Consider the following 144,179-nt stretch of genomic DNA (forward strand, 5'->3'; position numbering starts at 1 on the left):
ATCTGCAAGAACAACACACTGTGCCAGGACAAAACTAAGACAAATATACCTGGTGCCATGCTTGATACACACTACGCTAAAGCGCTACATTCAGGATTCAAGCATGCAGCAATGTCAGTGCTGACTGAAGGGACATAATTTTTACAACTGAATGCAATTAATTAGAGTAACTTTTGGAAACAGTGTCCAGAAACACAAGAAGCTACACAAAAAATATTTCTGTTAAATTATATGAATTGAGGTCTGGACTCTGGAAAAAGAAATCTTCTCCCAAGGTATAGGATTCTTGCAGACTGCATCAGATTTTCCTGCAGAATTGTCCTGTATTTGTATTTGCCTTCTCCCCTCAGAATCATCCCCACAGCATTATGCTGGTAACCGCCATGCTTCACTGTGTGTTTAATTATGTGCAATGTTTGGTTTACATCATGCATGGTGTTTAGTCTGTTGGCCAAAAGTCTCAATTCTGGACTCATCCGACCACAGAATGTTCTTTCAACTGACTTCTGAGTCTCTCCTGTACCTTCTGGCAAACTCCCACTGACATGTTGATGCGTTTTTTTAACATTTGCTTTTTCTCTTTGCCACTCTCCCATAAATGTATGATGGGTGAAGCACCTGGCCAACATTTGCTGTTTGCACACTCTCTAGTCTCAGTCACTGTGGCTCGTAACTTTTTTAGGGTTCTCCTAGGTCACTTGGTGGCCTTCCTCAGTCGACTTCTTCTTGCACAATCACTGTTTTTGTGGACAGTCTGCTCTAGGCAGATTTACAGCTGTGATATAATCTTTCCATTCCATAATGACTCATTTAACTAACTCAAAAGGATATTAGGTGAGTTGGATATTTTCTTGTCTCCATCCTGACTCCAACCAGAACATCTGTTGTGATCTAAAAGTGGCTTCATTGCCACTAGGAATGAAGCTCAGGTACATCAAGTCCTATTGTTACATCTGTGAATGGGACAGTTGTACTGAAAAGTCTCATTGAATTAAAAAGAACTGGCTGCCCCATAAGCATTTGGTTCCAGGGGAGAAAAGTGAGGCACATAAACCACTAACAAAATATTTTTATCTCCTGTTCATAAAAAGGCCCAGCACACCACAACATCGAAAATCACACTGGCCATCACAATGTTGTAGAAGATGTGAAGGATGTCACTTCCCACATTAAAGGAGTACAGTCTACCTGTTCTGCCATTTCTAATATAGTTCCTCTGTGCTCTGAGACCAGTCCAACCTGTCATTGATGTGGACCCCCAAGTACTTGTAGGAGTGAACCACCTCTATATCCACTCCTTGAATAGTCAGTGGCCACAGAGCCTCTTTGGTAAAAGTCAATAACAAGTTCCTTGGTTTTGCTAATGTTAAATTGCAGACAACTCTCTTTGCACCAAGAAACACAATTCTCCACGTGACTCATGTTCTCTGTCTGACAACTCCGTCCTTACTGATACACCCCATAAGTGCAAATTAATTTCAGAAATTCTGAAAGTGAAAGAATACAGATGATTCCATGAATTACTTAAGAGAAGATTAGGAAAGGCATTCTTTTAGATCCACAAATCAGACATGTCATCAATGACAAGTGGTTTGAAAATCTGCAAGTGGGGCCTGAGGATGTCATATGGAAGGCATTCAAGGACATTGTTGAGAATTTTCTTAGTAACTACACAGCACCAGAGTACATTCAGCTGGTTAGCAACATCCTTTAAGCAATAAATCTATGAAATGCAAAATAATGCTAAAGATTAATTTTCTGCATCCACACTTAAACTTCTTCCCTGCAAATTGTGGTGTATTTAGTGATGAACACACAGAAAGGTTTCCACAGGACATTGCAATGATGGAAAAACAGTGTCAGGGCAAATGGAATCCATCAATGCTGACTGGCTGCTGTTGGAAAATGAAATAAGAAACATCAGATGCTGAATAGAAATGAAAACAACTAATGCAATGTTTCAGCACTATTAAATTAGTAAACACACTAATTTCAATAACAATTAATTTCATGTTTCTCTAATATGTGATGCAGTCAATCTGAGATTACATTTGTGTTCAGCTTAAAGCTGTCTATTATAATCATCAAAAATATTTCAGAAAACAAAACATTTGAATAAATTAGTTTTCCAGTGATATTACTACAACAATTCAAGATCATTTCCTCCAAGAACCACAGCCATTCCCAGCCACACAGAAGTGTTTATGCTTAGGAAAATAATGTATCTAGGCAGATGAAATATATAATAAAAACTGATAACAATGTACAAATCATATGTCTTCTTTTGTTCAACCATTTCTTTTGTTTTAAAAAATGAAACATCACAACAAATAAAAAAGAAAAAGTGCAAATCCAGACAATTCAACCCAGCGGGAACTCAATATCAATCAAAAACTGCTGAAATACTCTCAAACACAACTTTAGCAAATGTGCTGGCACAAACACACTTCTGTTTTTCATGTAAGATTGTTTTTCGTGGATATCCACAAACTTGGATGACATGTCTAATGTGCCACTTTTGGTATATTCACATTAGTTGTGCTAATTATGGTATTTCCGGAGAAACGCTACATACCAACCAACACCATGTAGTGACAACAACAGCTCAAGATGGCGGCACCCATAAAAAGCAAAACTGCAACAAAAATGACATAATTTCTTTTTTGAACCTCCTTAGCAATACATTTTTTCTCAAAAAGACATGTAAAAGGCACTGAATTTTTTGGCTTGAAAAATGACATTTTTATTAAATCTCTGTAAAACATGCAAAACAGTAAAAGTACAAAATCACAAGTGTAAAAAGTATAATAATAATAATAATAATAATATCCATCCATTCATTATCCAACCTGCTATATCCTAACTACAGGCGTACAGTGATTTACCTGACACTCTTCATCATAATGGCTCTCAACAACAATTAAAACATAATTTCAAGTAAGTGGATCTTGGCTATCAATGTTCACTTTTATCCCTGGCTGCCCCACAAAATCAAAACAAAGGTCACTTTCAGATTCATCAGATTCACTTTTGGTTTCACTGTTCGTTTCAGTTTCACTGCCTGAAGACAGATTCATGTCGTCATCACTGCTCATATCACTGTCAAGAGCGTGGAACACCTGGGGCCTCATATGTAAACGGTGCGTACGCACAGAAATGTTGCGTAAAACTTTTCCACGTTCAAATCGTGATGTATAAAACCTACACTTGGCGTAAAGCCACGCACTTTTCCACGGTACCTCATACCTTGTCGTACGCAAGTTCTCCGCTTAGTTTTGTAGACTGGCGGCACCCAGCATCAAAGCAATGCTACTGTTCCTGGTTACAACTTATTTTCCTGACGCGGCTTTATAAATACACTGAAACTAACTGCATATTGTTTATTAGTGTAACGCATCTGATTGTAATTAACTTGTAATAATATAATGGTCCAGGGAACAGCCATAGTATTCCAAAAAAGCATAACTGCTTTAGTGTTGTTACTCTCACTTCTTCTTCTTCTTTCAGCTCCTCCCGTTAGGAGTTGCCACAGCGGATCATCTTTTTTCCATATTACTCTCACTGCACTACTCGGAGTATTTATATCACTGTATCTGAGTGTGAATCACAGCAGCAGCTGATCGGAAAGAGAATTATCGGTATACAGCATCAAGCACACGCTGCCTCAGCCACGGCAAAATGTTTCAAAGCCTTTCTTGTACGGACCTCGCGGTTCAGAAACAGTTTCATCCCAAGAACTTTAAACAATCAATCAGTCCATCAAGTGCTCCTTGTAGAACTATTTGTACTTATAAGTACAATCACCCCACTGTAAACTTGCACTACAGTTATAATATCGCACAACCTGAGCCACTTTATAAAGCGCGTATTTACATATGATGACGATATCATTTTAAGGTGAAATGCAGCAAAATATGTTTATTATATTATACAGATAACACTTTAACTTCATTTAAATAATCTATATTCTTCACTGGGAGTGTCGTGAAGGATAGTATAATTAAACATGTACCACGAAGATATTTCAATGTTCCTTAAACGTTTTGAAGAATCGGTGCTCTAAGCTTACAGATGGCTTAACTTCTATTACAGAGCTGATTGTGTGGTGATTGGGTATTTGGGGAAAGAAAAGCAAGGACTGCAGAGGCGGCTATGCCAATATATATTGAATATAAAACAGAAAGAGAAAATAACAACACAGCTAAAAACGCAGCGACAAATTTCGGCAAAAGATAAATGCTTGTCATGAGCACGAGGCGGCTATGCAGTGTCTGCAATGGACGTGGCCATCCACCGTACATAAGCTACCATACTGACATTGGCAGGAGAAGGAGCCACCGATTCTTCCTCTGCCCAGTGCCACCACAAGCCTAGAGCCTCCCCTGAGTACTGCTGCAATAAATTATTTCATCGAAGGTTGCACACAATCACTGCGCCGTGTAACTCATGTTTAATAACGTGCTTTAACTCCTATCATCATAAAAATGATATCACGTATACATCTCAGTATTTTAGTTATTCAGAGAGCTGTAATATCACAAATGTAATGGATTCTGTGTCCAGCTGGAGGAAGAGAGCCGGTTTAAGAAGCAAGTAGTGATTCACACACATAGAGCACATAGAAGATCAAATACAAAACAAAGCATTTAACATGCTACTTTAATTACGATGTGATTTGGGAAACTGGTTAATTAAACGATTTTAAGATGAAGTTTATGATGTTCTACTTTAATGACAAAATAAACTATTAAACTGGAAATGTCGAGATTGAAGTTGACATTTCATACTTTTTCCCCACTGTGTGCCTTTTTTTCTCTGTACTCTAATAAGCTTTCATATGACACTCAGACAGTGGGCTACAACTCGCCTTTTCATGGAGACTTTGATATGTGACTTCTTTTTTATTTCCGGCACTGTGCGATTTTGTGAATGTGAGCTTTCAAGTTTCTCCAACACGCTATGTCACTCAATCAGCTTCCTTTTGTTGATTATACCACGGTTTATTTGAACAAACTATGTTTTTCCTTTGCCTCCACTTGGTATTCACTGAAATTCTTATATTTTCCCCCGTGCTTTTCCCATTGTCTTTTCACAGAAGGCCGAGCTTAAGGGCGAATTATATTCATTTGCATATTCAAAGAGGCATAATTCTGGGAGGAGTTGGGGTGTTACATAAAGCGCGTGCACGAGCATTACTTTTCACGCTGATTGGGATTTATGTAGCGGAAGAACGTGGAAGTTGGAGTACGCACAGATTCCTGCATCTGGAGTTTTCTGTGCGTAAGCACATTTCAGCTTTTGTGCTTACGCCATGTTATAGTGCGAGTTCTACGCACGGCGTTATACATGAGGCCCCAGGAGAGGATGGCCACGTCCGTTGCAGACACTGCATAGCCGCCTTGTGCTCATGACACAAGCATTTAACTTTTGTCGAAATTTGTCACTGCGTTTTCAGCTGTGTTGTTATTTTCTCTTTCTGTTTTATATTCAATATATATTGGCGTAGCCGCCACTGCAGTCCTTGCTTTTCTTTCCCCAAATACCCAATCACCACATAATCAGCTCTGTAATAGAAGTTAAGCCATCTGTAAGCTTAGAGCGCCGATTCTTCAAAACGTTTAAGGAACATTGAAATATCTTCGTAGTACATGTTTAATTATTCTCTCCTTCATTAAACTCCCAGTGAAGAATATAGATTATTTAAATGAAATTAAAGTTTTATCTGTATAATATAATAAGCATACTTTGCTGCATTTCATCTTAAAAATGATATCGTCATCATATGTAAATACGCGCTTTATAAAGTCGCTCAGGTTGTGCGATATTATAACTGTAGTGCAAGTTTACAGTGGGGTGATTGTACTTATAAGTACAAACAGTTCTACAAGGAGCAATTGATTAAGTGCATATAAAGTTCTTGGGATGAAACTGTTTCTGAACCGCGAGGTCCGTACAGGAAAGGCTTTGAAACGTATTGCCATGGCTGAGGCAGCGTGTCCTTGAAACTGTATACTGATAATTCTCTTTCCGATCAGCTGCTGCTGTGATTCACACTCGGATTCAGTGATACAAATATTCCAAGTGGTGCAGTGAGAGTAATAAGGAAAAAGATGATTCGCTGTGACAGCTCCTAATGGGAGGAGCTGAAAGAAGAAGAAGAAGGTGCAGTGAGAGTAACAAGGCTAAAGCAGTTATGGTATTTGGAATACTATGGCTATTCCCTGGACCATTATATTGTTACAAGTTAATTACAATCAGATGCATTACACTAATAAACAATATGCAGTTAGTTTCAGTCTATTTATAAAGCCACGTCAGGAAAATAAGGTGTAACCAGGAACAGTAGCATTGCTTTGATGCTGGGTGCCGCCAGTCTGCAAAACCGAGCGGAGAACTTGCGTACGACAAGGTATGAGGTACCGTGGAACCTCAGGAACTGGGAGAATAGTCAGGATAAAGGCAAAGATGACTGCAGCAATGTACAGAGACATCCTGGATGAAATCCTGCTCCAGAGCGCTCTTGACCTCAGACTGGGGCGATGGTTCATCTTTCAGCAGGACAACGACCCTAAGCACACAGCTAAGATATCAAAGGAGTGGCTTCAGGACAACTCTGTGAATGTCCTTGAGTGGCCCAGCCAGAGCCCAGACTTGAATGCGATTGAAAATCCCTGGAGAGATCTTAAAATGGCTGTGCACCGACGTTTCCCATCCAATCTGATGGAACTTGAGAGGTGCTGCAAAGAGGAATGAGCGAAACTGGCCAAGGATAGGTGTGCCAAGCTTGTGGCATCACATTCAAAAAGACTTGAGGCTGTAATTGCTGCCAAAGGTGCATCGACAAAGTATTGAGCAAAGGCTGTGAATAATTATGTACATGTGATTACTCAGTTAAGTTATTTTTAATAACTTTGTAAAAACCTCAAGTAAATTTTTTTCACGATTTCATTATGGGGTGTTGTGTGTAGAATTCTGAGGAAAAAAATGAATTTAATCCATTTTGAAATAAGGCTGTAACATAACAAAATGTGGAAAAAGTGATGCGCTGTGAATACTTTCCAGATGCACTGTATGCAATCTCTCAGAGGATAAAGAATGTCTTGAAATAACTCGTTTAGTTAATTTTATTACCAACTAGGCCCTAGCGTCAGGTTTTGATTTTTACTTTTTTTTCATTTATGATCCTTGAGTTGCTGTCTTGTTTCTTGGTTGCTTTACGTTTATGTTCTCCCATCTTTGACTCCTTGGTTGTCGCATCTACAATTACGTCTGCTTTCATCAGCTTTTGGTTTTCTACGCTCTCATAACAATCCTTGGACACTTACTTATCTCACAACTTGTGGTTTCACTGAGGGGTTATGAGATTTCACGTTTTCATCCTGGTGGTCTGTTTTACTCATCTAACATTTGTTAAAATCCTCACCCCCCACAGTTTGAAAGCCAGGATGATTATATGAGAATATCTTGAGGAACAGATAGGCTGAGTCTCTTGCTACACTGATATGCAGACACATAAGCCTCACTACTCGATGTTATTTTTCTGTCTGATGTGACAGAATGATTTTTGTAATTTTTTTTTTTCTTATTCCAAGTTGCCACAGGGAAGGCTAACACACCTCTCCCCTCTTTTGCCGTACTAACCATGCATATGATGGACCTGGCACATTTTGGTCCTCTTTTAATTATAAATTATTTCGTTTCACAGTCTTCAAACAAGCAAAACACCTACTAGGCTAAAAGCTTGCACTCTCATTTGTTCTTGTAAATGATGCTTTCATCACTCAGCACTTGGCCACATCTAAGTGCCATTTTATGCAAGGGGATGCACTTCAAGATGTAAAAAAATGAAAATAAATTTCAAATATGAGAGTGATAAAAATTACAGTACATACACTGGCACACTCAAGAACCCTCTTACTAACACACAAGTATAACAGTATGGGTGCAAGGATGAGGCCACTAAATTAGAACTATTTTTAGCTCAGCATCAAAAGTAAACTAGAAGGTGACAGACACCCCAAGTGTTAACACACACTGTGGGTTTTCTTTTGCAGGTATTGACACACACTTAGGAACTTCATGTTGCAGTTTGGTGGACACTTGGTGAGTAGTTCTTTGATCCTTTTTGACTGTCGCTATTGCGTCCGCTAATTATCCTGTTCTTGATGTAGCGGCCATCTCTTAGTTATGTCAGACATTTCTCGTGACTTATGGCCCTGCTGCACATGTAGCTTCCTCTCACTCGTTTTATTCAACTGTTGGGGAAGTCAAGGTCTTGTCAAGCTTCTGTCCAGCTCTGCTGGGAAGGCACATATTAAATGTTGCCTCTGCTGAGGCGAAAGGGGTTACACTGTGTGATGAGTTCAAGACAGCAGAGTACAAGCACACGTCCACTCCCTAGACTGCTAGTCTCAAAATCCATGCAGAGCTTAGTGGCTCAATGCTGGCAAGAGTTGTGGAGAAGGCATCATGCCAGGAGGAGACCACCTTCTTCTGCTTATGACTCTACATATCGAAGTCAGGTGGAAGGAGGTTAATGCTTAGGTTTTATAAAACATTGCTGAAGCTCCATCATGTTTATATTTTGATCTCGATTTCAAAAAGAAGACACAGGAGCAAAAGATGAACTACTAGACTGACTTTAGAACTGCAGGCTATGAGATCAGAGTAACAACTGAAGGAGCTGAATTTGTTCAGTTCAAGCTAATAGTGACTGAGGCGACATGAATCAAGGGTCTCAAGCTATGAAGGAGGTCAGCAGAATGGAGACACACCGGCACGGTAAAATCTATTCCTCATTAAGAGCCCTGAAGAATTAATGGAAGTTGGTTATGAGTACATTTTACATCGATGCGAAGAATCTTAGCTCTTCACAGAGGGGTGAAGCGAATCTGTCTTCAGGCCGTGAAACTGAAGCGATTCTTCTGAACCCAAAAGCAACGCTCGTGTCAATTGCACATGTGTAGTGTGCTGTTAAAAAGCTGATCAGTCTGGAAAGAAAATCCACAAGGAACCACGCTAATATTGTTCTGACTGTGACATTGGATTGTGTATTTCACGGTGCTTCAAGATCTACCACACAAACAATACATTTTGACAGTATAAATGGTATAAATGTTATTTTTATTATTATTTGTACCATTATTATACTTTCTACACTTTGTACTTTTAGTGTTTTGCACGTTTTACAGTAAAAAGATGAGATTTAATAAAAATGCCATTTTTGACACCAAAAAAATGCAAAGCTTTTTATGTTTTTTCGAGAAAATAAAAAATAATGCTAACAGTGCAAGAACAGGTTTTTTTAAATTTTTTAAAATTTGTATAAAAATTTACATTTATTTGCTTTTATCCAAAGCGACTTACAAAAAAAGGTAAACACAGTTGAGTAACATTGGGCCTGTTTGTTCAGAAAGTGTAAAAGTGTAAAAGTAACAAAAGTTGATTGCCACAAGTGAGAAGGTGTAACAACTAATACTACAATCATACATTATGACAGATAAAGCAATTAAACCTAAACAACAAATGAAACAACAATTTAAAAGATCATAGAGCATAGTTTTTTTTTTTCTTATGTCAATTAGACAGATATTCACAGAACAGATGGGTCTTCAACTGCTTCTTAAATACATTGAGGGGGTCAGCAGTATGAGTGGAGGTGGGCAGCCGATTCCACCAACTAGGCACTAAATAGGAAAAGAGTCAAGCAGCAGCTTGATAGCACATGTGGGTACTCCTCTCTTGCCAGAAGCAAACTGCAATAGTCCAGATGTGCGACAAGACCAGAAGTTGTGCGGCATACTCTGTCAGATAAGGTCTGATCTTGTGGATGTTGTATGTTAAAGAAAGTGGAGTAAAAAAACAGAAAAACGAACTGGAAAAGTCATCCTGTGCAGTTAAACAAATGGCAAGAAAAGCCACTTTAAGGAATTCAGACCTTTTTATTTTGCCCTTCTATTAAAACGGATGCTGTTTGATTTTGGATAGTGAGCTTGTTTTAAGTACCTCAGCTTTCCAATTGTAAAAGAAATGAGAAAGACAAATTTGAAATTGCTGCTTATTTAACAATGTTGTTAACTTAACAGCAAAATGTCTTTCACTTAAAAAGCTGTTAGGCATGTAGTCTCGTGTCTTCTTGATAAATAACTTATGAACATTTGAGACATTTGCAGCTATTTTAAAGATTTGTACTGTGCTTATAGTTTGTTGTTGTGTGTCATACATTATAAACTTTGGTAAGAAACAAGCACTGTTTACCATTATTAAAATGGTAATCCATATTTATAATTACATTTCAAGAATTATGAATGAACAAAATGTATAAATATAGTAAATGCATACTTTAACAGTATAAAAGCTGTAGTGCAATTAATGACTAAAAATGATTAAAACCTAAAAGTGCATGCATATTTACATTTAAGCAGTGTTTAATTGCCAATACTGTAGTACCTCAAAACCTATGTTAGTAACGAGCTAACACAAAAAACCTTTAAAAAAAAAAAACTATCAAGACCCCCATATAAACACCAAAGTACAAACTTTATTAATGGTAAATAAAAAAAAAAAAAAAGTTTACATGAGTGATGTTGAGGTTGCTTGCTAGAGATGATATGGAAGTTGGAGGAGGAGGAGGAAACACTGAAGGTGCTGGACATGTTGACGGCTGATTCTCATCAGTAGCAGACGACTGAGGCAGAGTGTCGACGCGCTGGTCCAGAGTGTCCTGAATGCTCTGGCTTATCTTTTCAGCTAGGATGAGCCAATAAGGAGCCAAAACATTGTGACATCCTCAAATAATCTTTGCAAATGCTTCAGTATAGAACACAATTTTATGTGGCAGATGAATATATACAAAGAATGTGAAGAAATAACTTCAGCTTGAAAAATACTAAACTTATCCTTGAAGTCAATAATAGCCTAGATACTGGGCTATCTTCATTGAAACCTCCCATTACTTTTAAAAGTGTGTTCTTACTTTCACAGGATCCCAACAGATAGAGTGAGCTTCAGCCTAAATACTTCTGAAGGCAAATTAAAAAGTATCACACTCAGGCTTTGGATTTTTTTTTTGAAAACTGTATTAAAAATATTTTCCAGTGGTGCAGCTTATTGAAAGACAACAATTGACAATTATATTTACAGTGCATGTCTAAAATAAATTTTAAAAGTCAAAAATATAATTATATGGAAACACTTTTCACAGCTCACATTTTTAAACTTAACATCACTAAAATCAATATATCAACATGCTGAAAGAAAAACAAATATATTTAACTCTTAAAAAAATCACTCCCAATACTGAATGGCATAACAAATGATAAATCAGTGTGAGGTCGGCTCAAAATGGGGGCTGTAAAAAGCGAGCGTCTACGGCCACAGAGACTCACTCGGACCAAATCAGGCCTCCCATTCACGTATGAATGTTCAGTCTCACTCCAAACATGGCGTCCAACCAAGAAGTGGAACTTTAGTTTGTAAGCAGGGAACGCCTCAGACTTTCACTGTGCATACCTGTCCTCAACCTTGTGCAGGTGTTTTTTTTTTTTTTCTTCTTTAATTATTTCCTTATGGTATAAAAGTCAAATAGAATTTATTTGTTTATTTATTTTTACTTCTGCATAATTCTAACCCACAGCTAAAGGTAATAATGATAGTGCGATGGACAACAGAATTCATAATGATGTGGTAAAAGTAGAAAACAAATAAAAATGTATCTATTTGTAATGATTCATTATAATTACTTGGGGAGTTGGAATGAAAACGTAGCAAATACAGGATGAAAGAGAAGGCCTTTCTAGATGCACGATAATAAAATGCAAAGTGGCATCACTCTGACTGAAAACAGAAAAACGATACCAAGCCCACGAAGTAGACGATAAAAGGTATCATTATGCGAAAACCAAAACTGTCAAAATGTTTAGTACAATTAAAATCAATTTTAAACAAGCCATTATGCTGCAAATCATACAGCACATTAGAGTGTCTTTCCATCTCAAGGTTTATTCTTTTTCACCAATATCACCCTCTCTGTTGGTCACTTAACCTACTTTAAATTAGTTTTATTAGTTTTTGGATAAAGTACTGTTGGAAAAGTTGTGACAAATTTTCTGCTGTTTGATTCAACACTTCATGCAAAACGTGCAATACAGAAGTGAAAAAAATGGACATTATGCGTGAGGGTAAACAGGCCAGTCACAAAACAGATGACTGAGGCACAGTAGATGATAGATGATGCCACAAGAGTTCTTGAGTACTTATAAAAACATGGACTATGGCTGCAAATGGGAAGTGCAGATTGATAAACAAGCAGTGAACATAATCTTTTTTTAGACACAAAATGAAAAAATGAGCAGCAGGTAGCTGATATCTGAGAATTACACCAGCTAGAAGGGCTGGCTGAGATCAGGCACGTGAGATTTACCCTCTCAGGCGAAATAAAGGGTCACCTAGCTCCCCAAGATAAAGACTGGTCACTTTATGAAACAACATCCTTGCACAGAGGTTTCTGCCACAATGTGTGTTTGGCATAATTTTTCAGGACAAGGCTAGACTTTTAGTCCTGAATGGACTTGTTGCTGAATACTGTAGTAATATTTCAAAAACAAGGTATGTGAGCTGTCCATGTACTCAACTCTATTATTTCAAATTTCATTGTAATGTGGCTGGCCATGTACATGCACCTGAGAGCACTGCATCTGTAGGACACACAAACATGAGGCAGTGAATGGGGGTGTTGAGGCTGGGGTTGATTTTTTTAACCATCCCTTACAGTCTCAGTTATACCTTCCATCATCGGATGGTAACAAATGACAGGAGGACGAATCCTGCTGCTGCCTCAAATGGAGCTTATCTGTTTCACTTCAGCAGTGGGGTTCTTACAAATCTTTGGTAGCTTTGGGGACTCTCAACACAGTATAAACATCGTTCTGAAAGACCATTTTAAAATGTGGCTGTGGATTTTGCTCAATCAGTGTACACAGAGGGACTTTGCCTATATTGGATGGGTCCTCCACATCCCAGATCTCTGGCATGCTACATCCAGGCCTGAAATACAATGAGCAAATTAGATTAGTCTTGTATCCTAATGACTTTACCTGTCAGTCTCAAAAAGTTCGAGTCACACATACCGTGTGCGTCGTATGCACCAGGATTCCTCCAAAATAAAGTAGTCCACTTTGAGTCTCATCAAATTTTGCTTCACAACCTCAGCTGGTTTGCGGCTATACATGGCATATACAAGCTTTGTTCTTTCTCTGTTGGAATGGAAACACAAATTAGAAAAGAGGAAATAAAGCAAAAAAAGAATTATTCATGTTTAAAATTTCAGGGATAGCCTCAATGGAAAGACAACGTGGTTAAAGCTTAATTCAAACCATAGGCAGTGATGCTCTCTGCTGAGTTGCTCATTCTTCCTGCACTCTATTTCTGTTTAGCTAGATGTGCCAAGTGTAACCTAACTAGGAGGAGAAATGGCATTGCCCATGACCATCCTAGCTGTTTAGCAGTGCTTATTCAATGCAGTTGTTTCTTCATCTACTTATTTCCCAGCAGTACAGTTCTTTCATCCCACAGCTACCTGATGTTCTTTAAATATTCAGCTAGTTGGGGACATATAACAAATGAGTCACAGAATGAGGGGGTTCAAAATGCCAGGATTTGAATTTTAGGACCCACTACAAGAACGTCCACCGAGTGTCAGTATACTGGATTCAAGGGCTCCCGTTTGTCGATAGAGTATACTGTATAGGAGCTCAGAAACAGCAGAGCAACAATGCAGCTTGCAAGTGCACATTTTATTTAAAGATATTTGATTATCACACTTCAGAATCAGGAACCAAACTGTATTGGCTTGGGTGTGAATGCCAATTCACCAGAAAAATGCCTTAAAACGCTGGCAAAAAAACAAAATAACAGGACATTTGACCATGGTTTGCTAGTCATCATTACTAAATAAAGTTAAAGATTCATGAACTACATGTTAAAAAAAAGGTGCAAATGCCATACACATATGCCTGTGAACCATCCAGAACTCAGGAAGGAATATGCATCTTCATGATGCCGCTGCTATATGCAAGCTCCTAATAATTATGACTTATGACAGTGGCTGCTAATGATAACCATATAATAAGTAATAATTTATATTAATGTTTTAGTTACTGTTTTTAGAGTTAGTCTTATTATGAACATGGTAGCTAAGCTATTAGCAGGAGGCAGGAATAAATGAACAAACTGAACTGTTTTATTATACTTAAATTTTGTATGATATACTGAATGCAAGCTTCAAGTTGTACAGATTCAGAAGGCCACAAGACTACAATACTGAAATAATTAATAGTAATAATTAATAACAACAACAACATTTATATATTGCTTTTCTCACCTCTCAAAGCACTTTACATAAACAGTGGGGAACCACTTCAGGCACCACCAATGTGTAGATCCCACCTGGACCATGCAACTGCAGCCACTAACGTGCTAGTACGCTCACCACACATTAGAGATAGATAGATAGAGATGGGATGATTAAGGGGTCAGAATTGACAAAGATGTGATGGGCAATTCACTTGGGACATCAGGAAAAACCTTATTCTTTTCTAAAGATGCCCAGGGATCTTTAGTAACCTCAGTAAGTTGGGACCTCAGTTTTACATCTTATCTGAAGGATAGTGCCATATTTGAAGTACAGCTAGTGTTGCAAGGTCCACAGTTTTCTTGCGCAGTTGGGCTATTTTTCTTTTCATTGTTTGCAAGGAAAAAATGGGCTTTTGTGGGTTGTAGTTTTTTGGGCTACTTTTTTTTTAAAAAACATGGTATTTTGGGCTATTTTTCAACCGTCCTCCACTGCATTTTTATAATGCTTTTCATCTATCTGGCAACCTTAGCCTGATATTTGCACTTGTATACAGTATTTTCTTTACAATTGTAAAATTTCCAAAGGGGAAACATTGTTTGATGGTATGTACCTATTCTATCAGTCTGAAATCTCTGCGGTGACACCCCTGCCAGGGTTTCATGGTATGTACCTAACCCTCCCGGCACTGACATTGCCTCCCCACTTTTCAGTGTGTTATTTTGTCTGCTTTGGGTATTGGGTTATTTGTTTGGGTAAATTCGCTATTTTTAAGCTGTCATAGGGCTAAATTTCTTTAAAGACATGGCAACCCTGAGCTGCGCTGGGAATTTGGGATCCATGCGCAGACCACAGGGTAAGCACCCTCTCCTGGACTCAGCAACAACGCTTCCGATGGCAACCCTAGCTTTTTCAAGACCCTCTACCATCTAAGTACTGGGTCTGAACATGCTTAGTTTCACTGAAATGCAGGCGTGGTACGGCTATTGAAGGGTAGCTTGTATCATTGTGTATTCTTGTACTATTTGGACCATTTTTCATGATGCTGCAGTTACCATCTACTGTTTGCTTCGGTATTCCTGCACTGTGAACTCCATAACAAAATCATTGTGTGCAGTACCATACAGGAATGTTTTATACTGCATTTTCAAATTTCTGTAATACTGAGAGCACAAAAAACACAAAGTAAACAACATTTTGGTAGCAGCAATGGAAGAAGAAACACTCATTACATGGCGGACATGTGGTACAAACTTCAGAACTGTGAAAAAGATGTTAGAAAAAATGTATATGGTTATTAGTTATGTGGACAGTTTCAATCAGATTACTCAACACTGTATTCTACTGGGGAAAAAAAAAACAACCATCTACACAAATTCAGGGTTCATGGTGGATGAATTAAAAAAGCTATGGTAGTCTACCTAAGTCCAGCATCTTCATAGTGGGGATGGTTAACAATTGGTCTGCCAGTTGACAGTTTGACACTTGCCATGGTTGGCATTGCTCCAGCAAATACAGCATCTACAAGAGAAACATTGAGAGATTCTGTAAATACAGCATCAAATGTTGAAAGGTAGAGCTGGTCCTGAGAATTTTAGTGCTGACAGAAAGCTGCATGCACCTCTACTTACCTGCTTTTGTCCTGGCTTTGATCCACTCAAGAAGCTCCTCCTGGGGTACATTGCTGAACTCTCCAATAATATCCCACTGGCCGCGAAGATTAGCAACGCCTTGGACAGCCATGGCAGATATCACTCCAACCACCAGCAGATGATGGAGGGCCTTAGGCTTAATCCAGCCAAACAGCTACAAGCAAAGCAATATTATTGATAAGGGCAGGACCAGGATTAAGAAATGCAGGACTCTGAAGTAAGTGTTACCATTTGAAAACATGGAAAGTTACAGTTCATATTCCTCTGTCATCATAACACTGTATATTAGGCATGGCAATATTTCTTTATTATTGTCCATGATGGAAGTATTATAGGTAAAAATTAAAAACGTTTTAGAAAGTACAGACATGATAACAGTATTTCTGAAGTCATATTACAAAGATGATGTAAATTAAAGCATGCAAATCAGCAGGAATGATGTTAAGATAAAGGCTTTAAGTGTATAAAGTCAGCCATGAATCTGAGATTTACAGTACACTGGAGTGTATCTTCCATGTGACGTTCACTTTGGGTTGTAGGTTCTGGGTTCATAACCTGCATTCAAACTTGTTTTACTCATGTTTAGTCAGTGTCTCTAACTAAAATGTTGTTTGTATTTGCTTTTTTATAGTTCCTTATCTATTCAACAATCTAAGGTGAACACCACTAAATCTCAAAATAACAGCAGAAGTGAGTTGTATGTAGAACAGAGCTACCAAATGAGAGTCTGTTCTTCAAGGTCTGTATTTGGATGGACTCCTCAAGTTTAAAAAAGTTAACTTTAAGGGGCATTTATTAAACTTTGATCCACAGCAAAACTGACTGTAATACAAACTTGGTGAGTTGCGACTAAATCCTACAACAGTCCTATCTGCAAGAAGCAAGCCAACTGCCTGTCTAGACAAAATCAGTCAGAAGCAAGGTAACACAACACTATACTGACACATTCTTTAAGCAGAAAATAAAGATCTTGCTCTATAGCTCTCCTTAATACTGAAATCTACAGGTTGGCTTTAGATCAATGACATGTCTGAAACAGGGTGCCAGTGAATAAAAAGATCAACATAAACTCCATGCTATAGATTCTATAAGTGCTTCATTTTGCATATCTGTAAAACAGTTTGTAATTGACCAACTAGAATATGGCACTTGTAATATTAGTCCCTTCAGTGTTTGTCTTTCTAGTTTAGTCTTTCCTTCCTACTTTTGGATGGCATTGTCCATACTTTAGTAGCTATTTCATTGGTTTCAAAAGGTGAACATTTAGTAGACATCAATAAAAAGGTTGAGGCACACAAACACCTAATGAGAAAGGTGAATGGTATACAGAATAAACATTTGGGTTAGGCATTTTTATATTCAGCTCTTTCTGCTTTGGCTCATTCCCTTTACATACTGTAGATATCATGGACAATAAAGCATTTTTCACCAGCCACTTGGGTGCTCTAGGTGCTACTGGGTTTTATTCAACCCTATTTTTTAAACAGAAGTCGGTTCAAACTTTATGCTTAACTCTTAATTTCACTAAAGTTGAGACTTCTCAGTTTCTGGATTAATTATCAAACTGGACAAACCGAACATAGGCACAGAGGCTTACAGGACTTGCTCTAAGGTTAAATTGTGTTGTTATAATGAAGCAGTTGTCTTACCTGTCTTGAACAGAGCAATGATGCCATAATGCACATGTGAGGAGTAAGAAAAAGCTTCAACCTCATGATCAGAATTGCAAGCACAGCAAAAGCTATGAGCTGGAAGAAGTGGTACACCATCTATAGAAAAAAAAGCTTTTCATTTTCATTCCCATCAAATAAATGGCTTAAAACAAAAGTTAGATATTAATGGTTGTGGGTGCAGATACTATAAAAGTCTGTTATCAAACAATACCTTATTCTTCAAAGTTTAGTATGGAAATGATCACAGAAGAACCTCAAAGACTATTATCAAAATGGAGTGACAGTTAATATTATTTTATGGTGGGTGGCAGATTCTTACACATTCTCCACAAGAAGCAAGATTATGTTAACTTGGTGCCCTGAGCTCATTGTTTTGTGTGTTTGTTATTGAGCAGAAGAATGTGTGTGCTGTGATGCATATAGCTCACCAATTCTAAATTCCTTCTGATGTGGCTGACCAACAATACAGACAGAGAACGCGTGAGAAGAAATACTTCTCAATTGCTGGCTAAATTAAATTAATCCTTTCCTTTTACCCAGACTGAAACGTTCATATTAATGTCACAATGGCCTCATTTCATCAGCCTAGTTCATTTACGCACAACAACAAGAAACAAAATGAAATAATCAGCAATGTGTCACTGTAATGTGTGTTTTAAAAGGATTTACAGACATACACTGCATCTATACTAATAAAAGGCAAAGCCCTCACTGACTGACTGACTGATCACTAATTCTCCAACTTCCCATGTAGGTAGAAGGCTGAAATTTGGCAGCCTCATTCCTTACAGCTTACTTACAAAAGTTAATCAGGTTTCATTTTGAAATTCTATGTGTAATGGTCATAACTGAATCCTACTTACGTACATATATACGGCCATAGCCTGCAGCTTGGTCGCTGTGTGAGGCGGAGTTGTGTCCCCCATCATCACGCCTCCCACGTAGTTGGCTGCCTGCCTATATTGCGTCCCACATACCCACGCCTCCCACATAATTGAGTGCCTGCCCATATAAGGCCATCTGTCATCAGCCATCCAATAGACACGCTGCCGACAAATATTCGCAGGCAATTCAAAAGTCAATACCGGGAATGCCTGTTAAAATGGAAAAAGTTCCGACAGCACGTGGAGCTGATGTTTTCTGGCCCGCTAAAAGGAAAAGACGAGAGTGAGAAATGCAGCTACCTGCTCCTGAGGACTGGGGAAAAAGGAAGAGACATTTTTAATGCATGGACTCTCACCCAGGAGGAAGCCAAGGTACTGTAAACTTATTATGACTGTTTTGAGGCATTTGTCATGCCTAAGACGAATACGATATTCGCGAGATACAAGTTTAATGAGATGACGCAGGGTATAAACGAGACTTTTGATCATTTTGTAACCGAGTTAAAATTGCTGGTGAAGGACTGTGCTTATGCAAACGAAGATGAGATGGTCAGGGATAAACTAGTGTTTGGCACAAATTCAGCGAAAGTGCAAGAGAAACTTTTAATTGCCGGGTCTGAGCTAACATTAAATAAAGCCGTGGACATCGCAAGATCACACGAGATAGCACTAGCACAGCTGAGTTCCTTTGATGCATGTACTCCAAGAGGCTCACGTGAACTTACTGTGCACACAGTACGCAGACAACAAGCAAGAGCTCCGAACAGCGCTGAACAAAAAACACATTATACAATTGAGAAGGCAGCAAAAGAATATGAAGCGAGTGACGCATACAAGCATATTCATAAGTGCAGGTACTGTGGAAACAAAGCACATGGTGGAAAAAGTCAATGTCCAGCTAAAGGAAGACAGTGTAAAAAAGGTGGTAAATTGAACCACTTCGCTGCAGGACTGGGAAAGGAAAACCCGTGCATGCAGTGTGTGATGTCTCAGATAAAGAGGAAGACAAGCTGTTTATTGATGCAGTAAGAAAGGAACAACCTTCTGAAGCTGAACAAGCCTTTGTAGACATATCAATAAGAAAGCAAGGTGTAAAGCCTAAGTTTAAATTAAGTTCATAGACATGCTGCCGCTAAATATTCGCAGGCAAATCCACAACATAATACCAGGGAATGCCTGTTAAACATCTTAGATTCACGAGTACCGATTTGGGTAATGAACACTTCGATGAATGAAACCCGTTATCTTTACAACAGTTGACAAACACGGAATGTAACTTGAACACAACACATCCTCCAAATGCGAACCTGATTCAAAGAAATAATAATAATCAAATTCTTGATGACAGCAACACTCATAACAGTCACAAAACAATTACATTGACAATCATGTTACGTTATTTTTAAAATGTTTCCTTTTCTTTTTCATAACTTCTTTAACACACTACTTCTCCGTTGCGAAGTGCGGGTATTTTGCTAGTATTCTATATTTTGTCTGTATCTATACATTTTAGATTTTATCTTATATTTATATGCACATGTGAGAATATTTAGCTTTACACTAGGAAAGGAATTTCACTTAAAGTGAAAATCCATGCAAGAATGATTTTAAGAAAACTTCATTTTTCAGGTGTAAGCAAATATAAACAGACTGCAGAAAAAAAGGATGAGGTCACAGGGATGGAAGAAGATTCCTTATATAAAAGTTTTTACTCTTAAACCTGAACATGTGGCATAAGCGGGCATGTGACATAAGAGAAATAAAATTTAAATTTCAGAAAAATGCTAGGTAGCTGTGGGTGACACTGAGTAATGGGTTAGCATTTAGAGAATATTGGTTGTAGATGTCCCTTAAAAGGACCAAAGTTTCAGCCTTATCTTCATTTAACAAACTGCAGTTGAACAACCTTGAAGTATTGCAATTGTGTTTTGCTGCTAAGAACATAAATGTAATGACAAGGCCAAAGGAGAGCCAATGAATACGCATGATAACTGACCCATGAATGAGGAGAAAAGCAGGCCATTGATTCAAAAGCTGAATCTTGTTTAAGTACACTTCTCTATCGTGCAAAAGAGGATTTTCTGGAAATGGTGTGTGTGCTTAGGGGATGCTTTAACATTTGACAGATTTCAGGTAAATGGCCAAGGCCTGAAAGAACTGTCAAAATGAACAGGAGTGAAATGTATTCTGGGATAGCTGAAAGACCAAGATTGTGCAGCCAATTTGTTTGCAGCTTTAGATACCCATGGGGAAGTTGTAGTGGTCTAAGTGCCGCTGAGATTTACACTGTCAAAGAAACAATGATTTATTTATTTTTTTTCGGTGGGGACCACAGGAACGCACCCAGCCTTGGCCCGACTCATATACACTCACTCAAAGAGACACTGTTGAACAGCAGATTACATCAAACATAATGCGATATATTAATTGCAATAGAAATATAAAATAACAACTAAATGGTTAACCCTTCCTACTCCTCTGCAGCAAGGACCAATAATAAAACAAGACTTAACAAACACTCACAACAACGTTCAAGCCTATCAACAAAGTCAGTCAGTCAGTCATTTTCCAACCCGCTATATCCTAACTACAGGGTCACCGGGGTCTGCTGGAGCCAGTCCCATCCAGCACAGGTCGTAAGGCAGGAACAAATCTCGGGCAGGGCGCTAGCCCACCGTAGGGCACACACCCCAAGCACACACACTAGGGAGAATTTAGGATTGCCAATGCACCTAACCTGCATGTCTTTGGAGTGTGGGAGGAAACCAATGCAGACACGGGGAGAACATGCAAAGTCTATGCAGGGAGGACTTGGTAAGCAAACCCGGGTCTCCTTACTGCGAGGCAGCAGCACTACCACTGCGCCACTGTGCCACCCTATCAAAGTTTTCGTTGTATTTCTGATCTTATTACTGCACATGAGGATTGGTGACACTGGAAAAATATTACATGTCTATGCAGAATTGTGAGAAATAAAGAAAACTTTAATTGTTTGAATCAAAAATGTACACTTGTAAATCACACATTGAAAGAGAACCTGTAGTATTGTAGTTTTTAAGCCTTTTTCCTAAGTCAAAACATGTTTTTATAGAATACTCTAAAATTAGTAAGCACTAGTTTCTAATGCTTTATAAACTGAGAACACACACACCCACAAATGGTCAATTTAGTATCACCAATTCACCCAACATGTATGTCTTCAGACACTTTTTAGTTTGCTGAAGATATTAATAAAAACCGTAAGAAAATGACATAAAAAAGAGAACATTAAACTCTACGCAAGATGCCAAGCAAGGCACTCACATTGAGTTTACTAAAGCGTAGCTATGCCTGGCAGTGACCAGCCAAAAGCAGCCTAATGTAAATAAGTCACTTTTAAAGTTTTATACACTGTATATGTAATAGGCCATTCATTTCTGGAAGAATACTCATATAGTTAAAAACTACAAATAGCATAACTCCTGCTTATTTTCCATCTTTATTTTATATAGAACTTTTCTCAGTGTGCATCATCACAAAACACATTGTCCACAAACACACCCATTAATAACATCCCAAAATTCATAAAAATAGTAATTCATTTATCATTTTCAGAATTTCATTTTTGTTTGTATCTGATTTAATAACATAAAACTAGTTACCTGCATTAACAAAACAAAAAATGCTTTTTAATTTTCATGAATATTCTACATGAAAAGTGACTGGACCACCACAACAACCTTTTGGATAAACTTTTCTTATCAGTTTTGTTGATAATCTGCATTATGTTTTGAGCACTGCTTTTGCATAAAAGGAACATAATTGATGTGATTAAAATAATGGATGTAAACTATTTTTAGTGATTGTTTTGCACAGCACATTTAGAGATTGACCAGTAAATACCTTAAAAACTAATCAGAACGTTTGTTTGAAAAATATAATGTATATTATCACAGATTTAATGGACATATTTTGGTTTTATACAATTTTAACATATACAATATTTAAATTATTAAAAAAAGATGCATCTTTCTTTAACAGCTGTATAAAAATGAATATTAACTGATCACCATTTTAATGCGGACAATATACAAAAACAGGAAAAATTTGCTTCTTACATGAAAAAAAATAGCATGTAAACTGTTTCTTTAAATGCTTAATTGTACATGTGCAGTATTGAAAAGGATATAGTGCAGTTTGATTTAACAAATACAAACATTCAGCCCCAAAATGAGATGTCACTGCTAAGAAAATGCCAAAATGTCCATAAAGTTGGTACTAGGAAGTGATAAGGCTAAAGAATTAAATTTGTTAAAAATGTATGAAAACTGATTTTTTTTTTTTTGTTGTTACACACGTGAAGTGAAATCTGGAGATTTCCAATGAGCTTATATATTTTTTAACAGTCTAATAGGTTTGTACAAGACAATATACCATTACATCCATTACATTACATTATGCAGGTAAAGGCATGCTTGTTTTATGGAAAATGAACTGCATAATTGATTCCCCCGTGCTGTAGATAAAATCAAATTTATATAGTATTTAAGCATCACAGAAAAATTTCACACAGATTCCTGTGTGGGATTAACCACAAAGTTATTATTCTGTTGTTTAACCGATAAGGAGCCCTCACAACGACTGGTAAAATGATGGAGCCTTTTATTTTCTCACAAAATACAGAAGCTATGCTCACCTACATTATCTCCAATTTTTGTAAACTGTGACATACTGCATGCAAATGGTGGTATTAAAAAGCATCATTAACAACCTACAAATGCACATTTTGTCCAGCTTGGAGAGTCTACCTTGTTTGACAGATGCGGTTAGCCACTTTGAACCATGCTCATCAATTGGACTGCAAGTTTGAAACAAGTGTGTCTTACAAGAATGTCAGGATTGGCTCATGGAACTTTACACCATCTAGTGGATGAAACAGCATAATGCAGTTCTAGTGATTATGAACTGAATGAAGTTGTGCTATGCACTCAGCCCAATGATGTAATTAACTAATCAATGAAAATGATCACTGACAATGTTTTTAATAATCGATTATGAGGATTAGTTGCAGCAGCCCTATAACAGATCCACCCCAGTACTTAAAGGTTGGTATGGTGTTCTTTTCCTCAAATGCTGCTACTTGGTTCCAAAATGCTTCTTGTCTTGTGCATACTTAAAGCTTTTTGTTATAATTAGACCACAGGTTAAATTTCCTTTTGATTGCTCTTCAATGAAGACCACGTCTATGTAAGTAATGCAGCACTACAGAGCTGTTCCCACCATTCATTTCTCTGCTAGACCTGCCTGCAAGGGTTTTGCAATCCTGTACATTATACAAGCTGTTCTGTCAGTTTTGTTGGTCTTTTAGATCTTGTCTTAACTGCCAGTTTCCCTTAACTGCCATTTCAGACTATGGAAATTGCAAGCTGGAAGTGCTTTGATATCACTTTATGCATTTCCCCTGCTTTGTAGGCATCAGTTACTTTAATTTTCCAATCCTCAGTCAGTTGTCTAGATTAGCCTATAGTTGTTGAGTGCTCTACAGTGTTTAAAGAGTCAAAGAATTCATCAGACTCTGGAATTGTCATCAGCTACCAAGTGCTAATAATAATGCTAATAATAAAAATACTACTACTAACAATAATAATGTTTTTATATAGCACTTTTATCTTTCTCAAAGAGTTTTCTTTGACAAATTTTGACCAGGCTAACATTTAAAAAGCTAGACCACACTAATAACCTAATGTGATTTAAGACTTTACAACTGAAAGGGTGGTGAAACCTATGCAATTGCCAAATTTATCATTTTGTTTTTTGCCATTTTTTGTTTTAGGACTCTCCATCTGATTCTAGCTCTGCATAGCACTTTGTGGTTTACCGAGAACTCCCCAGTAGTTCTAATACCAGCACTTTCATGCCTCAATATAATTACTCAAAATGTTCTACAATATGAAATCCTACTCCCTGCAGAGCAGACATTAACTAGAGCAGAGAATAAATCCTTACCTCTCCATTTGAAAACTGTGCAGTCCTGAAAAAGAAACCCAGAAAAAAAAATATACTTTAAAATGATTTTATTATTTTGTTTGTTAATTTTCTGGAAAGACATAAATGCACTGTGGAATTTACACATTCTGCATTGGCTATTCCAGTTGTTCTTGCACTTCCATCAAAGGACATCTATATTACTAAACGAAGGTTGTATATATGCACGGATGCCAGAGGCCAGAAGCAAGCCGTGCTGAAAGCACATGCGCACAGCACCTTAGCTGCACAGATGCCAGAAGCAAGCTGTGCCGAAACTGCACGCGCACAGCGTCTCAGCGCCCCAGAGTCAAACCCAGCGACTTCCCAGACTCAAATCCAGCGGATTCCCAGAGTCAGTAGGTGGCGCCCAAACAACAGAATACAACCTGTAAACTAAACTTGAGGTAAACCGTGCACGCCAACAAGTTGCCATGGTGACATATTTAAACTTGAAGTAGTGGTGACCACTGTCAGCCACTCCACAGTGCCAGCAGTACTCCACTCCACAGTGCCAGCAGTCGGTGTTCTACACTCTAAATGCCTGCAGCTACTCTACTACACAGTGCCAGCAGTCAGTGTGCTCTAATCCACTATGCCAGCAATCAGTGTGGCAGCTGTTAGTGTGGCTTATTTGATTCACATTAGGGTAATTCAGTGTTAAAAGTAAGTTCAATTATGATTCCTAACATGAATTTTTTATTTCCAATTTACTTCATTTAAACCTTTGCACTCCGAAATTTTCTTTTTTTTTAACTTATGAGTGTAGCAACTCAAACACATTTTGGACTTAAATGATATAACAATTAAATGTCAATATTAGTTTTAATAAATTGTTTAATTTTAATACAAATATATTTATTTCATTAAATAAAAACTTTCCCAGGATGCTCCCACCCTCCAAGATTTTTCATCCCACCAAAGATTGGAAGGAACAGAAAGTGATTGCCATTCTTAGAATTGAGATTCTTTAGAGAATCGGGGGTTTACTGGTGTAATTTATATTAAGCAGTGATTCAAAATTGGCCTTTTTGTAAGTAGGAGTGCTGGTGCGTGTGTATGTGTGTGTAGGGGCCTTGCAATGGACTCTGTCCAGGGATGCTTATAGCTCTGCCCTAGTGCTGCCAGGATAGGCAACCCACAGCAATCCTGAACTGGATTAAGTGGATTTTAGAATGGTAAGATATGAAGCTTTTAATATTTAATATGTATTAGTATTATAAATAACTGGTGGCAGAATAGGAACAATGCTAGTGTTAGCAAAATCACTTACGTTTCCAAAGAATACTTATCACCATTTAACATGTGATTTTCAGTCTTTCTGGAAAAAATCCAAACATCCTTTATGATCTGTAAAAAAAACAAACATATAAAAAATTAAATAAATAAGATATAAACAGTCAAGTCAAATCACGATTAGAAGGATGATCTTCCAGAAACTACGATTGTACAGTAGGTTTCACAAAAACATAGCTATGTCGGCTTACTGTTTATAATGACTTCCAATAACTGGGGCTTTTATTTTCCCAGTGTCACTTGCTCTAGCTCAAGCTGCTCCAAGATAATATTTGGGGGCTGATTAATTTAAGACACAGCACTCTACCTGGTGCCATAAAATATACATAGCATAGCTATCTGCTTAAGTCTATAGTCAAATGAGAAGATTGCATTCTTTAAGGGCCTTTCAGCATGATAGCTGTTAACTGCACTTTACCTTCACTGTAACTGCAATGATGACAAACAGGGTAGTAGGAAGCAGCAGAGTTCTTGTATATCTCAAAGGAGTCTGCAAATGAAGAAAAAGAATAGTGGGGTTGGAAAAGATTGCTAGAATACAGAAATTACAAGCCACATACAGAATACCGTGTAGTTGGTAGCTTCCTATCCAAACTAAAGAACATGCATCCTATCCTTGAGATGTATCTGCAGCTTAATTGGAGTCCACCTGTGGTAAATTCAGTTGATTGGACATGATTTGGAAAGGCACACACCTGTCTATATAAGGTCCCAGAGTTGACAGTTCATGTCAGAGCACAAACCAAGCATGAAGTCAAAGGAATTGTCTGTAGACCTCAGAGACAGGATTGTCTCGAGGCACAAATCTGGGGAAGGTTACAGAAAAATTTCTGCTGCTTTGAAGGTCCCAATGAGCACAGTGGCCCCCATCATCCGTAAGTGGAAGAAGTTCGAAACCACCAGGACTCTTCCTAGAGCTGGCCGGCCATCTAAACTGAACGATTGGGGGAGAAGGGCCTTAGTCAGGGAGGTGACCAAATCTCTGTGGAGAGAGGAGAACCTTCCAGAAGGACAACCATCTCTGCAGCAATCAGGCCTGTATGGTAGAGTGGCCAGACGGAAGCTACTCCTTAGTAAAAGCACATGGCAGCCCACCAGGAGTTTGCCAAAAGGCAACTAAAGGACTCTCAGACCATAAGAAACAAAATTCTCTGGTCTGATGAGACAAAAATTGAACTCTTTGGTGTGAATGCCAGGCGTCACGTTTGGAGGAAACCAGGCACCACTCATCACCAGGCCAATACCATCCCTACAGTGAAGCATGGTGGTGGCGGCATCATGCTGTGGGGATGTTTTTCAGCGGTAGGAACTGGGAGACTAGTCAGGATAAAGGGAAAGATGACTGCAGCAATGTACAGAGACATCCTGGATGAAAACCTACTCCAGAGCGCTCTTGACCTCAGACTGGGGCGACGGTTCATCTTTCAGCAGGACAATGACCCTAAGCCCACAGCCAAGATATCAAAGGAGTAGCTTCAGGACAACTCTGTGAATATCCTTGAGTGGCCCAGCCAGAGCCCAGACTTGAATCCGATTGAACATCTCTGGAGAGATCTTAAAATGGCTGTGCACCGACACTTCCCATCCAACCTGATGGAGCTTGAGAGGTGCTGCAATGAGGAATGGGTGAAACTGGCCAAGGATAGATGTGCCAAGCTTGTGGCATCACATTCAAAAAGACTTGAGGCTGTAATTGATGCCAAAGGTGCATCGGCAAAGTATTGAGCAAAGGCTGTGAATACTTATTTACATGTGATTTCTCAGTTTTTTAAATTTTAATAAATTTGCAAAAATCTCAAGTAAACTTTTTTCACGTTGTCATTATGGGGTGTTGTATGTAGAATTCTGAGGAAAAAAATGAATTTAATCCATTTTGGAACAAGGCTGTAACATAACAAAATGTGGAAAAAGTGATGCACTGTGAATACTTTCCGGATGCACTGTATGTCAGCAGTCACCACAATACAGAGCTCACTCACATTTTTGGCTTGTTTTTGAAATGACTGTATGCACTGGAGATCATTCCCTCAAGTGGTGAAGAATGAAAGACGGAGCCTTTTGAAATATGACAAATACTGGGCAAGACAGACAAGATAAAAATTCAGTTTATGGGTCACTAGCCTATTTTCCTTTTTTAAGTCTATCCCATAATTTAATACTGACAGTCTAAAAAAAAGGTGTAAAGGTCCTGACATTAGCGGCTTGTTTCTTTCATAATCATTTGTGCAAAGTGTTTATGCCTGTCCTGACGGTTCTCAAATACAAGTTTCATTACTCAGTTGTCAGAATACTTTGGGATCTACTGAATTGTCTCCTTTAGAATTCTGAAGATTTTAATTGGGTCCCTGTCAACAGCTTACTCTACCTAAGTGAAAAAGCTGGGGTTTAGTTCCCAGGCCCAAGATATCAGAGTTTAAAATGCAATACAGTACATATTATACAATGTCTTTACAAAACTTCCTAATCACTTTCTGTATTACCTGTTACCAAGAAAGGATTAGTGAAACTATGGGTGACAAAAAACATGCCTTTAAGGCACATAACTAATCAAAAATCTTAATGAAGGAATAGTTAAAGGATACTGGGCTCAAAATGCTGCAGTGAATAAGCCTTGATAAAATAGCAGGGTTGTCAGTAACATAAATGTACAAAAATGTAACAACATATAAAAATGTATCTTGAAATGAAAGTCGGGCTGGAGGGGAAACATTTTCAGAATAAAAGCAAACACGAATGAAAGAAGTTCCATCAATGTGTAAAAAAAGAGGTGTACATGAAAAAGGACAGCTGAAAATGTCCTACTTCACAAAATATTTACAGACATATGGTTACAATGATAGCAGAGACAACTAAACAACAGACACAGGGTGAGCCTGCTGTTGTTGTACTGGTGGCAAAAATGAAAATAATGATGAGAACATTTGTTCAGGAAGTGTGCTGGAATTAAAATCTTACTCATTATGGGCTGAAACAGGGCAAACATATTTCATTTTTCTTTTCTCTGGAATTCCTTTTTAAGTTGTGCTTTATGCCTTTCACTAAGGGTATCAGTGTTAGGTCTACCGATACAATTGAAATGTATTGATTCAGCCTTATGCAAAAATTATTTCACCATATGAGGTATTCATAAGACTGCTAAGCACCTAGTGTATTGAATTTATCAAAAGCCATTGAATCTCCAGAACCTCTTATCACACATATATGGTTCTTAGCATCAAACGCCAGATTTGAAAAATCACCTTAAGTATTACCTATGAACTACACATTTTTGTTTCATGTTAGGCACATCTGAATGTACATACAGTACAATCTAATTTATAATTTGAGGAGTACTTCTTTTCAATGGCACGAAAAAAATATCAGATGCATACTGATAAACTAATGCAATTAGAAATGACAACTTCCTAAAAAAAAAGAAAAAAGAAAAAAAACAGATTTCAATACAGAAAAAATGAAAATAAAGAAAAAAACAGAACGAGAGATGGGTACTTGTTTAAAAATAGGGTTATAAACTGTGCGAAAGGAAAGCTCAAGTTTATTTAGAGATAGAAATCTTATACAGTGGTACCTTGAGATATGAGTGCCCCTACGTACGAGTTTTCTGAGATACGAGCCATCACAAGGTCGATTTTTTGCCTTGAGTTACGAGCCAAAATTCGAAGTACGAACCATCAAAGAGCTTGTCGCCGCACATTCTGAGGAACTGACGACGGAGGAGTTTATAGGAACTACAGTTGCAGCAACATACGTAGGTTCTGAATGAGATCGGTATCGCAGAGGAGCCAGAGGCGAAGGAGTCTGTCTCTTCAAGTGAGATAAAGGAAGTGTTGGCAATGTGGGAAAAAGTTTCAGACTTTATTGAAAAGAAACACCCTGAAAAAGTTGCAAGTGGTTGTGCAGCGGCTCTATTTAATGACACTTGCCTAACTCATTTCAGAAACATTCTAAAGGGGAGGAAGAAACAAAGCTCCTTGGACAGGTTTCTATTGAAACGCCCTGCGAATGAAAGTGACGAAAGTGTGGCAAAAAAGAAAAAAAAACTAGCGAAAATGAAGTTAAGCAAAAGTGCGGTGAATGAAAAAAACATTACAATATGCTAATGGGCTTCACCAACAACTGTTTATTTTTTTAGATTCTCTTTTATGTATTAGGTTTTATTTTATTTGTATACAATATTTGTTCATTATAAATACATTTTTCTTATGTTGAAAACATTTAACAAAAATTTGGGGTGGTTTTTTGGGGGCTGGCATGAATTAATCTCATTTCAATTAATTTCAATGGGGGAAATTGATTTGAGATCCGAGCATTTTGACTTACAAGCGCGGTTACAGAGTGAATTAAACTCGTATCTCAAGGTATAACTGTATTTGGAAACATAAATCTTTTTTCCTACTCATGGTGTTGCCCTTGAACATTCTCAGTGTTTGCAAGTAACACTGTAGACAGAATTGTTAAATAGTTCACTGAATCCTACTACAGACTAGTCAGTAACTGGAAAGAAGAAATATAGTTGACATATTAATAAAGTGCAAATATAGAAAACAAATCTAGTCTAACTGGAGTGAGCAGTCAATTTTGAACCCAACAAAGACTATTTTATCAAAAACCCCCTTACCTCTTTTTCCATAAAGTCAAACTCTGCAGCACAGGTATACATCATGGTATCAAAATCTTTGTAGCTTGTAAACTTAGACTTTATTAAATTACTTATGTGTGCCTGTGAGTAATAAACACAAAATAGATCAATTGTGCTACATTTCATATAACATCTTAGACTAAGCAACATGATTGAGACAGTAAACACAGCAGACATTCAGAGTTAACATATCCTTGAATTGGGGGATTGTTGTGATGGGGGGTGGTGGTGGTGGTGGTGTTGTCAACATGATACTTGCTCTCTCTCAAATAAAACAATGTCAAACAGACTGCCTATTGTTTTTACTTTTATCATTGCACATTTTTAGTATCCACACAAGATATTCCATTTTTTAAGGTGGTGACTCTTACTGACTTTAATTGATTGTACTACTGATGCCTCCTCCTGTCTGGTGTTCATACCAGCCCAACATAATGTAACAGGTCGGTGTCCTGCATGCCTCAGATCTTCCTGACACATTAATGATGCCATAAGGGGTCCTTTTTTGCATACATGGTGCTTTCAAGGTTTACTATGCTGGAAATTATTTTTTCCACATTCTAAAAATGTAATTTATATTTCCATACGGTTGCTACTCATACATTTTTGAATTAAATGACCTGTTCAGGGATCAGCTCTGATGAGTGGTTTAGGTTTGTCTCTAAACATCTTTTTTTATATACAGTAAAACAAGTTTTGAATATTGGTCAGACATGCAAGCATGAGTTTCCGTTACTCTGTACACATCACAATACTACTACTCCTATTACTGCTACATGCGGATGGATGCCCATAATTTCTCTTCCAGTTTTCTTTTCAAATACGTTTGTCACTGAGCAATAACTGACAGCAACTGGAGTTTCATACCACTGCCAGGATTTCTTGTGGCATGTCAAGGCTGCATGGATATTGTGCTGTCTAAGTGTCTTCACTTCCTATCTGTTTTACATGCTGCCAACTTACAGAAACAATATGGGAAGAGGAGTAAAAATTTCACAGATAAGCACAACATAGCATGGTAATAGTTTTTTTCAATTTGCCAACAAGAGCGACCTGGTAAAAAGGAGATTAGGAAAAGAAATAACATGGCCAAGAGGGGGTTCCATGGAAAATGAAAATGTAACATATGTTTCGGTTGTGTGAAATGACAAAAATGCTTTCACCAATGATAGAAAAGAAATGGAAGCAGTTATTCAAGTGTAAAAAATAACCATGGACATGGTGATGTATGATGTGGAAAAATCAGGTGGAGTCACACATTTACAAAGAAAGCAGTGAGTTATAATTAAGTATAGGAAAGGAGGCATTGTGATGGGCAATAAATCAAATAATAAATATTTAAACAGAGAGTATCAATTAAAGACATAGTTCAAACGCGCAAAGGATGAGAGAAAGAACATCTGATAAAGGAATGGAAGAAAATAAGATATTTATGGGAAAAGAGGAGACAAAGTACAACAACCAATAGGTATGAGTAAAGTCAGAAGACTTGATGGGTAATGTGTGTGATGTAAATTGAAGCATGGTGAAGGGAAAGTGTGGTGATTCTTGTTACAGTGAATACAAGACGAGTGTGGGGTTTATTCCAAAACTAAACAGGATCAATGCAAAGAGTAAAAATTAATGAAGTGACAAAAACTAATAGTATATTGAGTTGTCTCAAGTAATGGAATAAAAAAAATCCAAAAAATGAATGTTCTTATTCATTCATGCAAAACACACAAGACTCATTTCCACATAATCTCTTACCATAAGTCATCATTCTAATTTTTAGAAAACAGGAATAAGAACTCTTAACATTACCTCCTGAAACCCATGGTGACATAAATGAAAATAAGGTAAAAAGGATGCAGTGCTTGAGAATAAAAAAACACATATAATTCCAACAACTTACATCGTCTGAAGTCCTGAGAAGAATGGACAGTAACATTTTCAAAATTATAGTTGATATCAACAAGATGATGCTCTGGGCAATCTATTGAAGAAAAATAAGTGAGAGACCGTCAAACAAATAAAAAAAAAAGTGCTAAAAAACCAGAGCAATAAAACAAACCAATACATCTACTTATAGGACTGTTTTTAGCACCAGCTCAATTAGCTTACTTTTGATTGACTAAAATTGGACACTAATATATATATATATATTTTTTTTTTAATTAATCCACTAATGCTTGACACTATGTTTATATCATGTATTACACTGAACAGTGTATTAAGATGTTCAGTGCATATTTCATGGTGGCACAATGATTAATAGTAATACGAGGCAGCAGTGTTTGAATACTGACTGGGGGTGACCTCCATGATGTATTTTCATGTTTACCTATTGTTTACATCAGTGTCATCTCATAGTCCATCTGAACATTTGCTTTCATATTATTGTAATTTCTAAGGTGCTCTGGTATGGAAAGTAGTATGTCTGTATATACTGGAAAATATCTTGTGCCTTGGGTGAAAGCTTACACCTGCTGTTGTAAGGAAAGACTCTGCCAGATGAACTGAAAAATGAATTAAAAATGGATATCCATACTGTATATGATGAAGAAATCATTTTAAAGACATGGTTATTTTGGCTTAATAATTTGATAACTAGAACCAATTAAACATGTGACTGAAGATTTCACAGTACTTTTTTAGTGTTTTGGCATCTGAAGGAAACAAGCACACACGCCTTTCACCAATAAATTATTATATCTGATCTTTCAGGGGAATAAAAACATAACTGAAAAGGGCACATTTACTTTGTGAAGGTTTCATTAAAAACAAGAACAGCTTGTGTTTTATTGTAAGACATGAAGCTCTAACAAATGTGAATACAATCTGGTGGTAAAAATACATTATTTATGAGGTGAAGTTCTACGTCATTGTCTCCTTTGTAATTTTCTTTGCAAGTCATATGTGCTTAGTTTTACTTACCCACAATAGAAAGCCCTCCTTGCAGTACTGAATGAGTTTAGATCTCAGTGCAATTATACCCTAAAACAAAGAACAGATAGAATGATTCACCACTGAAATGGATTTTTATATTATTTTTCTCCTCAGACTTTGAAGAATGAGGCCAAATGATGTAAACAGAACCCTGCCTTGCCTAAGAAGTCTTATCAGGTTATCAGTTGTTAAAGGCTTACAAGGTAGATGCTCAAATTCTGAGTACAATAGACCTCCTGTACACTCTGAGAATTTTTAAAAAGGATGCCTGAGACATAATTCTAACCACAAGAGAGTAGAACTAAGGAAAATAGAGGAAAAAACAACACGATAATGTGGAAAAATTCTATAAATGAGGACTGAAAAAACAATATATTCAGACTTGTATTGTGTCATGATGTTGTAGAATAGCTGACCGCCACCCAATCATGACCAAAATACAGTCATTTCAAAAAGTTAGTACATACCATGTAAACTGTTGAAATTCTCAACATATAGATCTGCAGGTAAACAGTGCCTACAAATACAAGTGATATACTCGAATAAAAACAGAAAGAAAAAACTTTTAGTTATTCATTCAACAAGAATGTCAATAGATGTTAACGGTGTACTTGGGATAAAGAAAGTACATCCTTGGCCTCAAAAACTGGTATTTCCGCCTTTAGTAGAAATTGTGCTTAACTGCCCACCAGTCTCTGACACAATGAAATTTATTGACCACTCCTACATATAAAATTCCTTAAGTTGCAAAATGTTTGTGCGTTTTATTGCATGTTTTGTCCATTTCAAATCCCCCACAACATTTAAGTGGGATTCAAATCAAGGCTTTTACTAGGCCTATCCACAATCCTCTCTTTCTTCTTTTTGAGTTTGCTAGTGTGCTTCTGATCATTATTGTTTTTAAAGATCCATTTCTGGTTCAACTTCATCTTTCAGACTGATGGACTCACTTTCTCTACAAGCACACTTTGATATGATGCACAATTCATAAACTGACTTGATGGTTGTAAGGAGGCAGCAAAACAACCCCAAACCATAACATTTCCACCAACATCCTTCACAGGTGGTATACGGAAATGCTGTCTTTGGTTTGCACCACACGGAATGCCAGGTCTTTGTCTATATGGTCAATGGAAACTGTAGTCTTGCTTTAATCTTCTTTTTAGAAAGCATAGGCTCCTTCCCGGCACACCTTACATGCAGGTCAAAATTGTACAGTGTCTCTCGGATTGTGATGCATGCACTTTGACACCCAAATTTGCAAACAAGCTGCATATCCTACAATGCAATTTAGTGGTTCTTGGAGATTTCTTTTAGTATTTAATCATTAGCTCTTTGGATGAATTTACTGAGTTGACCAGTCCTGAACAAATTAGCAGTCTTTTGAAAACTATTCCACTTAGGGATGATTACAGTGGAATACTTTAGAACATTAGAACACTCTAGTCAAGAACAGACCATTCAGCCCAACAAAGCTTGCCAGTCCTGTCTACTTATTTCTTCCAAAAAAACATCAAGTCGAGTTTTGAAAGTCCCAAAAGTCTCACGGTCTACCACACTACTTGGTAGCTTATTCCAAGGGTCTATCGTTCTTTGTGTAAAGAAAAACTTTGTAATGTTTGTGCAAAATTTACCCTTTCCAACTGTGTCCCCATGTTCTTGATGAACTCATTTTAAAATAACAATCTCGATCCACTGTACTAATTCCCTTGATAATTTTAAACATTTCAATCATGTCACTTCTTAATCTTCTTTTGTTTAAACTGTAAAGGCTCAGCTCTTTTAATCTTTCCTCATAATTCAATCCCTGTAGCCCTGGAATCAGCCTAGTCGCTCTTTTCTTGACCTTTTCTAGCACTGCTATGTCCTTTTTGTAGCCTGGAGCCCAAAACTGCACACAGTACTCAAGATGAGGCCTCACCAGTGCATTATAAAGGTTGAGCATAACCTCCTTGGACTTGTACTCCATTGTACTGCATTATCTCTAAGGAGGTTCTAATCACTGGAATTTCATCTGGGGCATCTGATTTAAATTTGATAGATTTGAAGTGGTGATAAAAGTCGGGGTGTACTTACTTTTTACTTGTGACAAAACTGCATTTTTGTTAATATAGACTATATGAATGAATTCACTATATAAATTGTATGTGTCATTCATTCAAACCTTTACTTGTAGGCACTGTTTGCATGAAAATCTAATGTTTGCCTGTTCAAATAAGTAGAGAAAGTAACCACTTCTCATGGGATGTGCTTACTTTTTCATGTGACTATTGCTTGTATTCACTTCTGGTATTATTATTTAAAGTAACTGCAAGTGACAGGTAGCAACCTAAAGTAGATCGATGTTTCATAGAAATAAAATTGAGACTTGCATAAGCAATAGTGCACCAGATACTCAACATGTGCCAAAGCATTCATCTAAAATAATTTTATGTTTACAGGGTGAAAAAATGACTATGCATATAATTTAGCAAGTGTGTACAAAAGAAGCAAACTGAAAACAAAAATAGCAAATAACAAACCAATTAAACTTAATTGAGGATAAAGAAAATAGTGAGTACTATTACGGACAGAGCTAGTCAATAAGCTTTAGCAAATTAGGATCTCTTACCCTCATTGACACCAGTGAAGAAGCATAAAAAGAAGTCAACAACATAGAGTTGCCAAACATAAGGACAAAACACAGCAAAAGTGAAGCCTGCAAGACAAAAATGATGGTCAGAAACACATCTTTGTTAATTTTGCCTTTGAATGTATTACCAAGTGCTTGTCATATAGATCTGGATGCATGAGAAGCTGCCATGAGAAATTAAAGAGACAAAATACACAAATCACTAGAATGAACACTATTTCTGCATAGAGTCAAATCAAGTCAAGTTGGGGAGCGTGCACTGGTACAGTGTCTTGCCGCACCCACTACACAACGAAACAATTCAGGATCCTGGTTTGCAATCCCCCAGGCAGACATGCGGTCCAGTTCCACCCTCCGGAAATGACCCTCTATCTGCCGCAGCCTGGTGTTACGTGCGCGGCCCCTTGGCCTGGTCCAGCCACTCGGGTCCCCAACAATGAGGATCTTACGAGCCAGATCACCCTCAGGGAAATGCACCACATGGCCGTAGTACCGTAACTGATGCTCCCTTACAATGCAGGTAATGTGCCTCATTCGGAACTCCATGAGCAACCGTTCATTCGACACAAAGTCAAACCAACGGTACCCAAGGATTTTTCCAGAGACACACAGTACCAAAGGAGTCCAGTCTTCGTCTCAGGTCACTGGATAGCGTCCATGTCTTGCAACCATATAGCAAGACAGGATGCACCACGACTCTAAAGACTTGGACCTTCATCCTTTTGCATACATATCGGGAACGCCACACTCCCTTTCCAGCGACCTCATGACCGTCCGTCTACTGACTTCATAGGAAGAGTCACCAGAGACATGAATGTTACTGCCAAGGTAAGTAAACCTCACAACACGGTCAACACTCTCTCTGCATGGTGGATACAGCTTTATTTTAAATTTTATTTTTTTTTTAAATTATCATATGTAATTTGGGAAGCTGTTGAACTTTGTAGGGTACATAGCGACCCTCAAAACATGCACAATAACAGATTTAACCAACCATTTAAGCCTCAGATTTCACCAAACATCATCAATGTCTGTATGTTTCTCTCATGTTGGGTATTTTTTCCTTATTTATGTTACATACCAATGTCATTTTATCATTAGTTCTGATGCTTTAATGCAATCATACAATTAAGATTTTGTCCATTAAATTTTTGGGTCATTTTGTTTGGTCATGGTCATTCTGTTATACATTGCATTTAATTCTGATTTTCTGTATTTGTTTTACTTTTATCCATCCATCCATTCATTATCCAACCCGCTGTTTTACTTTCATTCAGTCTTTAATCATTACAATACAAGAGTTTCAGGATGGTTGTTTATACAGTTTCATTTAAATTTGTGTTCTATCTGATTTAAATTACAGTAAAAATGTGTGTTTTTGTTAGTCCATTACATTTGTTGCTTTTGTTCTTTTCATTTTACTAGCTTTTTCCAATTATCTTTATTCTTCATCTTTTGTTTTGTTCCAATTAAACCTTTACATTGTCATTAATATTTTTGCATTTATGCTTTATATATTTAAACATCCCTGCCTTTTCCCCACATATAACTTTTTGTATTCCTGCATATTAATTACCTCTGTATTTATATTTTCATAAACAGGTACTGTCAATTCTCATTATCTGCAGGGGTTACGTCCCTGAAAAAACACTTATACTGAAACATTGATCCTAAGGGAAAAATAGAGTTAGGCTTTGATGGGATGCCGGCTCAGGAGGAGGACTGGCAGGGAGACACAGGATTCACTCTTGCCCCTGAAGTCTTGGTAATGATCTTTCTACATGTTCACCTATGGAAACCTTGTTACGACTTTTACTTCCTCTGTAGTCAATTTTGTCTTCTAGACACTCTCCCATAGACTGTGCAACTGCAGTGAGGATAATCTGAAGACTTCACTAAACAATCCAATTGGTAATGGTGGTATGTACAAAGGGCAGGGACTTAATCAGTATGAACTGATGACCCGCATTTACTGGAAATTCCTGTTCATGGGGAACAACTGCAAACCCAAGTCTCCATTATGAATGGTGTTCAATGACATGCTTGAATTATTTGTCTGTCCGAGTTTTTTTCCTCTTCCGCATGGCTGAGAAAAAAAAAAATTCTCCCGATGTCTAGCCTTGCCCTCAGCGAGGACATTATCAATGATGGGCATGATTAGATCACAGGTGTCACAAAAAGTGCTACAATTTTATAATAGCGGATAAGCGAATCCTCAGGGCTGGAATCTGCAGATAACAAGGATTTACTGTTTTTCCTAGTGTCTTGACAGGTTTTTGCCTGAACTTTGAGAAAAGCAACAAATATAGGAAAGATAAATAGAATCAGTAACAACTGCCCTGTCTTGGTTGGCAGTCAGTACAAAAAAGAACTGAACAAGAAGGACTGAATATATTCTTCTGAAATGAAAGCCTTCTTTCTTAATTTAAAACTATAGGCTACATTTCAACAAATTCCATTTCTTCCATTAAGACCTTGCAAAGTTCAGAACCACTTAAACTGGCTGGGATTATTACAATAATAAAAACAGAAACACTTCTTATGAATTCTGACACTCCCAATCTTACCAGCTATTACCAATAAAAACATAATTTCTTACGAAATTATCCTACGAAATACGAATATATGGAAACATTTCTGCTAAATCTACAAAATGTATAAACAGAAATCATCCCTTTCTAAACTTCCCCACAAAGGCAATTCACAGGCATCTGAGAATGTGAATGCTAGTGTTCATCTTTTTGCCTGCAATTGCAAGCATCAGATGGCACAAAGTAATGTACAAAAGAAACACACACAAGTATTTACCATGTGGGCATACAAAAGGTGCTGCAGTCTGTCGGATTCAAGGTAGCCAATGATGTAAGCAGCAAATAATGATGCAACCTGAAAAACAATAAGTCAAGATGAGAGTGACGGAGACCATTCAAGGCTTCCATAAATACTGTTCTTCCAAAGCTGGGATGTGAAAAAAAGCATTAGCATTTTCTAACACTATTCCTACCCTAGCAGCAATCAAATTTTAAAATCTTAAAATTAAGGTCCAATCCAAGGAAACAATTAAATAACTGATGCAATAAACATAGATGAACTATAATCTAATGGCTTTAAAACACTGTGTTAATAAAATAAAATAAAATAAAAAAAAAAAAAAAAGGTAACTAAACCACATACCTGTGACTTTATCACTGCACGATTCCATTAGGTCTACATTTTAAAAAAGAACTAGGCTTACTGGATTAAAGAAAAATAAACATGAAATTTCATGGGAAAGTTATAGTGAATATTATTTTTTTTCTTTTTAATTTGTACTGAGCCTATATACACATGAATTGGGCACAGGGTTTTCCACAGAGGGTGTGAAACTTCTCTTTTGATTAGTTATACTATCACAATTTACTAATAAAATGTATATAGGTTTTGTGTTCACGATGCTACTATAAAACCTATGTGTGAGCCACATATTTAATTAATTTTTCTCTTTCAGACACCACAAGCATGTGCCCCCACCACCGCTTGGCTTTTGTGTTCGAGTGCATATGTCTCTCTCTTGTGCAAATTTGTTATTCAAAGCAAAAATGTCTAGTGCATGGATTTAGTACATTTCAAAATTTTATCAATCTTCCTCAAAACTTTGATGTGTTTTTTTTTTTTCTTAAGTGTATTTGAATGAATGTGTTACACTTTGCAGATTAGAATGACCATTAATTTAAATGTGTGAATATTAAAGTCTTAGCTCCAAAGTCAGCAACATCTAAAGTACTTGCCCTTCAGTACTATTGTAGGTTCAACAAATCTGTAAAAGCTTTGACCTCGACTTAAAGGGATACTAGATTTTGGTCAGGTAAAAAATAAAAAACACAACCGAAAATTGTATTTTACTTAGCCTCTGTTTTTCTCCTACCTATGTAAGTGCATTCTAGAAATTCATCCCATGGAAATCAAGCACCACAGGGTGCTGTGGATAGCTGCAATCATAGTATATCCAAATAAGGTCTTAAAAAAAGTATTCCCCAATGTGTTTTTTCTTGCAAGCTTTACCGTGGATTAGAATTTGAGTATATAATCAGGATTTGCAAAGGTTTGGGATGGGGAGATATCAAAGTACATCATATGGATGAGCAGAAGATCTACCTAGAAAAATCGCCCACATCCCGATCTCTCTCTGTAATTAGGCAAAGCTACCTTACTTCACCTATACTCTTTATATGTTGAGTGCATCATGCAGAGTCCAGAGATCAGACAAGACAAAGAAGAAGCCAAGTTCTCAGACTTTATGGATTGTTGATGTGCATTGTTCCTGTTCTAAAGAAGGCAGATGATTTTTCACCTAATGACTACAGACTAGTGGCACTTGCATCTCATATCATGAAGACCTTTGACAGTCTAGTCTTGTGATAGACCACCTGGATCCACTGCAGTATGCCTATTGGAAAAATATTGGATTGGAGTGCAGGATGCACTTAATCCAGCTACAGTGGATGCACAAAACAGTGTGTTTCTTTGTGCTGGTCCCAAGCCCGGAGAAATGGAAAGGGTTACTTCAAGAAGGGCATCCGGTGTAAAAATTTGCCAAATCAATATGCGGACAACAATACAAATTTCCATACAGGTTCGGCCGAGCCCCGGGTTAACAACGACTGCCACCAGTACTGTTAGCCAACAGGGTGCTGGCAGAAATTGGGCTACTGTTGGCCGAAAAAGAAGAAGGAGGGAGACGTGTCCAGATGCAGGAGGAGAGGAGGAAAGTAAAGAGAGTGGAACTGAGGGTAGGAACTTTGAATGTTGACAGTATGACTGGTAAGGGGAGAGAGTTAGCAGATATGATGGCCAGAAGGAAGGTTGATATATTGTGCGTGCAAGAGAATAAATGGAAGGGTAGTAAGGCCAGGTGGATTGGAGGTGGATTCAAATTGTTCTATCATGGTGTGGATGGTAGGAAAAATGGGGTAGGAGTTATTATGAAGGAACGGTATGTCAAGAGTGTTTTGCAGGTGAAAAGAGTGTCAGGCAGAGTAATGATTATGAAGCTGGAAATTGAAGGTGTGATGATGAATGTTGTTAGTGCATATGCACCACAAGTTGGGTGTGCAATGGGTGAGAAAGAAGATTTCTGGAGTGAGTTGGATGAAATGATGAACAGTGTACCCAAGGGACAGAAAGTGGTGATTGGAACGGATTTCAATGGGCATGTTGGTCAAGGGAACAGTGGAGACGAGGAGGTGATGGGTAGGTATGGTGTCAAGGAGAGGAATGGATGGATGTGGTGAATACGTATTTTAAGAAGAGGGAGGAACATAGGGTTACATACAAGAGTGGAGGAAGATGCACACAAGGTAGATTACATCCTATGCAGAAGAGCTGACCTGAAGGAGATTGAAGACTGCAAAGTGGTGGCAGGGGAAAGTGTAGTTAAGCAGCACAGGATGGTGGCCTGTAGGATTACACTGGAGATCAAGAAGAGGAAGAGAGTGAGGGCAGAGCCAAGGACCAAATGGTGGAAGATTAAAAAGGAAGACTGCAAGGTTGAGTTTAGGGAGGAAGTGAGACAGGCACTGTGTGGCAGTGAAGAGTTACCAGACAATTGGGAAACTACAGCAGATGTAGTAAGGGTGACAGCAAGAAGGGTGCTTGGCGTGACATCTGGAAAGAGGAAGGAGGAAAAGGAAACCTGGTGGTGGAATGAGGAAATACAGGAGAGTATACAGAGGAAGAGAATGGCAAAGAAGAAGTGGGATAGTCAGAAAGATGCAGAATGTAGACAAGAGTACAAGGAGATAAGGCGCAAGGTGAAGAGAGAGGTGGCAAAGGCTAAAGAAAAGGCGTATGATGAGTTGTATAAGAGGTTGGACACTAAGGAAGGAGAAAAGGACTTGTACTGATTGACTAGACAGAGGGACAGAGCTGGGAAAGATGTGCAGAAGGTTAGGGTGATAAAGGACAAAGCGAGGAGGGTGAGTTGAGTAGATGGAAAGAGTACTTTGAGAACTTTTGTTGTAGAGAATGAGAGAGAGAGAAGAGGTTGGATGATGTGGAGTTAGTGAATCAGGAAATGCAACGGATTAGCAAGGAGGAAGCAAGGACAGCTATGAAGAGGATGAAAAACAGAAAGACCGCTGGTCCAGATGACATACTGTACCTATGGAAGCATGGTGGTGTTTAGGAGAAATGGCAGTGGAGTTTTTAACCAGATTGTTTAATGGAATCTGGGAAAGTGAGAGGATGCCTGAGGAGTGGAGAAGAAGTGTACTGGTGCAAAAATTTAAGAATAAGAGGGTTGTGCAGGACTGTAGTAACTACAGGGGGGAAACAATAGATGAGCCACAGCATGAAGTTATAAGAAAGAGTAGTGGAAGCTAGGTTAAGAAGTGAGGTGATAATTAGAGAGCAGCAGTATGCTTTCATGCCAAGAAAGAGCACCAAAGATGCAATGTTTGCTCTGAGGATGTTGATGGAGAAGTAAAGAGAAGCCCAGAAGGAGTTGCATTTCATCTTTGTGGACCTGGAGAAAGCATATGACAAGGTGCCTCGAGAGAAGCTGTGGTATTGTATGAGGAATTCGGGAGTGGCAGAGAAGTACATAAGAGTTGTACAGAATATGTATGAGGGAAGTGTGACAGTGGTGAGGTCTGCAGTAGGAGCGACGGATGCATTCAACGTGGAGGTGGGATTACATCTGGGATCAGCTCTGAACCCTTTCTTATTTGCAATGGTGATGGACAGGTTGACAGATGAGATTAGACAGGAGTCTCTGTGGACTATGATGTTTGCTGATGACATTGTGATCTGTAGCGATAGTAGGGAGCAGGTTGAGGAGACCCTAGAGAGGTGTAAATATGCTCTAGAGAGGAGAGGAATGAAGGTCAGTAGGAACAAGACAGAATACATGTGTGTAAATGAGAGGCAGGTCAGTGGAATGGTGAGGATGCAGGGAGTAGAGTTGGCAGAGTAATGGGGATTGTGGAAGAGAGGTGAAGAAGAGAGTGCTGGCAGGGTGGAATGGGTGCAGAAGAATGTAAGGAGTAATTTGTGACAGATGGGTATCAGCAAGAGTGAAAGGGAAGGTCTTCAGGACGGTAGTGAGACCAGCTATGTTATATGGGTTGGAGATGGTGGCACTGACCAGAAAGCAGGAGACAGAGCTGGAGGTAGCAGAGTTAAAGATGCTAAGATTTGCACTGGGTGTGACAAGGATGGATAGGATTAGAACTGATGGGAGACAAAGTTAGAGAGGCGAGATTGTGTTGGTTTGGACATGTGCAGAGGAGAGATGCTAGGTATATTGGGAGAAGGATGCTAAGGAAGAGGAAAAGAAGAAGGCCTAAATGAAGGATTATGAATGTGGTGAGAGAAGACATGCAGGTGATGGGTGTAACAGAACAAGATGCAGAGAACAGAAAGATATGGAAGAAGATGATCCGCTGTGGCAACCCCTAACAGGAGCACCTGAAAGAAGTAGTAGTAGTGCAGGATGCCCTTATCCACCTGCTCCACAAGGATTATTCTTACCTGAAAAAAACTGGAAGCACTGTGAGGATTATGTTTTTTGATTCCTGATTTCTCCAGTACGTTCAATACCATGCAGCCATCTTGTTTAAGGGGTAAGCTCAGATATATGCAGGTTGAGAAGCCTATGGTGTCATTGATAATGGACTATCTGTGTGATATTCAAAGACTATTTTTGTGAACATCACTGGAGCACCATAAGGAACAGTCCTGTCTTCTTTTCTCTTCACTCTGTACACCTCAGACTATAAACACAAGACAAAGACTTGTCACTTGCAGAAATTTTCATGATTCTGCACTTATGGGGTATATCAATAAGGGGAAGTATAGGAGTCAGGTGGTGAACTTTGTTTCTTGGTGCAAACAGAATTGTCTGCAACTTTACATCAGCAAAACTAAGAAACTAGTATTTACTTTCGATGCACCAATCACAATTCAGGGAGTGGATATTGAAGTGGTGAACTCCTTCTAGTACTTGGGGTTCCACATCAATGACAGGTTGGATCAGTCTTATAACACAGAGGAACTATAAGAAAGGGCAGAGCAGGGTCTTTTTTCTTAGAAGACAGCTTTCCTTTGGTGTACTTGGCTATTAATGTCAATTCAAGAAATGGAACTAGAACTTTGAGACAGTGTGTACCAAGGAATAATCTTCTGGTACTTCATAGACTGTTTCCTGGCACCTACAGACATCTGTAGCATCAAGAAGGCCTGGCACCTCATGTGCTGCATTAAAGGGATTCAGGATTGTGATAGGTGCACCAGGAGCCTGTTTTGAGATTAGTTTATCTGGGATCCTGCACAATCTAAGGAATATAGCAGGAAAACCCTGTGTTTTATTCAAGACAAAAATTGAAATAAAAAGGACATAGTTATTACTAATTTCATTAAAACGTCAGTTGATGTGTTGTATCACTGCAATGGATAGTGTGAATATTAGGATTGAGCATTTTGATTAAACTTGAATTATAATGTTCAAACGTGGCAGAGTGTTAGCTTTGAAAGGAACATGGGCTGTGGTTGCCTGTAACATCAGCCAAAGTGTAATTATTATTTTTTTTGTGGTTGACCAGAGATCTGCTTGTTAACACTTAAATTTTAAAATTAGTTAGGATATGACTCCTAACCGAATAATGCTTAGGAAGAGAAAAACAAGCTATAAACTTTTGACAAAACATCAGTGTATGTAAACTACTCCACTTTCTAAAGACCCCATTACATCCTTTGCATTTTGTGTTATTTGTTAAAAAAAAGTTACTTTTGTTCATATTGATACTGTATTCTAAACAAAGAAACTGAGTAGTGTATTTTATATGACAAATAGGCTCTTTGAAGATAAATTAAAAATCATTGCTTTCTACTACCAATATGAAGATTCAAGGTACATTTAACCATACTATGATGGAAACTGATAGTAAATGTAACTAAACCACATATCAAATGATAAAACCTATCATAAACAAAAGCAACACTGAATTGGTAAGAAAAATTACTGGAATAAAAAAAAAAAAAAGAAATACAGAAATATTTGAAAATTAAAACTGAAGTGACCTGGCTCATTAGTCTCTGACTTCATTAAAATGATTATTGTTAAAACATATGTGCCAATTCTGAATACAGTGCTACAAGAATAGTTTCATAGCCACACACATGTCCTACTGCAGCAAATCGATCTGACGAGATGGATCATTTTGATCTGGTAGTATCTGATTTAGATCCAATTCTGTAGCCTATCAAAAGCATGCATACCAAATTTTTCACTGCAAGCGAATCTTTTTTTTTTTTAACTTTTTTCTAAATTTGTTGCTCCTTATTGTTCTGTCTTAAATGTGTGCTTGATGTGAATTTCACTATAATGCTACTTAAAGTATATGTTGATATAATGATGGCAATCGAAAACGTATGTGGGAAAACTAAACTATAGTAAATTGTTCCTTACTTATCAGACTGTTCTTATATGCTACTGTACTATATATACACAAAGTTCAATTTTATCTTGCATCATATAAGAGCATAGTTTGTATGTGACAATATAAATTACTGATATAATTTGATAAGGGGTACAATTTTTGTGTTCTATAATATTTCAACTCATCACCTGGAGTTTTCATATCTGCCAATGGCCACTATTCTTATGATACAAATATTTAAAGAATAAATCAGTGATGAAACAAACAACAATCTGCCTCTTACGCAAGGTATCAAATTTCACATCTAATTACACATACCAGCCATCCAAGGAATTTACCACTAAATTACTGGTTTATTGTCATCTATAAACAGAACCGGAATGGAGTATCATGGGAAACTTGATCCAGCAACATGCCAGTTTCAGACCTAGGTATGATTTGCCAGGTCTGCTTGTGTACAGACAAAGATGTAAAATTTTGGATCAAGCACACTAAATATCACTTAGGATATGCTGAACAATTAACTAATCATAAGAGACTAAGATCAGTCAAGAGATATTATTTTCTATAACAACTGCAAAAGATTATCTAATTTTTTCCCCCAAAGTTAGCTATATAAAAAAATGTGAAAATTATACAGAGTGTAAAACAGTGAAAATTATACAGCATGTAAAACAAAGGAATGATTCTTCATCAAATTCAGAAAAAATGCTGTTGGCTAGTTACTGCTAGACCAGATTATAACATATACTTTTTTTATACTATTTTTCATATTAAAGAAATAGAAGTATTTTCTGTCAAAGAACCATACATTCAGGTGACAATAAAGAACAGTCAAGTGGACAACCTTGTCCTTTTGCAGTGTTAATTGAGTTTTGTGTAACGTTTACAAACACTAGAAATACAGTAGCATGCGTCTTCAAAAATCTTGCTGCTTTGCATAAGGTTCTATTTGTATAAGGTTCTTCAGTATAAGACTGAAGCAAAAAAATTACTCATTTGTCCAAACAGTAGTAGTAATAGAATAAACAGTATTGCAGCTTACTAGGGTGTTCGTTAGAACCAATAACTGAAATTGAAGAGTGTTCAGTTAAAATATGATCAAACGACATGGAGGTGCCAAAGAAAAGAAAAATATATGAAAGGACACTCTTAATTTTAACTATTAGGAAGAGGTTATATTTTAAATGTTATTCACTGAAAAAGATACAATACAAATGCAAAAGGGAGTTGCATTTTATGTATGGTTCTCTTTTTTAAAAAAAAAAAACTCCAGTGAAATATATACAATACAATTTATTTTTGTATAGCCCAAAATCATACAAGAAGTGCCGCAATGGGCTTCAACAGGCCCTGCCTCTTGACAGCCTCCCAGCTTTGACTCTCTAACACATTGTCGGGCAACAGTGCACTGGTACAATTTTCTAGGGGAGCCGCGAAAACTTTTGTAAAATATTTAAAATTGCTAGTGTTTTTGAACTTTTGGTTGATTAAAAAGATAATGTTTAAAAAAAAAAAATGTTATGTTGGAAAAACATAACGGAAATGAAGTCTAAGAAACGCGAGAGACTTCAAATGATCGACAAGGAAATGCGCATCTATCTTTCGAAAATCAAACCTCGCATTAATCTCATATGTGTTGAAAAACAATCTCAACGTTCACATTAATTAAATTTAAGATTTATCCTTTGATTCCTTTGTTAATAAAATGTCTTTCAAACTTGTAAAATTAACTGTTTTTATTGGCAATTGTTCATAGATTGTGCCGTCACGACTTTATTTATGGGCAGTCCCTCAGGTGCGCCGCGAAAGAAAATTTTTGGACTTAGTGCGCCACAAGTCGAAAAAGGCTGCCTTTCACTGCTCTAAGAAGACAAGGAAAAACTCCCAAAAAAAAACTCCAGTAGGGAAAAAATGGAAGAAACCTTGGGAAAGGCAGTTCAAAGAGAGCCCTTTCCAGGTAAGGTTGGGTGTGCAGTGGGTGTCAAAAAGAAGGAGGTCAATACAATACACAGAACAAATCCTCATACACATACACATTTTGCATTTCATATTATATATTTTACATGCGTGCACACACACAGGTTACCAGCTGATACTTACCTGAGTAAGTAAAACAAACTGTGCAAACTGCCAAGGCAGCATGAAAAACACCATTGACACAGAAAGGGCGACAAAGGCACATTTTCCTGCTTTGGGAGTCCTAAAAAAGCAATAAGATTAATGTATTAAAATGAAGCGCCACACTCACAAGACTAGACAAAGTTGGCCAAAAAGGTGTTGTCCTCACCTGAGAATGTGTGTTAAAACCAGCATCTGAAGGATAAGAAATGGGTAGGAGAAACTCTCGCGCAAAGGTGGAGTCCACATGACACGCGTACTCTGAGTAAACAGAAAGAAACAAAGCACAGGGCTAGAGTAAATGAGAAGCAAAATGATACAGGCAGCTGTTGTTTTTAACTGTTGTGTGGAGTGCGGCCAGCTCATCTCAGTTTATTACAGACAAACATCAGAAGATCTTTCCATTTGTGGGTAACTGTAATTAAACCCACACTTGTGGCTTTGTACTGACTTATTTATTGTTGCTTTGTGAAAAAAGAAATATTTACATCTCTTGGATACACGAAGTGTATGCCAATCCATTGTACAGAATGTTTTCTGACATTCAACCAATTCCTAAAAAAATACAGTGATCTCTCCTTTAACGCGGGGGTTGCATTCCAGAACCCCCCACGAAAGGTGAAAATCTGCAATATAAAAACCATATGTTCATATGGTTATTTTTATATATTTTAAGCCCTTATAAACATTTCCGGCACAGTTATACAGCATAAACCCTTTGCATTCTCTTAAATATTAGGTAAGATTCATTGAAATTATGTATGTAAACACACTGTTTGCCCCTTCCTGATTTCTTATTCTTTTGCATGTTTGTCACACAAAATGTTTCTGATCATCAAACACATTTAACCATTAGTCAAATATAACACAAGTAAACACAAAATGCAGTTTTTAAATGATGGTTTTTATTATTTAGGGAGAAACAAAATCCAAACCTACATGGCCCTGTGTGAAAAAGTAATTGCACCCGAACCTAATAACTGGTTGGGCCACCCTTAGCAGCAATAACTGCAATCAAGCATTTGCGATAACTTGCAATGAGTCTTTTACAGCTCTGGAGGAATTTTGGCCCACTCATCTTTGCAGAATTGTTGTAATTCAGCTTTATTTGAGGGTTTTCTAGCATGAACCGCCTTTTTAAGGTCATGCCATAGCATCTCAATTGGATTCAGGTCAGGACTTTGACTAGGCCACTCCAAAGTCTTCATTTTGTTTTTCTTCAGCCATTCAGAGGTGGATTTGCTGGTGTGTTTTGGGTCATTGTCATGTTGCAGCACCCAAGATCGCATCAGCTTGAGTTGACGAACAGATGGCCGGACATTCTCCTTCAGGATTTTTTGGTAGACAGTAGAATTCATGGATCCATCTATCACAGCAAGCCTTCCAGGTCCTGAAGCAGCAAAACAACCCCAGACCATCACACTACCACCACCATATTTTACTGTTGGTATGATGTTCTTTTCTGAAATGCTGTGTTCCTTTTACGCCAGATGTAACGGGACATTTGCCTTCCAAAAAGTTCAACTTTTGTCTCATCAGTCCACAAGGTATTTCCCCAAAAGTCTTGGCAATCATTGAGATGTTTCTTAGCAAAATTGAGACGAGCCCTAATGTTCTTTTTGCTTAACAGTGGTTTGCGTCTTGGAAATCTGCCATGCAGGCCGTTTTTGCCCAGTCTCTTTCTTATGGTGGAGTCGTGAACACTGACCTTAATTGAGGCAAGTGAGGCCTGCAGTTCTTTAGACGTTGTCCTGGTGTCTTTTGTGACCTCTCGGATGAGTCGTCTCTGCGCTCTTGGGGTAATTATGTCGGCCGGCCACTCCTGGGAAGATTCACCACTGTTCCATGTTTTTGCCATTTGTGGATAATGGCTCTCACTGTGGTTCGCTGGAGTCCCAAAGCTTTAGAAATGGTTTTATAACCTTTACCAGACTGATAGATCTCAATTACTTCTGGTCTCATTTGTTCCTGAATTTCTTTGGATCTTGGCATGATGTCTAGTTTTTGAGGTGCTTTTGGTCTACTTCTTTGTGTCAGGCAGCTCCTATTTAAGTGATTTCTTGATTGAAACAGGTGTGGCAGTAATCAGGCCTGGGGGTGGCTACGGAAATTGAACTCAGGTGTGATGCACCACAGTTAGGTTATTTTTTCTGCCCAACATTGTGGGAATTGGTGATCCTCTACCCATCTTGGCTTCTGAGAGACACTGCCACTCTGAGAAGCTCTTTTTATACCCAATCATGTTGCCAATTGACCTAATTAGTGTTAATTGGTCTTCCAGCTCGTCGTTATGCTCAAATTTACTTTTTCCAGCCTCTTATTGCTACTTGTCCCAACTTTTTTGGGATTTGTTGACACCGTGAAATTTTGAATCAACATATTTTTCCTTTAAAGTAATACATTTACTCGGATTAAACATTTGATCTGTGATCTACGTTCTATTACAAATAAAATATTGACATTTGCCATCTCCACATCATTGCATTCAGTTTTTATTCACAATTTGTTTAGTGTCCCAACTTTTTTGGAATCCGGTTTGTACATACACATATACACACATATACATATATATATATGTACAGTAATCCCTCGCTATATCGCGCTTTGACTTTCGCGGTTTCGCTCTATCGCGATTTTATATGAAAGCATAACTAAATATATAACGCAGATTTTTCGCGGGTTCTGCGGACAATGTGTCTTTTTACTTCCTGTACATGCTTCCTCAGTTGGTTTGCCCAGTTGATTTCATACAAGGGACGCTATTGGCGGATGACTGAGAAGCTAACCAATCAGAACACGCAGTTAAGTTCCTGCTTGCTGAATGTAGTGTTAACCAGGAAGTCTCGTCTCGCTCATTCAGCATCAACGTGTTTCGCTGTGTAAAGAGTTGTGCTCTTTTGTGTTTATCTTTGTGCGTAGTCAAGCCCTTCGTTATGGCTCCAAAATGATCTGCTACTGCTTCAGGGGCCGTGCCCAAGCGCAAATGGAAGATGTTAACGATTGCCGAAAAGGTAAACGTTTTGGATTTGTTGAAGGCTACGATTCTTTTTATTTAAAAGTAGGAAAGGAATATAAGATCTACGGCCGCAGTGTCCTTTTAACCAGGGTGCAAAACAAGTTGTAAGTGGATGTAATAAGGCAGTAGTCTGGATGGAATCTGCTTTAGGGATTTGGATTGAAGACTGCCAGAAGAAGAACAACGGCAGTGCTACACAATCGCATGAAGTGGCTCCTTTAAGGGCTGTAACGCTCTCCTTTGTTGTGCAGTAAAATAAAACTCATTGTTATCGGACAAGTCATCGTGTCATTGTTGGTGAGTAACCATAATTAATTTTCTACTTACAGTACTTAGTACATGTACGTATGTTTAGTGTCACTGTACACACATTTACTGTATACTATTTTTGTTGCATTGTACGTATTTATTGCTGGTGGCATGTCTATCGTAATGGATGTAACATTTGATATCGGAGACACTCAATATCTTTAAAATAATATTTAGGTTTTACTGTATATAAACAGTGTGTTTAAATACATAATTTCAATGAATCTTACCTAATATCTAAGAGAATACAAAGGGATTATGCTGTATAACTCTGCGCGGAATATTTATAAACAGTGTGGGAGAGTTTATAAGGGCTTAAAAATTATAAAAATAACCATAGAAACATATGATTTTCACCTATCGCGGGGGGGTCTGGAACGCAACCCCCGCAATGGAGGAGGGATTACTATATATACACACACACACACACACACACACACACACACACACACACATACATACATACATACATACATACATACATATCTATATATATACATACATACACACATACATACATATATACACATACATACACACATACATACATATATACACACACACACACACACATATATACATATATATATACATACATACATATATATACATACACATTATATATATGTATGTATGTATGTATATATATATGTATATATATATATATATATATATATATATATATATATATATATATATATATATACATACACATACACATATACATACATATATACACACACACATACACATACACACACACACATATATACATATACATACATATATACACACACACATACACACACACACACATATATATACATATACATACATATATACACACACACACACATATATATACATATACATATACATATATATACATATACATATACATATATATATATATACATATATATATATATATATACATTAATATATATATGTTCCTAATAATCCTTTAGGTGTGTGTGTGTATATATATATATATATATATATATATATATATATATACACTGCTCAAAAGAATTAAAGGAACACTTTTTAATCAGAGTATAGCATAAAGTCAATGAAACTTATGGGATATTAATCTGGTCAGTTAAGTAGCAGAGGGGGTTGTTAATCAGTTTCAGCTGCTGTGGTGTTAATGAAATTAACAACAGATGCACTAGAGGGCAACAATGAGATGACCCCCAAAACAGGAATGGTTTAACAGCAGGTGGAGGCCACTGACATTTTTCCCTCATCATCTTTTCTGACTGTTTCTTCACTAGTTTTGCATTTGGCTACAGTCAGTGTCACTACTGGTAGCATGAGGCGATACCTGGACCCTACAGAGGTTGCACAGGTAGTCCAACTTCTCCAGGATGGCACATCAATACGTGTCATTGCCAGAAGGTTTGCTGTGTCTCCCTGCACAGTCTCAAGGGCACGGAGGAGATTCTAGGAGACAAGCAGTTACTCTAGGAGAGCTGGAGAGGGCCATAGAAGGTCCATAACCCATCAGCAGGACCAGTATCTGCTCCTTTGGGCAAGGAGAAACAGGATGAGCACTGCCAGAGCCCTACAAAATGACCTCCAGCAGGCCACTGGTGTGAATGTCTCTGACCAAACAACCAGAAAGACTTCATGAAGGTGACCCAAGGGCCCCATGTCCTCTAATGGGCCCTGAGCTCACTGCCCAGCAGCATGCAGCTCGATTGGCATTCGCCATAGAATACCAGAATTGGCAGATGCACCACTGGTGCCCTGTGCTTTTTACAGATGATAGCAGGTTCACCCTGAGCACGTGACATAAGTGAAAGGGTCTGGAGAAGCCATGGAGAACATTATGCTGCCTGTAACATCATTCAGCATGAGCAGTTTGGTGGTGGGTTAATGATTGTCTGGGGAGGCATATCCATGGAGGGTCACACAGACCACTACAGGCTTGACAAAGGCACCTTGGCTGCCATTAGGTATCAGGATGAAATCCTTGGACCCATTGTCAGACCCTATGCTGGTACAGTGGCTCCTGGCGCACGACAATTCCTGGCCTCATGTGGTGAGAGTATGCAGGCAGTTCCTGGAGGATGAAGGAATTGATACCATTGACTGGCCACCACACTTTCCTGACCTAAATCCAATAGAACACCTCTGGGACATTATGTTTTGGTCCATCCAATGCCACCAGGTTGCACCTCAGACTGTCCAGGAGCTCAGTGATGCCCTGGTCCAGATCTGGGAGGAGATCCCCCACAACACCATCTGTCATCTCATTAGAAGCATGCACCGATGTTGTCAGGCATGTATACAAGAACACAGGGGCCATACAAAGTGCTGCGACAAACCCGGCCAGGGGACAAAAGCAGCATACTAACCTCTCTATCTCTTGTTCCATAGAAAAGACGAAACGCTGCCGCCATAAAATGACCCGGACTAAACAAAGGACTGCACTTCCGGGTTCCCTTCTTCCCTCTGGTCCCCCAATGATGACATCCAACTCCCATACACCACCATTACTTCCCAGCATCCATCACGTCTGATTTCCTGTCAACCCCTTTTTATTGTCCGTTCAAACCCCTCCATTTTGTCTATTGTTTTCATGAGATTGTCTGGAAAAAGAGACCTTATTTTAATTACAGTATACGGGGCTCAAACCCCAAACCTTTATGCTTGTCTTGTGCTTCTTTTACAGTGGCGTAGCCAGCAGTATTTGGAACACTGGATAAGATGACAGAAGGGCAGGATTTGTTGAACACATTGGCCACCGAACTCCAGGCTCTCAAGGTGGATCACGCCACCACAAAGGTGGAGCTTTCGGACGTGAGGAGATGACTTGCCGCTGCGGAGACGGTAAAGCCAGACCCCACGCATCCGCTGCCTCCTCCTATTTTTCTGCTCTCGGAGGCGGATGACATTGAGTCATACCTAGCCATATTCGACAGGACAGCCACGTGGAATCAGTGGCCGCGTGCGGAGTGGGCCGCTATTTTGGCCCCGTACCTTAAAGGCTCGGTGCAGCGGGCCTATCACGATCTTCCCGAGGAGGAAGCCGCCCAGTACACCATTTTGAGGCCGAGATATTAAAGCACTATGGCGTAACCTCCGACCAGCAGGCGAGGGAGTGGCGACACTGGCAGTTCGACCCCAATGGCCCACCTAGGGCCCAAGCCTTTGAATTCTGGGGAAAGATCGGGCACTGGCTACGGCCAGACGTCAACCAGGCTCGACAGGTGGTTGAGCTGGTAGTCTGCGAGGCTTTTATATACACCATGCCTGACTATCTCTCCCAGCAGGTCCAGAGACACCCATTTAAGAACATGGACGGCCTTCTCGAGGTACTCGAGAGGCAGCTGGCGGTGAACCGACTTGTGGAGGTGGAGAAGCTGGCTAGCGAGGTCCGACAGGGACGAGTGGCCCTGCCAGAGGCCACCCGCCGCGGTCCGGAGGCTCCGGCTAAACCATGTGACAGAATCCCCTCCACCCCGTGCTGTTTCAAGTGTGGGGAGCTGGGGCACATCGTCAGCTCCTGTCCCCTGAATCATGAGCCCATGGACTGTAACTGGTTCCGGGGTGAGATGTACATGCACTCTGTCTAATCCCCTGGTGGTTAAAAATACGGGAGTGGTGTTGATTAATGGGCACTCGGTGGTGGCACTGTTCGACTACGGGAGTAAAATTACCATTGTTGCTTGCTGCTATGTTTTACCGCGACAGTGGATGGCTCCGAATTCAAGGGTCACATGTATACATGGGACGACCAGGTCATATAGGTCCACCTACTGTTACATAACATGGGAAGGGGAACCCAGAAAGATGTTTGTTGCCATACTGCCCGAACCCCCCTTCCCGGTTATATTGGGACAAGACTGGTCGGAAAGCAAATACGGTGGAACAGTTACCACTCCAAAAGGCAGGTTGGATCTAATCATGGAAGGACAAGGTCCCCTCCCAGCTGCTCTCACGCCATGCACTTCAGCAACTGTTGATGACGCAGGTGAACCTTCCTCACCGCGACCCGGAAATACAACCGGATGCAGCTCCGTCTCAGGAGGAGGTCTCTCCCGATCCCCTCGCCCGCATGGAGTATCAATTTCGCTTCACGCCGGCTTCTTTCAAGAGAGAACAGTGGAATGATGATTCCCTGAAGTTTGCCCGGAATGCGATAGTGTCCGTGAACGATATATCGTTAGCGGATTCCACGCCATCGGGACCCCACTTTGTACTTGATAACGAATTGCTGTATCGAGTTGCGGAACACGAAGGCGAGGTGCGGAAGTTGTTGCTAGTCCCGCGGACCTGCCGGCGGCAAGTGTGTGAACTAACACATGCCCACCTCTTTGGCGCCCATCTCGGGGCCAAGAAAACACTGGAGAGGGTGAAACTCTGGTTCTATTGGCCCGGGATTAATGAGGAGGTCTGGCGCTTCTGTCAGTCCTGCCCAGTTTGTCAGTTGCGGCAGATTCTCAGGAGGGACCGTGCTCCTTTTGTCCCAATTCCCCTCATTGACGTGCCATTTGAAAGGATCGATATCGACCTAGTGGGACCCCTGGAACCTTTGACACAAAGCCACAAGTACATATTAGTAATGGTCGATTCGACTCAATACCCTGAAGCAGTTCCCCTGTGAGCTGCCAATTCGAAGAACATCGCACGGGAACTAGTAGCCCTCTTTGCCCGGGTGGGCATACCCAAAGAAGTCCTCACGGACCAAGGTACGCCCTTTACTTCAGATATGTTCAGGGAGGTAGCCAAGTTGCTCCACATTACACATTTCAGGACATCTTTATACCACTCCCAGACTGATAGGCTGGTGGAACATTTTAATCAGACCCTGAAACAGATGTTCCGCAAGGTAGTCAGCGTGGATGGTCGGGACTGGGACCAACTTTTACCCCTGGTACTCTTTGCTTATTAGGATGTGCCCCAAGCCTCCACTGGGTTTTTCCCTTTTCAACTCCTATATGGACGCCAACCCCACGGTATTCTGGATGTATTGAAAGAGGGCTGGGAAGAAGAGGCACTTCCCTCCACCAGTATCCTAGAACATATCGCAGAATTACGTGATAGGCTAGAGAAAATACTGCCCCTCCTGAAGAAACACATGCCTAAGGCTCAAGCAGCGCAGGCCCACAACTACAACAGAAACTCGTCCCTATGCGATTTTCAGCCGGGGGACCGAGTGATGGTACTCGTGCCCACTTCACACTTCAAACTGCTGGCCCACTGGCAGGGTCCGCACGAGGTAAAGGAGAGAAAAGGGCTCATAGACTATTTGGTACTTCAGCCGAATCATCGTCCGAGAGAGAGGGTCTACCATGTAAACCTGTTGAAACCCTGGAGAGACAGGGAGGAACCGTCCCTCTCCGGGCCGGCCCTCTCCCTTTTCTCGGGAAAAGATGACCTTAACCTCGGCCCCAGTTTGAGTCCCCACCAACGACAGGAGCTCATTGGTGTGATCTGGTCAGTCCCAGAAGTGGTTAGCGAAGCACAAGGGCGGACCGCGCTAATTCAGCATGACATTCTGACAGACCCAGGGGTGGTAGTCAGGGAACAGCCCTATCGCCTGCCGGAGGCGAAACGTGCAGAGGTGGAGCTAGAGGTACAGCGGATGTTAGACTTGGACGTTATCGAGGAAAGCCGTAGCCCCTGGTCCAGTCTGATCGTCCTCGTATCTAAGCCGGACGGGCTCCTGGAGATTCTGTACTGATTTCAGATGGCTCAATCAGGTCTCCAAGTTTGACGCCTACCCCATGCCCCAAATAGCTGAATTACTCGAAAGGCTGGGGACGGCCCGTTATCCGACTACCCTTGACATGATCAAAGGGTAGTGGCAAATTCCCTTAACGGCATTGCAAAAGAGAAAACAGCTTTCAGCACCCCTAGTGGAGACTGGCAATACAAGGTCCTCCCATTTGGACTGCACGGGGCACCAGCGACCTTCCAGCGTCTGGTAGACGGAGTGTTACGGCCGCACCAGTCCTACTGTGCCGCCTACCTGGATGAAGCATGTATTGCAGGTTTACGCCGTCCTCCCGATGCTGGCAAAAGCTGGCCTCCGCATCAACCCCTGGAAGTGTTATTTTGGCTTGAATGAGGCCAAGTATTTAGGCTACCTGGTTGTGAACTGGTGAAACCACAGTGTACCAAAGTTAAAGACATCCTGGAATGGCCCTGTCCAATGGTCAAGAAGCAGGTGCAAGAATTGACAAAGAAGCTGACCCCTTTTCAGTTGGTGTGGAATAGCGAGGCGGATCGAGCATTCAGTGACTTAAAAATGGCCCTTAGCTCAGCACGTGTTTTGAGAACACCTGACTTTTCTCGTCCTTTTCTCCTCCAGACCGATGCTTCGGACACCGGTCTAGGCGCCGTGTTGAGCCAGAGCATCGATGGTGTCGAGCACCCCGTCATATACCTAAGCTGGAAGCTGTTGGACCAGGAGACCAGATACGTGGCGGTTTAGAGGGAAGCCTTGGCCATTAAGTGGGCGGTAACGTATCTGTATCTGTAGTATTACCTCTTGGGTCAGGAGTTCACCCTGGTGACAGACCATGCCACCCTCCAGTGGATGGCTCTGCATCGGGAATCGATTCTCTGGGTCACTAGGTGGTTTTTGGACTTGCAGCCCTACAAGTTTACTGTCGCTTATCGCCGGGGCAGCCTTCAGGCCAATGCGGACGCTCTCTCCCGGGTCCACGACCTCTCGGTTCAGTCCAACCGACCCAATGGGTCTGGGCTGGGGGGCTCTATCATGTCATGCACAAGTGCATCGGGAGCAGCTGAAGGACCCGACTCGCACCGCGACAAGCCTGGCCAGGGGACAAAGGCAGCGTACTAATCTCTCTCTCTCGTTCCATAGAAAAGATGAAACACCGCCGCCATAAAGCGACCCGGACTAAACAAAGGACTACACTTCCGGGTTCCCTTCTTTCCTCTGGTCCCCCAATGATAACGTCCAACTCCCATACACCACCACGACTTCCCAGCATCCATCACGTCTGATTTCGGGTCCACCCCTTTTTATTGTCCATCCAAACTCCTCCATTTTTTCTATCGTTTTCATGAGTTTGTCTTGAAAAAGAGACCTTATTTTCATTACAGTATACGGGGCTCAAACCCCAAACCTTTATGCTTGTCTTGTGCTTCTTTTACAGTGGTATAACCGGCAGGATTTGGAACACCCGATAAGATGACAGAAGGGTAGGATTTGAATACAGTGTTGAACACATTGGCCACTGAACTCAAGGCTCTCAAAGGTGTGGGCTTTTTCCCACATTATATATATGTGTGTGTGCATATTTATTATAATTATATACACACACACATTTAGTGCGCTGTACGATTTAATTTGAATTTGATTGTAGGATATTATCAGACTCAACAGTCTTTACAGAAGGTGTATTTGAATTTTCTTTTATCTTTTGTTGTATGTAAAAATACAACACAAAGCATTATAAGTACCTGCAAAATGCCTTACATAAAAATAAAGACTGGTAGCTTTTTTTTCTGTTTTCATGTTTAAATATTTCTAGGAATTTATGACACACCAGAAAGTATTTTGGTTGGAAGTTGGTGTATTTTTCCATTCAAAGACAAAATAATTTGATACTATTTAGACTACACTTAAGGCAGAGCACATGGATTCAATGCTGCATTTTAATGTGAACTTGGGCCATATACAGTTGGGCAGGTGATTATGACAACAAGGAGGCAGGGGTTCAAGTCTCAGGTGCTGCATGGAGTTTGCATGTTCTCCCTGTGTCTGCATGGGTTTCCGCTCCAAAGACTTGGTTTTTTGATGTGTCTGTGTTTACCCTGCAGTGGTTTGACGTCCTGTCCAGGGATTGTTTGTACCTTGCATTTAATGTGTGTTGGGATAGGCTCCGTCTTCCATGTGATCCTGCTTTGGATAAGCAGGATCGGAAAATAGATGGATGGGTGTTTGAACTTAAAACATGATCGTATTGCATCATGTGAAAATGACATAAAACACAGTCAGAAGAAACTGATTTAATCATGTTCCAATTAAGTGTTCAAATCAAATTAAAACATATTTTCAAATTATAAGACTTTATTGCAAATCAAACACAACTGTTCAGAAAGCTCAGATTTTACAATTACATTGAAGGACCAAAAAAACTTTGACTCGCATACTTTCTTTTGTATCATGTGCCACACCTGCATTTCTATCTAGTGTTTCTATTTCTCTACTCCCCTCACATATGTCAGTTCCATACCTTCCTGGTCTTCTATACTTTATGTGGAAACCTGATAATTTCACAACTGTTCATACTTTGCAATGTTAAGTTTTAACTTTTGACCTTATGTTTCAGAGTGGAATTAACTGTCAATATTTTTTCTCTTGTAATAACAACTATTTTAGAATCAAACAAATACAGTTAATTTACAAGATATTTTGGTAGAGACTTACCTCCCCATGGTTAAAAAAGAAGCACAAGACTGTCATAATTCCGCCAAGACTGCTGCCACTGAGAGAAAGAGAGAAAAGGCCGTCAGAAACATCACTGATTACAATCTAGAAATGTAATCTGTTTTGAACACTTTAGGGCCAGTCACTGACATGTGCACATGACAGCTATGAAATGAACAGACAAAATAAAAAGAGCCAAACAATCTGAATTCTTCCTGACACATTGCCATAACCAAAAAAAACATAAAAGAATGAAAATTAATCTCTAATGTAGGAAACAGTATTGGCATTGAACTGAGTGAATAAACCAAGCACAGCTTTGTTAAGCAGCAGGAAAACAGCACTTGTTGGTAGCCGACAGGAAAGTCTGCAAAATGTAGTAGTGAAAAGTATGTGGTCATTTTGAAATTCACCAATTTCTCCTGTGAGAATCTTAATAAATTAACAATATGCAATGAGTTTAGAGGAAGATATTACCAGAATTAGTACAACTAGATGTTTAGCCTCTGCAGTGTGAAATCGTAAATCTTTCAGATTGATTTTAAAACCTAAATATTTGTGAATTTATTCTATGGTCAAACTAACCAAAAGAGCTTTTCATTTGGGATCATGACAAATAAAGTCAAGTCCAAAAACAGATTCCTTATATGGCCTTGTAAACTAAAATGCAAAGAAAGATGCAAATAAAACAGGAACCAAATACTGGCAAGTCGGGGCCAATGGAAGAAAAGATCACAATCTACAAAGCAGCATTGCCCTCTGGTGGGGAAAGCAGTGACAGCACACGAACATTCCCATTCTATTTGAGAAACTGTCTAAAGGAGTGATTTTCAAATTGTATCATAGGGGAATTCTAAGGTTTCACGTTTTACTTGAACTAGTTTCAGAATCGGTGACTAATTTAAAATTTGAATTGATTGTACTGTTTATCTCCTGCATTTTTAAAGGCATTTGACAGCAAGAATAACAGTTGAAAGAAATTGTAAATAATGAGTATTTTTTACCATAACTTCTGCATACTAAAAAGTCTCTGCTGTCAAATTCATCTTTTTAACTTGCTTTTTTGTGGATTTTGCTACCCCTAATTTTATCCACATATTGAAAAATTAACAGACTTTAGTGAAAACAATAATAAATGCTAAAGGTGAAGCAGATTGTTCTCTTTAATATCCACCTTTATGCTCACAAAAAAATCAAACAGGAACTTATCCATCTGTTAACAATTTTAATTCAAGATGTTAATTTCTCAATTGAAACAAAAAGTGTAAAAAGAGTTTAGTAAAATTCAGCATCTTGTTGAAATGAACTCCTTCAGCCAGTGTTTCACCTTAGGACTGAACTTACAGAACAGCTGCAATACAGCTGTGGTGCTGAAGAACCACATTCACATAAACACCAGGCAAATGTACTGCATTTACAGGTTATTAAAAAACAAACTGCAAACTGTTTGAAATGTATTACATCAATACACTCAAAATATATCAAAATACATCAATAGATGCAGTAGACACCTGGCAGCTAAGCAGTTTGTACTCTTTCAATAAAACAAAAATATTTATAGACAGCTGTATACATGCAGTGTGTGTATAATTATAAAAGAGAATATAGGTTTCTGTAAATAATAAAAGTGAGAAAAATAACCTTTTCCAGCAAAAAAATGCTGTTCTTTTCAAATTATTCTGAGAAGATGAGATGTAATACTCAAGGTTAACTCGCTGCCTACAATAATGGACTTACCTTAAGTAAGCTCCAATGATAAAGAAAAAGCTCAGCATGAGTCCATTAAGTGCAAACACAATTGCAACATAAAAGGAAGCTGGGTCTCCCAAACCTGGCAAAGAAAAACAAAATGTGTTCAGGCCAATATCAAGACATGATCCTGCCAAAAAGGCTACATGTCCTATGATACTATTCATAAATAGAACATTATAAAGTTAAGCTTGATATCTGGGCACCATAGTCAGCAATTCAGAAAATGTATATGATGAAAAAATTATTATAGGCAAATACTACATAAGGTATAGTACTAGATATTGCTTTTGATCTCCCTTTTGGGGTGAGTGGGATCTAGTAGACCTGAACTTACATGAAGACAAGGGATTGCCCCTGAAAGAGAGCAATAGTAATGCTAAAAAAGTAAAAAACCACAGGAGAGAAACCATACGTAGATACATCAATTTGGAATATCTTGATAAAGGAAAAAAAGCTACAAGCATTATTAGAAATCAACAACCATTAGAGGAATAAAGGGAAACTACTATAGTTTGTGACAGAAGAGTAAGAAATGTGAATAAAATCCCTGCAGATATAACAATCTAGTGAAAAAGCCCACAGCCTAAGAAGCAAGGCTCTTGAACAGTGACAAACACGGCAAGGCCAGACTAAAATGTGCTAACTTACTGAGATGAGCCAGCAGAACTCTGGACAAATTTGACAAACATTAACCTCTGCTATAGTGATGGCAAGATGAACATGTGGAGAAGGAAACAAGTTACATACAATTCCAAACGTATTTTACCAATGTATTTGAGAAAGTAACTGTATTAAGAGTTTCAAGTTATGTACAGTGATCCCTCCTTGATCGAATTGGGGGTAGTGGCATGCTCAATGTATAAATATAGGTTTATATGATTATTTTTATATATTTTAAGCCCTAAAACTCTCCCACACTCTTATATGCATTTCTCATAACATTATGCAGCATAAACCTATTATATTCTCTTAGATATTTGGCAAGATTCGTTGAAATTATGTATGTAAATACATGGTTTATATACAGTTGTGCTTGAAAGTTTGTGAACCCTTTAGAAGTTTCTATATTTCCGCATAAATATGACCTAAAACATCACCAGATTTTCACTCAAGTCCTAAAAGTAGATAAAGAGGAACCAGTTAAACAAATGAGACAAAAATATTATACTTGGTCATTTATTTATTGAGGAAAATGATCGAATATTACATATTTGTGAGTGGCAAAAGTATGTGAATCTCTTGGATTAGCAGTTACTTTGAAGGTGAAATTAGAGTCAGGTGTTTTCAATCAATGGAATGACAATCAGGTATGAGTGGGCAAACCTGTGTTATTTCAAGAACAGGGATCTATCAAAGTCTGCTCTTCACAACACATGTTTGTGGAAGTGTATCATGGCACGAAAAAAGGAGATTTCCGAGGACCTCAGAAAAAGAGTTATTGATGCTCATCAGGCTGGAAAAGACTACAAAACCATCTCTAAAGAGTTTGGACTCCACCAATCCACAGTCAGACAGATTGTGTACAAATGGAGGAAATTCAAGACCATTGTTAGCCTCCCCAGAAGTGGTCGACCAACAAAGGTCACTCCAAGAGCAAGGCGTGTAATAGTCGGCGAAGTCACAAACGACCCCAGGGTAACTTCTAAGCAACTGATGGCCTCTCTCACATTGGCTAATGTTCATGTTCACGAGTTCACCATCAGGAGAACACTGAACAACAATGGTGTGCATGGCAGGGTTGCAAGGAGAAAGCCACTGCTCTCCAAAAAAAAAAACAAAAAACATTGCTGCTCATCTGCAGTTTGCTAAAGATCACGTGGACAAACCAGAAGGCTACTGGAAGAATGTTTTGTGAACGGATGAGACCAAAATAGAACTTTTTGGTTTAAATGAAAAGCGTTACGTTTGGAGAAAAGAAAAAACTACATTCCAGCATAAGAACCATCTGTGAAACATGGTGGTGGTAGTATCATGGTTTCGGACTGTTTTGCTGCATCTGGGCCACGATGGCTTGCCTTCATTGACGGAACAATGAATTCTGAATTATTTCAGAGAATTCTAAAGGAAAATGTCAGGACATCTGTCCATGAACTGAATCTCAAGAGAAGGTGGGTCATGCAGCAAAACAATGACCCTAAGCACACAAGTCGTTCTACCAAAGAACGGTTAAAGAAGAATAAAGTTAATGTTTTGGAATGGCCAAGTCAAAGTCCTGACCTTAATCCAGTCGAAATGTTGTGGAAGGACCTGAAGGGAGTAGTTAATGTGTGGAAACCCACCAACATTCCACAGTTGAAGCTGTTCTGTATGGAGGAATGGGCTAAAATTCCTCCAAGCTGGTGTGCAGGAATGATCAAAAGTTTAGTTGCAGTTATTGCTGCAAAGGGGGGTCACACCAGATACTGAAAGCAAAGGTTCACATGCTTTTGCCACTCACAAACATTTTCCTTAATAAATAAATTACCAAGTATAATATTTTTGTCTCATTTGTTTAACTGGTTTCTCTTTATCTGCTTTTAGGACTTGAGTGAAAATCTGATGTTTTTTTAGGTCATATTTATGCAGAAATATAGAAAATTCTAAAGGGTTCACAAACTTTCAAGCACAACTGTACTACGCACAGACATACGTATTGCAAATCATTGAGGAGTTTTATTTAATACGTAATACAGTTTTAAACAGATTGTAGTTGATTAGGTATAAAAAATATAAATATAAAAATCTACAACATGTAAATATAAATAAAATCTAAATGTTATTTTAAAGATATTGAGCGTCTCTGATATCACATATGTTACAGCCATTATGATAGACAGACCACCAGCAATAAATACGTACAATGCAAGAAAAATTGTATAAAATGTGTGTGTACAGTTACACTAAACGCACGTACATGTACTATGTACGCAGAAAATTAGTTATGGGCACTCGCCAACAATGACATGACAACTTGTCCGATAACGATGAGATAAATGTTACTGCACAACAAAGGAGAGCATTACAGCTCTTCTAAAGGAGCCTCTTCGGGCGACTGTGTAGCACTGCCGTCGTCTGGAGCTTCTTCTTCCACTGAAGGCATACTAGGCGGTGTTTTGCGGGTAAGGAACATCGTGATGGGCAGTTGCTGGTGCTGCTTTTTCATTTGTGTAAGGAGGTTTTTATACACTTCCGTGGCATTGTCAAGAGCATTTGTGGGTCCCATTCTTCAACCGATGTCTGGAGATCTTTTGTTATTCATAGAATGGTCGCGAGACTCTCGAGAGTTAGGTCAGCGTCTTCTTCCTGTGCTGGGTCCTCTTGTTCCTTATCTCTGAGCCAATCAGCACCCAGGAACTTAACTGCGTGCTCTGATTGGGTAGCTTCTCAGCCATCCGCCAATAGCGTCCCTTGTATGAAATCAACTGGGCAAACCAACTGAGGAATCATGTACCAGAAGTAAAAAGACCCACTGTCCGCAGAAATCCACGAACCAGCAATAAATCCGCAATATATATTTAGATATGCTTACATATAAAATCCGCGATAGAGTGAAGCCGCGAAAGTCGAAGTGCGATATAGCGAGGGATTACTGTAATTAACATAGACCTCAGCAGTAACAATGGCAGCACACCTTGCAATGCATAGCTATTTCTGTTATCAACGTTTTGATATTGGATTCATAAAAACTATTAATGTTTGTGATGTGAAATCTATTGGAATGACAAATGCAATGCATTTTACTACTAAAATGTTTGTGATACGCAATCTTTTGGAATGACATGGACATAGCAACCAGATAGACACACAAACACTTATCCTTTTATTAACCCTTTAAACTCTGCTCCATTGTTTAGGACCTGCCAGCAGGACTAAACAATGATGCATTTTTTTAAAATTGCATAAAATCATTGATTCCTCATTTCTATAATTAAAGTACAGCATTTTGCCATTAAAATGCCATATTGCATACTCCAATACCACATTGAAATGTTTTTATTTTTTCCCTCAAAGATGGCTGAATTGCTGCATCACAGCGACACTTGACCCCCAAACCCTCAATGGCTTTCTTGAATGTCCTGATTCAAATGTTTACATTTTAATGGAAAGACTACTATCCAATAAATGAAAGGAGTGCTTCAACTTTAAAATGACACCACAATCCACTTTCTGTATGTCCGATTTTTCTTTTAAAGATGTTATAGAATCTTGCAGCTATTAGTGTTGTAATTTGGATGCACAGTATAATTTACAAACAATATAGACTCTGACAGTAAGATCACCAGTTCAAAATGATACAATGTCATTGGTCTTCAATAATACATTTTTATGCTATGGAGACTTTTTTGAAAAGAGTAAAAAATCTTGCTTTTGGCACTGCTTCAGAACAGTAAATTTAGATATGTTACTTGTTTTTATTTCATAATAATGTTTTTTTTGTGACACATTCATGTTCATGTTAATTCAATTACACTTTTAAAGTGCTTGGAAACTTATTCTGACATGCATGGAAATAATAAAATTTAAAGTGCATTTTATTTTGCAACTTCTGCAGTCACATGTGTGCAACATAAAAATATTCTTTTAGTGTAAAATTTCTGAAAGAGAAATGTCTGACTTATTTTGAGGGGTGAAACATGATATTGAGTGAAGCATCAGAAAAAAACTAACAGATGGGTAATAGCAATGAGTACATTCCTTAATAATATCAATAGATGCAAGGGATTTCAAACCCAATATAAAGCTTTAAAGTACTTTGCTGGACTACTTAAAGTCATCTGAAACTGGACTTTGAAGACAATGAGTGATAGTACTTTAAAACGTTAATTTAAATACTGTATGAGGAGAAATCTACAAAAAGGTATCATTCATCCTTTCATCTCAAATATAAATTGCTTGTAAAGCATAACAAGAAATTTTGACCTCACCCTTCCAGTAGTTAATGAAGAACTACATTTGTATCTGAAGGTTTACTGGCAGGGTGGAACAGTGGTGAAGTGGTAGCACTGATGCCTCATAGTGAGGAGAACAGCCAGGGCCCTCCCTGTGTGGAGTTTGCATTTTCTATGCATGTCTATCTCCCTCCGTCTAAAGACATGCTGGTTAGTTGGACTGTTGATGCTATATTGGCACGAGAGAGAGAGAGAATGTGAGAGTGAGAGTGAGAGTGTGTGTGTGTGTGTGTATATGTGTGTTTTCCCTGAGATGGACTAGCACCCTGTCCAGGGACTGTTCCTGCCTTGTGCCCTATGCTTCCAGGGTTAGGCTCCAGCTCTCACATGATCCTGCACTGGATGAAGTAGGTTTACAATATGGACAGACGTTTAACGATGTATGCAAGTAACAAACTGATGTCTTTAACTGCATGTGAATGACACCACAAACAGATTTTAATTAAAAAACATACAGTATGTGCTTACATATTTTCTGAAAAAAATCAGCTTTTTAAAATTTCTCATTATAGAACTCTCCATATATCACCTGGCTGACTGAAAACTTGTATGGGAGAAAATGTTTTAACATATGTTGAACATATGTTTACCACACATAGCTTAGCTGAAAGATGGCAGGGCAGATAAAGGAAGAAGGGAGCAATATCTCCAGCTGCTGAAAGGGCAACAGGAAACACACTGACTTGACCATGCAAATCTTACTAGAAGCTTTAACATTTCAATTTAGGCCAATGGACTGCTTTAACATGAAGTATTTATAAATAAGATTATGGTAGAAATATTAATACAAATCTGAAAGAAAGAAAGAAAGAATGAAAGAAAGAAATAGTTCTCTGGGAGGACACAATTTAAAATGTAAAATTATGGATAAGTCAGTGCTGTGAAGTACTCAAGAGATAAAAACAGTCCAGGATGAAAATTACGCATGTAAGGAAGTCATATTAAATAGTTGCAATTACCTATGAAAGCAAGTTCTAGCATGAATATTCAGAAAACTCCAGCTGAGCAAAATGAGCAAACTGGTGTTTGAAAAATGACGTGTTTTAGGCTTTTACCAAGCTGTTGCGAAGGAAAAAGTGTGAGTAATGTGGGAAAAAGCCAAAGATGTAACAACTGAAAAGAGATAGCATAGTTGCATAACAAGAACGTTTTATCAATAAATAAAATGAGTGCTAAAAGGAGGGGATGTTTTCTCTAATACCAGCCTGAATATAGATGCAGGAATCATGATTAATATCAAAAATAATTTAATACATAAAAAGAAAAAAGATCTGAACTGCAAATTAAATGAAATAAAGCTTAAGTTAACAAATCAGAACCATCATTGCTGTCTGCTTCAATTGTAGAAATTTCAAAAAAAAAAAAAAGAAAAACATGGATAAGATGCTAAATGATGCGATGCAGGAGAATGAAGGAGAAGGGAACTTGAAGCTAAAATTATTGAGAGAAAGTCTGAAAATGCATACAAAGAAACAAAATGGAAAAAACACAAATACAACTTTTAGCATTAAAAATGAGAAAAAAGGAAATACTCCAGGAATCGATGGATAGAAAGGTCAAATGGTATTACATAAGGATAATATCACCATACCAAGCAGACACTAAACTGAAAAAAGAAGTAATGAGATACATTCATTCCTTTGAGTCAATAAGAGTGAATATTATTTATAGCACAGAGGTCAGAAATGTCATATTCTGAAACTGAAATAAAAACATTTGGATTTTAGGGATATTTACAAAAATTCAGATTAAATTTAATCTAAACAAATCTAAATGAAAACATTAAGAGATGACTTTAGAAAAAAAAGGAAGCTCAGCTATAAAATAAAAATAGAGCTTGATACTATGTTTTTGCCAGTTCTAGAAGGCAGGCAGAACAAAGCCACAGACATGACAGCAGCTCATTGTGGACAACTTTAATCAGTAAATGTAGCTGAAATCAATGGTGGTCAACGGGTGGTTTAATTAGTCGAAGTTTGAATATTCAAATTAAAAGTAAGCATTTACTCAAATATATTTGAACTTAGATTAAAGATTCTGGGCATTACAAGTACAATTGTTTTTATTTTTCATTTGTTATTGTTAACAGTTGCAGAATACACACCAACAGCAAAAAAAAAAAAAAAATCCTATTGGAATTTGGGCAATTGTTAGTTAAATATAAGAGCAATCAAAATCCTGAGCAGGTGCACCCTGTAACAGGGAAGCATCAACACTGCCCTCTTGTCTTTAGTCTACAACTGACCTGTCATGACTTCTCACAAGAGGGAGACATAAATTAGTCATAAAAAGGAACTTAAATCCTTAAAAGTCACATGCACTATGCTTCATTATAATTAATATGTTAACTTTTTCATTCTAATTGTTGTTCATTTGCAAAGCAAGAAGTGCTTGTGACAATGCTTACAGTGTTCAGTAAGCATCCTGCACTACAAACATATTGCGACATATCTGGCTGCTGCATGGACAGCTGTGAGAAATGGGATTTAGGGGTAGGGTAAAGTCCAGAGGAAAGCACTTTTTGTGAAGGCACAGTGCACCTTCATAGAATGAGTTGAGTGACAGAAGTGAGAGATAGTGCTTTTGCATAAAACAGGCAGAGAGTTTAAAGATCAAAATGAATATAGATTAGATTAGATAAATATAGATTAGTTAGTAAGAGAGTGAAAGGGTGAGAGTAGTGAGAGCATTAAAAGAGCAGGCAAAAGATAGGCAGGTCAATGGCAGACTTGTTTCATTATTTTGGAGGTGTTCAAGAAGCAAGCAAAAGGGTACTGCTTATATTGCATCACTCAGAATCAACAGCCAGTTGGCACCTGTGGCCTCTCGTGGAAAAGCAAGATTTGCAATTTGCAAAAACCTCAAGTAAACTTTTTTCACGAAGTCATTATGGGGTGTTTTGTGTAGAATTCTGAGGAAAAAAATGAATTTAATCCATTTTGGAATAAGGCTGTAACATAACAAAATGTGGAAAAAGTGATGCGTTGTGAATACTTTCCGGACGCACTGTATCTATCCCCTTAACTGTTTTTTTATATATCTATTATACAGTGCCGATGGGGTGCCAAACAGGCAATTAGAATGATTTTCAGAATATATAAAGTCATTACTGAATATATAATGTCAGCGTTGGAATATATAAAATCATTCCTGAATATATAAAGTCAGTGTCGGAATATATAAAGTCAAAACTTGAATATATACAGTCAGCATCAGAATATATAAAGTCATTACCGAATATATAAAGTCAGTGTCGGAATATATAACCTCATTCCTGAATATATAAATTTAAAGTCAGATTATATTGCTAGAAACAACTCAATGAGTTCCTAATACAACATAATGAACTAAGTTAACAAAAACATCTTCAGAAAAACATAAAAAAAAGCCACTGTTTAGTTAATTCATTCAAAATGATGTATGTGCCTGGCATTTTGAACACTACAGTATATTTATTGTTTCTGCATGGGCGCATTTTTGGACAAACCTCACAAGCCCGATCGACTCTGAGTGGCTTCTGTCGAGGTTTACCTGATTTTATATAAAGAGACAGACAGAGTAGTCAATAGATATAAAAACAGGGAAGGCACATGTACTGAAAGAAAAAAAAGATCAACATGTGAGTTGATCCTGCTGCACTGAATAAGCTCACGCCCTCTAACACTCCCACCCCCGGACCCCGCGATCCGACTCTAAGTAACAGCGCAAGTACAGACGCAAACCAAATGTAATCAAGAGTCCCTGTGAAAAAGTGTCCGTTTTAACAATGTGTTTACAAAGATTACTGTAGAAACGGAACACACATGAAATGCGTGTGTTCCAAAAAATGGTCTATTATTTCCACTCTAAAATTCCACTTCACTCCCAGATAATCAATCAAGGCATGAGCTGGGAGAAGTTCGTGCACGTTCTAAGTCAGTGGGGGGATAAAATTGCTGGCTGCTTGCAGGTTGTCTTTATCCGCACAGTTACAGGACAAAGGGCGCTGGTGGAGAGGTGGGATGGGATTTAAGGTGGGCTGGATCTACGAGTTTTTTCGTAGGCTCTAGTAATTCTAGTGTTAAAAAATAAGTGTTATGGAATGCAAGATATACAGTGATCCCTCGCTATATCACGCTTCGACTTTCACGGCTTCACTCCATTGCGGATTTTAAATGTAAGCATATCTAAATATATGTCACGGATTTTTCGCTGGTTCGCGGATTTCTGCGGACAATGGGTCTTTTAATTTATGGTACATGCTTCCTCAGTTGGTTTGTCCAGTGGATTTCATACAAGGGACGCTATTGGCAGATGGCTGAGAAGCTACCCAATCAGAGCACGTGTTGCGTATTAAATAAAACTCCCCAATGATATACGATATGCTTCCCGCGCGGTGCTTCGCACACTTCAAAGCTCTAACAGCCCGTATTGATTTTTGATTTTTGCTTTTCTCTGTCTCTCTCACTCTCTCTGACATTCTCTACTCCTGACAGAGGGGGTGTGAGCTGAGGGGCTGTTTGCTTAGAAGATACGGACACTCATGTAAAAAATGCTGAAAGACTACCTTCACATTGATCCCTTCATTGCAGCCGCTTTATCGCGGGTGCTTCGTATACTTAAAAGCGCAACAGCCCTATTGATTTTTGATTGTTTACATTTCTCTCTCTCTGACATTCTCTGCTCCTGATGCGCTCCTTTGAAGAGGAAGGTATGTTTGCTTTCTTTTAATTGTGAGAAAGAACTGTCATCTCTGTCCTGTCATGGATTACAGTTTAAACTTTTGACTAAAGGGTGTTATTTCATGTCTAGAAGGCTCTAATAATGTTAAAAAAACGTATTCAGAAGGTCGTAAACAGGTTTTCTATGCTCTAACTGCGAAAATATTAGATTTACAAATAAAGAATCCTACTTCGTGGAAATTCATTTATCTGTCTGGAGCGGATTAACCGCGGTAAACGTGGGTTTACTGTATAACTGTGCAGAGAATATTTATAAACAGTGTGGGAGAGTTTCTAAGGGCTTAAAATATATAAAAATAACCATACAAACATATGGTTTCTACTTCGCGGAGTTTCACCTATCGCGTGGGGTTCTGGAACGCAACCCCCGTGATCAAGGAGGGAATACTGTATACAAAACAAATAAAAGAGAAATCAAGAGTATTTTTCAGATGACATCTATCCATCCATCCATCCATTTTCCAACCCGCTGAATCCGAACACAGGGTCACGGGGGTCTGCTGGAGCCAATCCCAGCCAACACAGGGCACAAGGCAGGAACCAATCCTGGGCAGGGTGCCAACCCACCGCAGGACACACACAAACACACCCACACACCAAGCACACACTAGGGCCAATTTAGAATCGCCAATCCACCTAACCTGCATGTCTTTGGACTATGGGAGGAAACCAGATTGCCCAGAGGAAACCCATGCAGACACGGGGAGAACACGCAAACTCCACGCAGGGAGGACCCGGGAAGCGAACCCAGGTCTCCTAACTGCGAGGCAGCAGCACTACCACTGCACCACCGTGCCGCAGATGACATCTACTATATAACAAAATGCTAAGGCCTATGTGTGTGTCCGGCCGCTCAGAATAATTTTATGGGTCAGTTTGGTTTTGGTGATGTGATCAAAAAAGGAAGTGCAAGTGTGAGACAAACAAGCAATAGTAAAGACATAGGTGAAACAAGGAGAATCACCTTCAAACATTGGAAGTACCAAAGCGGACAAGGGGCAAGCAAGGTGCCTTGAAATGACAGAGACAGAGGGACATCCTTTATGGGAATGCACTTGACAGAGACAGTACCTGTCAAGACAGGTTCAGACACACAAGGGCACAGAGGAAAGGATCAGAAGGTACACATTGGGCAAGAGATACTTTTAAGTTTGTTCTACTGTCCATCTTTGATAGGGAACATGGCTAGTTATGGTATAAATGATTATTAAGAATATCTAAGATGACAACATACTAAAAAAGATGAAAGAATACAACAACAGAAGACACTTTATAAAAGTTCCCTGTTATCAATGATATTTTCTTAAAGATACTTTAAACATGGATTTCAAAATACAATGAAATTGTTTCCTTAGTATCTATGATATTACGTCTGAAAATTACAAGTTAAATTCTTGCTTAAGCACACAAATTCAATGGGACCCCGAATGAGTCATTTAATTAGTCTTGGTAACAGTTGCAGAAAGATGTATACACCACTAGCACATGCAAAGCACAATCATATGGTGCACCCTAAGAAAAGGAAGTGTTCTAATTATACTGTATGATGTTAGGAAGAGGGTCTCAAGCTTAATCTGTTAAGAACAGAAGTTAACCTGTGTATTATTCTTCTGATATCAGACACCATCCACAATAAAAGAACTGTAGATGCAAGTGTAACTTAAGTAGGAATTAAAATGAGATGCATGTCATTAAATCTTATAACTGTAACTCTGACGTGGAAAACACATTTTTACAATCTCTCTAAAAATGTAATAGGAGCTTCTGAATCCCAAGATCTCTCTAAACTAATTACCGTATCTATAACATGAGATAGATTAATATGCGATAAATGCTAACAGATTCCTCTTCAATGATTTCTTGGTAAAGAAAGTCTGCAGTTTTATTAATGATCATATTTGTCAGATCAAAAGTGCCTAGTGGTTTTAGTTTACTCTGGTTATTAATTTTGTATTAAATCCTTACAACTCTTTGCAGAAATTACTACAACACAAAGCATTCTTGCCTTCACAGCTGTTCACAGGATGTAGTCCTTCCCCTCTATTGACAGTCCAGCAAGTTTTAGTCGCATAGCCAAAGTGACCCATTGTTCCTGTGTAAAGCCTGTACCAGCTGGCAAGGAGAACCTGATGGAGAAAAACAAAAACTCTGCGTAAGGGATATTTACCCCATGACTCCAAGTTAAGAGACAGAAATCCAAGAAATGACCAAAGAGCTCATACTGCTACTGAATAACAGAATGTTTAAAGGAATGCAAAAAGTAATGAGATTATTGCTGTCACTGCCTGTATAAATATACAGTGGCAAAAGAGAACTAGTCTTTAAATTTAAGTAGCCAGATTCAAGTTAATACTCTTTAAATTACTTTAACAAAAGAATTACTTCAAAGCGGCAAAACAGATTTAATTCCACTGTGTCTTATCCTGCATTCTATTATGTCTACATCCCTGCATGCAGGGCTGTATTCAGACAAATGTTAAAGCACAGGTCAAACAGGATAGAATAAGGCAAGTGAAAATAATGCATACCACTTCAGTACTCTGGAAGATCCTGTAGCTTAAGAATACAAATAGTAAGCAAGACTTCAGAATATACTTAATCAAGTAAAATGAAAATCCATGAATGCTGCAGCAGTAGGGTTAAGCATAGTTGTTGGGTGCCATACCACTGATCCATTAGCTTCCAACAAAAACATATGAATAATAAAAGAAAATAAAGTAGTTTACCTCTGGGTACAAATTAAACCTCTTCAATGTGTTGATAATAAGAGGATACTCTGTTCGATTGTCATTCATTACCATGACTACTCCACTTAAAAAAGAAGGTGCCTCAACAATAGTCTTAAAATAGGAATAATAAAGGCCCTAAAAAAAAACAAAACAAAAAAAAAACAACATTAAACCATTATGTTTGGTAATGATTTTAGTTTCTTGTAAACATTTTATTTATAGAATTTTATAATTCTAATGAAAGTCTTAATTCATAAACCCACCTGGACACTTGCACTATACAAAAATAAACTTTTCATATTATATTAAGAGACATGAAACATGGGTGCAGATAGAAGTGATTGATATAAAACCATAACTCTAATCAATATTATCTATTATTAATGTCCATAATGTCTTATTCATTTTCTTATTTGGTAAAATTGTATTGGCTTTACAAATTAAATTACAATTAATAAGTTACAAATCAGTCAGGCATACTGTACAATGCAACATACTATTCAATTTCATCTGTTTTCTAATCCACTAATCCAGGGTCAAAGGGAGCTGGTACATTCAGTGGGCAGGTTCTTGCAAATTTGAAAACCAAAAAATAAAAATACAAACTTCTGTTTAAATGCTGACACACTTAAAATGTTTTTAAAGAGATGTTTCTAGTAAAATTAAACAATAAAAAGCCAAAATTAACTTTAACTTACTTAATTTCCCATTTTAAACCATTACCTTAGAAAACAGTAGAAATACAGCCATACTTGTGAGTAACAATATATGATGGCAACAGTCAGGAGGGCTCATGAACTCTTTTAATTTATTAGATTTGAAAGGAAAGCCCAAACAACTCACCCTGTGCTCACCAGCTTCTACAATTGCAAAGTGGAGTCCATACCCTGCACATTCCTTTACTATAGGTAGTGACACCCTTCCATTAATCTAGAGCTCTGTGACAGCCAATACATTTTTCTATGCTGTGCTGTGCTAGTAACATCACATCAAGAGAGTCCAATCAAATCAACAAGCTAATTAAAACAACACAGTCAGTTATGGGACACACTCTTGACTCCATGATGGCCATACCAAAGAAGGGAATTAAAGCAAAACCAAGCGCCATAATGAACAATGCAGCACGTTACTGAGGACTTTCAGCCAACAAATTATTTAGCAAGTGTGTTAAAAAATGCTACTGGGGGTCCTTTATACCAACAGCAACATGCCTGTATAATGCCATACTGTGACTGTGACGGCCAAGTAAAACATTTTTCTTTTGGGGCGACCCCTAACGGGAACAGCCAAAAGAAAAGGAAGAAGTCATTCTGCTGTGTGTCCAGACCACTGTGTATGTGTATTTTTTTCTTTAATAAGCTACTATAAAAAAACACATTTCCCACTGGAGACAAAAAATTGGCATTCATTCTCAATGGCTACATATTCTAATACACTGGACATATTACAAATGATAAAGCACATTGTCAGTGGACATTTTGGATCTTTCTGCATCTAACAGACTCACCATGTGATCCAGGCAATGTTGATCACGACAGGTGTCAATGTTGCCCAGATTGCCTGTGCCATACTACTTAGTCATTCTAGCCTTTTCTGCAGGGGCAATATTAAATGACTATCATGCCACTTAACATCCCAGACAAGGAAAAATAGAGTACATCCACAAATGTCTTTTGAAACAGGTTTCTACAGAGATAGAAATGTCCAGGTGTTAAAAGCCACCTGTGGAGTAAATTACAAAGATATCCACCACAACAAGTCCATGCATCCTAAAAGCCAGCTAATGGTATCTGTCAAAATTTTCTAAACAGGACACCATAATAATTAATTTTCACAGAAAATGATACAATACTGGCAGATGAGGGATGTCCAAATAAAGCAATTTAGATTACTATTATAATGAACCAAACACCAGATAGATATTGTATTGCTGTTAAGTAGACGATGTTGACAGCTGTGGAAAAAGTTCTTATGAATGAATTATCAGATGTGCATTTGTGGTTTTTCTTTTCCATTAATCAAGTTTACAAAAACACAAATCCACCACTTTCTGTGCAGGTCTGTACTTTAAGACTAAGAATACTGTACTTGCAGTAGGGATTGTAGAAAAAAGTAACAAGTGAGATTAGCTTCCCGTTTGGCTTTTTAGTACTTGCCATTTCTGTGCGAAAGCCCATCTCCTTTTCCAAAGTAGAAAGATGAGAAAAATGCCGGTCATTTTCGAAAAGACTGGAAATATGATACCTTGAAGATAATAAGTGACATAAGAAAAACCTTAATCATAAGACACACTGAAGACACATTATACTGATCTATGGTCACAATCAGCAAAGAATATCTCTGCATTTCATCTTAGCAGCCCTAAATAGAGACTGTAGGGCAGGCATTTTTGGAATTAATGGAGTTAGAGAAGAACTATGTCACAGTGCATCAGCAAAAAGAAGAAAAGGTAAAAGTTTACTAACATTTGGAAAAATAAAAAAGAAGGTCAGAGACCTTTCATTAGGTGTGATGAAGGCTATACCCTCAAAATAGTGTGTCTCTAACTTTCTTTGTGACCATTATCAGAATTGCTTATCAGAATTAAGCAATATTTTGAATTATAGTTCACCCTTCCACTCCTCACAAAATATTGTATTTGAAAGGCTTGCACAACATATGTCTTAGTAATACAGCTTCTAAATAGAACAACTAGTTTAAATAGGACAACTAGCTTGTTTAAAAATCAGAAAATAAACTTCTAAATATACAGATGCAACCCTGGAACCCAGTGACAAGCTATAATTGTAGCATCATAATGCCAAATGTGCCTAATAAAAAATAAAAACTGATCTGGACTGAATCTGAAGTTACTCAAAATTTTAGTGCTGAAATAATGCCTCAGTCCAGGAATTTGTTCTGTGGTGTTGTGACTAAGTGCACAATGCCAGGCACAAACTGGAGAACTTCAGGTAACAAATAAGCTATCATCATGTTGAGCAATGCAAAAATATTCAACCCGCTCTACAAATAGAACAGCTGCAAATGGTATGCTTACTTGTGTGCAGTGTCAGACTGACTCCTCCCTGACTTCTGCTCTACATAACATGTTTTTCTTGAATAATTCTTATCAGTTAATGTGGTTCTGCAAGTCATCAATAGATGGCTAATTTTAAATAAATAATCACGCCCCAAAAAGGTGCAGGCTCCAATTATGTGTGGGCAGGTGAGTGTGTTTCGCTCCATGGTTAATTGGGAAACATACATGTGTGGAGGCAGGCAAATCAGTCAGGTACCTTTATGATACCATGGAGGGAGTGGATCCGTGCACTTATACCCAATTAGGGAGCAGAGAATAAAGAAGCCTGCACAGTACAGAAGGGGGAGAAATAGAGAGACAGAGAAAAGATCCGTAAGAAAAAGAAAGAGTGAAGGTTGAAAGATGGGAGAGAGAAAAGGAACAGGAGCGTGAGGGAGCCAATGTGATGGAAAGGAAGCAGGCAGACTGGAATGGAACCCCAGGGAAAGAAGTGTGTGGCCACAGCTCAAGAGTGGGCTAAAGGGAGCAGAAGCAACCACAATACACCAGAGGACTCCCCATTTAATTCTGAGAAGGCAGTGGGAGTCGAAGGGGTGGAGGCTCGGCAATGCCCTGTGGATTGCCATAGGATGGGTGGCAAGGACACAAACAGGTCTGAAGAGTGTCTACGCCTGTGGGTTGACTTACATCTCTCCGGCTTCTCCTATTCAGATCTTACAGCCCAGAGAGATACAAGTTTTAAAGGGGAGCATTGGGAACTGTGCTTTCAAAGAGAAGACTGCTGCGTAATTTTAATTGTTTTAATGGATTTATTTATGACTTGCTTTTAACCTCCACATTCACAGACTTTTAATGGATTATTTATTTATCAGAGATTGATTGCACTGCATTTTTGGACACTTGATTTTTTAATAAAAGCACTGAACTACATTCACACCTACCCCGTGCTTTGTGTGAGCATCCTTACTTACTGGGCTCATCATATGGGTACGTTATTGGTGGTAGAGGCTTCCAGAAAACCCCGTTAGCGTGGAGACGACAGAAACAGTCACATTGCAAACCATCATAATTTCTCTGTGCTGTTCTTGTCCAGATGAATTGGAGACAAAAACTAATAAAACAAAAGTAAACAGCACTCACCAGTGTAAAACCCCAGCAACTGCAGCTGAAAGAAAACAGGACAAAGATTATTAGGGAGATCCACTATTGTGTGCATACTTAAATCAGCAATTAGACTTAGGGAAAGCATACTGTATTAGCAAAGTAAAAAAATGTCACTGTTAAGTTGAACAAAACTGAAATCTATTGATTGCAAGAAATAATATTTATTTTGTGTTATATTTAAATAGAATTCTTCACAGAGAGCTGTGACACAATGATTAGGACTCTTATTTCTTCCCTATCCCAGGTATTTAAATGTTACTGTGTAGTGTTCATACATTCTGTGCCCAAAAAGTGTGCTTGATTGGTCAAGAGACCATTAAAAATTGACAAAGTGTGGGTATTTATGCGATTCTGCCCTGCAGTGGACTCCCACATCATCCAAGGTTGGTTGCCATCTTGTATCTGACACTACTTGGATATTCGATGGCTTCCCGTGACCTTAAAGGTGAAGGGAGTATTTGAAAGTTGGATGGATCTATTCTTCATAGTAGATGAGCTTGAACTTCTGCAAAAATTGTGAATGGGGCACACAGAGTATCGCTGCATTGTGAAAGTCATCCTTCTGTTGTTTTACACTCTTTAGAATAACCTTTGTGATTTGTTTTGTGATTTGTACTCAACAAAATGTTCTATGTAACTATGGACGTTTACTATAATATATTGTTTTCTCAATAATTACCAATTGTACGTAGCATAATATCTAATTAGTCCTTGGCAAGCTATTCACAATTTTTTCTAACAATTATGCTTCACAAAACATTTCATGCACACGTCTAGTTCAAAAGGTCACAGCATTCTTTCAAACATCCTCACTGAACTTATCTTCATGCTCAATACATAAACTACCATCCTGTTACTCTACTTAATTGATTCTGTACACCATCTGGATCCTGAAAAACCAAGTCCTCTAAGAAACCCAAGTCCTACAAGGTGCGTTTTACAATATATGGACAATTCTCAAATCTGGTCAGGTCTGCATATAATTATTGCAGTGATTCTTGAATATTTACCAATCCATCTTGTTCAGAATCATCTGCATACTTAGTTATAATTTTTGCAAGAGTAGTCCCAGCACAGATTCTTGAGGACCCCACTTTTAACATCACCTTTCTTGAAAAAAGTTTTTCCGTCAGGTTACACTTTCTGTGTTAAAGAACATTTTGCAACCATCTGCATTCTATGCCTTAAGAAAATTTACATAAAATATATCAGGTGCGTTGTTTGCAAAGGAAAGTTGTTATATAAATAAAATGTAATATTATTATTTACTTATAAAATCGTAGCATACAAGTAAAACACCATCTCTCCTGATTTAAGCTAAAACGATTGTTTGTGAATCCACCCATACTTGGTGGTGTCTTGCTTCCCTTTTCTTCCTAAACTGAAAGATATCAAGCTTTTTACAGGCCTATTTCTCAGGTTATTCTTTTATTTAAATTATGGCTAAAGGTAAACACCTCATAATGTGTTCCGAACATAAGACTGTCGAGAAACATAACTGATCCCTCAAGTGTTTAATACTTCTAAAATAAATGTAAACATTGCTGTGCCTTGTGTGTGTGTGTGTGTGATATATTATTATTATTATTATTATTCACTATAACATTATTTTACATAATTAGCAAATATACAATACTGTGCCCAAAACACTTATTGCATGAAATTGCCAAGTGAGGTTTTGGCTTCCAGCAGATTTGCAATTAAAACGTTGGTCTTGTCCGTTGCGAGAGATGGACGTCTGAGGCAGAGCTCCGTTATCAGCGGTGTTATTTTTTCTATTATTTCTTATTATCCCGAGGTAACCTGTATTTATCCAACCCAAGGGTTCTATTACAGTATATGCAAGCATAAATAAACAACGTTGGCAAGAAAGGGGCTCAGAAAGAAACGGAAAAAAAAATTAAAGCTACATCCAAGACTAGACAGGCAAGTCCAAGTTCAAGTTCAAGGTACGGCCTGTCAGACACTGACCTGGAACAGACAGGCGCAAGCCCAGACTCTTTGGGACCATGGTCCATTGCATCATCTCCAGTTGAGAGCGAAAATGAGAGTGAATGTGCCAGTGATGCAGGCCATGATAGCTCGGCGATTGGAGAAGATCATTTGAATCTGGAAAAGGCCTTGCAGTCCGCGCTTTCACCTACTCCTCGCGAGCCGGGAACATCGGCTGTAATAGAGCCCGCCGCTTCGCCTATGGTACTTGAAAGCAAAAATGATCTATCTGAACTGAAGGTGATGATCGCGGAGCTCAAGCAAGAGATAAAGATTGATAAAAAGAAAGAAATAAATAGTTTGCTCAAGACAAGCAAGAAGACATGTGAGAAGCTGTGGCAGGATAATAAAGACTCGCAGAAACACGTATATAATTGCTTTGAGGCGGCCTGTAAACGTATGCTGGAAAAAATTGAGGAACACATTCCGGTAAATGGGTCTAAACTGAGCACACTTGCCGATCAGTGGGAGGATGTTAAGCAGACATTCACAAATTGAATTGAAACAGCCAAAAATCTAGCATCGACCGTTGATGGAAAAGCAACAGCTGCCAATTCCGAATGCAAAAAAACTCGGAGACAGACTTGCTGTTCTGGAAGATGGATACAGAAGGAATAATATTAGAATTGAAGGTCTACCTGAGAAACGCGAAAGTCCAAACCCAGTGAAATTCGTAGCTGAACTATTCTCCAAAACAGTATTTTTCAGAATTTTACCGGTTTCACGGTTTTCTATGGTATTTTTTGTCCATGCATGAGTTAACCACATTTTCCACTGCAATTACTGCAGTAGACTGGCTAAGAATAACCTATTCCACTGTCATGAGAATTGGACATAGTACAAAAAAACATTTTAATGTGCACACAAGTATTAATACAGGTTTGCATGGCCCCATAAAGTGATAGTTTTCAAACAGGGGGGCACTAATGAGGCACTAATGAAGAGAAGGAATCACATTGCATGACAGTTGCAGTCAAAATATAGAACCTTTTTATTGAACACATTTTGCAAACAACTTAAACTAAAATTTTGACAACATATTGTCAACCATCCAAAGAGGCATTTAGACTTAGTAAAATATCCAGAGGTGCTTGTCAAAAGTTGTATTGCACTGAACACGTCTTAGAAAAGGAATAAATACTAATGTTAACAATCTCTGTCCACTGACACGTTAAAAGTGACTATTTAAACAACTTTACCATCATGGGTCAGAACTATCGACGGTGTTGGATCAACATTTTTCCCATGTGGGAAGAGGGAGTCTGTAGGGGACCGGCATCGTCACACTATTACACAGTAACCAGGTACATTACACAGTATTGAAAAAAAAATAAAACAAGTACAACTTGGCTTGCAGTATTAACCAGTAGTATAGAAACAGTATTCACACATTTCAACATAATGGTCCACATCCGAACTTTTAAAACTAAAGTATCTTCAGACAACCGGCACGGCACCTTTTTTCGTCAAAAGTTCTTCTGTTTCATCATGTTCAACTTTATCATCTGCTACAGATTCTGTTTAAGAATGTTCTCTGTCCATATTCATTGCTCAATACCTCCACTACCTTATGTCCTCTGTTGCATTCCTGTTTAGCTGTGCAGAAGTGAAAAAGGTCCTCCCTTAAACAGTTTCGTGCTGCGCCATGTTCCGAACGTTGTTTAGGCTATTTAAACTGGTGTTCCGGTATAAGAAAAATCCATATCATAACAAAAATAAAAAACGTTTTTGGTATGAACCGGTATACCGTCCAGCACTACACTAGGGTTTACTACGCTTATCCAGGGCCACTATTTAACACCATTCTCTGGGTTTACTATCTTAACATTTCAAGAATGTTGAAGATTTTCTTTTTTTTGTTATGCTTACAGTATTTAGACTGTATTGGCAATAGATATCTCAATTTTAATGCACATACACCACTGCTGGGGGCTTGTTTTGTTTTTGACGTGCTCTGTCTCTAGGTGTGTCAGAGGACTGGGACTTTGTGAAGTGGGGTTCAGCCTCACGTGGGGAGGCCAAGTGGGGGAGGGACTAGGGAGGGGGAGAAAGAGAGCAAGCCACCTCTTATCTATCCTTTCAATCCTTATAATTACCAACGTAACAATAGACTGCATGGCAATAACCCCAGGAAAATTTGAAATTAAAGGTCAAAGCTGTCTCACTTTTGGTTAAGACTACAAAATGACATCAAAAATTCAGAACCAATGTCTCCAAGACGGGACAGTTAACTTTGTGAGCTGGAATGTTAAAGGCCTGAATCACAAATTAAAAAGAAAGAAAGTATTCTCTCACCTAACAAGTCTAAACGCTAAAATAGTATTTTTACAGGAGACCAACTTATTAAGCAAGGATCAGTTCCGGCTGCAAAAAGACTGGACTGGCCAAATGTTCCATTCCAGCTTTACAAAGAAAACTAGAGGTGTGGGAATTCTTATACATAGCACAGTCTCATTTTAGTAGCAGATGTTGTACCTGATTCTGAAGGAAAATACATGATTGTTATGTGTAATTTATTTAATTGTAAAGTGATTTTGATAAATGTTTATGCACCCAATGTGGATGATAGGGAATTCATCCAAAATGTATTTGCATCCATTCCCAATGTGAACACTCATAAAATTATAATGGCTGGGGATTTTATTTGTGTTTTAAATCCAGACCTAGATAGGTCTCCTGTCACAGGGGCAATGACATCTAACACCGCAAAGACAATTACACAATTTGTAACTGACCACTTATCAGACCCCTGAAGATTTCTAAACCCAAATTCAAGAACATATTCCTTCTACTCACCAGTGCATCATTGCTACTCCAAAAATTGATTTTTTTTTGTGGATAACCATTTCTTGCCTACGATTAAATCCTGCAAGTACGACACTATTGTTATTTTCGACTATGCCCCTCTGATCTTGGAGATAAAATCATTATGCCCCACATACTCATCTCGCAGATGGCGTCTTAACCCACTTTTATTAGCAGATGAGAACTTTACAGAACTTATATCAAAACAAATCAGTTTTTTTCTAGAGACAAATATGTCCTCAGATGTCCCTGCAGGAATACTCTGGGAAACCCTGAAGGTCTTCTTAAGAGGACAGATTATTTCATCACTTTCCCACAGAAATAAATTTGGAAACAAAGCAGGTATCAAAGCTAACCAACGAAATTACTAGAATAGATCAAGAACATGCCAGGTGTCCAAGTGAGGCTCTTTATAGGAAAAGGCAGGCTCTAAATTCAGAACTCAACCTCTTGACAACTAAAGAAACTAAACAACTCATTTTTAAATCAAGACACCATTACTATGAAAATGGAGAGAAAGCTAATAAGCTTTTAGCTCAACAAATCCACAAGCAAGAAGTTCACAATGCAATCCCAGCAATTACCAACACAAACGGAGACATAATCATTGACCATAAAAATATAATGCACACATTTAAAGACTACTATAAAACCTTATATTATACTAGTTTAAAGAAGACAAGACACAATCTAATGCATTTCTGGATGCATTAGAGATACCACAAATAGATACTCTTAGTGCAAAGGAATTGGATAAAACGTTGGCACTCGGAGTTATTAGATGCTATAAAGTCATTTCAGAGTGGAAAGCAGCAGGCCCAGATGGCTACCCTGCTCCACTCAGCTAGCTCCCCTCCTATTAGCAACATTCAGAGAAGCTACAGACAATAAAATTCTACGTCAAACTTTTCGTCAAGCATTAATCACCGTCTTTCGTAAACAAAATAAGGATGTATTACAATGTACATCATACAGACCAATTTCTCTTCTGAATAATTATGTTAAGATAGTCTCCAAAGTCCTAGCTAGAAGGCTGGAGAAAGTGCTGCCTTCAGTAATATAACAAGATCAAACGGCATTTATTAAAGGCCGACATTTAGCATCCAATCTTCAACGCCTCACCAACAAAGTCAAACATCCCATAGATTTTATTATCGTTGGATGAAGAAAAAGCATTTGACATGATTGAACGGAACTACCTTTTCACTACATTAGAGAAATTTGATCCATCCACAAATGTTCTGGCTAAACCCAAACTACTGTATACTAATCCAAAAGCTTCAGTTTGTATTAACAACATTAATTCATACTACTTTAAACTAGATTGTGGTACCAGACAAGGATGCCCTTTGTCACCACTATGTTTTACAATCGCCATTGAGCCACTGGCAGTTCACTGTTGAAATGTTTATGAGATGAAGGGGATTATCAGAGAAGGACTTGAGCAGAAAATTTCTATATATGCAGATGATATGGTACTGTATATATCAGACCCACAAAATACTGTGCCTGCAGTCCTAACAGCACTAACAGAATTTCAAAAGATTTCTGGTTTCAGAATTAATTTGACTAAAAGTGTGCTCTTTCCAGTGAATTCTCAAGCACACAATATTAGATTGGACACCTTCCCTTTTATCATTGCAGATCAGTTTCAATATATAGGGGTAAACAGCACAAGTAAACATAAAGCTCTTTATCAACAAAATTTTGCTGTCTGTGTGGAAAGTCAACCCTTCATCTCACTTTATCTGGAAGAATTAACATTATTAAGATGAATATCTTCCCTAAACATCTCTTTTTATTTTAAAATGTCTGTGTGTGTCTTCTGGTGAAGTGCGCATGTTCAGTCTCTCTCTGTGCATTCCCTGTGCAGAGAGAGAGAGAGAAAGAGAGAGAGACAAACACAGGTGCGTGCGCGAGACAGACACACACACAGGCGTGCGAGAGAGAGACACACACACAGGTGCGAGAGAGAGAGACACACACGCGCTTGCAAGACACACACACACACACAGGCGCACGCGTACATTGTTGCAATGCTACTTTTCTTGGTAGTTTATTAAATTACGGATTTTTCAAATGTTCACTTTTTTCCCTGTACTTAAAACAAAAAAAGTGTTTTTAGCAAGCGGTTCGTAGCGCTATAGCGCAAACTCTTGCAGTGTTAATTTTCTCTGTTGTTCAAGGTTTTTTCAGTGTTATTCAATGTTTTTACATTTAGTTTACTATTACGCTGTGCATTAAATGTTATAATTAACTATATTTGTGCTTAAAAACTTTAAAAAATATATATTTACATACAGTTTGTACAGTCTGGAATGGATTCATTTTATTAACACACAATCCTATGGGGGAAAATTACTTCGGTTCACGACCAAATCGGGTTTCGACCAGAGTTTTGGAACGAATTATGGTCGTGAACCGAGGTTCCACTGTATTACTGTCAGAGAAAATTACAGGCATTTTATGGAAATACAAACTAGTATTACTGCGAGAGAAAATTAAAGGCACACAATACAGTGACGCATATTAGAGCCACATACAAGGTACTTTGCCATTTAATATAGACTGTTCCTACTAATTTTTATGCACTACTGTTCTAGCGCCCATTATTTTAACAGGCTTAATGTCTAGTTTCAAAATATTCCAATATACATCAATAAATCGTTCTTTAAGAAATTAGATTCAACCATAACCACATTTATTTGGAATCTCAAAATATCCACGTATCAAAAGAGCGACCCTACAAAGGCCAAAGACAGAAGGTGGTATGGCTCTACCTAACTTTCAGTTTTACTACTGGGCAGCAAACATACAACATATAAAAACCTGGACATTCACACAAATAGATGAACATATACAGGCTTGGTCTGCAATAAAAATAAAATCCTGCAGTTCCTCTTTATATTCCTTGCTTTGCCCCCCAATAAATGCAAATTATCGCCAATATACTAATAACCTAATAGTGCTTCACTCACTCAGAATATGGAACCAATGTAGGAAACATTTTAAGATAGATAATCTTTTATCAGTGGCATCTCTGCACGAGAACCACCTTTTTCAGCCCTTGCAAACATATGCAGTTTTTAATGTCTGGAAAACATATGGGATTAAATCACGTACATAGAAAACGTCTTTGCATCCTATGAACAATTACATTCTAAATTTAATTTCCCAGCAACACATTTCTTTCACTGTCTTGAAATTAGAACCTGCCCAATTTTTCTCACTTCCCACCTCCCTCTATGCTGGAAAATATATTGATCAGTTCCAAGGACCTAGACAGCATCTCTGCAATTTATAAAATCATTTTACAGTCCCTCCCTTTCAAAGATCCAAGAGGACAATGGGAAAAGGATCTCTCCCTCAACATATCAGAAAAGGAGTGGAAGGTAGCAATGCAGAGAATTCACTGGAGCTCCATATGCGCAAAGCATACAATTATTCAACTCAAAATTATATATCGAGCACATCTGTCTCGCTTAAAATTGTCCAAAATGTTTCCAGGGCAAGATCCTACCTGCGAACGCTGCAATCAAGTTCCAGCCTCACTAGGTCACATGTTTTGGGCCTGCACCAAATTAACATCATTCTGGACCAACATTTTTAAATGCCTTTCAGACAGCCTTGGTGTCACAATACCTCCTAACCCATTAACAGCTGTGTTTGGTGTTCTTTGAGATGGGCTTAAAGTGGAGAAGGACAAACAAACTGTGATTGCCTTTACTACACTACTGGCATGCAGATTTATCTTGCTCAACTGGAAGAATCCTACCTCTTCCCTTTTTAAGTCAGTGGGTAACTGATGTTACATACTATTTGAAATTGGAAAAAGTCAAATTCTCACTTAGAGGATCTGTGCAGACATTTTTCAAAACCTGGCAGGATCTAATCAATAACATTTTACAATAAGGTTTTAAAGTACTGAGGAAGCAAATTCTCTGCCTATTCTTTTTTTTTTCTTTCTTTTTCTTCTCCATTCATCTATATTCACTTATTAATTTATCTATTTACTTATTTTTACTAGGTTTAAGTTTTATTCTGCTGCCCATGCTCTCTTTCTCAGGGGTGGGGTTGATTTGTTTTTAATTCTATTCTTGTAAAATTGATCTATTTGTATGGAATGTTGTGATTTCAATAAAACTATATAAAATCGGGGCTTAATGTGTGAATATTTAGGGTTTCTGTGTGCTGTTTAATATAGTTATGGTTTTGGCAAAGTATTCAGTACCTGGCAGTTTTCCCAGAAAGTTTTAAACAATCAAAGTATAAATTTCATACTTTGAGTATTTACGTCAGAGAGTATATGAAATGCTGAATTGATTTTGTTAAAGCATAAGCAAAATAAAAGACATTTTAATATTAAAACATATCATATGATTGTAAAGCATAGCCATTCATGCTATTCATGAAGACATTTATAAAAAATTTATCTAAACTGAAAAACTGACATTGTCATTTAAGTTTATAATAACATTAACTTAGAAAATGTTACAAAATATATTACTACAGAATATTAATCTCTGAATGGGACCTTAGAAAGGAGACATAATAAAAAGCCAAATTTCCCCCAGTGACAAAGAACAGAAAAATGTTGTATTCAATCAAAAATTAACCTAACATTACCTTGGAGAGTAGGCAGGCAGTGTTACACAGTGGTAAAGGTTTTGGACTTCAAACCCTGAGGTTGTGGGTTCAAATCCCACCACTGACCCTGTATGAAACCTGAGCAAGTCACTTCTCTCGCCTGTGCTCCAATTGGAAAAAGAAATGTAACCAATTGTATATCAAATGTTGTAAGACGCTATGGATAAAATTGTCAGCCAAATAAATAAATAAAATGCAGTGCTCTGCATGCCGCTCATGGAAAGTTTAGATAGCAAGGCGTCAAAAGGCAAAAATGAATGATCACAGGTGGCCCCCAAAGCATTTTCTCTCAAATCTGTGCAGGTTAACGTTGTTTCTCCACTCCACTGCCTAGTAACAATAGCTTAATTTATTCATACTTGCATTTATATTAAAAATATTTTAAGCATTCTAATTCCATGCAACCTCATTTATAAGGTAACCTTATACACAAGCAGATACTCATTTCTCTACTGAATGCACTGCATTATGGTTTTAGTTTTTATTTTAATTACACTATATTCGTAAACACAAATATTCACTTATTAAGCATATTATTATTTGCCAATTCATTTATTAAGCATTTATTATTTGCCAACTAAAACTATTACAGTAGCATTGGGGTACAAGCCCAGAGCCAATCCTGGACAGACTCCAGTCCAACACCATGCCAATTTAGCATTTCTTACTACACATGTTTGGAATTTGGGAGGGATGCCACAAACATTTGCAAAACATATAAATGCTAGACAGACTGTGAACTGGTCTGCAATTTAAATATGTATAGTAACTTGAAATGAAAATGATGTGTTTTTCAAAATTGCAAGAGATTTCAAAAGTGAACTAGAACAATAATTTGAAACTGCAAAATATCTTTTTTCATTCTAGTCTTCCATGTTTAAGCACATACAGTACTTCTTGTTCATCTATACTTTATAATTCAGGATTTTTTTTTTTTTTTGATAACTTGGTAGAAATGGTTGGCTGGTGAATACATGACCACTATATTCAGCTTGACATGGCGATTAATAAAGAAAATATGACTTAATCCTCTCAACTCTGCTTAATTCAATTTCTATACAGACTACCAGTATTTTACAGAGCTTACTCACTGACACAGAGCCAATGTGGATTCAGCAATTAACTAACCTATTTGTACAAATGTTTGGGGATGTGTTAGTTAAAATACAGAAAAATACTGGGAGAACATGCAAACATCACACAGAAAAATGACTGGGCATTGGATGTGAAACCATGCAATTGTCTAATAATAAACATATGTTACCTGAAATAAAACAATGAAATTCAGCATTGTGGTTAGTACTAGGCATGAAAATTAATCTAATTGGGAAGTGTGAAATGCAGTTTATTTCAGGGTTTGCCTAGTATTTTAAGGCACTATATTCAGTTTCCAACTTCATACTATACCAGGAAAACTAGTAAGAAATTATAACTATACTGGAGTTTTTGCTATTATTTTTTTAAGTATGAAAATACAGTATAAAAATTGGAGTGAGCAGTATACCATGTAAGATGATTTGTGCTTTCTATTATGCACAATTAACTTACACATTTTTCATATTCATGCTTATCATAAAACCAGAGTGGGGTAACCTGTTGCATGTTGGTTGGACATGCATATAAAAATTTTACTCCACTCTATACATGTAACACTACTGCTAATAAAATACTGCTTTTTCCAGTCCTTTGAACAGCAGTGTATTCCATTTCACACTCAAATAGTACCTACTAGAATCAAAGGGCATCACACTTTAGATTGTATGCTTTTGGCAAACTGTACAATACCTGGCAATATACAAACATATTTAGTACCCTTGGTTTTTGTGTGGAGAAGTTGTGTATAGAAAAAAACTTTTAGCATGTTACAAAAAAGAAAAAGTGTTCTACAGTACTTGGTTCCAGAAAATAAATCATTAACTAGTCTTGTTTGGAATTATTTATTGCCTAATGAAGGGGCCTTAGCTGCCTCGAAAGCTTGCATTTGTAATCTATTTAGTTATCCAATAAAAGGTGTCATTTCACCCCACTTTCTCCTGTATGAATCTATGGCTAACACAGTACAACACTACAACATTGCTATTAAAACAACTGTGGGTAGGAAAAAGATTTCTTACTGTTTCCCCTCCCACTTGAACTTTGTTGACCACACACAACAGAAAGCATAAACATGGAGGATGGCAGTTGTGTTGATAGCACTTATGTGACTTTCTGTATTTGCAGCATCACATTTATTTATCCTAATCTTCCGGCCATCTGATAAATATCTAGTTAATGGTCCACAGACTGTACAGTGTATTTTGACAAAACAGAAAATAACCAGCCAACCAAAATGTGTGTGCACCCACTCAATCCTTGATTACACGGCCTTCCACCTAGTGCCTGATCAATACTATTTTCAGTAGCTGTCAGCATTGTTTTGCTCTGCCAATTTCACCCCTTCTTTGTCAGCCCTGCTCACCAGCAGCAGTTTTACTTCCTTGAGCTGGGTCGCATGTTTTCTCTTTTACTCTCCTCTCATTGGATGCCCTGCTTAACCAGTGTTTCCTTCCACAAGCCACTCACACGGGCATTTTTATTCAGTACCCCTTGTGACGAACCGATACTACTTTGCTAATGCTTATTTCATGTGCACAACTAACCTCATTTCACAGTGTTTGGCCTCACGGCTTGTTAGTTGTCTGCTTCCCCAATTCCCTTCCCTTCATACCCATCCACTATGAATTCTGCTTCCCTCTTATAGATTTGTGAATTAACACATCTGATGCCTTATTCCCCAGTCATCCCGTGCTAGTTCTGCTTTACTTACCCAAGAGCAAAGGTATCCCTATATTCAGCAGGCTCCCGCCGCGGCTACTGATCTGGCCGGAAACAAGTCGGCTTTTCCCCCGATCGAATACGCCACTCTTCTTCTCCTCGATTTCTGGACCAGACCGCCTGGATTTATCGTGGCGTGTCTCCCGGTGCTGCTGCTGCTGCTGCTGCTGCTGCCGCCTCGACTTTACCGCCATGTCCTCATTCTTCTCCTTCTTCCACAATCTCTACTACTGTAGCAGCACAATGCTGAATCTAACACCAGATAGCAAGAGCAACAATGAAGACGGTCCAAGACGAGCAGGATAGAATCACAAAACAAAGCCAAGACCCGTCCCGCTAAGTGGGTGATCGTAGCAAAGGCTCACGGGAGAAGCCAACCGGCTGCGCAGACACACAGACTTGAGTGTATCAGCCTATGAAATAGCTCAGCTGCGCAATCTGTGGCACGTCTCGCAGTAATGGTAGTGCCCAACTTGAACACGTGGGATGAGCAGAAAGACAAGAGACATTTTACTTTTGTTGATGAGAAAAAACTATGTTCGCGTCTGTCATCCTTTCTTCAAAGAGAAAACAAACAAGCACACTTGCAGAAAGCTACTGCGCGACGTGTCATGGTACATACCAACTGTGCGAACGCTATACAGATGACAAGAAACAGCTGTGTTGGTGATTGGTCAAAAAAAGTAAATGGGCAGTGTTGTGTGCTCAGGCCGCGGGCGCATTTTTGTACCTCTGCAGGTAGTGAAAACTAAATGCACCTCATAATCATCTTTAATTATTTACTGTATGTTTGACAAAAATGTACCGAGCGAGATGAGTAAAACCAGTAATACCGGTCGCAAAACAGGAACTAACACTAGAGGGAACATCAGAAGTCGGCTGGAATATGCATAAAAGTAAATAAAAAATACATATGTAATATAAATTAATTAAAAAATGTTGGTTGAAAAATCCTTGCACTAAATAAATGATTTAGTTTTCACGCCAAATATCTATTTATTTATCCATCCATCCATTATCCAACCCGCAATATCCTAACACAGGGTCATGGGGGTCTGCTGGAGCCAATCCCAGCCAACACAGGGCTCAAGGCCAGAAACAAACCCCAGGCAGGGCATCAGCCCACCGCAGGGCACACACACACAAGGGACAATTTAGAATCGCCAATGCACCTAACCTGCATGTCTTTGGACTGTGGTAACCGGAGTACCCCCACGTAGACACGGGGAGAAGATGCAAACTCCACGCAGGGAGGACCCAGGAAGTGAACCTAAGTCTCCTTACTGCGAGGCAGCAGCACTTCCACTGCACCACTGTCCCACTATCTGTTGATTTATTTATTTCCAAATTTAATTATTTCGTATACTTTTCTAAAACTCTAGGTTAGAAGGGCAAACCAGGGCGAAGCAACAGTAACCGATCGATAAGTTCATTCACTTCTCTTTGGTCGCGCAATGGCTTCCACAAGGAAACTGCTTGAGAAGGTATTGGGCAACCTCTTGAAGTATGTGCCAAATTATTTATGAATCCCACCAAGTGAAATTGAAAATTTAACACAATGTTTTGGTGCTCCATTTTTAACTTCATTAGCTAATGACCTTAGCAGCAAGAATTTGGAAAGTCAACTAGCATTTCTTCTCATCCCAGCAAGGCCAAGGCAATGGGGCGCAATGCTTTAGAAAACACTTAGGGCTGCCCACCTCATTAATGTAGAGATGAAGAAATCCGTAAATAAATAAATCTGGAAATAAGTAAATAACCAATACGTAAATATGGAAATAAATAAATCAATGTATATTTGTTGTGAATAAATACATTAACCTAATCGATATATTCTCTTATGTATGTATTCCTATCAGTAATTTATTTATATCTTTATATTTTGTGCCAAATATGTATTTATTTACTTTCACGTCACGTGTTGTCCTCCATACACTAGCTCACCCTACCTGACCTATAGAGATAGAGTCCTTAAGACATTAAAAATATTTTTACATTTTTTCAAAAGGTTTACGTTTAAACATGGTGAACGTTTTTTTGTCATCGCATTTATATTTGGTGACAATCCATTTTCTAAGCGCCGACTGAATATTCAGTCTCTGGAAGTCAGCGTCTATCTGTAAATGTGACAATGGGGACAAGGCGAAAACCTTTCGTGTATTGGGCAATTGAGGACCGACAATCCACAATTAGAAATGTCAGTGTAATAAACGGGCATTTGAACAATGTGAATATTCATAATGGGGGCTGAGTGACCACCCACTTACTCAGATTAAAAGCTTTGGACATACTGACGTTTGTACGGTCATTGTCCTTGCGGTGACCAACTGAATAACTTTAAACGCTTAGTTTAAAGCGGAACTCTGCTAACAAAAGAAAACGAGACGTTTCTAAAATAATCGTTTCGCAACCTCATGAAAAGCACATTACAGTGAAACGTGAAAAGAACAAAGGTAACGCGGTTAGCTACCTCGGTTGAAGGCCTCTATCTTTAATCATCTCAATAAGTTAATTTATGCAGAAGAATTATAAAGGAAATTAACTTAAAATTTTACTTATTATTTACTAAAAAAGTATCCGCTTGCAAACAAAACCCCGTTGCTCTGCCCATATACTTTAAATTATATTTAGTGTACTTTTTATTTCGTTTGAATGACCAATTCCTCTATTGTCATAAAAGTAGGGTCTCACTCTGCGTCACAGGGAGCTTTGAAAGGTAAAGGTATTTATTTATTTAATTGTAATGTTAATTACTCGCAATATTTCTATGACAGTTTAAGGCAGGAGGTTGTATGTGTTTAAATCCTATAGTCTTACTTTAGTGATTATATGAATGGCTATGAGTGTAGTAAAAGCCCAGAGGTTTCTCAAAAATAAGGACATTAAAAAACGCGACTACGCTACTTTTACTCCAACGTAAAGTGGCGGATATTATGTGGTGCGAGTTGTCTTGCATGGATCAGGGACCCTCTCTTGTGCTCTAAAATAATGTTCAACTTGAAAGTCGGCTTGCGCCTTTGGCTGGCGGATCCACAATCCTTGCCGTGGATAAATGTGTTTGGATGATGGATGGACGGATTTTAGACCAAGTCAGAATGAAGTAAAAACCATTTTTATGTATATAATATGCTCTACATGACTGCCATTGTTTTGAAAACACATTTCAATACGTTTCCGCCACTGCTGATGAACACGTAAGCACAGCTGGAGTTACGCTTGTAATGGCGTTGGTGATACAGTACGTTTCCTAAGATGATTTATATTTCAGATACCCTAAAATGCGTTTGAATAAAGAGCAACGAATTGAAATCATACTGATGGCCGGGTCAGGTTTGAAATGTGTTTTCAAAACAATGTCAGTCATGTAGAGCATATTATATAAATAAAAATGTTTTTTCATAAAAAATTTTTATTTTTCCAATGTATGGAAACTTATGGCCCACCCTGTATGTGTTGCTTCAAAAAATTAAGGGGACACTTAATTATCACAGTCTAACACCAAGTCAATTAAGCTTCAGGGTTATCAATCTGAATGCATAAGCAATTGTGAAACAACTTTACCATGCTTTGGTGTAAATGGAAAGCAACAACAGGTGCACTGGAGAAACAACAGCAGGACAACCCCCAAAAATGGGGTTTTGCATGTGGCCAATTGCTGTGTAGACAATTGCTCCTACCTTATCCTTCCTCACCAATTTTTCTGTAGTTTTGCGTTTTGAGTGACCTTGTCACTACTGGTAGCATGAAGTGGTACCTGGAGCCAATTCATGTTGCACAGTCCAGCTTCTCCAGGATGACACGTTCATAAGTGGTGTTGCAAGGAGCATTATGGAGGAGATATCTGGAGATGGGCTGTTACACGAAGTGAGCTGGACAGGGCCATAGAAGGGCATCAACCCAACATCAAGCCCAACATCTTCTAGTAGGATCTATGCTCACAGGAAAATACCATGCAGCAGGCTCACACTGAGCACATGTGACAGATATGAAAGAGTCCGGAGACGCCTTGGTGAGCATTTTGCAGCATGTAACATCATCAAGCTTGACCGGTTTTGCGGTGGGTCAGTGATGGTCTGGGGAGGCATATCCTTGGAGGGTTGAACATACTTCTACATGCAATGATATCTTTTCAGTTGTTAGATACCAGGATAAAAGCTGATGCAGTAAGCACTGGGTTCCTGCTTGTGCAGGAGTGTGTAGGCAGTTCCTGGATGAGGAAGGCATTGATGCCATTGACTGGCCTGCACGTTCCCCAGAAGTGAATCCAATTGAGAACCTCTGAGACGTTATGTATCAGTGTAAGTAGTGTCACATATTTTCCAGGATCTCACTGATGCCCTGATCCAGGTTTCATCAGAGGTATGCTCAAATGTTGTTGGGAATGCTTACAGGCATGTGGGGGCCATATACATTATTGAGTCACATTATGAGCTGCCCTGATGAAAATCATACAAGTTGTATAAGCCTGTAATTTCAGTTTTTGACTGATTTTGGGTGTTATGTTGAATCCAGTCATCAGTGGGTTGGTAATTTTGGTTTCCATGGACTGCTGTTCACATCATTTTGTTCTCAACGAATTATACAGTATTACTCAGTAAAGGTTTTCCACTTGAATACTGCGTTCATCAAGAAGTGATGTGTGATTTAAGTGTTCCCTTAATTTTATTGAGCAGTATATATCATTTCTTGTGTTATAGTCTTTTTATTGTGATTTGGTTTACTGTTTTGAGAACTGATTTCACAGTCTGTCCTTGGAGATTATAGATGCCACATGTGCAGTATGTGCAACCTGTGAAAAATTCAAAGTTCTCATGAGTTCTTAGGCCAATTGAACAAGCCTTCACTAAAAATATTATAATAAAACGATAAAAGTATGGCGGCAATGGGTACCAATCAAAAAACCTTAACATGACAATCTTTTCTTGTTAAAAAAAAAACAAAACATAAAACACCCCTTAATCAATAAAAAAACCTGATCTTTCACAATATTATCCATCTATTAATTTAAATTTATAGTACAGGTATGTAAAAATTGAAAAATAATTTATATCTTTAGAGCTGATTCATAATTTTACATATTTATTTGTATTTTATTATAGTGCACATGCATTTATTTTTAATAATATACTCTGATTTTTTCTGATTTCTCATATGAAGTTTTTATGTTTCCTGTTAAACTAAATTAGCAAACACGTTTTAATGTATTATATTATTTTTATTACTTTTTCCAAACCAAGTTCTAAACATTCTTAAGAAATTAAAAAAAAAACATTGAAATTGATTCATGTTCATTTAAATTAACTTTCTTTCTTTACAATTTGCACACCTTCCCAAGATGCGCCAACCATATGTTTCCCACTTCTGTAGCTTTTAATATTTGAAATGCATAATCAATTTAGTAGCATGTGGAACCAGCAGAGTTCAGTAAGGTGAAGACAAATTTAAAGCTTGATCTGCAAATTCTATAAGCTGTCTGTGATCTGGCAAAGTTTTCAATTGGGCGATGATGAGTTCACTTAAGTGATATTTTTACAAGATATCTGCATTCTTTTTGGGTTTCAGTACTAATCTGAAGCATTTAAAACCTTTTAATATGTGAAAAACATGTTTTAATAGAAATTTATGTACAGAATACAGAGCATCAGAATACAGCATCTGCAGTCTTTTGTTGCATAAAGAAATAATCAAAATTTCTCAGTACTGTATGTTGTTGGTTTTTTTTTTTAATTTGGTAAATGATTGTCATTTTAAGGTTTTTGGTTGCCATCCATTGCTGCTGTACTTTTACTGTATTTTTACGATTTTGTTTATTTTACAGATTAAAATTTTTGTGTTCATTTTAAACATTTTTTTCAGTACTTATTGAATTGCCAGTTAACGCTAAATTTACAGATGAAAAATGTATATGATTTCCTTAATAAAGTAGATATCTTTGTTTTTATAGTGACAGATAAAATCTATTACATAAAGAAAATGCTCAATTGCAGTTTAATTTTTTACACAAGAAGATATCAGTTATTTCGAATAGCATGAATGTACTGTAAAATTTGCTCATATTTGCCCATTATATGTGAATTTCCCCTTGGGATTAATAAAGTATCTATCTATCTATCTATCTATCTATCTATCTATCTATCTATCTATATTTTGTTCTATAAAGTACGTTTTTTACAGTGTTGTATGGAGAAACCAGCCAAGTAGGCGTGCCATACAGACTTTTATTTTATGAATCGTGCATCTTAATTACAGAATGGTGCAGACTTTAGCTATAAACCGAGGATACAACAAGAACCCATCGCATTCCTTTTTTCAGTCGCAGCAAATGTGTCTTCGTCTGCCTCGTCATCTTTTCCAGTCCTTACATAATCAAGTTAATTTAAGCTAATTCTCATTTTCAGGCTAATTACAGAGAATCCCACACATTGGCATTTGCAGAGCCTTGGCGAGCGTATAACTGATAATTTTGGAGTCTTTCTGAGAATACCCCTAAACAGCAGGTCCAATGAGATGGGTCTAACTACAGCCTGCTGTACCTATGACGTAGGTTAAGTAATGCCCACAACGTCTTGTCATGAAACGCTGTTTTGAATCAGGTAACCCTCCCGCAACCCTAATCTTAACCACGCTGTTGGGTGCTACCAGTAAACAATACCATGGTGGAGTCTTGTATTGATTGCCGGTGTTGTAAATCAGAAACAGTCAGGAAAGAGACATCGAGTTGTAGTTTTTAATTATACACTCCTGTTTCCTCGGTGCATTCTTCTATATACAGTAGTAATACTTTTTGTACTCATTCTGATACAAAATACACCTATACAACAGAGATGATCATGACACATAACCCATTCTTGCTGTAATTGCATGCTTTGTCTTCTTAAGGATTTTCAGTTATTGACACTTTGAGAAATCGCTGAGAAATTGTGATCAGTATAAACTGTCCTACCAAAAACATATCTCCTGGCCTAGGCTAGGGGTTAGAGGCAGTAGTTAAATTACTTTTTGTGATGATATGCTCATTTCTGATACATTTTTTAAGGTCTCTCCTAACTACAAATGACTTTATCAATGGATCCATCATTTCATAATTAAATAAAAATATACCGGCTTTAGACAATGTGAACATGATTATGCACGTCCAGCACTTAGGGAGAAATATTTGCAATCAAAATTATCTAAACTTAATAATATTAATGTAAAATAACAGATTTTATCCATATATATTCTGAGTTTTGCCTGTGCTGTCATTAAAGCTAAAATAATGATGAAACATATATGATTTTAGCTTGTACATTGATTCATCTAATAATTGTCATTAAATTTGATTAAGATTTGAACAGTATGATTTTATTGGGGAAAGAAGATACACTATATGGACATAAATATATGGACACCCCTACAAATTATTGGATTCAGGTGTTTTAGATGCATCCATTATTAACAGATTCATAAAATCAAGCACATATCCATGCAATGTCTATTGACAAACTTTGACAGTAGAATGGATCGTACAGAAAAGCTCAGTGACTTTTAACAGTGGCACTGTCGTAGGATGTCACCTTTGCCCTAAGTCATTACATGAAATTCCTTGTCTGCTAGATCTTTTTGGTTAACTGTATGTGCTATTATTATGAAGTGGAAGCATCTAGGAGCAACAACAGCTCAGCCCCAAACCGGTAGACAAACACAAACTCAAAGACCATACAGTATGTGGTATAGCGGGTCCACAGCTCAGATCAAAGGCCACATTTTAAATAAATAATCGCTTCACTCGCTGCTGATTGCCACACCTGATCCACGTCCCCAGAGCATATAATAGAAGCGCAAGGTGGTCAGAAGGGGAAAAAAGAAGGAGAAAAGAGAGGAGGGGAGAAAAAGAGGAAGGAAAAAAGACAGAGAAGGAACAGAGGTTAATGGAGAACAAGGCAAAAGGAAGGAGAAAGCCGGTGCGTGAGAGCGAGAGCAGGTTGGATGGTAATGCAGCTGGTAGGAGAGCCACGGTGGAGTGTTTGGCCAACTCTTGGAGTGGGCAGATTGAAGCAGTTGCTCCAGCTGAGAAATTTTGAGGAGCTGGAGTGACCGGTAGAGGGGTTGACTGGCTGTTGAAAGAAGCGGAGACGAGGAGGCTTTGGGTGTGTTGAGCCCCAGCATGAGCACCTTGGCCACTGGGGAAGGAACCCAAGTCTCGGTCCGGCTGGAGCCCGACGTAGCCAGGGATCGGAGGGCTACTGGACCAGAAAAAAAGGAGCTGCATTTGCTGGTTGGGCGACTCTCCTGTTGCGGGACCTGAATCGGAGAAGCTGGGGAGCCGCCAGTAGAAGAATGCACCTGGCTTTAGTTTTAAAAGAAAGACTGCTTCCAGCTGTTATTTTAACCTTGGTTTTTAAAGGATTTTTTTCTATTGTGTTTTTAACCTCCATGGATTCACCTGTTTTATTGGATTATTTATTTAGTGACTTATTTGAAGTGCTGCACTATTTATTTGGACACTTTGTTTTTGATTTTGCTGTTTTTAATAAAAGCACTTCGCACCTTTTGTACCATAGTTGATGTCTTCACTGCCTAGCTCATCCATGACATTATCGACAATGTCGGGTTCAAGAACTCCCAGAAGCTGGATAGGAGCATGTAGCAGAACCCGCATTATCACACCATTGTGTGTAAAAATTGCCATTTCTCTGTGGCATCATTCAAAACAGAGTTCCAAACTGGCCCTTCTTGAAGTGGGTTTCCATGACTGAGCAGCTCAAACAAGCCTATAAGATCACTATGCAGATTGCAAAGCATTGGTTGGAGTGGTGTAAAGCAAGCCACCAGTGGACCCTAAAGCAGTATAAACGTGTTGTCTGGAGTAATGAGTGACATGTCACTATCTGGCAAACTGGGTTTGGAGGATGCCAGGAGAATGCCAACATATGGACTACATAGTACCTTACTGTAAATTGTGGCGGAGGAAGGATAATGGTCTGGAGTAGTTTTTCAGGGTTTGGGCTAGGCCCCTTCGCTCCAGTGAAGGGTACTGTTAATGCTTAAACAATGCAAAGACGTTTATATAACTGTGCGCTTTCAACTTTGTGGCAACAGTTTGGAAAAGGCTGTTTTTGTTCTAGCATGACTCTGCTCCTGCGTACTACACCAGGTCCATAAAGACTTGGAAAAATTCTTGTGGTCAGCATAGAGAGTCCATGTGAATTCATCAGCTCATGATGGCAATGACGAGAATCAAGAAACAAAAGAGCAGAGATGTTGGGTTGAGCAGATACTGTATATCATTTCATTGTTCTGTATGGAGAACCAAGTGGCCCAAAGGACAGGAGACAGGAGTAAGTATTGTGGATAGTTTACATGCAAAACTGCTGTTACAAGAGCAATGTAAACACTTTCTGAAATGTCTGCTTTTGTGACTTTTATTTTTGCTAATACATCTCTAAAAATCTGATGGACAATTTCCTGCATTCAACACCTTTTTCAGTCGGTTTTGCTAAAAAAAACGCTACATGGGTGTTCTCCTATACTTCAAACTTGCTTGCCTATCCACTGAAGTCAGAAACTATTGGAACAAATGTTTAAAGTCTAAATTAGACCCGAACTATGCCTAGCCAATTAGTTGGAATTTGTAGAAACTTCCCTGTGGCATTAACATATGGTAACAACCACAACCAAGCAGGGAGGAAAGAACACCTAATATGCGTTTCAGACTTTTGAAAATGTTGAACTTTTATTTATTGCTCCCCAGCTAAACTCCCACTGCTCCAGCCAAGAGTGACGCCTCCACTTCTTACTCACTGCCAAACTCATTTAGTTTGAGCACTGTTTGTCTACTGCTCCAGTGTTAACAGCGCCGAAGCACTCCGCTCTTGTATATCTCTTTCCCACATGTGCCATTCTACGTGCTTGACTAACACCCCCCCACCCTCCTTCTGCTGAGTTGCACCTTCTGCATAGTGCTCAGCTGCTGTCCAGCCCCATGACGCTCTGAGTCTGTTGCCAAATCATTACACTGCCCCCCAACCCCCAGCTCCTCGACCCTGAGGACATATCAAAGTCCCGATACCTTTGGGGCAGCCTTGTTGTCTGTCTGGGCCGGTGTGGAGATCAGCCATTCCTAGAAGGGGAAGTTTCTCCAGGACCACTGTCCAAAGGGACCAAGTGAAGGTCATCTAGGGTGTCTTGGCTATTTGCCACCACAACCTCACCCTCCTCTCCTAACCTTCCTCTGTAGGGCACCAATCAATCTACACAGACCTGATTCCCCAGGCTGAATGAGTGCTGCCAAACTTGGATGTCATAATGGCATTATTGACGTATCCCAGCCTCGCACAACTGTTCCCGAGCGAAAGTGTGGATGGCATCAACTCGATTCTGCTAAATGAAGACATATTCAGGCCCCGACAAATACTTGTCTCTTTCTGGAGGTAATCCATATTCCATGGAGGCAGGGACCCTCAGTTCTTACCCCAACACTAGTAAGGCCAGGGTTCATTGTGTCGATTCCTGTAAGGCTCACCGGTGTTGGAGAACAACTTTGTCTTGGCAGCAACTTCTTCCCAGGCCACTAAAGAGGATGATTCCTCCCCACACATCAACTCAAATTCAGTGACCTAATTGAGTCCTTACTCCAAAGTCAGCAGCTGAGCAAGCTGCACATGGTGGTGAAGAGCGGTAGGTGCCAGCCCACGGAGAAATACATCTTGTGCCAACTCATTCCTAATCACACTGGGGAAATGCACAAATGCTTGGTTTACTAGACCCTGCACTTCAGCAGCGAAGGTCCACACACACTCGCTTGTTTACCAGACCCGGCTGTGCTGCAGTTTTTGTAACCCTAGCTTAGTTTCCTTACACCCAAACTGGCATTCATTGGCCTAAAACAGTCTACCCAGGTGCATTAAATCTGTCTTTGGGAAATCTTACAGTATTTTCAATGCCTTCCCATTTAAGGCTGCCAGCAGCTGTATTACCTTGTTCTTGGTTTTCCAACCACTGGCCTCTGCAATTACCTCAAACTGATTCCAGTAGACTGCTGATCCTGTCACCCTGCCTTTAATTTCAGGGAGTCAGGCTGTCTCATTGCAGCCCTGATGTGCCAAGCTCATCCATGGGCTCCTTCTATTTTAACCATGATTGTGGTGGCAGAGGTAAATTGCTGTCCACCATTTTTTCTGTCTGCGGGTATCCTCCCTCAGTTGTGGCTATGCGGGATGAATTATCCCACCATCTGACACCACTACCAGCCACAACCAGGCAGGGAGAAAAGAACACCCATACGCGGTTCAAGGGCTTGAAACCGTTGAACTTTTATTTATTGCTCCACAGCTAAACTCCCACTGTTCTAGCCGTGGGTGATGCCTCCACTTTTTACTCACTACCAAACTCATTTTGGGTTAACACTATTCGTTTTCTACTCCAGTGTTACGGCCCTGAAGCATTGTGCTCTTATATTTCGTCCCCATGTGTGCCACTCCACGTCTCCTTATGACAGCATAGTGTTGAGCTGCTGTCCAGCCCCATGATCCTCCCAGTCTTCGGCCGGATAATTACACTAGGGGTCACCAACCCTATGCCCGCGGGCACCCGGTCGCCCGTTGGCTTCATCTCAGTCGCCCGTTCTGTTCTAAAAATAGCAAGTTGCCCTTGTGTAAGGTGACCAGAATTTTTTGAGCCAATCGGGGTCGGGGGGGCTTAGAGGAGCGTAGAATCTACAGATGACGAGTAGGGACTCTAAACACTACAGAGTACAAAGCGAAAGCTTATCACGTGATTTCTCGCCAAAGTTGCAGGATGTGGTAAAGCATGACCTCCGTCAAAACACCGTGCATGCGCGCCAAGTTCAAATTATCGTGGTGATGAGATAAGGTGACCAGAATTTTTTGGGCCAATCCGGGGACATGGGGGGTGGTTTGTGGAGGAGCGTAGAATCTACAGATCACGAGTAGGGACTCTAAACACTAAGCGAAAGCTTATCACGTGATTTCTCGCCAAAGTTGCAGGATGTGGTAAAGCATGACCTCCGTCAAAACACCGTGCATGCGCGCCAAGTTCAAATTATCGTGGTGATGAGATACATTCAAAAAAGTGAACCAGCTGAAACCAGGGACGAAATCTTAAACCGGGGACAAAACGGGGACATGTTTCTGAGTGGGGACAGTGGTCCGAAAAAGGGGACTGTCTCCGGAAAACGGGGACAGGTGGTCGGTCACCTTAGATGAGATACATTCAAAAAAAGTGAACCAGCTGAAACCGGGGACGAAATCTTAAACCGGGGACAAAACGGGGACATGTTTCAGAGTGGGGGCAGTTGTCCGAAAAAAGGGACTGTCCCCGGAAAACGGGGACGGATGGTCACCTTACCTTGTGGTTCGCCAAAAATATAAATATACATATATTTTTAATGCTGCGCCTTATGTAAATTCTAGTGAAAGTTTCACACATGCAAATTTTATGGTGGTAATCAAAATGAAAAATATACATATAAAAACAATGCATTTGTATGTTTCATGGTTATAGTTCACCTGTCACCTGCGCATGACAATTAACCCCGCGTTTGCTAATACATCCATGATTACACCGCGCTAAAAAGCATGACTGAGAAGAGAAAGAAAACATATTTTTAACAAAGACTGTGAAGAACAGTTCTTTTTTTACATCAATACTAAATAAGTGTGTGTGTGTGTGTCTCATTTGTGGAGCTACGGTGGTGATCTCAAAGCGGCACAATGTGGAAACATTCTATCAAACCACTCACGGTAGCTTCCACACAAACTCCCCCACAAGAGTGCGCTTCGGGCGGAGAAAGCGCGTGAGTTAAAGGCCGCTTTGACCAAGCAGCGGTCTTTTTTCACAAGACCGCTGAAGAAGTCCAAAAAGGCACATTATCTGGTTAATAACAATCAGACGTTTTCTGATGGGGAGATTGTTAATGGAGCTTTGATGATAATCGCGGAGACTGTTTTTAAAGACGAGAAATATCGGTCAGATGTCATCTTCGGTCAAGCCGATATACCAACTTGGGGCTAGTACAGTGACCAGAAGAGTGTCAGCTATGTCCGAAAACTTGTTTGAGCAGCTGGACAAGGACTTAAGTACATGCCGGTGGTTCAGCATCCAATGTGACGAGTCTGTGGACAGCAGCAGGACTGTTCAACTAATGGTGTTTATTCGGATGGTATTTGAAGATTTCTCTACTAAAGAAGAGCTCCTCACGCTGATACCACTGAGAACATCTACACGGGGAGTGAACATCTACAACGAGATAAAAACTTTGTCGAGAAAAAAGTGCCGCTGGAGAAGCTTATGTCGGTAACTACCGATGACGCATCGGCAATGGTGGGCTGCCGTGCGGGCTTCATTGCGCGTTGCAAGAATGACCCAGACTTCCCACCTTTCCAACACTACCACTGCATTATTCACCAGCAGGCGATATGCGCGAAAGTGACCGAGCTTGACCATGCAATGACGCCCGTTGTAAAAATCATCAACAGCATTCGCGCCAAAGCCAAGCAACACAGGACATTCAAGGTGCTTTTGGAGGAGCTGTCCGCGGAATATGGAGACCTGTTGCTACATACAGAGATCCGATGGCTCAGCAGAGAGCGAATTTTGAAACGTTTCTTGGCATTTTTGGATGAAATAAAGGAGTTCATGCAGAGCAGAGAAGAGGACACCTCCCATTTGGACGACATTGAGTGGTTGCTTGATCTTGCCTTTTTAACAGACGTCACAGAAAAACTGAACAATTTGAACTGTGAGCTGCAAGGCACAGGTAAGACTGTCACAAACATGATAAGTGCTGTAAAAGCTTTTAAATCTAAAATGAACATTTTCTCTGAGCATTTACAAAGAAAAAGTGTCATGCACTTTCCTCTGTGCAACAAGTTCAAAATGACAATGCTTCTGCATCTGTGGCTTTTGATGGAGTTGTAGAAAAATACCGCCAAGTGATTAACAGACTGATGCAAGAGTTTGACAATAGATTTTGTGATTTTGATCAAATTGAGCCTTGTGTTTCATTTCAAATCGTTTTATGTCAGTGGACATTACAGGCACAGCTGAGAACCTAAGTACAACCTTCACCTTGAATGCAGGGCAGGTAGAAATGGAAATAATAACTGCAAAATGACCTGCATCTCAAAGCACATCTGAGCAGCCCAAACTTTTGGAACCTAGTGGACACAGAAAGGTACAAAAGCTGTCTGCACAGCAGCTGTGAAGGTTGCTTGTCTTTTCGGATCCACCTATCTCTGTGAATCAGCCTTTTCAAATATGAACTTCATAAAAAATAAACACAGAACACGCCTAACTGATTCACATCTGCAGGAGTCACTGAGAGTGGCAGTGTCAAATTATACACCAGAATATAGCAAACTAATGGACAACATGGAATACCAGGTTTCTCACTAACAGGCAGACAAGACTTAACAGTGTTTTAGTAAAACACCCAGTTACCTGGTCAATTGATCATTGTTCATTGATTAAGTCAGATTCAAAGTTGGAGTTGACACAATCTCATGTATTGGGGAAAAACACAGTTGAGCTCTGTTTTTTGTTGAATTAAATTGTGACATGTTCATTTGCACAAAATAAATGTCACTTTGACAATGAAACATATTCTCATTTACAAATAATTGTCAAAAAGTTATGAATGCCGATCTTTGTAAAAAATGTGAGAAATATTGTATGCTTTTTGGATTTTTCTAAATATATAATGTTTTGAGCTGGTAGCCCTCAAGCTATTTGGTAGTCTTAAGGTAGCCCTTGGCTTTAAAAAGGTTGGTGACCCCTGTAATATAATATAAGAAAAAATAAATAAATATTTTGAGACCCCATTGTTATTATTTGCTTATTACTATAGCTGTCAGGTTGTTCTGCACATCATTAGAAATAAATTCATTGTCTTCTGCAAGGGAAGATGTGGTCTAGTAGGACAGACAGAAGAAGTTCTGTCACACTTGCCGTGTTGCTCAATTCACCTGACCTACAGCAATCTCTGTTTATTACATTAGAAGCATTTTGCCGGCTCCCTCTTTCACTGATGCTTTAAGTACAGATGGTATCTTTGGTTGTTTTGTAATAGTCTATTGTGTCAGTTGCTTGATTTGGGCAGTGCTTAGTTATTTTCTTTTCTTTTCATAATGGATCTGTTAGTTGTCTGCTAGCTAACTTATACAGATTTTCTAGCATTCACCCATCTGGACTGTAACGTCACATGACATGACCCAAGTTTTTCTCTGTTTATTTTGCATAAAAATTAAAAAAATATATTTATTTTTTGAAAAAGAAAGCACATTTTTGTGGTTGACTCTGTGGAGGTTTGATGAGGGGGCCCTTTGGGTCTGGAGGCCCCCTTGCCTTGCAGGTTCTGCAGGGGTGTCTGCTATGGCATTGCTTGTATTAGAAGGTATATTAGAAGGTGTATTAGAAAGTTGTTGTTTTTGTAACAACAGGACCTCCTCCCTTGAACACCAGGAAACGGTCTTTGTCTGGTCTTTCCCTCCAACCTTTCCGGCTTGGGTGCTCCTGCCGCTGGGATAGCTCTGGGGTTCCTTGAGACGTGCAAGCTACCGGACCATGACAAGCTTACAATCCCCCCAGACAGTGGACTAAAACTAAAAACTGTTAAAGCAAAGCTGAGAGCCCTAAACCGTAGCCCAAGTACTGCCCTATAAAAATAGTTAAACTTACCTTACCAGTTGTACATAAAATAGTACCCCACATCATGATACAGCTTAGTCTGTTAATATAAGAGAATACTCACTCTCCAACCACCCTGGCCTGCACTACGCACCGGCCACTTCACATCTCTGCCGCTCACGTATGTGGATCTCACTTTCACCAAACAACAAATCTTTTAATTCTCGTGGATACGCTTCTTCATTGGGAACAAACATTACTTTTCCCTGATGGCAACACGATTTAGATGATCTACAAGTCTCTGACTTAAAGTTTTAATCTGAACAATATATTCAGTCTCTTTTCGCTGTTCCGTTATTTCACAGAGTAATAATTTCTGTTTGTTTGCACTAATGTGATCTTTACTATCATTTTTTTTGAGACTTTCGAATTTTAGTACTTTCATTATCTCTAACCTGCTCTGCATGTGTATTGTACCAATTTTTTTAACCTCTTTATGACGTTCTACTTTGTCATCTACTCTTTGTCTTTTATTTCTGGCCCTGGGCATGGTTAAATCTCTTGGCACAAAGTCTCGTCTTGCAGGATGTGAAAGCATCTCTCATCTCGTCCCAGGATTTTTTTTATTATAATAGAAAGATACTTATCGACAAAGAGTAAGATTGCTTCTGCCAGTAACAGGATTTGAACAGGCAACCTTCCTATGGTAAGACATTAATGCATGCTGCAATTGGTTATATAATGAACCATGTATGCAAAAGTATGGTCTGGAAAAGTGGTCTGTCACTAGAGGTCAGCCAAGACTCACATTTACTTAAAAATCCCCTAACAGATTTAATGCAGTTAAACTTTAAATTTACTTTCTGTATGGCGCTGTTCATTGAAAACAAGTTCATTCAAAGTGCTGTAACCAATCTAAAAGAAAATAAAGATGTTCTAAAAAAAAAAGGTCTAAAAGAAAATAATATGAATTGTAAACATGCAATTTGCTTAATGTAGACAGATGAAAATACAGATAAAATGAAAGATTAATACATAAGGCCAGACTGGAGCTTTAAGACAACTACTTTTTCAAGTATGTTAGAAGTAAAGGGAAAATTTGAAATACAGTAGGTCTAAAATTATTAAGCATGCTTGGGTCTCTCATTTTTACTGCAATGGTCTGATAACTGATACCATCATCTATTGATATAAAAAAACCCAAATGTGCAAAAGTGATTCTTCAGAGTAACAGAGAATCATTTTTGGTTTAATAAGAACTATTGACAGAACCTTTCTTTATTTGGACCATAGCAGGCAACATAATGAATACATGATAACAGATTTGTGAAATACCAATGGGTGTAATTTTTTCAAAGGATTCCTTCCTGCAGCATGAAATAACACAGGGTAAGTTTATGGTTTTCTTGATCTGTATATCCTGCTAGGCAGGCTACTATAATTAACAATTTCTATTTTGTCTACATATTAGGAACCTTTTTAAAGCACAGGAACCAATTTCACATGCAATGAACCCTTCCCAGATTTAACTGATTCTTTGTCATGCAATGGTTCAATGAGTAACCACACAGACCAGTAAAATGCAATGAAGGAACCATTAGCTTCTTAGTTTCAGAAGGACTTGAGGAGGGAAAGGCAAAAGCAAAATAAAACAAGACAATTAAAATGCAAAAAGCAAATTACAAAATAATTAAAAAGAAATAGCATACAAAAAGGAACAAAATTAAATGTAAGAAGTAATATGCACAATTATATTTACAAAAGAATAAAGCAATTTATGAACAAAAATAAAATAAACAAAAATTGAGTTAAAAAAATGAGATTGAATGAATGTAGCTTTAGAAAAACCAGGACAATCCTGCTTTAGTGCTTTTTAATCAATTATTGTTAACATCTTATTATATAGCAGTAACTGACTAATTGCTGCAGCATAGGTACCCAGGTTATAATGTGTTGTTGGTGGTGCTTTATAAGTATTATTAATACCAAACAAAGCATTTGGTAAAGTTTTGTTATGCAGCAGGCCTATTTAAGAGACTAATAAACTTTAAGCAGCTAATATTCTAAGTTCTTTGGTACTTTGTATTAAGTGCAAACAAAGCATGTTAAAAGTCTTTACATATCAGTAGCTGATTAATAGCCTCTGTTCTAAAGTGCTACCAAGAACTGTAACAAAATTGAAAATGAGCTAAGAATATACTGTTGATGTACTTGCAACAGAAATGAAAAACTATAAGAAACTTTTTATCAGCACATGTGCATGAATTAACGTTTATTTAACCATGTATTCCATCTATACAGTATATATACTGTGTATATATATATATACAGTATATATATATATATATATATATATATATATATATATATATATATATATATATATATATATATATATATATTGGGAACCAGGCTACTCTGTAGCACTGTCCATAAGGCAAAAAACAATGCTGAGCACAATACAAGTCTGTGTCAGGTCATGTTCATTCAAATTTCTAGCCAACAACCTCACCAGCCCAAATAATTTTTTTCCCTTCCATTGCCACCACACTTATTTGTTTAGATGAGAAAGAAAACGTATTTTGTTAAAAATTGTGAGCGTTTTGCAGATAATGAGACTACTGATGAGCGGTGAGAATATTTTGTTGTATCTCCGAAGTACACAGTTTCTGAATTGCTAGAACGCTCTTTATTTTTCACTCCTAAAAATCACAACCAAAAGCGGGAACAATTCTCACACATGCGCAAACACATACGCGCTCACATTCCATGCGCGCATACAATTATTATTACAAACATATGTTATCCAACAGTCTAGTGTCAGGTTCAGTGCCCTCAGCAGATACGTGTAACTAAATTTCGAAAAGAGTACCGTTTCGTGGCGTACTAAGAGAGAGATATACAGCGCGTCATTTATGCGGATCACTAAAAGGTTCATATTACATTCTTCCTTTTTTTTTCCTAAAAAAAATTCTCAGCTTTACGAGACTGAGGAAAAATGTACCCCAGGTGTAAATGTCGCTACTGGAGGTAAATCGATGATTAATATGCATGTCCCGAATTAATATTCGCGTACCTATCAGACTCCAGTCCTGTTCTTCACAGGCCAAGACTGCTTGAAGTCTTGGTAATGTAATCACCCATCCATCCATTCTCCAAACAGTCTTATCCTGAGCAACTGTAGTTATTAAAATATAATCATTAAAGTACCTTTTATAATTTTTCCTAATAGTTCTTTAATGGAAAAATATGCCAATAACTGATTTTCAGATACAAACCTTTAACTGATACAAGTCACATAGTGTTGTTAAATACAGTACATTACATGTCAGACTTTCTGACTCAAATCTCATTGGGAAGCTTTTTCTTATTGCAACAGTTCTACTCCTAAAAATCATTATAGATGTGAATAAATCTGGAAAAATTTACTGCAAAAAATGGCACTCTTTCCTTCTTATACTGATATTTTATTACTCTTAATCGGAATACAACATGTACAGTATGTAAATTCATACTCTCTTATCATCTATTAACATCTATAATGGCACTTTGTGGTTCATGTACTGTTTAGGTACTCAGATGATTTACAATTTAAATGTAAAGGGCACAAAAGCTGTCAGTGTTTAATCCCATTTATATGTTATGAAAGAAAATGGGACGATACAGTAAGAAACCACAACAACCGCAACCACAACAAAAAACTGCTATGGTTATTTTGTGACCATTTCAATTTGTATCAAAAAGACAAAAGTGAGGTTTATGATTGGCGGATAAATCATAAGATTTGGGCCCATAGTAATTTTGGTGCATGGATCGGAATTAAGAAATGAGTTGCTAAGTGCTAAGTCCTACAGAAGAGCGCTTTTTTTCTTTGACCTGAAAATTAATGGGGAATGGAGGGAGTTCAAAAGTGATGAGCAGGTCCCCTATGATATGATAAAAAATAATATTTGTTAATATATGCTGTATTCCACTCTCGTCTCTCATGGCAAATGAAGAACTACCCCTTCTTTATTTAAAACGAAATAAAAATCGCATGTAAACCTGTTTTTATATTAATTATTTAACTTATCAATAATAGTGTGGTTTGATACGGAGTACAATACAATACAATACACAAAATACACTGGTAAGACCTACAATTTCACGTGTGCAGAGCGGAGGGTGAAGAAATAGAGGACGTGATATTTGCTTTCTCGTATTATAGTGTGGGGATTCATAAAGAATGATATCATCGTGGGCCAACCGATTTATTTCATGTGCACATACTAAATTTATTCAATTACAGTTTCTTTCCTTTAACTGAAAAAACTACTACTTAAAACCAATACTGAAACAAAATATGTCTTTGCCACGTGAATTAGTAAATATCAATACTGTATGTGTGATGTTTTTACTATAGGCCTACCTCACATAACCGATCAGACTTTGCTAATGCTTATTATGCTTTGTGTTAATGCAGAATGCAGTATTAGTCATTTAATACAATTCAAATATGTCTAATATGTGCTTTACTCAAATTTTAACTGTTATACTAATAAATACTCCTTTAGTTTGTATGCTTTCCGTAGTCCCTCTAATTACGCGTTTCTGAGATTAACTTCCGTTAACACACTGCGTGTCAAATAATTGGAGAGAATTAATCTTGTGGTTCCCAATTTTAACGAACGTCTCCCCAGTGTGTACATTTTAAAACGCTGGTTATATTAATTATTTTGGAACGGTGTAATTGTGGGTGTGTGTTAGCTTGAATCCCTGTCCAAGCCTGAATGCTACCCTGCATTCCCACCTTCAGCCAAAAAAACACCTACTCCCACTCTGCCGGCGAATTGAAAGTGGATACGTTGGTAAGAAAAGGCAAAGTCAGATTGACAAACGTAGCCACATTCACAACAAACAGATGATAAATGCGAAACATTCCCTTCTTGTATCACTATGTATGGCGCTGTATTAAAAAGCGGATATTCTCCCCAAACGTTAAACTCACTCAATCGACATTTGATTGAACAACATAAGTTTTCAAATCGTGTATTATCATTTCTAATTTTAAAATAGCATAAAAGGCACTAACGAAAGCCTTTTTCAAATGTTTGCATTGAAAGTGTAGCGAAATTCTTCTGCCTTACTGACCTAACCCATGCGGAACTTTAAAATATTAGGCACCTAATGCGCGGAAACATGCAACTACAAGTAGAGAGAGACAGTCTCTCTCTCTCTCTCTCTCTCTCTCTCTTCTTTCTGTTAGACATGCGCAATTGGTCTCTCTCTCTCACTCTCTCTCGTTCTCTGTTAGTCATGCGCAATGGGTCTCTCTCGCTCTCGCTCTCTGTTAGTCATGCGCAATGGGTCTCTCTCGCTCTCGCTGTCTGTTAGTCATGCACAATGGGTCTCGCTCGCTATCTGATAGTCATGCGCAATGGGTGTCTCTCGCTCTCTGTTAGTCATGCGCAATGGGTCTCTCTCTCGCTCCCCCGTTGCGTATCACCTAATAATTAATTATAGACTGAGAACCAACCACTGGTCTAGGGGGATCAAACGGTTGAAGTCCGTGCCATTCTCTTTTTGGCCCACTAGATGGGGGCAAAAGTATAGCACGTGAAACGTGATAACTTTGAAATGTGCAGCAGAACTACAAGTTTTAAGTTCAGTTTATTTTTAATCGACCTAACACTCATGTCTTTCGGAATAAACTACCCACACACAGCGCTCACAGCAGTCTGTTTTGGACCGTTTACAAATTTAAGATGGCAGTGCATACCAGCCCTAACAACATACTTAACATTACTGTAATTGTTATGAGCTTATCCTTTTTAATTAATTTTATCCTTTTTAGTTTTCATATTTCATGTTTTACTTGGGCAATTTTGCAGTCAGTTTGTTTTTTGAAGAACGAAGAATCCAGATCTTGCAATGGTTTTTGGATTTTAAAGTTATTTATAGGAGTTAAAAACTTTTTGCTCCTTTTTCTATATGATTTCTGGTTTTCATGGACACTGCTATTTTAAGGTTGTTGCTTACTAGGTGCCCACGAATCTTTCTGCTTATTTAGTGCATGATGTCATCCATGAGATGAGTTAAAAGTTCAGTGCAGGCAACTCTCCTCATCCAAGATTGTGGGTATAAAGTAAAATCTTTGTTGAGGAAATCTTTCTTAAAAAGGCTTTCCTGGTTAAACATCTTTAAGCTCTGTTTCCTTTCTTCAATGTTTTGATATACACATTTTGGTTTTGATGTAAGATAAAGACTTTTCTGGTTATGATCGTAGCTTTTGTTTTTTTATTATGTCACTTCTACTGGTCCATTCTTTTATTTTTTGTGATAGTCTCTATCCTTTAACATAACAGTAGTAATCTCAGAGGCAGAAAAAAGATTATAATTAAATGTTTAATTACAGTTGGTTATCACAGATAGACATCTTAACCTTGTTTTGGTTTGTCCCGTTCTAATCACTAAGGTGGTTTAGTTAATGCTTATCAGGTCATTATCATTAAGTGCAGCAATATGTAATATGTTTGTCTGAAGTTATATATGGCCTTCCCAGGGCTGTAGTTGGACTGTCTTTCAGCCCTGGAGTGACATGATGCAGACCAGCGCACCCCCATTTGGGGAGGGGGGCACTATTACTAGACTGGCATGGTAAGTGCCATCAAAAGAAAAGAGACGTACAGCTCCTAAATAAGCTGTCTCTTGCCCTTTTCAACACACTCATGTAGATGTTGGTGACAGCAGGTGTCATATTTACAGTGGAGCAACAAGCTGCCATGGTCTAGTTAATGCCACACTTTCCAATCACTTTTACCACATCCACAACATACTTTGTCTTGGGGATCACTGGAGGTGATAGCAGAAAAAACAAATCAAGGACTTTGGACTGGAGACATGCAAAATAATCAAAGCTTGTAATAGCCTTCTCTTCATTCCTTTTATCTGCCTGAGCTTCTCTTTATCCAAGGCTGTTGTTCCTTCAGTCATGTACCAGACGTTTAACCCTCTATTGTCTCTGGTATTGATCCTGCTGTTGGATGTACTTCTTCCCTTCTCAAAAGGCCAGGCTCATCTGTAATAACAAAGAAATGAAACAATTAATAGAACTAGTACTATGTAGTGTGCTACTCTGTACCATGGCTAATTTTAAATACATAATACGTGATGCCTGTATAGCTATAGAATATTATTGCATATCTTTCCATAGATAATTTCTTCATATCCTACAGTCATAATAATATATCAAACTGGTCATATAATTTTCTGTAATAAAAAATACCTGTAAGCCTCCAACCTGTCATCACACCACAGTGCTGCAATGTGGTACATACCTGTTACTGTCCTTTTCTTTACTGGACTGACTGTCTGTGGCTGCTAGTGGGAGCAGAACTGTGAAGCATAAGCAGCGCTTTGTTCTCCATGGACATTCAGAGCACATAGCACTTTGATTGTTTAATACTTGCATCAATAATTCACTAAGCATTCTCCTTTTCTGAACAGGCTACACATAGCCCAAATTCTAAAGCAGTAAGCTATCTACAAAATAATTATGTCATTATTGCCTACTACAAAAGCTGGGTATCGGCTTTACGTTACAACTACACTTTCTAGCTCTTAAGGTATTTATTGAGCATCAATCTTAGCCTGACGCAGTCTGTTAGTAATGCTAGAAGTTCAGTGTGTTTAGGCAATATGGCAGACTTTAGGGACAATCACATTTGCTTCTGTAGCTAGTAAGCTAACTTGCTGTCACCTAGTGCTACTGAAGTTGTAATCCAATGTACTTTTGGAAAATTAATGGATGACGACTTTTCACACCTTCACTAAATGAAACTTTTATTTTCGTACATTATACATTTTCAGCATCACCTTTTTCTCCTTTTTACCTTTGGTATCCATTGTAAAATGATTAAATACTACAAGCAGTTTAAGAAAATGGATGTATAGTCAGTTTCACATGCTCAGGGTTATACCACCTGGGGAGGGGCCATCTCATTTATGGATTTAATAAATGCATGTTTGTTCATTTATGAGAAAGGTTGCACTCTGCAGGCCAAGTGGCTCAGAAACATCAATGGCTCACTGAAATCTCCCCATGTTTCCATTGGCCACTCCACCCCTAGACCTTTCTAAAGACAGAATTGTGCTGTATTCTGTATCTTCCTTTGAGACAGAAAGGTATTGTCTCAAGAGGAATGTGAATGTGAACCTACTGGTTACAAGCCTATTGCTTACTCAAACAGAATGAAAGACAACAGCTTGTCTGGAAGATTAAATGAATATCAAATGGTTTTCCACAAGCCTCCCTGGATTGTTTAAGTAGCATTTGAACAAGGAACTTAATAGTGCTTAGCTTATTATTCAATGGATACAGTAGGAATCTATATGATAAAATTGATTCTGAAATCTGAACCTTATTTTGTCCATTGAGAAAAAGAAAATTGTGTCACCTTACAGAAAAAGTGTTTGGATTAAGGCCAAATGCGTGTATGTTGCAGATCAGCAGGAAAAAGGCTATGCATGCGAAATGATAAATGCATTGATTTGTAGGATTCCCCAGGAATGTAATATTGCTTTTAGAAGTAATGATGCATCATATTCCTCAGTTACTTCCTGTCGAATGGCTGGATTTCTCAGAATTCATTTGTCTGCAGCCATTTGTGATAAATGTGAAGTGGCGCATAGGCGGAGTGCCAATAGGGCTGCTGGGCCGTCTGTAGCCATTCTCTGTTTAAGTTGGATGAAAGGTCTATATGACATCATGACGGCTTCACAAACACTCACGCACAGAGGAAGCCACCCAGAGAGAGTTCTATGGAGGCATCAAAGTCCACTCTGATCACAGCAGTTAAAGGGAAAACAGGCTGGTATATTTGACTGTTTAGCCTCTCCTATCAATCTGTCCTCCTTCAGACATTTATATAAACCACATCTACTGATGCTATGGAGCAAGTTTTCAAAGCCATACTGAGTCTAAAATATCTTTATGAACTGCACTGGCTGACCTGTGGGTCAGCCTGGCCAGTGCAGTAGCAACAAAGGCCAAAAGAACAAATGTACTGGTTAAATGAGCAACTCCATGTTTGAATAAGCTAGAGAAAATAAACCGGTGGACTTTGTGAACAATGATTCATGAAAAAAATGTAGATGAATATGTATAATGCCAAAACTAACTGGTTAAGTCTAGCTTAAACTAAATAAAGTAAACAAGAGTAAAGCTTAAAACATCTGGACTAATATTAAATATATCAGTTAAGCCACATTCTACAAATGATCCTATCAGTAATGCAAGGTCAACAATTACTTTCTAAAATAAACTTTGAGAAGTAAAAGTAAAGCAAAGATTAAGTAGATTAATGTACTTGTAAACTGTACAATGTCAACTGGACGGGGGTATTGGGGTATGTTTGCCACAACCAAGCTTATGCATGAGCTAAGTGAAGTTGTAGCCCAGAGCCTCTAAACTTAATCAAAATACATTCAAAAATATATATTTTTTTATTCCTGCAGCTAGACTGGTCAATCAGGCCCTCACACACACAATAAACAGCACTTTGCAACAGAAGCAGGACATGTGGATTATAGGCTGTTGGAACATAAAGCAAGTAAAGAAGAAAGTGATTTATCACATAATAATAGTGACAGTTCTTTAAAAATGGTTGCATAGTGGTAGTTAAGCATACAGACGTGATGATTTTGCTCAAATGGTAAACTAGGACACCACTTCCAAATGTGTGTATGGTGACAAAAGTGTCATGCAACTTTAGAAGCTGTCATCCGCTGGATCTCTGGGGTGCAAAACAGATGTATCAGGTGCAGACGATCAGTTACAGAATTTCAGTTTGTTCATGAATGATAACATCTAATTGTGACTAAGCCCAAAAGACATACTGCAGTAACTGATCCAGCAGCATGCTCTGAAATTAAAATGCAGGGGGAACATGTAGTTTGATGAGCTGCTGGTTTTATTGGCACTTAGTCTATATCAATTCATATGTGGTGGTCAACAAAACCTTTACCTGAAACACCTTATGTCAACAACAACTTGCCTGTTAATTCACAGTATTTGTGAGAAATCATTTTAAAACTGTACATTGATGCACTGAAAAAGAGATTCATAACTTAACAGAAGATTTGTTTTTGATGAATCACTTGTGCCATGGAATGGTCGTTTGACAATGAAGCAAAAATACTTCATACCATGGCTACATCCACACTACTGAGCCATACATATAGTCAAGCGTGTGCTCATGGGATACAGCTTGAAGACTTAGGCGACGGTAATTCTCCTTCGAGACAGCAGATGGCACTGTGTACTGATGACCTCTCTTCTTCCCCTTCTGCAGAAAGGAAGATTGACACTGTTCCATTTCTGACATTACTTCCTGGGTCTGTCTACCTGGACCCGCCTCTTCCCCTGAGAATGCCTGACATTCATTGCCTGAGACAACAGACCAGACAACTTGATCTTATGCATTTTACACAATACATTATAAATATACATATAGAATATATCGCTCATAGTCTCAGACACTGTTTCTGTGGTTCTTGTGGCTATCCATACACCTTGTGGCAGTAGGGAGTGCTAGTGCTCCCTTGAACCCTCAGGTACAACTCCAGACACCAGGTAAAAGTCCAAGACTCTTTATTTTCGTCTTCCACCAATGTGCACCAAGCACCTTCCACACTACTCATACAAAACAACAATAAGCCAAATATTCTCTCTCCTCCTCGCCCAGACACTTTGCTCCTCTCCCTCCCAGCACAGCTCAACGTCTGGACTGAGGCATCGTCCCTTTATAGCCCCTGACCCGGAGGTGTTCCCGTCCAATTAAGCCCATAGTTCTTTATTACTTCCGGGTCAGGGTAAACAGTCCTTTTCTTCAACCCAGGAGCATGTCGTTCCTTCCTGTCACATGACTGTGACGTACTCCCGGGTTATAGGGCACACAAGAGCCCATGAGCCCCCCTACAGCGACTCCCGGTGGTCCCCAAGGTATCCAGCAGGGCTGTGTAAAAACACTACATAGTCCATAAGGCCCTGCTGGAACTCGGGGCACGATCCTGCTGTTGGGAGAGCTCCTCCTGGCGGCCTGGGGGTGAGGGCCGGAGCACGAAGCCGGCAGTCCTCCACAACCTATTGTATACTCTGGCATTTCTTGTGTACCAGCTATTTTTCAGATATTCTTTTCCTCTTAAACTTTAATATTACATGCTAGTGAGTGCCAAACAATGGTTCAAGTTCATGGGACCCCTATTCCTTAAGTTTATCAATTGTTACTATCACACCACACCACAAAACCAGAAAACAATCAAAGAGATGTAAATAATGAAAGAAGAGTGGTTTAATTTGATACAAAACACACCGAGCTAGGTAGAACATACAGGAGTTAAAATTATAGTAACAAAAGAGAAAAAGCCTAAAGCCCCTTTGGGCCTAATTAATGCAAGTGGCATTCTTTTACCCCCTAGGATGTTTTTACATATTATTGTTATGCAACATTGAATCACAGTGGATTAAATTTGGCAGAAAAGACTCTTAAATGTCAAAGTGAAAACAGATCTCTGCAATGTGGTCTAAATTAATTACAAACATGAAACACAAAATTATCAATAACTTTAATATGACTTTAATATGACACACCTAAATCACCACTGGTGCAACCAGTTGGTTTTAGAGGACACGTGATTAGGTGTCCCAGTATCTCATCCAGATACTTTTTAAAGGTTGTCAAAGTTTCTGCTTTAACTACATGGCTCAGTAGTTTATTTCAGATTTCCACAACTCTTTGTATAAAGAAATACTTCCTAGTTTTAGTCTTAAATACACTTCCTCTTAGTTTCCACTGGTGTCCTCAAGTATGTGATTCACCCTTCAGCTGAATAAATTCTGCTGGATCTACTTTACCAGAGATTTAGTATAAATGCACCTGTATTTGGAAGGTCCAGCTTGTGGTGAGCCAGTGTCTTGGCCTATCCTATACAACGAAGACAAAAGAATAATCCAAGCAACTCTGTGAAAAGGCAAAAGAAAGCACAAATTAGGGGACAGAAACAAGGAAATATCCAAGTCACTGATAATCCTTTGGAGTCTAGTTAAATATGTCATTGAGAAACAGAGTATGGCAAGGATTTTAGTCTGCCTAGAGGAGGAAATCCAAAAAAACCTGAGTGATTGTGAAAGAAGAAGGCTACTGAGGGAAGGCACCAAGAGATTTATGATAACTCTGAAGGAGTTGAGTCTGGAGAAAATGTGCATACAACTAGAGTTGTCCAGATGCCTCACCAGTTGCAACCTTATGGGAGGGTGGCAAAGTGAAAGCCACAAAAGAAAACATGTTATATCTCTGCTGGAGTTTGCCAGAAGGCACATAGTTGACTCTGAAGTCAGCTGGAGGAAGGTTCTATGTTCTGATGGGACTAAAATTGAGCTTTTTTGGTTATCAGACTAAATTCCATATCTGGCATAAGTTGAACACTGCACATTATCAAAAACACACCATTCCTCCTGTTAAGCGTGGAGGAGGCAACATTTTGGAGTGGGGATACTTTTTTTTTCATGTCTGAATTTGTTCAATCTTGCTTTTGTGTGTTATCAGTTTTATTGTGTGTGTCTATGCATTTTATTCTTTTATTCCTGGTTTTACTTTATTAACTTGCTCTTTTTTAGTGTCTATGATGTGTTTATGTGTTTGTAAATCATAATATGACATTTGTTCCTGAAAAGTGCTATATAAATGAAAGTAAAATGAAAGCAACAAATTTCAGGGAAATCCTCCAGGAAAACCTGATGAAGTCTGCAAGGAACGTGCCCCTTGGGAGAAGATTTGTTTTCCTTCAAGGCAAAAACCTCAAGCATAATGCCAAAGTTATAAAAGAATGAAATACTCCTGATGGGAAGAGTATATGATAAATATTAATTAGTGCATAAGGAGAAGAGACTGCGTACTTAAGCTTGGCATAAAACATATCTTTCTTTGTGTAAACTATTTATTTATTTATATTTCCACCTCAGTATGAGTTATTATTCACTTTAACAGACTGGCATTTTGCTTAACTCAAGATTCTGCTTGGGTCTGTTAAACACAGAGCTATAGGAATTCCCAAAAAGCCAAGTTTATTGGAGCATTTTTACTTGAGGAGTAAAGTGACACAGATTGGATAGTCAAGGAACTCAAATGTTCAGATGTAAATTGTGGAGCTCGATTTTCCTCTAGTTGCACTGTTGTTGCCACTGAGTTTGTAATTGCTATATGCTGACTAATCACCCATCAGCCATTAATGAAAGCTAAGGGACCAGTAAAAAGGACCAGAATGAGAACTAGCTATTTTATTTGTGCCAACTGCATTTACAGTGTAGCTGCTCTATTCACCATGTATTGTACTGGGTGACTGAACCCCAATCATGGAATTCCATCTGTCAGTTGAGAACAGTGGCTCTGAATCTGAAATAAAGACATGACACTGCGCATTGCTGTTCATGCCCACATACTTCATACATTTGACTTCTGCGCGTGAATGCCGAGCTTTCAACACCATTTCCTTCAGAGCTGGCAGATGCTGCCAGCCTCAGACCAAACCCAAATACAACAGCCGTCATGGAAATGCTTTGGGTGTTAGCTCAGCTTGTGACCACACTGACTTCATTTATTTTCTTACCAAATACACCGGTGATCTGTGTCTCTGCGTCATTCTGCCCATCAGCTGGATTAAAGAGGCTGTTAAGTGTAAACCCACAAACATACCCATTTCTGGTTGTGCGAGAGAGGAATGCAGAGAGTTTGAACCTTTACTGTTGATGAATAAAATGAAAATAAATGTATGGTGACAGCTGACAGTAGAAGTGAAATCTGTGCTTAATACTACATCAAAATTAGAACTGACATTTGGTCTCGTCCGTTGCGAGAGATGGACGTCTGAAGCGGAGCTCTGTTAGCAGCAATGTTATTTTTTATATTATTTCCTTATTATCCTGAGATATCCTTTATTTATCCAATCCAAGGGTTCTACTACAGTATATGCAAGCATATATAAACATGGTTGGCAAGAAAGCCCAGACCGACAAGTCCAAGTTCAAGCTGAAGGTATGGCCTTTCAGAGACTGACCTGGAACAGATGGGCGAAAGCCCAGACTCCTTGGGACCACGGTCTGCTGTGTCGTCTCCAGTTGAGAGCGAAATGGGGAACGAATGTGCAAGTGATGCAGGTAACGATAGCTCGCCGATTGGAGAAGATCACTTGAAACTGGAAAAGGCATTGCAGTCCGCACTTTCACCTACTCCACGTGAGCCGGGAACATCGGCTGTAATAGAGGCCTCCACTTCGCCTACATTGCACAAAAGCAGAAATGATCTGTCGAGACTGAAGGCGATGATCGCTGAGCTCAAGCAAGAGATAAAGAATGATATAAAGAAAAGTGAAAAAGCAAGTGAGAAGGCAAGTGAGAAGCTTCGGCAGGATAATAAAGACTTGGAGAAAAGCCCATATAATCACTTTGAGGTGGTGTTTAATGGTATGCTGTAAAAAAATTGAGGAGCACATTCAGGAGAATGCGTCTAAACTGAGCACACTTGCCGATCAGCGGGAGGATGTTAAGCAGACCTTCACGACTCAAATTGAAACAGCTGAAAATCTAGCATCCACCACTGATGGAAAAGCAACAGCTGCCAATTCTGAATGCAAAAAACAGACTTGCTGCTCTGGAAGATGGAAGCAGAAGGAATAATATTAGAATCGAAAGTCTACCTGAGAATCGTGAAAGTCCAAACCTGGTGAAATTCGCAGCTGAACTATTCTCTAAAATAATTGGAGATGACTTTAAATCAGATACCAAGATAGCAGCAACTTATCGCATACGCGGATCAAATACCTTTAGACCTAGGTCTTTTATTGTCCTCTTCGAGAGATTACTATATAAGCTAGATGTGATGGCATTCCTCAGACACAAGCAAGAGATTATATATGAAAATAACCACATTCCTATTTTCCCTGATTTCTCTCCTGCAACAGCTGTTAAATGTGCTGCATTCTACAATGTTAAACAGTGGTTACGGCAAGCCGATATCAGATACAGCCTCTTGTATTCTGCCAAACTGAACGTGGATGTTCCAGGCCAATACTACATCTTCTCCAGCAATGAGGAAGCAGAAAAGGAATTAAGAAAGCTGATCCTGACACTTTTCTGAAACAAAATAGTGAGTCGCATCCTGTCATGGCATGGCAAGGAGATATCACCTGCTGTCTGATCCACTTGTAATGATACGGGTATTATAATTATACATCCTTTTCATTACTTGGATGCTTTCTGTTTATGTTTTAATTACAGTTATAGACGCGTGTGTGGAAGAAATTAACCTTTTTTTCATTTTACTTCCCTAAACGAGACTGTTCAACATCATACCCTTGGTTTATTGTTATTGTTATTATTGCATTAGGCATTACTATGCTTATCCTGGACCACTTTCTAACACCATTCCCTAGGTTTATTATCTAAATAATTTAAGATTGCTGAAGATTATATTTTATTCTTATAGTATGTTAATGATTATATTTTAGGTATATAGTATTTAGACTATATTGGCAATAGTTATCTCTACTTTTTAATCCTCAAACGCTGCTGCGTGTAGGCTTGTTTTGCTTTGGATGTGTTCTGTCTCTAGGTATGTCAAAAGACCGGGACTTTGTGAAGTTGGGTCTAGCCTCATGTGGGGAGGCAAAAGGGGGCGGGATAAGGGGGCGAGAGAAAGAGAGAAGGCTATATCTAATCTATTCTTTTAATCCTTATAATTATAACTACTAATGTAACACTAGGCTGCATGGCAATAACTACTGGGAAATTAAGTTTAAAGCTGTCTCAGTTCCAGTTAAGACTATAAAATGACATCAAAAATTCAGAATCAATGTCTCCATGATGGGACAGTTAACTTTGTGAGCTGGAATGTTAAAGGCCTGAATCACGAATTAAAGAGAAAGAAAGTATTCTCTCACCTAACAGGTTTAAATGCTAAAATAGTATTTTTACAGGAGACCCACTTACTAAGCAAGGATCAGTTCCGGCTGCAAAAGGACTGGACTGGCCAAATGTTCCATTCTAGCTTTACAAAGAAAACTAGAGGTGTGGGAATTCTCATACATAGAACAGTCTCATTTGTAGCATCAGATGTAGTATTGATCCTGAAAGGGAGATATGTGATGGTCATGGGCAACTTATTTAACTGTAAAATGATTTTGATAAATGTTTATGCACCTAATGTTGATGATAAGGAATTTATACAAAATTTATTTGCATCCATTCCCAATGTGAACACTCATAAAATTATTATGGCTGGGGACTTTAATTGTGTTTTAAATCCACTCTTAGATAGGACTCCTGTCACAGGGGGACAACGTTTAACACTGCAAATATAATTACAAAGTTTATAACTGATCACAACTTATCAGACCCTGGAGGTTTTAAACCCAAACTCAAGAACATATTCTTTCTACTCACCAGTACATCATTGCTACTCAAGAATTGATTATTTCTTTATAGATAATAATTTCTTGCCTACGATTAAATCTTGCAAGTACAATGCTATTGTTATTTCTGACCATGCACCTCTGATCTTGGAGCTAAAGTCACTATGCCCCACACACTCACCTGCAGATGGCTCTTAACCCACTTCTATTAGCAGACAGAATTGTACAGAATTTATATCCAAACAAATCAGTTTCTTCCTAGAGACAAATACATCCTCAGAGGTTCTGCAGGAATACTCTGGGAAACTCTAAAGGCCTTCTTAAGAGGACAGATTATTTCATATCTTTCCCACAGAAATAAATTAGAAACCAAGAAAGTATCAGAGCTAAAAGCAAATTACTAGAATAGATGAAGAACATGCCAGGCTTCCAAGCGAGGCTCTACATAGGAAAAGGCAGGCTCTGCATTCAGAACTCAACCTCTTGACAACTAAAGAAACTGAACAACTAATTTATAAATCCAGACATCATTACTATGAACACAGAGAAAGCTAATAAGCTTTTAGCTCAACAAATCCACAAGCAAGAAGTTGCAATGCAATCCCAGTAATCACCAACATGAACGGAGATGAAATCATTGACCATAAAAATAATGCACACATTTAGAGACTACTATAAATCCTTATATTCTACTGAGTTTAAAGAAGACAACACAGAATCTAATGCATTTCTGGATACATTATAGATGCCACAAATAGATACTTTTAGTGCGGAGGAACTGATAAACCTCTGGCTTATCAGAATTACTAGATGCTATAAAGTCACTTCAGTATGGGAAAGCAGAAGGCCCTGATGGCTACCCTGCAGAATTTTATAAGAAATTCTCTGCTCAGCTAGCTCCCTCCTATTAGCAACATTTACAGAAGCTAGAGACAATTAAATTCTACCTCAAACTTTTGCCAAGCATTAATCACCGTCTTTCCTAAACAAAATAAGGACTTATTACAATGTGCATCATCAGACCAATTTCACTTTGAATAATGATGTTAAGATACTCTCAAAAATCATAGCTAGAAGGATGGAGAAAGTGCTGCCTTCGTAATATCACAAGATCAAACTGGATTTATCAAGGGCGACACTTATCTTCCAATCTTCAGCCTGTTTAATGTAATATACTCACCAACAAAGTCAAACACCCCAGAAATATTATTATCATTGGATGCAGAAAAAGCATTTGACATGATTGAATGGAAATACCTCTTTACTACATTAGAGAAATTTGGGTTTGGCCCAACATTTGTGCATGGATCAAACTACTGTATACCAATCCAGAAGCTTCAGTTTGTATTTACAACATTTGTTCAGACTACTTTAAACTAGAACGTGGTACCAGACAAGGATGCCCTTGTCACCACTGCTATTTGCAATGCCATTGAACCACTGGCAGTTCACTGTCGAAATGCTGATCAGATAAAGGGATTATCAGAGAAGGACTGGAACAGAAAATTTCTCTATATGCAGATGATATGGTACTGTATATATCAGACCCACAAAATTCTGTGCCTGCAGTCTTAACAGCACTCACAGAATTTCAAAAGATCTCTGGTCTCAGAATTAATCTGAATAAAAGTGTACTCTTTCCAGTGAATTCTCAAGCATATAATATTAGATTAGACACCCTACCTTTTATCATTGCAGATCAGTTTAAATACCTAGGGTAAACATCACAAGTAAACATAAAGCTCTTTATCAACAAAATTTCGCGTCTGTATGGAAAAAATTAAGTAAGACTTGCATAGATGGTCAACCCTTCATCTCACTCTAGCTGGAAGAATTAACACTGTTAAGATGAATATTCTTCCTAAGCTTCTTTTTTATTTCAAAACATTCCAATATACATCAATAAATCATTTTTAAGCAATTAGATTCAACAATAACCTCATTTATTTGGAACTCAAAACATCCACATATCCAAAGAGCGACCCTACAAAGACCTAAGGCAGAAGGTGGCATGGCTCTACCTAACTTTCAGTTTTATTACTGGGCAGCAAACATACAAGCTATAAAACCTGGACACAAATAGATGAACATACACAGGCTTGGTCTGCAATAGAAGTAAAATTCTGCAGTACTTCTTTATATTCCCTGCTTTGTGCCCCAATAAATGCAAGTTATCGCAATATACTAATAACCCAATTGTGCTTCACTCACTCAGAATATGGAACCAATGTAGAAAGCATTTTAAGATGGAGAAGCTTTTATCTGTGGCACCTCTGCAAGAGAACCACCTCTTTCAACCTCGCAAACATATGCAGTTTTAATATCTGGAAAAATTTGGGATTAAATTGCTTAGAGATCTTTATATAGACAACATCTTTGCATCCTATGAACAATTACATTCCAAATTTAACATTCCAGCTACACATTTCTTTCACTATCTTCAAATTAGGAACTTTGTTAAACAGAACCTGCCCGATTTTCCTCATCTTGCACCCTTCTCCATGCTGGAAAAATATTGCTCAATTTCAAGGACTTAGACACCATCTCTGCAATATATAAAATTATTTTACAGTTGCTGCCTTTCAAAGATCCAAGAGGACAATGGGAAAAAGATCTCTAATCAATATATCAGAAAAGGAATGGAAAGTCGCAATGCAGAGACTACACTTGAGCTCCATATGCACAAAGCATACAATTATTCAACTCAAAATTATATATCGAGCACATCTGTCTGCTAAAACTCTCCAAAATGTTTCCAGGGCAAGATCCAACCTGCAAACGCTGCAATCAAGTCCCAGCCTCAGTGGGTCACATGTTTTGGGCCTGCACCAAATTAACATCATTCTGGACCAAAATTTTAATTACCTTTCAGACAGCCTTGGTGTCACAATCCCTCCTAACCCATTAACAGCTGTGTTTGGGGTTCTTCCAGATGGGTTTAAAGTGGAGAAGGACAAACAAACTGTGATTGCATTTACTACACTTTTGGAACACAGTCTTATTTGCTAAACTGGAAGAATCCTAACTCTCCTCTTTTAAGTCAGTGGGAAACTGATGTTTTATACTATTTGAAATTGGAAAAAATCAAATACTCAGTTAGAGGATCTGTACAGAATTTTTTCAAAACTTGGCAGGATCTAATCAATAATATTTTAGAATAAGCTCTTAAAGCACAGAGGAAGCAATTATCTCCGCATTTCTTTTTCTTCTCCATCCATCTCTATTGCCTTATTAAACTCATCGATTTAGGTATGTTTACAAGCCTTAAGTTTAACCCCGTTGGCCATGCTCTCTCTCTCAGGGGTGGGTGTTGACTTGTTTTCAATCCTATTTTGTTGGTAAAATTGATCTATTTGTTTGGAATGATTACAATAAAATTAATAAAAAAAAAAAAAGAACTGATGAGATGAGACACCTAGAAGCTCTGTCTGCACAACGCTTTGAATATCTGAGTCCATGGTCACAAGACTGTAGGACACAGACATCAGAAAAGATTAGACACTAAAAGGTTAGAAAATATCAGGATCAGACCTCAAAAGCCTAGATCTGAATGACACATGGGAGATTTGAGAGTCCAAGTTTTTTTTTAAATTTCACACGTTTGAGATGAAATAGGATCAGACATTTGGATTGAAACTGTGTGGTGTCTAGGGGCAAGATTTCAATATAACAAAGCTGTATGATGCGGTGATCTAAGAGAATCAATGCACAGGGAATAAAATTGTGGACCAGTAAAGTTTCACATGGCAGTAGAGTTTCATATGGTCAGACTCAAAAACACGAGATCTACTTGATTTTCATAAGATCAAAATCCTACCATGGCAAGGCTTAAAATTACATAGATATGAGATGATCAGACTGCTGATAGAATGTGCTGCAGCGATTCTGAATTTTATTCCTCAGGTAAAATTGGATGACATTGAGAGTACAAGTTAAATTACAGCAAAGCAATAGGCCTGCACAGTCCAACAGGATCTGACTCTAAGAAACAGAATCCAAGAGGTTAAATTGAAGAAGGCCTTGCAAAGACTGAGAGGATTAGACTTTTGGAATATCACTATATGTTAGCAACATTTGAAAGGGTTAAAAGGAAAGGGAAGACTCTTGGTTACTAAACTTTTTAGTTTAAAGAGTCTCTTGGCTTATGAAACTGCTTGTTGACCCAGCCATTAAAAATAAAACTCTGCAGTTGATTCTCTCAACTTAGTTTTGAAATTCAAAGCTGATTTTTTATTTCTAATGTAGAGGGAAATATTAGACGAGGAGAAACACGCTTATGTGATAAGGAGCATGAAGTATCAGTTGTCCAGACATTAAGCTCTCCTAGGATTGTCTGGAAAGTAATTTACTTTACTGTCTCCTGGAGCTTAAGGCTTCATCCGATAGCAGATCCCACCCTGCTCAGGTGCAGCCCCTGAGTGCTGTACAGCTGATGCAGCCACTGAGCCACTCAGGCGACAGGGGTTTAACAATAACTATTAGTAATCTGCACAGAACGGCCTCGCCATGTGATCAAGGTATCACCCATTCAACTTGTCTGCTCACGCATGCTGAAGTGGATTAAAGGGCTAAGCCACTTCTGCTGCTTGCTGCATATTCAGAAAATTGCTGACTTTTCTGAAGAAAAAGTAATAAAAGTCTCATTACAGCCCACAACCATTTCTCTGCCTTTTAAAATTCTTGCTTCTACTATTCCTAAAAGAAAAACCTGGATAAGAAACTGCCAGCAGCTGGCACATACTCAGTACACCACAATGGCGAAACAAAGAGCAAAGTGTGTGTAAATGTGAAGCCAAAACACATTTTTTATTTAATACTTCTTATTGTTATCACAGAAAAGCTAAACTAAACAATGTTCACAAACAGCAGGTAAACAAAACCATCCATTTGACCATTACAGCTGGGTAATGCACTATAAACCCCTATGGTGCTCATAGGGGTCCTGTTTTACATCTTGAAACGACCTTCCTCTGTTGTGATTCCTGCCACAACAAGGCACAAAAAGATGGACAGGTCTAAAAATAAAACACACAAATTCAGCTAGGTCTGACTTCCTAGAATTGGTGTCACACCAGATAGCCTTGCCACAAACTCCAATGGTAAGTTTTTGGCTTGCACAGGCCCAAAAATGGGGCTAAGTCTTTTAAATATGAAAAGATCTAAAATTCACAACATGTCCAAGAATGAGGATGAGGGGGAACCCTTGAAACCTCCTTTTTCCAAAGGAAACAAAAGCAAAGTTTCTTTGTATTTGAAAAAAAAAATATCTAAAGAAAAAAGAAATAAGAAAAAAGTAAGACAGGAAAGAAGTAAAAAAGGCAAACAAATCCAAATCAGAATCCAATAAACAGTACCTTATAGAAAATGCAGGGATCTAAAGTGTGTTGATTAGGTTCACTTGGTATTTTCTACATCTTGAACACTATTTTCTAGGTCCTTCTATCACTGCTGTTATGAGAGTTGTCACTGGTGCTGCTTCCAGTGTTTCTAGGTGTGTGGCTTCTAGGGTTGTGACCCATGGGTAAACAGGATGCCTGGGGATTCCTTTTGTTATTCAATCTGTGGATATAAACCTCCTGAATATATTTAGAAAAGAAAAGAACCTTTTTGTTATTCTACTTCTAGCATGTTTTACTTGGTTTGACCTAATTGTCTTTTTTTCGACTTTAATTCTTGTCTCATATTAGGATATGGTAGCTAGGCTTATTTTTCTGTCTTTTGGTTTAATTTTTTATGTACTTCTCCCAGTCTAGCTCAGTAAATAAATCACCTCTCTGTTTCTTAGCAGGACAAAAAGCCAGTAAGTCAAACATGAAATGAAGATTAAAAAACAAACAATGAGAACAAAAACACAATCCTAAAGCTCCTGTGTATCTGAAGCTTCCCCTTAAATATTAGCTGGAGCCACCTCCCTTGATATATATAAAGGAGATAACTGATTACATACAGTACGTTAAATTCATAATGCAAAAAATACAAGTATTTCCTCTAGTGGGAGATAGCTCCTTGGTTAGAATAATTTCTTTTGCAATTGTGGCATCTTAAGTAACCAGAAACTATATAGTGTGAAAGACGGCCGGCAGTTCGTCCTGGCCGACACATCCAGGCTGCTAGATGGAGACTTCCCTGCAGCTTGGAGGTGCCCCGGATTCCCGCAGGGCACCTTGGGAGATGGAGTTCAGCTTCACAGCCCTGCTGGGTGCTGTGGGTGCTGCTGTGTGACGCTGCAGGGAGACAGAGGGATTTTTATTTTCCCTATAGCCCAGAAGTACTCCCAAGTCTCGGGTACAGAAGAACAGAAGTATGTCCGGGCTGGAGAAAAAAATATAAGTCTTTATCTGACCCGGAAGTGCTATTGAATCATGTGGACAGAAGGACAGGAGCACTTCCGGGTCATGGACTATTTAAAGGACTATGGGAAGCCCAGCTAGCTGAGCCAGAGTTGGGAGGGAGTATGACAGAGCTGCTGGGAGTGGAGGATTTGTTTATTTGTATTGGTTATTGATTATTGTTGGAGAATTGTGGCGTGTGGGGTGCTTTGTGAATTTTATTGAAGAAAAATATTAAAAGATTCTTCTTGGTGCTTCGCATCGCTCACCCCACATTAAGGAAGGAGGTACATGTCTCCCCATGGTTCTCCTGTGATTGCTTTTCAAGGCAAAGCCACGGTCCGGTCACAGCCAATAGCACCTCCTGGAGGAAGACGACCCTCGCGGGGTTGGATGCTGCGCCCCACTGTGCTTAGTTAAAGGTGGGGAACTGTGAGAGAAGGCTGGCAGTTCATCCGGGCTGATGCATCCAGGCCACTAGATGGAGACTTCCCTGCAGCTTAGAGGTGCCCCGGATTCCTGCATGGCACCATGGTAGATGGAGTTCAGCTTCACTGGGTGGCTTCGTTCACTCAGCTCCGGTTCATGGACTATTTAAAGGACTATGGGAAACCCAGCTAGCTGAGCTGGAGTTGGGAGGGAGTGTGACTGAACTGCTGGGAGTGGAGAATTTGTTTATTTGTATTGATTATTAATTATTGTTGGAGAATTGTGGCGTGTGCAGTGCTTTGTGCACTTTATTGAAGAAAAATATTAAAAGATTCTTCTTGGTGCTTTTACAAGTGTGTCCTGGTCATCTGTCTGGTGGGTTTCACGGGGCAACAGCAACCCCTAGTGTCCACAATAGATATAATATTAAAAGGCAATACCTCTCCCATAGTGATACAGCAGTAAGAAATCACATGAGAAAATAACAGCTTTCTTTAATGACTGTTTACATGACATTATAGATGAGGAAGCCATAGCAAGACATTTATCAAGGTGGGATCTCGAAGTATACAGTCTGTCATTTTTGTTGCTGCGATGGAAGGATTTTCAAGACGGATGACGATATCACCCATCTGTCCATTGGCTTCGAGGTGTTTGGCTGCTGTCCAAGTCTTTTACACTGTTTTCTCCATGTGCAGGTCCCCACTTAGGTAAATCATGCCATTCCAAACAAGGCAAGGAGAGGATTCAATTTCATCTCTAACATACTGAAATAGTACAATGCCCATTTTCATAGTTGTACCTTTCTGTCTTCGAATACTTGCGTAGCATTTCTAAATGCTGAGAGTCTCTGTGTGCTAAATCTGGCCTGTACATGTCAGTGGATTTATTAAATATTTTTTGTACAGAGCACAGTGACATTCAACTTATATTCTGATTACAAGAAGATAAGCATAATAACAACAAAAGCATAATATTACATAAGGACACAATGAAACCAAAAATACAATATACAAAGTTATATTAAAAAAACAAAAAGATTAAATTAAAAAAAACTTAAGGCAGGACAGCCACCCTGACTGAAATATTCCCTTAATATCTATCTGTGTCCTCAAGCGTCTGACAACCCCCTAACGTGAGTCTGTTTTATAGTGTTTCTTATTCTCAGTAATCTTTATTGGCCAAACCAGAAAACTGATTGCTGTCTCATTTGGTTCCTCACAATGTATTGTGTATTTGGTCCCTTATTGCTTAGCCCTTGAATAGTACCAATAACAGATTATATTTGCTATGTTACTCAAACTTGGCAGCTTTTCATGAAAATATTATTGCAGATTAAAATGCAAAGGGCACTTAATCATATTTGTGTGTCTTTTTAGTTATTTTTTGTTCATGTTCAAAGTTCATCTTTACTTGTTTGGTGGTCTTTGGTTTTATTGTGCTTTGAACTATTAAACATGCCCTGATAGTGTGTTATTATATCTCGTGTGTCTTAATTATGAATGCCTGTGACTTATGTCATTTTCCATACGTACTGTATATGGGGTACAGAGCTTCTACTTTTTAATGTTTTTCTAATGCTCAAACGCTGCACAATTTTCCTGACACAATGGAAAAAGCTGTATTTGTTTTCTTAATAGCAAAGTCACATTTTTAGGATCTGTCTGTGCAAACGTTGTGTAAAAGTTTTGATCCCCTATCAGTTGGATGTGGTTAGTCAACAAGTTTATTCACAAACGAACAGTTTGAAAATGGGAAACAGAGTAGCAAATGTTTGAAACTGCAAAATGAAGAATGAAAGAAATTAAACAGGCAGAGGACAACTTGATTGGATTTAATTTAATATTGAGACAACCAAAATTAAGTTTCAGAAGTAAACAGAATTTGAAATTTTGAAATTCATTAACATAACCATTATTTTGACACTGAATATGAAGTGAACTTCATTTATTTGATTTAAAATGCAAACAAATTGAATAAAAAAGGATGTTAAAAAGTGCATCTTGGCACCTGGTACTATAAAGTTAATAAAAAAAATCAGAGAATAAACAAACATCGAAATAAAATTAATTAAAAAAATAAAAATAAAAACATGCAAATCACCTAATACCCCATCAGAACCTATTTTCTCCAGATTATACCCATGTGATAATAATGTTCATATAAACTTTTAAATGATCTTATATTGGGAGACTACTCCTTATTCTTGTTATCTATGCCACTCCTTCTATGTCACCAGTCTTGGAACTTTATTGATAGTGTCTGGATTTTCTATTTTTGTGTCTCAGTTGCAGTGAAAAATGAATTCCACCTTATATTAGTTATATTAGTATTACATAGAATAAAGAATAAAAAACAAACTAAATATCAAAAATAATCCGAAATAACAGGAAATAATGAGCTAAATAACAAAACAAAAGTGTTTTTCTCATCCAAGTCTTTGCTTTGTATTGTCTTCTTGTGTTTTTAAAACACTCTGTGATGATGGTTTCCATTATAAGGTACACTGTGTGCTGATGGTTTCCATTATAAGGTACTCTGTAAAATAAAGACAGACATCCATCCATTATCCAACCCGCTATATCCTAACTACAGGGTCACGGGGGTCTGCTGGAGCCAATCCCAGCCAACACAGGGCACAAGGCAGGAAACAAACCCCGGGCAGGGCGCCAGCCCACCGCAGGGCACACACACACCCACACACCAAGCACACACAAGCACCTATCCTGCATGTGTTTGGCCTGTGGGAGGAAACCGGAGCACAGACCGCAGACATGGGGAGAACATGCAAACTCCACGCAGGGAGGACCCGGGAAGTGAACGCAGGTCTCCTTACTACGAGGCAGCAGCACTACCACTATGCCACCATACCGCCCTAATGACAGACACACCGAGATAGTTTTGTTAATGAATTCACATTCACCTTGTAGTGCAGCTTCCTGTCTTATGAAGATCTCTTCCACATGATTACTTTGGTTTGCACAGCATGCAGTCACATGGTGGACACCTCGGCATGCCATCATAAGATGTGAAAACCCTACCTCTTCATCTCCCAAATAGGAAGTGTGAAAAATAAAGTAAGACAGAAGCTCTACATGCATGAATACACTCTGTGGTCTTTTGAAATGTTTTGATTAGCTGAAACTGCATCAGGTAGCATGTCAGAGCCCAAAACACAACAGAGTTGATCTCCTTGCCTGAGTTTCTGCAGAGACAAACTCAATTCAGCATGGTGATTTCCTATAATGAAATAATGTAGGTCCAAACCACTATTGCTGTTACAGCTACACAAGTAGAATTAAAGAACAGTTTTGATACTGCGAAAATGTTATGACAGTGAGTAGTCGGCTTAGGTAAAAAAGAGGCATTATATTAAAGGGATCTAAACATGTATACGAATAGGCAGTTTAATGTACAATACATGCAATGAATACTTTAACATGTTGTACAGAAAAACAGACAGAACATAAAATATGAATATAATAGTACAAAACATATTATTCAGTGATCATGAAGGAAAAGTGTCCTTTGCATCTTTCAGTGTAGATTTGATATTGTGAGTCTGGGCTACCAGAGATTTATAAATCAAGGAGCCTGAAGCACTCAATCACCTTCATCAATGCTATCTATAAAACATACGTATCAAAAGTCAACAAAAAGTTTATCTCTTCAATAATATTGAGAGTAGCCATTTCAGATCATAAAAATCCTTTCATGTTATCTATTCCAACCTCACACTGCATCTTGCGCAGTGCACTTTTGTCATATCACCTATTTCCATATATTCAATCTCTTTTCGCTTTTACCTTTTCATCAATATTGCATTGAATTTTGATTCCATGTTTGGAATTGCATCGTGACAATGCAATGTACAACTGCCCGTGAGTGAATATCATTTCTTTCTCTCTATAAGAAATGTGTCTGACAATAGCATTCACACAAATGAGAAATGATTTCTCTCGTGGAATTTCACTTTCACCAAACAACAAATCTTTTAATTTTTGCGGATACACCTCTACATTGTGAAGAAACTCTACTTTCTTTTCCCTGATGTCAAAGGAATTATACGATCTAGATGTCTCTGACTTAAAGTTTAAATCCAAACAATATATTCAATATCTTTTCGCTGTTCCGTTATTTCACCGAGTAATAATTTCTGTTTGTTTACGGTAATTAGATCTTTACTATCCTATTTTTGAGACTTTCGAATTTTCATACTTCCATTATCTCTAACCTGCTCTCCATGAGAACCACGCCAATGTTTTTTGAATTCTTTGCAATGTTCTACTTTGCCATCTACTCTTTGATTTATTTTGCGGAATGTGAAGAAAAATCATGTCTCATCTCCTTCCAACCTTCCAAGATTCTTTTTTATAACAGAGAGATAATCAAACAACTTAATGCACAATACTTTGTCACACACGTGTGTTTAGTGGACAACTAAAGGGCCTGAATAGTAGTAGTTCCACGCCGGACCAGGGGGTGGCGAAGTGCACTAATTCTCTCTCTCGATATCTTGCAGACCTTGCTAGGGAAATCCTGCCCGGCTCTGGGGCAGCCAACAACGTCACTTCCAGTTCTGGTCCTGATGACATCACTTCCTATACTGGCCTTTAAAGCTGCCATCTTGTTTCTAGTGAATCAGTTCTGTTTTGGACTCATTTGTGTGAACATGTCTGTTCTCTTTCATCAATTTTGCAGCTGGAAAAAATTATATGGGTGGCTGCCCCAAACCTTCTCAATGTCTTTTGGTAATTTTTGTTACAACTTTTAATGCATTCGAGTACTGCCCTTGAGATTGTGTTGCAGAGTTTAGTACTGTTTGCTTAGCTTGTCTTCATTAATTTAGCTGTTTCAGAAATATTTAGAAATATTTTTGCCAAAATAAAGTGCAATGAGTGCAATGAACACAAAATCATTAAGTGTAGAAATCTACCTCTGTTCATCTGATTTCTCAGAGACCGGGGTTTACATGGCATTTTAGAAACCAGGTATCTGTGAATAAACAGGTTATTATAGTGCCTGTAAAAACACTACAGAAGCTATACTCATTTTGAAATGCTGGAAGTATAATGATTTTGGCTGAAATAATCTACCAAGAAACTGGTTTGGAATTTTTTGGCAAATGTTTGTGCACCAGGTAAAGCATAAATGATGTAGGACAGTATATACTGTCTATAAAATTAATCCCCTCCCTTTGGAAGTTTTCACATTTTATTGTTATAAAATGTTGAATCACAATGGATTTAATTTGGCCTTTTTGACACCGGTATACAAAGAAGACTCTTTAAAATCAAAGTGAAAACAGATCTCTGCAAACTGGCCTCAATTAATTACAAATATTAACAGCAAATAATTGATTGCATAATTATTGACCCCTTTAAGTCAATATTTAGTAGAAGACTCTTTGTCACCTATGGTAGCCTTGAGTCTGTGTGCCCTGGTCTGTTTCAGCTTTGTACATCCTTGCACTGTTCCCCAACTTTTCTTTGCAAACCTGATTAAGCTCTGTCATGGTGCATTGGGATTGTGGGTGCACAGCCTTTTTCAAGTCCAGCATCAAATTCACAATTGGATTAAGATCTGGACTCTGACTTATCCATTTTAGAATATTAACTTTATTGTTTAAGTCATTCAGTCATAGCTTTGGCTTTATGCTTAGGGCCTTTGTCTTGCTGGAAAATAAATCTCCCAAGGCACAGGTTTCTTGCAGACTATATCTGGTTTTCCTTCAGTATTTACTGGTATTTTGTTCCATTCATTTTACCCTCTAAACTCACAGGCATTCCAGGGCCTGCTGCAGAGAGGCCTTTTCACGGCACGATGCTGCCTCCAACATGTTTCAAGGTGAGGATGGCTCTGTGTTTGTTAACGTAAAGTGTTTATAAATAACATGCCATATGATAAACATGCCATTTAGTCTGATGGCCAAAAAGGTTCATTTCGATCTAATCAGGCCACAGAACATTCTTCTAGTTGACTTTGGAGTCTTTCATGTACTTTCTGCAATATTTTTATAAAAGTGTCTTTCTTTTTGCACCTCTCATATCACGCTGCAATTAGTGAATCAGTGGGTCAATATTTGTTGTTTACATAGTCTTCTCAATTTCAGTCTCTGCAACTTGTAACTTCATTAGTTCTCATAGGTTCTTGTTGGCCTCCCTCACTAGTCTTCTTCTAGCATTATCACTCAGTTTTTTGTGGACAGCCTGCTCTAGACAGATTTATAGACAGATCTGTGCCCTACTCTTTCCAGTTTTTAATGATGTACTTAACTGGAATTCAAAGGATATTCAGTGGCTTGGATACTTTCTTATATCTTTTCAATGGCTTTTACATCAAGTGTTTTTGAATGTTCTTTTATCTTCATTGTGTCGGTGAGGCCATATTACTGACTCACTACATGCTGGACTCCAGATTCTCAGTCAGTTACACTATAATCAATTGAAACCCCTTGACTACAGATAGGTGATCTCTATTGAACCAATTATGTGATTTATAAAACCAAATGGCTGCACCAGTGATGATTTACAAGTGGGCATGTCACACTGAAGGAGGTGAATACTTAGGCAATCAATTATTTTGTGTTTTGCATTTGGAAATAATTTAGCCCCTTTTACAGAGATCTGTTTTCACTTTGATATTAAAGAGTTTTTTTTCTGTCAGTGTGAAAAAGCAAAATGAAATCCAATGTGATTGAATGTTGTATAACAATGAAATGTGAAAATATTTAACTGGGTGAAAAGTTTATAGGCACTGTGAATGTTCTCAGCAGGACTAGATTATTATCTTTCAATCTACGTAATAAAATATCGAACTGATACATTTTACTAACAAAACAACACCTTTATATTTTGAAAGTCGTATGAGGGACACATAATTTTTCATTTAATACTAATTATAAGGCCAGAAATGAAACAAAAACAACCAAGTGCGAGATGTTGTTGCCTTATATGCTCTCCGTCAATTCTGCAATGATATCAATCCAAACTGTTTATTTTTTGTAACAGTTAATAAGATACCTAGAATACCTGTCACAGTTCTAGAGACACAGCACTCATTTGACCTTGTAGAAACAACATCAAATTAGAAATCTGAGCACACAGCCCCAAAAGGACTCTGCTCCATCAGGTATTCTAAAATCATCAACCTACTTACATACTACACTGCCTTGACCTTTCAGAAGCAATATGTAGTGGTAGACTTACATTTTGGGGCTCTGAAGCCTGAACTGTTATGGGGGCTCCTTCGCAACCACCAACAAGTTCTGGGTGACTACTGCAATCTTCTTCAATAGGGTTGTTCCATGACAGATCACCACATTTTATTTAATTTAACCACTGTATTTACAGTTTTTTTTAAAAAAAACCTTCTCATACAGCAGGCACCTAAACTAAACTGGCATAAGAAATGTATGCATTAAAATCAGCATTCCAGTTGCAGTCTCATCAGTGCATTATATAGCTTAACTTTAACGTCTCTTGACATGTACTCCACACATTGTGACATGGAACTTAATATCAAATTGAGCTTGATTTATACTTACCGTGAGAAGCAAGCATGCAGGAAGCACCGCAAAGTGTGCACATGGTGAGCAACCAAAACATATTTATACTTGCTGCGACCCATCAGAAACTTTTTGTGACTTTTTAAAAAGTTTACCAACACTTTTTCTCTCACGTTCAAAAGATGTGTGTTAAAATCATTGGTATAGTGGGTCTGTGCTTTTGTGTGACTTGCAAAGGGTGGCACCCATCCAGACTCATTCGATGCCTTGTTCATGACAATAGCAGGACAGGCTTTGACCCCCTTTACCCTGAACTGGATTGAGCAAGTTCAATTTCTCCTACGTCTCCAGTAGGGAGTGTCCTGTTTTGTAGAGTCCTAGAATACAGGGGAGTGGTGTGGTTACTAATCTTTGGTATAGTACATGTTGGTTTTAGTTTTACTCCCATTCTTCTTTAATTATTACAAAGCAAGAGATGAGTCATCCGATTGACACTGTCACATTCATTACGTCACCAGGAAGTGATGGTTTAAACATGACAGTGGCCCGTGTATAAGTAATCCCTCAGTTGGGTAAACATCGAACAGTTAGTTTCATTACAAGCAGGCCTATTGCTAGATTTCCTTTTGGTTTGGGGGTATTCTTGACTTTGATTTTTGCTTTGTCGCTGTGCTTTGTTTGCTTGGTTAACTTTGTGATCTTCAGGGGCCTCATGCATAACGCTGTGCGTAGAATTCGCACTATAACATGACATAAGCACAAAAGCCGAAATGTGCTTACACACAAAAAAATCCAGATGCATAAATCTATGCGTTCACCAACTTCCACATTGTTCCGCTACATAAATCCCAGTCAGCATGAAAATTAACGCACGTGCACACACCTGCTGCCCCACCCCATCTCCTCCCGGAATTACGCCTCTTTGAATAAGCAAATCAATATAAATAGTCCTTTCCCCCCTATAAGTTAGCAAGAGATAGAACCTTCTTACTATAACTGAGTAACAGTGTGATAATAAGCTCAGTTTGTTTAGAACAGGTCCCAGTAAAGAGGGACTTGAAAGACCCATTTTAAGCTTAGAAATGGGATAAGCATACAGTTTTCTGACCGTTTTGAAATGGTACAGAAATGTTAAGTAAGAAGTAACGATTTGAGATGTAACAAGATTAAGCTTATAACTGAACTTTTCTTAACATTAATTTTTCCTTTTTTGTTATTTTAATTTTCCTTTTTTTGTGTGAACTGTTTTTACTTCAAAACTTAACTAAACCTTCAAAAACCAAGATGTTTTGTCTGTGGAATCATTTCTGTGCGCCAGGCTTTTGTTGATTCCCATTTTTTGAGCTGAAGCTGCAGAACTTTGGTAATTTTGGGAAAACGCAGTTACATTTTCATCAGAAAACTTACTAAAGCCTGAACTGGAATCTACCATCAGAATGGAGGACACTTCTGCTCCAAAACTTGTTAATGAAGAAAAAGAACTGAATCATTCAGAAGGTACTGTGCTCTTATCTACTACCTTCGCATGATCGTAAATGAAGGCAAGGTCGCCGTACCTTGAGAAGATTTGAGAGACTGTGATATTATAAAAGACATTGTGGATGATCGGTTGTGCTTTTGCCTGAGTCATGGAAGCCTCGCTGTAAGGAAGTCGCCTGTTGTCAGTGTTCGACTGTGACATTTGTTGCTGTCAGGAAACATGCTGTCAGTTACTCGAGCTGCTGTCATGGCAACGTCTAAGCATCGCTCAAGTGAAGTCGGGAGTGATTTGAGTGCAGACTAAAAGCCAGAGAATGTAATTGGAGATCTTAAAGATCATATAAGTAGAAGGAAAGATCAGCTTTCCGTGCTTATGACTGAAATTGACAGCTTTAAAGATACTAAAGAAAATTTTATAGAAGTAGCGCAAATGCTTGGAATCTTTTGTGAGACACACAGTGAGATAGAGGATCTACATAAAAGGCTTCTATCCGAGTTAATTAAAAAAGGAGCGATTAAGAAACAGAAAATGATATTTGCGGAAAGCTCTAAGAAATGGAATGAATTTGCTGTCGCTACAACGGCATGGCTGAAAGACGCAAATAGACTGTTAGCACATAAAGCTGATGAACAACTAGTTAATCAGTTTGAAGAGATGCAATTACAAGAATGGGTTCGTTCAAAGTCAAAAACACAAAAGACATCTCAGTTAAAGCGTGCCCTTGATATTAAACTTGATTCTTTAGTTCAGAAAACCGCAGCCACATCATCACCTTCTACAGCAGTGCTGATTGAACAATCGACACTTGATAGAATCCTACAAAGGTTAGATGAACTAGAGTCTGAAAGGCAAATATGGTCACTAACTACCTCGGCACAGCCACAATTGTACGGACACGGTCTTATAGATTTATTAGCGCAGAATCAAGTTGAATGTCAAAGGGGCCAACTTGAATGTAGTAAAGCAATCACTGAAATGGCTAAATCGTTAACTGATCAAAAGACAACACCTGCTCCAGCACCCCCAGCTCCGCGTGGTGAAGTACCTCATAGGCACGTCCCCTTATTTTCAGGAGACCCATTATCTTATGCAGATCCTTTGATAATGCTATTGGGGATGTGCTACAAAATCCTCAAGATAAATTAGATTATTTAATCCAATTCACAAGAGGTCCTGCTCAGGATCTAGTTAAAGGCTGTGTGCGACTGCCATCGAGTCGGGGTTATGAAAAGGCCAGAAAGCAACTTGAAATTTATTTTGGTGATGAAGTATTCATAGCTGATGCATACGTGGAAAAGGCATTGAAGTGGCCTCAAATAAAACAAAATGATAGTGCAGCTCTGAGAGAATATGCATCCTTTCTTGATAGCTGTATAGACGCAATGACAAGTGCAGGAAGTCGAGATGCATTCAGTAACAACCCAAATATTTGTATAATAATCTCTAAGCTCCCATACACTTTACGAGATAAGTGGAGAAGCTGGGCTTTTAAATTTAAAGAAAAGGAAGGTAGAAGGGCAGGTATTGATGAATTAATTACCTTTCTACATCGCCAGGTGAGGATGATGATGGATCCTTTTTATGGAGATGTTACACAAGGTAACATGGAGAAAAAGGAAAAAACTGACAAAAGTAGGTCTCCTCAGAAGTACGGACAGAGATCAGGAAGTATTTTCACCACCAATATTTCTGATGTAGCAGAAAAGGAGACTCAAGAAATCTCTGTCAAAAATACTGTTAATGATACATGTGCATTTTGCAGTAACCAGCATATTCTCGCCGAATGTAAAAAATCAAAGAATTGCCACATAAAGAAAGAATAGACTTTTTAAAATCTAAAGGTTTATGTTTTTGCTGTCTCAAACAGGGTCATCTAAGTAAGAATTGTAAAGAGAGAATGAAATGTCAGACATGTTCTTTACAGCACCCAGATATCCTGCACATTCAAGGGGATAGTAGAGCAGTATTTAAAGCTACGGCTAGTGTGGCAACATCTACTGAGACGGAAACCGAGACTGGAACTTGTACCTTTATAGGGGCTGGAGAAGAATGTGCACTGCAAGTAGTTCCTGTTAAGGTAAAATCCAAGAAAAGCCAAAGGTCTTCACACAGGTCTCCATTCCAGTGAACAGAGAAAGCATTCCACTACAAGAAGATATCGATAAGTGGGCATATCTTAAGGAGGTACGTCTATCTTGTATTGACTCTGAAGTTGATCTTTTAATAGGAATCAACTATCCAGAAATCTTCAAGCAGTCACGATTCATACCTAGCCAAGGAGGTAAAATCCAAGAAAAGTGAAAGGTATGTAGAAACATATGCCTTTATAGACCTCGGCAGTACAGTAACAATTTGCACTGAAAGGCTCCAGAGACAACTGAGCCTCCAAGGGAAAAGGACGCAAGTATTCCTCAAAACTTTGAGTAATTACGATGATGATTCAAAAATGCTAACCCAATGTTCTGTTTTATCAGATTTACAAGTCTGTGGTCTCAATGATGTTGAATATATTGATTTGCCAAAGGTCTTCACACAGGTCTCCATCCAGTGAACAGAGAAAGTATTCCACTACAAGAAGATATCGATAAGTGGGCATATCTTAAAGAGGTACGTCTATCTCATATTGACTCTGATGTTGATCTTTTAATAGGAATTAACTATCCAGAAATCTTCAAGCAGTCACGATTCATACCTAGCCAAGGAGGTGGACCTCACTCTATGAAGACTGCACTTGGATGGGTAGTTGGTGGACCATACAAAGAGATAGATGACCTCGCAAAACAAAGTGGTAAGACGCCTAAACATTCAATCAATCGTGTCTCAATAACAGAAATTGAAGATATGCTGCTGCAACAGTATAACACAGATTTTCCAGAGCGCAACTGTGAAGAAAAAGAGAAAATGTCACAGGAAGACATCAAGTTCATGCGCATAGCTTCAGAATCTGCAAGACTGGTAGGTGGCCACTATTGTTTAAATTTGCCTTTGAAGGATGAATCACTTAAAATGCCAAATAACCGCTGCATTGCTGAACAGCGTGCTATTGGACTCAAAAGAAAATTTCCACGAAGACTATAAAGCCTTCATGAAAGACATTATAGACAATGGCTATGCTGTTAAAGTACCCAAAAAAAGCCTGAATTGCAATGAAGGCAGAGTGTGGTACATCCCACATCACGGTGTGTATCATCCAAAGAAAAATAAGATTCAGGTAGTCTTTGACTGCACTGCCACCTACCAAGGGATTTCACTTAATGAACAATTACTAAAAGGCCCTGACCTAACTAATTGGCGTCCTTACAAGATTCAGAAAGGAGCCAGTAGCCTCAATGGCAGACATTAAGTCAATGTTCTACCAAGTTAAGATACCAGACAAAGACACAGATCTTTTACGTTTTCTATGGTGGCTGAAGGTAATCTAAGTAAAGACCTAGAAGAATTCAAAATGACAGTACATCTTTTTGGTGCTACTTCTTCACCCAGTTGTGCTTCTTATGCTTTGCGTAGAACAGCCGAAGATGCCAGAGATACATTTCCTGAAGAAGCTGTTAACACCATTCTCAACAACTTCTACGTGGATGACTGTTTAAGGTCAGTGATGACAGAAGAACAAGCAATAAAGCTGGCAAAGGACCTCCAAGCTCTATGCCTCAAAGGGGGATTCCATTTGACTAAGTGGGTGAGTAACAACAGAGCAGTTTTATTGTCCATACCTGAAGAAGACAGAGCTCATGAACAAAAGGACTTAGATTTGAGCCAAAGTCTCCTTCCCCTGGGCATCCAGTGGTGCACAGAAACTGACAGTTTCAAATTTCAGATTAAGTTGCAAAACAAGCCCGCTACAAGGCATGGTATCCTGTCTGTTGTTAGCTCAGTTTATGATCCACTTGGTTTTCTAGCACTTGCGTTACTGCCAGCAAAGCTTATTCTAAGAGACTTATGTAAAGAGAAATGTGGGTGGGATGAAGAAGTAGAAGTCAAACACATTCAGAAATGGAAAAAATGGATGGATGATTTGAAGATACTTAGACTATAAAGTGAACAGATGCTTCAAACCTACTGGGTTTGGAACCATAAAGACAGCACAAATGCATCATTTTGCAGATGCCATGATGCAAGAACAAATCAAATGGATTTTTAATCCACCATCAGTCTCTCACCAAGGTGGAGTGTGGGAAAGACAAATCAGAAGCATAAGAAAGATTTTAAATTTAACACTAAACCAACAAACACTCAATGATGAAAACCTTCCTAAAATGATGTGTAGAGTGGAATCAATACTCAATAACAGACCCCTTACGAAGACATCAGATGATCCAAATGATTTGGAACCACTCACACCCAATCACTTGTTATTATTGAAGACAAAACCTGAAATACCACCTAAACTCATTTCAGAAAATTAACCATACCCAAGAAGACGCTGGAAACAAGTTCAATACATGGCCGATTTGATTTGGAAAAGATGGACAAAAGAGTATTTGTCAATACTTCAAAAACGTCAAAAATGGCTTGCACCAAGAAGAAATTTTGAACCAGGGGATGTTGTTCTAATTGTAGATAAAGCTACACCTCGCAATTCCTGGGTAATGGGTCGAGTAATCAAGACAATGCCAGATGCCAAAGGTGCAGTCAGAGGAGTTTGTTTGCAAACAAAAACCAGCACACTGGACAGACCCGTGAATAAACTGTGCCTGCTTCAAGAAACAGCCAATGTTTGAAATATGAAATTTTTAAAATGTTTGTTTGCAGTGTTATTGATAATGATCTGAAAAGAATAGTTAATATAAAAGTAATTGGCTCATATTGAAGTAAAGTATAGTAATTGTCTCCGCTCCTGCATAGTCAATTAGGGGCCGGAAATGTAAGAGCCAATCTTAGAAAGTTAAAGTTTTGAGTTAAACTCATATTAATGTTTGCTTAACTTGAATAGAATATAAATTCCTTTCATAGTCATAACTTATGGTATAGTCTTTTCCCCCTATAAGTTAACAAGAGATAGAACCTTCTTACTATAACTGAGTAACAGTGTGATAATAAGCTCAGTTTGTTTAGAATAGGTCCCAGTAAAGAGGGACTTGAAAGACCCATTTTAAGCTTAGAAATGGGATAAGCATACAGTTTTCTGACCGTTTTGAAATGGTTCAGAAATGTTAAGTAAGAAGTAACGATTTGAGATGTAATAAGATTAAGCTTATAACTGAACTTTTCTTAACATTAATTTTTCCTTTTTTTGTTATTTTAATTTTCCTTTTTTTTGTGTGAATTGTTTTACTTTAAAACTTAACTAAACTTTTAAAAACGAAGATATTTTGTCTGTGAAATCATTTCTGCGCGTCAGGCTTTTGTTGAATCCCATTTCTTGAGTTGAAGCTGCAGAACTTTGGTAATTTTGGGAAAACGCAGCTACAATCTGTATAATATAATAAACATATTGTGCTGCATTTCATCTTAAAAATGATATCGTCATCATATTTAAATACACGCTTTATAAAGTGGCTCAGGTTGTGCAATATTATACAGTAAATGTATTGCAAGTTTACAGTGAGGTAATTGTACTTATAAGTACAAACAGTTCTACAAGGAGCACTTGATGTACTGATTGAGTGCTTTTAGAGTCCTTGAGATGAAACTGTTTCTGAACCGTGAGGTCCATACAGGAAAGGCTCTGAAGCTTTTGTCATATGAGAGCAGTTCAATAGACAGCATGGCTGAGGAAGCGTGTGCTTGATGCTGTATACCGATAATTCTCTTTCCGATCAGCTGTTGTACAGCTGTGATTCACACTCAGATACAGTGATATAAATACTCCGAGTGGTACAGTGAGAGTAATATGGAAAAAGATGATCCAATGTGGCAACCCCTAACAGGAGCAGCTGAAAGAAGAAGAAGAAAAAGGTGCAGTGAGAGTAACAACGCTGAAGCAGCTATGGTATTTGGAATTGTTTTACCATTCTGTGGACCATTATATTGTTACAGGTTAATTACAATCAGATGCATTAAACTAACAAACAATATGTGCTTAATTTCAGTGCATTTATAAAGCCACGTCAGGGATATGGATATAAAAAAGAAAGGAAAACCACACAGGAACAGTAGCACAGAACTTGCGTATGACAGGGTATGAGCTACCGTGGAAATGTGCGTGGCTTTATGGCAAGTTTAGGTTTTATATGTACATCGCGATTTGAATGTGGAAACGTTCTTACGCAACAGTTTTGTGCGTACGCACCGTTTATACACGAGGCCCCTGGTTTTCACCGTGCCAACCATTTTGCCTTCCATTTCTTATCTCCTGGTCTTTTAGTTCACTTACCATAATTCCTGGAGACTCTGCCTTATTACACTCTTGTCTAGGCTATTCTTCCTTTTGCACTGATAGCAGCAACCCCTGATGTGAGAAATAGCTAGTCACAGAGCTCACAAATGAGCCCCGATTTACTGTTATGTCTGGGTAT

The 144,179-nt window shown here is 38.4% G+C and overlaps 1 protein-coding gene across 1 annotated transcript; it reads right to left on the reverse strand.

The window, feature by feature from the left end:
- Positions 1-10,613: 10,613 nt before the first annotated feature.
- dpy19l1l (dpy-19-like 1, like (H. sapiens)) lies at positions 10,614-90,283 on the reverse strand. The gene is made up of 22 exons (XM_039736414.1): positions 89,899-90,283; positions 77,625-77,649; positions 75,622-75,709; positions 73,463-73,600; positions 72,742-72,862; positions 61,073-61,166; positions 59,336-59,393; positions 47,764-47,855; positions 47,577-47,676; positions 38,866-38,943; positions 36,037-36,123; positions 33,414-33,473; positions 32,392-32,472; positions 30,477-30,578; positions 26,277-26,348; positions 25,836-25,912; positions 24,545-24,569; positions 17,652-17,771; positions 15,982-16,156; positions 15,772-15,871; positions 13,128-13,253; positions 10,614-13,044 (listed from the first exon to the last, which is right to left on the reverse strand). Exons 1-22 carry the CDS (start codon positions 90,098-90,100, stop codon positions 12,876-12,878), a joined length of 2,190 nt encoding a protein of 729 aa, XP_039592348.1. The 5' UTR covers positions 90,101-90,283; the 3' UTR covers positions 10,614-12,875.
- Between the last annotated feature and the right edge of the window lie 53,896 nt (positions 90,284-144,179).

This window comes from Polypterus senegalus, chromosome 15 (genome assembly GCF_016835505.1).
Source record: "Polypterus senegalus isolate Bchr_013 chromosome 15, ASM1683550v1, whole genome shotgun sequence".
Classification (NCBI taxonomy): domain Eukaryota; kingdom Metazoa; phylum Chordata; class Cladistia; order Polypteriformes; family Polypteridae; genus Polypterus; species Polypterus senegalus.

Bases quoted from the DNA above. Each gene is read 5' to 3' on its own strand.
- dpy19l1l (XM_039736414.1), bottom strand. From the start codon at position 90,100: ATGGCGGTAAAGTCGAGGCGGCAGCAGCAGCAGCAGCAGCAGCAGCAC. The intron at 47,856-59,335 runs GTAAGTCTCTAC...CTGTTTACTCAG, and splicing joins TCTTTTTTAACCATGGGGAG to AGTACGCGTGTCATGTGGAC. The intron at 15,872-15,981 runs GTAAGTAGAGGT...TTTCTCTTGTAG, and splicing joins CAAAGCCAGGACAAAAGCAG to ATGCTGTATTTGCTGGAGCA.